The sequence below is a fragment of the Amblyomma mixtum genome, chromosome 1 (genome assembly GCF_055824585.1).
Source record: "Amblyomma mixtum isolate Tamu chromosome 1, ASM5582458v1, whole genome shotgun sequence".
NCBI lineage: Eukaryota > Metazoa > Arthropoda > Arachnida > Ixodida > Ixodidae > Amblyomma > Amblyomma mixtum.
In genome coordinates this window covers 11,695,493-11,838,747 of record NC_143012.1, presented here as the reverse complement: position 1 = coordinate 11,838,747, position 143,255 = coordinate 11,695,493, and the positions used below count along the sequence as shown (strand labels likewise).

Genomic DNA, 143,255 nt, shown 5'->3' with positions numbered 1-143,255 from the left:
GCTTCCTTTCCATTGGAATCCACTCCGTTGCCCTAAGGACCATAGGTTATCTTGCCTTCGCGTTACATGCCCTGCCCACGCCCACTTCTCCCTATTGATTTCAACTAGGATGTCATTAACCCGCGTTTGATCCCTCACCCATTGGGCCCTCTTCCTGTATCATTTTCCTTCCCATAGCTCGGTGCGTGGTCCTCAATTTAGGTTGACCCCTTTTCGCTAGCCTCCACCTTTGTGCTCCATAGATGAGTGCCGTAAGGATACAGCTGTTGTATACTTCTTTCTTGAGGGGTACTGTTACACTGCCATTCATGATCTGGGAGAACCTGCCAAATGCACTCCACCCTATTCTTATTATTCTAGTTATTTCGCTCTCGTGATTCAGATCTCCGGTCACTACCTGGCCTAAGTAGACGTACTCCCTTATAACTTCCAGCACCGCACTACCAATAGTGAACTGCTGTTCCTTTGCGAGACTGTTGAACATTACTTTGGTTTTATGCATATTAATTTTTCGACCCACCGTTTTACTCTGCTTATCGAACTTATTAATCATGCCTTGCAGTTTATCTTCTCAGTGACTTAATCGCTGTAATCGCAGATTACTAAGGTATTCTGTATTACCTCTTATCCCAAACTGTTCCAGTTCTAATCAGTCTTCTGAATACCTCCTGCTAAGAGGCTGTGAATAGCATCGACGAGACCGTGTCTCCCTGCCTGACACCCTTACTTACTCGAATTTGATTGCTGACTTCACTGAGGGCTATGGTTGCAGTGTAGCCGTTATAGATAGCTTCCAGTATTTTACATCAGGCTCTTCTATACCCTGATTCTGCAATCCTGCATATGCTCAGTTTTCGACCGAGTCAAACGCTCGGCTATCCCTATAATGTTCGGCAAGTGCTGCGAAATAACTATTATCCGATTCATTTTGATATTTTAGAATAAATCTAGCCGTTTTTCTTTTTTCAAGCGAATTAGTGTTTCCAATTCACTTATTCAAAACAAGCTGCAGTTCTCAAAGTCAGCTCCCGAATGAAGTTCTTGTTGAAGAATTCGCCAAATACGTCTCCTGAATCATGCTGAAAACAATAGCCTTGGATTTCCAACGTGTCCACGCAAAACACCAGACTATGAAGATGTAGCTCAGACCGACTGCGGTTTTACTGCGTTGATATTTATCCTTTACATCGCGAGTAATTTGGCTTTGGCGCGTCACAGCTGCTGCGTCACCACATAACCGTTAAACAACTCCAGCACGTCTGAAGAGCACTGCGTCTAAAATTTTTTAGATCGTTATGCTGCAATTAAAGAAACTCAAGCGGTTGCGGATGAGCTTGAGTTCAATCGATCGATCGATCGATCAATCAATCAATCAATCAATCAATCAATCAATCAATCAATCAATCAATCAATCAATCAATCAATCAATCAATCAATCAATCAATCAATCAATCAATCAATCAATCAATCAATCAATCAACCTTTAATTTTCTCTGTATTAGAGAAGGAGACAGGACTAAAAGCTCGGAAGCTTGACAGAGGTCCTGCCCCCTTTTTTCACTCTGGCATTGAATCAGACAAGCGGCAATAAATTCTGCGCTATACATTATAGCACAAAAGAAGATAACACACCTTGGAAAAAAGTAAAAAGTACCAACAAAAGAATACATGCAGCGTCATCAAACAAACTTGTTCATGAAAAAATCTTCATGAGTTGTTGAAGCTCGTCCGCGGTATACTGAAGATACTGATGCAAATCGGATACAGAAGATCAAAGTCTCTCTGTCACCACCTCTCTCGATTTTATGAGAGACGTGAGTCATCAGCTCATGTGTTAGCATACCGCAGCGGAGGCCTTGTATACAAGTTTGAGCATCTGCCTCGTATGCAGGAGGGGCTGGGTTCGATCCTCAGTGCCGCTGAGTTTCCAATGGGTACAAGCTTTCTCCTGGTCTTGTGGTCGCATATCTCCGGGGCAAAATGCTTGGAAAGTGGGGCTTTGGCCTTGCCTATAGTCCACAGATAGTGCCACATGCAGGCTCTTTGGCCACGCTATTTAAAGGCATTCACCTTGAAATAGCGCATCGCTGTAGTCCGGGTGAAAGAAATTTCCTTTTTTGAAACCTCAATCGATAGCATGAAAACCTCTGCTGGTGTGATACCGCCGTCGAGGAGCGTATACGCAGAAAAGGGTAAGCGAGGAGAGCTAGGCATAAACTGAAAAATAACGAAAATAAAACGAGAAGAAAATTGTCAGGTGTTTACGGCTCGATCTGTTACCTATATGTAAACGAATGAGGCGATCATTACCTACAGCGTCTGGCGGAAGACTGATACTATAGCATCATCATAATAGGCTATTTTTAGAGCGAGCTAGGTCAGCGCATGCATATGCCTTTCGTATTCTCCATACCTGCCTACGCAAGCAGCCGTGTGTCAGGTGTAATGCTGTCTCGAGGGGGCGGTAATGGCATTAGCGCGAAATATTCTGACTAATGCAGCCCATCGTGGTAATGGCGCGCCTAACCTTGAAGCGCGAAAAGGTATTCATAACATCAGCGACCTTTCTTTTCTCACGATGTACTTCGATTACTTGTTTTATATAAGGTTTAAGCTATGAAGCTAAGGCAGTTTAGCGCGTCAGATTGCAGAGTACGCAGCGAACGGCAGAAGAGAAAAAGTCGCTTCTTAGCTTAGGAGGAGGAGGAACAGTCGTTAATCACATGACTGCCTCTTCGGCCTAAGTAGGGAAATGGCTGGAGCAGAGGATTCACACTAAGAAGAGTTGTATGTGTTCTTATCATTTTTTTTGTAAAAATTGCAAATTGGTTTTTGAAGAAAGAAAATGGCGCAGCATCTGTCTCACATATTTCAGCGGACACCTGAACCGCGCTGTAGTAAGGGAAGGGAGAAAGGTGGGAGTGAAAGGAGAGGTGCCGTAGTGGAGGTCTCCGGTATAATTTCAACCACCTGGGGATCTTTGACGTACACTGACATCTCACAGCACACGGTGGCCTTTTGCGTTTCGCCTCCATCGAAACGCAAAAAATTCAATTTTTTTGCAAATTCGTGCAGGTAGTAGTACCTCCCGCTAACAACGATGATTCAAGTAGGTAAAAAAAATTCTATTTTCGGAGCACGGCTATTCCAAAGAGAGATCAAAATTGCAGGTCGCTTGTTCAAATGGCAGCATAGGAGCAGTCGCCTAGCCAACATCCCTTCATTGAGCAGTCGCGTCTGCTCCGCTGAAATTAGCCTGATTCGACCGGAAGTCTACATGACGCATTTCCTTCAGCGGCGAGCATTCTTCTTCCGCCTAATTGCGTGCCGTTCCGTTGCGGTCTAAACACGCGGGAGAGCGCGGGGAATGCTGGGTACTTTCCCTATCACTGGTTCGCGAGCAGCCCTGGCTTGCTCCGGCCGGACCGCGAGTGTTCCAAACGCAAGATTCGCGCCGAGTGCTGTCCGCTGGATTCAGCCGGTTTGTTGTGGAACAGGCGTACCACTCCGTACCTGCGATTGCAATTTGCCATAACTTTACTCACAGATAGGTGACACACTTCTCTTTTCTTTGGTTTAATAGTTTGATGAGGTTCCGGAATGTAGTTCTTCAGAATTTTCTGACTTCTAGAAAGGAGCCATTTCTAAAGACCCACAGCCACTGCCAAGTAGCCGCTGCTAATCCTACGTGCTCCGAGATGAAAAGGGGGTTGTACTTGCCAGGATAGGTACGGACAAACAGCTAACAAAACATGTTACAGTGGCATAGAGGGTATCAGGTGAAGGAAATCAGGTGCATAGTTTCCTGAACGGAAATCAAGTGGGGCGTTTAGGCTGTGAAATTTTCTGTACCAGAGGCCGCTGCAGGCGTAAGACGACTATTTATAATAAGGGAGTAATTACTCATTGGCATCCACCCAAGCGCAGCCGTACGGCTGCAGAGGACAGCTATACAGCTTTCTCAGAAACCTCGTAGTTAAAGAAAAATTCTTCCTGGTCCAGGATTCGAACCCGGGTAGAAAAGACACACTTAAAGAATTGTATTTCAGTAGAGTTAGTTGCTGGGCTAGTTGGTATTCTCGAATTACGTTCATAGTATTCAGCGCAAAGGCACAAGGCCAAAGAAAGGAAGGAAGAAGAAGGACGGTAAGGAAGACGAACACAGCGCTGTGCTCGTCTTCCTCCCCGTCGTTCTTCTCCCTTTCTTTCTTTAGCCTTGTGCATTTGCACTGAATACTGTTAACGCTTAAAAAACATAGCAAGTGCGACACGATTCTAATGCGCTTAGCATATAGGATAGAAAACAGAGAAAAACCACACACAGGACACATAAATAAAACAGAAAACACAGGCTCTGTGTTTTCATTCTTACCTTTCTTTGTCCTCTGTGTGGTTTTGCGTTGTTCTCTATCGTAGATTAACAACTAATTAGCTCGAAATATGTTGTTAACGCAAAGGCGTTAAGACTCCCCTTCTGCAGAAAATCCGGCACCGTCGTCGGCATCGGCGTTGTGATCGAAAACTCACCAGAGAAGCAACCTAATTGGTTCACCTAGGTCACGTGACCTTGTGGCGTCATCACAACCTTGTCCACTCGACTGTGAGCAAACTGACCCCGTGGCAGGCGGCAGTTTAGTGATTGGCTGCGAGAGGCTGCTAGGGAATAACAATCTGGGTCGCACAGGCCCCACTGGTTGCAGCACCTGCCATCGCAAGTGCTCTCACCAGTGGGGCTGAACCGCTGCACCGCTGCGTCAGGAGTAGTATGAGGACTCCCGGGGAATGAGTCGAGAGTGACGAAATCTGCGTATATGGGCATTAACCCATTAAAGCTATCGCGTCGTACCCTTAGGGCGGAGCGTAAGTGTCTGCTCCAATTTTCAGTATCATAGCATAAACGAACTTAAAAGAAAGAAGTTTAGAACGCCTGCTCTTTGGAGAACAATACATCTTCCACCATACTAGACGATTTGGAAGTACAAGGCGCGACAAATCTATTTTACACTCTAAGAAAAAAACCGGCTCAGGGGGGAGTAAAGAAAACTTTAGTTCTCAAAAGGGCTCTTTAGTCCCTAAATTTGCACACGACACTCTTCTTGCCGAAAATGCGCGCCGTGCGCAAACTCAACGGACTAACTGCCGAGAAAGAGACTAACGGGGGGCGAATCGCAGCATAGCAGCACGCGAAAATCGCGCGAGAAGACCCTGACTGCAATAGTACTCGATTTTTGAGGCGCAGGGCGTGGTCTAAGGCCAGTGAGAGCACCGCCGCTGCTTGTGACGAAGCGGATACCCTTTTGCGTGAGAAAAAGGCTTCGTGCCACCGAAACGGCTGGCAGCTCTGCAGGTGCATAAACGAATACTACGGGCTTCAATACGTGTCAAATGTGAGTTGTAAAGGTTAGGGTTGAGCAAGTACACGTAGTTTCATATCGCTGCCGTCGTTTACGAGCTTATGTGATGCTGTGTAAGTATCGGCGACACTTAGCGAATCGGTGAGTGGAAGCAGTCAGTTCCCTGTCACAGCTTTCCGCCAGTAACAAAAAACGAAGTGAACCATCGCCTTCTATGTTTTCAACAGGCGGTAATGTGCAGCTGCCAGTTGCAAGAAATAAGACCACTTTATACGCAAAAATAAAGATGATTTGTTGGTTTATGGGGTTTAACGTCCCAAAGCGGCTAAGGCTATGAGAGACGCCGTAGTGGAGGGCTCCGGAAATTTCGACCACCTGGGGTTCTTTAACGTGCACTGACATCGCACAGTACACGGGCCTCTAGAATTTCTCCTCCAAAGAAATTCAGCCGCCGCGGCCGGGATCGAACCCGCGTCTTTCGGGCCAGCAGCCGAGCACCATAGCCACTGAGCCACCGCGGCGGCCAAAAATAAAGAAACGAAAACAAAACAACTGTTGTGGTTGTGATGTACCGGCCGTAATGTACGCGTATACACTTCAGCACTTCTTTTTTTTTTGCCAAAACGCTATTTAGACCGTTGTGCGTGCGCATTAAAGCTTACCACAGGTTGTTTAGAAAGCATATGACACCAAAATCACCGTACTGTGCTCTAAACAGCAATATGTTTGATAACAATTTGAGCGGTACAGGCAGACAATGTGTGTGTTTCGCATATAAGGTTTTTACTTTCTTCCGTAGACCGTCCTCTGTGGTGGCGTAGTCGTATCCGCGCTCGGCTCATTATCTAAAGGTTGTCGGTTCGAATCCTGGTTTTTTCATGTATGTTTATTTCTTTTTCCTTTATCGTTGTTATATGTGTGAAGTTCTGTCGGTAACTATCCCGCTGTAAATTACGCTGGAAATCACGCGTCGTTTGCATTTTTTCATTACATGTCTGCTCCCGGGGACTAACTGTTGCACCCTTTCGAAGGGGACCAACAGTTACACCCTTTGCAGTTAGTCCCGAAAAGGACGATTGCCAGTGGCAGGTCAGTTAGTCCCCAAAAAGACTAACCTCTCGACCCCTGTTAGTCCTTTTTTTCTAAGAGTGGTATACTCTTTTTGCAGAGCTCGCTCGCCTCTGGCGTTTTCACTATTTTATAGGTAATGAAAAGTATTAAATAAAAATGATTTCTCAGCACCCTTTCCGGCCATAAACAATAAAGCACGATATTTTGCAGCGAGGTACTGGACGAGCCGCCGCAGTGGCTCAGTGGTTATGGTGCTCGGCTGCTTACCCGAAAGACGCGGGTTCGATCCCGGCCGCGGTGGTCGAATTTCGATGGAGGCAAAATGTTAGATGCCCTTGTGGTGTGCGATGTCAGTGCACGTTAAAGAACCCCAGGTGGCCGAAATTATCCGGAGCCCTTCACTACGGCGTCCCTCATAGCCTCAGTTGCTTTGGGACGTTAAACCCCACAAACCTATTCTAAGTTCTGAACGACCGAACAGTCTTCTTAGTGCGTTTGGCATGGTTTGACACACGAGAAAAACTACGAGGAAGGCCAGGCTGTGCCTCTGATGCCGATGGGGCTGGGGGTGAAGATTGGCTGGCGAATGAAAACGGCCTGCAGTCAAGGCACCGGTAGATAATTACCGTCGGCGCCGTCCAGCTTTTCGTCCTTGACACTACGTTCCACGTACTTTACTTCTTGATTTCCATCGAGAAAGCTATTTTCCTGAGGGATGACGGTTGGCGAAGGCGGGTTCTAAGTGCCTAACTACAGCGTAGAATGGTTACGTTGTTACGTAAAGGCCACAGCAGCCTACGTTTGTGATAGCTGGCGCCGTTGCTGGCGATAGTTCTTGTTATGATTGCCAGCGTTGAATATTAAGTCCTAATACTGCGGGAATGAGTACAGTTGGAGCTTGCGACTCACAGCGCCCCTAGGAAACGCATCCAAGACTGTGACCTCTGAATACGTTGAACTCGTTTACTTTGAAGGACCACTGCACTGAACAGAACGGAGATGAACAGGAAGAACAGATCAGATGCGCTGTGTGTTGTCTTATGCGTGGTTTCTTCAAAGCAAACCAGTTAACCCTCACAGCGAGCTTTGTTTTAAAATTAGAGAAATGAACACACATGAACACGTATGACACAAACGGTGGCGTGGGCTCCATGTTTTATCATAATGCTCTCAGGAATGCAACTTACTCAACTCATAGACAAAAGGAGGGGTATTAGAAATCGCATTCAACCTACTGCTTGTTGAAGTTTGCATAGGGCTTGGATGCATTCCCGACATGTTTCTGCTGAACTGACTCCCTGCCTGCTGGCGCCCCTGCTATCAACATTCCTCGCAGTGCTTATTGCTCTGACTCTGAGCGTCGCTTCAGGGGCACCCTTTAATTACATCACGGTGAAAATTGAAAGTTGGTTTGTGAGGAAAGGAAATGGCGCAGTATCTGTCTCACATATCTCGGTGGACACCGGAACAGTGCCGTAAGGGAAGGGAGGAAAATGGGAGCGAAAGAAGAAAGAGGTGCCGTAGTGGAGGGCTCCGGAATAATTTCGGCCACCTGGGGATTTTTAACGTGCACAGACATCGTACGCACATGGTTGATTCTAGCTGGTTCGCAGTAGATCAGTATTGTTCAGACGAGTTCCTAGTTGAACCTGATGATTTTTAATGTCGGAATTTAGACCAGTGCGAATAGCAGAGTGCCCCAAGACAACAAAAGCTATGAGGATTTTTTGGTCTCTTAGCACTTCTAGTGGGCATTCCCCGCATTTAGCCGTTGTTTTTTTCCTTCCTTGTGCGGCCCCAGGTTGCTCTTCCCGAGCGACCAATCATTCATTTAACCGTCACCTGCAACGGTGGGCAGTTTGCTCTCTGTCCCGTGGGCAGGTGGTGATGACCCCGCAAGGTCACGTGACATAGGTGGCCAACCTGTCTCCTGGGTCGCTTTCTGGGGAGCACCTGCTCACGTGACCTAGGTGTCCCACCTCTCTCCTAGGTCGCCCTCTGGGGAGCACCTGCCGTAGCCAAACCCGTGATTTTTCGCTTACAGCGCCGACGTCGACAACGCCGACACCGTATTTTCTGGCGACTGAGGCCCATAACGATATCGCGTCAAAATCTGCTGGAAGGGAATAGAATCTATGAAAAGTCTGTAGACAGCCCCTACACCATTTTTATAACAGCACAGCGCTCTTTGGACAAGCTGCCCTGCACCATAAAGAGTCATAATCACCATCAATACTCGTATTACAAGTTTTTTTTTTTTTTACATTTGCTAGATTGAAAGAATTCGATCAAAATTTTGGTATGGGCTAGTCGGTGGCTCATCTTAAGGAAAGTAATATGCAGCGCAAAAAACAGGGACAGCAGAGAAGACTCAAACAAACAGGACTGGCGCTGAACTAACGACTGAAATTTTATTGAAAACGGCAGAGCTTTAAACACAGACAGGCCATCACATTTCCAAGAAGATCACGAATCGCCATCAGATTCTAATGGCAGCATCAAAACCACTTCAATGGATATCACAAAGCCCGAAAATCACGGGAAAGCATGTGCAGCTACTTAAAAAACCGGATCATGAAAAACAACAGAACAGGAAGTAATATCGTATCAAAGGCTGGGCTTCCTGTTCTGTTGTTTTTCATGATTCATCCGGTTTTCTAAGTAGCTGCACATGCTTTACCGTGATTTTCGGGCTTTGTGATATCCATTGAAGTGGTTTTGATGCTGCCATTAGAATCTGATGGCGATTCGTTATCTTCTTGGAAATGTGATGGCCTGTCTGTATTTAAAGCTCTGCCGTTTTCAATAAAATTTCAGTCGTTAGTTCAGCGCCAGTCCTGTTGTCTGTGTCTTCTCTTCTGTCCCTGTTGTTTGCGATGTATATTACTTTCCTTAAGATGAAAAGAACTCATTTTTTAATGGGAGTAGTGTCTCCGTGATTGCAATACGTTAATCTGTCGACACAGGAAAACTTCAGTTTTTCCTCATTGTAAGTTTAACACTCGATGTGCTTTGAATCCCCTTGAACGATTTCAACTTCAGAAACAGCGCCCAATTTTCAACCCTGAATTCCGCAACAATTGTAAACAAAAACTAAAGGTACTGTCGATAAAAAATCCCAAAGTGCTTCGCCGTCGAAGGCAAGGCCGTTGCATCGTGCAATCAGGTAAGTATAAGGCTTCGCTGGTACACACGTTCGACCTTTTTTGACAAAGGCCACTTCGACGGACGAACGCTTCATGCAGTCGATATCGCGGGCTGACATTCACTTTATACGACGATGCATTAGAATTCTGTCCTACCTCACAGGAACCATTCGCTCTAGAGCGCGTCAAGGTGATGTCGTCGGGAGCATTGCGCCCCGTCCTCACCGCTTGGTGTCTATACATCATCGTTCGTCGTCTTGGAGCGCAATCTGCGTGCGCCGCGGGCGCCCCTGAAATCGGTCACGCGACCCTCCTCTCTTCGAGGTATTTATCCGCGAATTCCTCCGGCGTGCATTGCCGCCGGCGTCGTCGAGTAGTACAGGAAAGGCGCCGGCATGTTGTAGTCCTCGCTGTGGTTGTATGCCTCTAACGGGTTGTTGTTCACGTCCTGCTACGCCGCTATGCTGTCGCTCCCTTCGCCTGTTACCGATGGCGGCTACTGTGGGGTGCTGCGGCAAAGGCTTAGACCGCAAGAACGCGGCGCAACTGCAAATGCGCGACGTTTTTGTCACCCGCGAGGACGAAGAAATCTAGCCGCGTTCCAGAGGTTTCAGCGGTGTGCGTGTCTGTGTATGTGTGTGAAGCCTCTGATTAGCAAGTGTAACTGGCTCATTGGGTCAGTGAACAGTAACCAGCAGGAATACCCTTCTGATTAACCGCCCTGCCTTCCCTCTAACACTTTTCTCCCTCTCTCAATCGCGCTGTGAGTAGAAGCTGGCGTTCACCTACAGTTCGGAGCAATTTTGCGCCTTCCTTTTCTGAAAACCAGCGGAAAGTTTAGAATCTGTTGATTCAGACATTTACTAAGGTAATCTCTAATAGTCAGGAAAACCTTAGACTTCAACCAACAAAATAATCAGGCGGGCTTTCGTAAAGAATACTCGACAACAGACCATATTCACACGATCAGTCAGGAGATAGAGAAATATAGGCAGAATATATAGGCTAGATAGACAGACAGAATATATAGGCTGTTCCACGTAACATGAACCAAAGATTTAAAAAAAGTGGCTCACCGGAGCTGGAGGAAACCGACGAAATATTGCTTCCCGTTGTGTGGCGCTCCTCAGAGTGTATTTTAAGTTCTGCTAAATAAGCTAACTAGCTACAATTAATTATGCAATTTTTTATTATTCTCTTTAGAGTCATGTACCTTACCTTAAGTTGCAGAGGGAGTGAAGAAAGAACCGATGCAATTTTTGGCACCAATGTACCTGCTATGCCGAAAGACGCGGGTTCGATCCCGGCCGCGGCGGCTGAATTTCTTTGGAGGAGAAATTATAGAGGCCCGTGTTCTGTGCGATGTCAGTGCACGTTAAAGAACCCCAGGTGGTCGAAATTTCCGGAGCCCTCCACTACGGCGTCTCTCATAGCCTTAGTCGCTTTGGGACGTTAAACCCCATAAACCAACGTACCTGCTATGTTTATTTTGAAATGAATTTAAGCGCACAAGAACACGCACACAGAAGAGCGGGCATTAAGGGGTGGAGGGACACATATGGCAGAGCATTGTGCGAACTGCAGAGCGTGCGAGCCGCGGCGGAAGGAGATAAAGATACTTGGCTGAGGCGGTGTTAAGACGGCACGTGAACTATTAGAAGCCTTTCACATCAGGAAGAGGGGGCATGACTGTGAGTGACACGTCTGTTAATCTTTTGCAGGCAGAGTACAGGTATCTTGAGCACGTATTGGGAACTGACGAGGTGCTTCTTTACTGCGCATGTCTACTTTTAAGTACATATTTTTGCTCTCTTACCCGCGAATAAATCAGATGATTGGTTTATTGGTTTATTGGGGTTTAACGTCCCAAAGCAACTAAGGCTATGAGGGACGCCGTAGTGAAGGGCTCCGGAAATTTCGACCACCTGGGGTTCTTTAACGTGCACTGACATCGCACAGTACACGGGCCTCTAGAATTTCGCCTTCATCGAAATTCAGCCACCGCGGCCGGGACCGAACCCACGTCTTTGGGGTCAGCAGCCGAGTGCCGTAACCGCTGAGCCACCGCGGCGGGTAATAAATCAGATGAAGTTAGCCCCTGTCCTGTGTGTTTCCTCTTCTTGTGAGCGTGTTCTTGTGCGCTTAAATTCATTTCAAAATAAGCTATGCACCATCTAGCCCAAGCAGAAGTTGTGTTAAATTACCTGCTATGTGACCCTTTCTTCCGGCATTTAAATAAAGACCGTGAAATATGGAAAAAAAAAAAATCCACTTGATTGCGCTCATGCGCTACCATGTTCCAGCGCTCCCCACCGTGTTTTGAACGAACGAAGCGGGCGGGCTGACCGTGCCCAAGTGAGCGGCCGCCGCTCACTTCGACGGGCTGCTGAAAGATAAAAACAAAAATAAACGTAGGATGCCTTGAAATTGGCGACTTCACTGCTTTCCCTTGGTGTTTGTTTTGCCTATGAGATGGCTGAATAGAAGTTCCGTCTGGACTGGCTGTTGATGGCCTGCTTACCACTTATCGCAAATCACGGCGCGTCCTCTCCATGTTCGGGAAGAATGTGCTGACGGACTTTCAAGACTATGCTAAGAGCGGCGTCGGACGCTCACTTTTAGACGGTGAGCGCGCAAGCTTCGTTCACTCAGGACACGCCTGGCAGCGCTACGTTGCGGTAGCGCAACAGCGGAATCACGTGTTTTTTTTTTATATATTTCGCGCCCGTTTTAATTGCCGTTAAAAAGGACCACGTAGGAGATACGTTGACACAAAAAAACTGCATCGGTCCTTTCTTAACCTATTTATGACTTAAGGTAAGGCACGCGACCCTAAAGTGAATAACAGAAAATTTGCATAATTAATCTTAGCTAATTAGCTTATTGAGCAGAATTTAAAAATACTCTGAAGAGCGCTGCATGGAAAGAAACGATATGTCGTTGGTTTCCCACAGCTCCTTTGCACCACTGTTTTTTTAATCCTTGGTTCAAGTTAGGTGAAACACCCTGCATATCCTTCATTGATTACGCGAACGCATTTGACTCGGTGGAAACTTCAGCAGGCATGCAGGAATTGCGGAATCAGGGTGTAGAAGAGTCTTTCATGCTGGAAGATATCTATAACGACTGCACAGCTGCCGTGTTCCTCCATAAAGTCAGCAGTAAAACTCCAATAAGGAAGTGTGTCAGTCAGGGAGACACGATCTCGCCATTGCTATTCAGCACCTGTTTAAAGGAGGTATTCCGAGGCCTGGATTGGGAACAGTTGGCGTTAAGAATTAATGGAGAATACCCGAGTAATCTGTGATTCGCTGATGACATTGCCTTGCTAAATCTGTGATTCGCTGATGACATTGCCTTGCTAAGTAACTCAGGACATGAACTGCAAAGCATGATCAATGAGTTAGTCAGGCAGAGCAGAGCGGTGGGCTAAACATTACCATGCAGAAAATCAAAATAATGTTCAGCAGTACCGCAAGAGAACAACAGTTCACAATTGGTAGCGGGGTGCTGGAAATGGTAAAGGAATACTTCTGCTTAGGGCAAGTAGTGACCGCTGTTCCGGATAATGAGAGGGAAATAACTTGGAGGATAAGAATGAGGTAGAGCGCATATGGCAGGTCCTCTCAGATCATGAAAGGCAATTTACCAATATCCCTCAAGAAAAAAGTATACAACAGCCGTATCTTACTGGGACTCGCTTATGGGGCAGAAAAGTTGAGGGTAACGGAAAGGATTCAGCATAAGTTAAGGACAACGCAGCGAGCTATGGAAAGAAAAATGAGTTGAAGAAGTTTGCGGGAATAAGGTGGGCGCGGCTGGCACAGGACAGAGTTCATTGTAGATATATAGGAGAGGCCTTTGTCCTGAAGTGGCCGCAGACATGCTGATGATCATGATGATTTGATGATGATTGATCTGCCAGCTTTCTCTCACTGAAGGAACCCCCCCCTGCTATTTAATTGGTAGCCCTCTCCAGGGCCACTCTAACCCCAGGAGCATCGTATACTTCATCTCGAAGGTTTTTTGCAGCGCTGTGAAAATTAAAGCTCTCTCGTCCAATCAAGGGCCGAGGAAGGCAACAAATACTCCCTCAAATATTTAAGCAGTGTTGTGACTATTTTTGAAACGATTATTGCTGTGATTGGAAGGGTAGTTCAGTATGGTGTTTAGAAAGCATAGCGGGCGCTTTATTCACTCGACAAATTAGAAGAGAAAGTATGCATGAACAGAGCAGTGCGGAGGCTTGCTCCGAGTTGATGCGTCGCCATTCGTAAACGCGGCGTCCGCCGAGTCGTCTCAGTCTCGTGGGCGCAGCAGCTGGAACTGGTGCTGTTTCTTTCCCATGGATGGAGCCACCAGTCGAAGGGTGAGGAGTTTGGAGGAACACGTTTTTCAGCGCACGCCGTTATGATTGGCTCAGATCGTTGCAGCCTTCACAGCGCTGAAAAGAACTTTTGAGATGAAGTATAGATTAATCTCCCCACGTGTTTCTCTGCCGACTGCGGCCACACGCCCCTTTCCTTGGAATGTACTCCATAACGAACCATCGGCTATCTGTTCTACCCACTGCATAACCTGGTCTATTCCAGTTCCTCCAAGATAATACTGACGCGAACTTACTCTTTGTTACACGTAGTGCACTTGTACGGCGTAAGAACTACTCACCTGGATTAAGTTTTTTTTCTGTTGATGCCTGACATTTTGATTTTGAAACAGGATTTGGGCACACCTGGAAATAGATATACAAAATGATGAAACATTTAAGAAATAAGTTTCTAAAGCGTGTAATGCACAGAAGAATCCGAAAAAAACCTCAAATCGAATAGGCTTTTGCCGGCGTGTATCGATGCGAGATTATCAACAGAATAACGAGCTAATCCTTGGAGTTGAAATTTATTCACATGAAAAAAAAGTACTTGATTCTCTCTACACATCAACAAAAGTTAAGGTGAAATGCCGCTGTGCTTTCAAACATGAGAGGCACATCTCAGTGTTCTTTCAATGCGCTTGAGTGCGTTCGAGTGGCCTTGACTGCAGAAAAACGTCCCAAACTTATGGGCTTCAGTTTTAGTGTTTTTTTTTAAATTGAAAACTCTGCGTTATTACGTTATCTCTGTTCGAATGCCTTATCCAAATTTAGCCATAAAGATGCGGGTTCGATCCCGGCGGCGGCGGTCGCATTTCGATGGAGGCGAAATTCCAGAGGTCCGTGTACTGTGCGATGTCAGTGCAGGTTAAAGAACCCCAGGTGGTCGAAATTTCCGGAGCCCTTCACTACGGCGTCCCTCATGGCTTGGGTCGCTTTGCGACGTTAAACCCCTCAAAACCATAAACTTATTTGTCCTTCCGAAGCAAACTACACGTGCGGAAAGGAAAGAAAATGCAAAGATCCCATCCTGGAACAAGTGAGCACAAGGTCTAGCGCACAATGAGGACAAGACAACAATTAGATCAAGGGCCGACTATACCGAGGGCCAAAGGAAGACACCTATCACTCTTTATTTTTTCCTTTTCCTCTCCTTTTCACCCTCTTCTTGTTATCTTATCTTTTTTTGTTCTTTCACCCTCTCCTGGAGTAGAATGCTATAGGTTAACAAACGGGCAGACCCTCCTGTACTCGTTAAAGTCTCTCACTCTCACTGCCTGTGGTTCTTGCACACGACAACAACTCGATCAAAGGCTGACTATACCTACGGCAAAAGGGAGATACCTTTCACCTCTTCCTTTTCCCCCTTTTTCCCTATTTTTCACCCTCTTCTTCTTACTTCTCTTTCCTTCTTTCACCCTCACCTGGAGAAGCATGTGAGGCTAACAACCGAATAGACCTCTCCTGTACTCATTAAAGTCTCTCTCTCTCTCTCTCTCATTACCAGCGGTTCCTGGAACAAGTGAGCATAAGGTCTAGTACGCGACGAGGACATGACAGCAACTGGATGAAAGCCCGACTTTACCTAGAGGGCAAAAGGAAGAGCGGAGAGACGCGCCATTGAACCTTGCAGCGGAACACGGTACCCTTGCACGGGAATAAAAGCGAAGACAAAGAAAAGTCAGACAAAAATGAATTCAGCACGTGGAGAAAAAAAGTCCTGCCAACTGATTTCATGTCGCTTAATGTCGACTGAACTGTTTGTGTATTTTTTTCCACGCTTTCATCAGTCAAGTTTGGCATAGTAACCACCCGCTCTCCATGTTTTTCGCTTTCCACGAGAAATCTCTCTTCCCACGAACAAAATAATCAACTGAATGAAAGCGGAATGGAAAACCACCAAGGATCCACAGGTGCAGTCGTTATATGGGTCGCACCTTGCACTCGCTTCAGCAGATTGCGTGTCATTGAGCCGCTCTCCTGTCCTATAGTGGCTGGTGGATGAAGCACCGACGGTACCACAGGCGACCACCGAGGAACTTCGTTGGTAGGCGAAACGGCGTGAGCCTGTTATTGCTTTTGTCGGCTTCCCCTTTAGTCCGTAGACAGCGCTGAAATTTTCTCGCATTCTCAAACTCGCTTGAGATTAGACTGACTACTGAGGTTTGAGGATCGAGGCTTTCGCGGAAGGCGTCAGTTTTTTTCGCTATAAATAGGATTCACCTGACCAGTCGAGTTCTCGTGTAAGACTAATTCTTGCAGTGACGTGCTAGAAGTGGTAATATATTTATATAGACCAAGTGGCGACCTCAAATCCGAACCACGAGAGGGAAATGCCAGGAGAGTAAGACTGGGTTGGAGTGGGTCAGTGACCGAGTGCGGGTTAATGACATCCTAGTCGAAATCAAGATGAAGAAATTGGCTTTGGCAGGGCATGTCATGCGAAGGCAAGGTAACCGCTGGTCCTTAAGGGCAACACAGTGGGTTGCAAGAGAAGGCAAGAGCAGCAGGGGGCGGCAGAAGGTTAGGTGGGCGGATGAGAATAAGAAGTTTGAGAGGTTAGAGTGGCCTCAGCTGGTACAGTACAGGGTTAATGAAGAGATATGGGAGAGCCCTTTTACCTGCAGTGAGCGTAGTCAGGCTGATGGTGCTGATGATGATGGTGATGATGGAATGCATTTAGCAGCCACTGTCGGGTTGTCGATAGTACTGCATCAGCGTCACTCGAGAAGAAAGTATATAATAGTTGTATATTCGCGGTAATCACCTATGGGACTACAGAGGTTTGTCAGACAGTAACTTGAAGGTTAGCTTAAAGGCTTGAAAATAGTCTGAGAACAAGGCAGCATGCTATCAAAGAAAATTTGTAGAGAAGCGTTCAGAAACACGAAGCAGGGTGAATTAGAAAAGAAACTCGAGCGAAAGATATCCCAGATGAAATAAAGAGGAGAAAATGTGCTTGAGGGAACATGTAATGCGGGGAACAGATAGCCGAGAACCTGTTAAGGTAACGGAGTGAACTTCGTGGGAAGGGTAACGTAGCAGATAATAGCGGAGTGTAGGGCTGGGAGAAGATTTTCATTGAGGTCAGAACTATTGCAGTTCAAAACTATTAACAGGACAGTTTAAGAAGTCATTGTTCTGTATTCAGCATAACATTGTTGACGATAATCAGAATTCGTAAACTCCATCCATCGTAAACTGGGAACTCGCATGGAGCAACCAATGACCTCACGCTTTAGTGCTGCTGAATCGTGAAGGCCACGGAAAGGTGGCATTTCATATCATCACGTAATAATATTTATTACAGCATATTTTTATACTTTACGTTAGCATTTCTGTCGTGTCCATTGTATTATTTGTATAGTGAATCGTATGGGTTGTATGTAGTTGTGCTTTTTTGATCGTTATATCGGCTGTTCCAGTGTTTTTCTTCTGTTATATGAAAAGGAGTAGAAGGCGCCACAATCAGGCACCCCCATCTCATTTTATGTCGACGTCAATAAAAAAAAATTGCCAACAAGCGATAGCCAGTCTGTGAGAAAAATGAATAGAAAACAGCGCCTGTCTTGCATTATTTCCTCCCAGCTTCTACGTGTCGAACGTTCTGCATTTGTCACGTCCATTTACATTTAGAAAATGCTTAATCGGAAGTGAATGATAGGTTTCGTTGCCTGGTTGGTCATTTGTGAGTTTGCCTGGCTTACACCCGCGTAACTTAAGGGGGGGCCATTTGCTGCTCAAAAAACTGCCCCTCTCATAACACATCAATAATCTGCTTCTAATTGTAGGATTTGATAATACAGCATGCGCCCAGAGGTTCCTGCTTCTTCGACATATATGAGTCATTAAACTCCCATAGTACACTGAAGGTTTTTGAAAAGTCGAAGAGAAATTATATTGAAGTAGCTCAACTACAAAAGAACTTTTGGAGCTGCCGCTCTACACGGTGTCTCATTGTGACCTGAATTATAAAGGGTTGCTAGGTTGCTAAAAGACACAGAAAAATTAATTTAAGATATACTGGACACCGAATTCATTCAAAGCTCTAGGAACTGTAATTTGAGGCTTGTGGAATAAAGTGCAATAAAAAGTACAGGCTTGAAATTTTAAGCATGCTCTGCACTCTTTAGCCCAGACACGAAAGGTTTTGGGTTGTGTGCATTCGGATATGTGATCCGGTATTTATTTGGCTTTTCTAAGTCCCATTTTAAATGATTCTCGATTACTCGTACAGAATAAAATAGCCCAGTCATCTACGATAGTGGAGACATTCTAATGCCACGAAGTTGCGCTCTACTGGCTGGAGAAAAATAACGTTTCTTGTAAGTAGCCGTACGCTCATTTTTAGCGCAGATTTGGTTGCCGCCGTGCATAATTAAATATCAGTCGGAAATAAGGTTGAACCCAGAAAGAAATAATCACCACCTACATGCTGTGCAGCGAGATGCTGTACACTAAGAGGAGGTTAGCATGGGCTCCAATCGGCAGAAACGCAGAGGTACTTGCAAATGCAAACATTGCCTTATCAAGCTACCCATGAGAAGTACGGATCTCCAAGATTTTAATGGGAACCAGGGAGTGCGTAGCAGGTGTTACCTGCTACGCCATCTTGTGAGGATCCTTTGCGTTGCAGGTGTTACCTGCTACGCCATCTTGTGAGGATCCTTTGCGTTGCAGGCGCAGTTCAACCATGCATAGCTGTAGCAGGCCAACAGTGTTGACGAACCTAAGAAAAGCACAGCGCCAAAGCATGCAACCACAGACGAAGAAAGAAGACACCAGCCACAAGAAGACACAACAAGAAGAAACAGCGCTTGTGTCTTCTGCTTTATTCGTCTGTGGTTGCATGCTTTGGCGCTGCTCCTTTTCTTACATTCAAAATGCACCAACTAGCCCAAAAAGAACTTATTAAAGTGTTGACGAGCGTCCGCCCTTTCTGAATCTGGGATCACAAACCTCGCACGTCAATTTCGTCTCAGTTTCCACACTCCACTAATCTCTATAGAGTCGGCGAGACATGCAGCAGCCACGTAGAATCTGCGAGCAACTTCATACATTCACTGTGAAGGACCAAAGTGCAATGACGCAACTATTTGACCCAGGAAGCTGTACCAGGTCGGCGCATGGCACCACAGAAAAGCGGAGTCGCATGCTAATACAGGCTGCAGCATTTGGCACCAGTTCAGATGGGTTTCACGTGCCATAGGCTTAGTGCACAGCGTTTCGCTGTCATGCTGAAAGGTGAACAAAAGACAGACCGGGAGATGCCTCAAAAAGGGATTACGAAAAGATTTTAGATCCCTCTCGAGTCGGCCCTTTAGAAACTTACTATAGTGACTATTGTGGTTCCTGCATAGGGTGTTCGCGACTCATGGATTACAATTACTTGGACTTTTGAGGTGGCGTATGGCTTCAATACAACCAGGTGACACGCGTTAGCAGCTCGACATTAACTGTGCATGAAAAATAATTCGCATTTTTTGACAGCTTTTGTTGAATAAACTATTAACTTCGCCACGTGCGTCATTATTAGCCCGCTTGGCATGCAAAAAGAACCTAATTTTAACAAGTGCTAGTTTAGAACTCAGTTGATAGTGCTTTGTTTTGTGTGCCTTTCCTTGTGTATCGTCGATGCACTTGTTTTTGCATTGAATCCTTACCAACTTTCCCCTTCAATGGAGGCGGAATGCAAAAGTCATCCGTGTGCTGTACGATGTCAGTGCTCGTTAAAGGTCCCCAGGAGGTCGAAATCATTCGGAGACGTCCACTACGGCACCGCTTTCTCTTCTTAACTCACACCAGCCTCCCTTCCCTCATGGCGCGGTTGAGGTGTGCTCCCAAAAGTGAGACTTTTACTGCGCCTTTTGTTTCCTAAAAAAACCCAGTATTCTCAAAAACTTAAAAGCAGATAGCCGACCTTCATATACGTTGTCTGGCGGGGCCTTGCTGGTCGAAGTCGCAGACTCGGCTTTGGCAAGAAAGCATTTTATTCAGATCGCAGAGATAGTAAGACTGAGCGAGAGATGGCTTTTTGCAAGCAGGCGAGTATCGGCAAAATGTTCTCTTTCCTTTCCGTATCGTATGGCGCTCTTTTATTTCTACACTCTTCCATACCCTTCCTTCTTTCCTTACGTTAGTCATAACACTCTCCTTCTCATAACATTGGATACCCTTGTGGAGTATGTAGCAGAGCAGTAAGCTTGGCACCATCGCCACATTCCAGCCAATTAGTTACCGAACCCGAACGTCACAGCAAGTTGGCAGCGCCATCCTTTCCGCCACAGTTCAGGGGTGCCAACACATCCTTGTCCGCGTCTATGCCGGAAAAAAGCTCTCAAGCCGCTTACTCCGTTTCCAGATAGCGACCTTTCAGATAGCAATCGCCGCTTCGAGATGTTTGTCTCAGAAAGCACACACGATGTTGGCATTTCTTGGAAGCACATTTGCTTCAGTGGCTCATTGACATCGTAACGTTCGGTTGCTGAGTACGAAGTTTGATGAAGCGATTCGAAAGCGACGGCCGTATTTGAGCGGTAGAGAGGTTTGAAACACGCTCTTGCCCTGTGCGATGTCAGCGCACCTGAAAAAACCCCAGGTCGCCGAAATAAATTCAAAGAACTTGACTACGGCGTTCCTCATAGCACACTTGCATCATTGGGACGTTAAACATCACACGTACCGTATGAAACTTTACCATAATATTCTATACCAGGCCACCCCATACTGTGGCGTACGATACCATATCACACCATAACAAACTGAACCAATCCGAATCCGAACTGCGCCCTAACGTACCAGGTAACACCACTCCACACCGTGCCGTAAATACCACACCAAACCAAATCAAACTATTCCAAACCATTACAGATCGTGCCGTATTGCGCCATACCATACCATACCATACCATACCATACCATACCATACCATACCATACCATACCATACCATACCATACCATACCGTACCATACCGTACCATACCATACCATACCATACCATACCATACCATACCATACCATACCACACCATACCGTACCGTACCGTACCGTACCGTACCATACCATACCATACCATACCATACCATACCATACAGTATTGTTCCATATCATACCACATCACACCGTTCCCTATACCATACAACACCATGTCATAACATTCTATACTTTACCATACCATATCACACCACAGCGCAGCACCACGACGCACCATACCGTGCCATACCGTATACAATTCCATTACCAAAACATACAAGTAATCTTGCAATCATTACGCATCTTTTCAAACAATGAGACAGCTTGCAAAAAGCGGGCCTTTTCGCCGCCGTAACGCCCTTCGTTTACACGCACGGTGCCAGACTCCGCGACCCCAACGTGGCCTACGGGGCTGGTGCCATCAGCGTTTCCTGCCGCCGTAACTCTTCCTCGTACAAACGTGCTGTTCACCGACAGTCGCCGTCGTGTCTCACCGCCAGCAATTTTTCCACCACCGAGAGATGCTAGGCGGGATGGTGAAGGCGGTCGTACACATCAGTTGCCATCGCTCATTAAGAATGCGTCGTCGCTGTTAATTGGATATTTTCACGTGCTCTCGAAGCGTCGTCGATCATGTCTGCTTGGCTACGTAAGCCCTTACCTAACATCTCTTCCGCGGTAAACAGCTCCCACAGAAGTGCGCTTGGAGAAGGAAGACAAATTTAATCCATCAAGTGCATGACATGGTTATGGTGGCTAGCCACCATAACATGGTTACACTTTGGCTTTCACGTGACTGCTCTCCCGACGTGTTGTCTCTTGCTTTCCGGTCTCCCACTGTCCGTTCTGCCGGAGCCGCTTCCCCTGCATCCTGTTTTGTCCGTCCGTCCGCTCATGCGCACAGCTGCAGATGCGTAAAGTTGAATCTTCCCCTGCTCTGCGCCTCTGCTTATCCTGTGCACAGAAGCACCTGAGCACCAGTACGGGCGCCAAACGTCGTCATGAGAAGGGGCGACCTACTATATACAATGAGCACTGCAATTCTTGGGCTTCAGCGGAGGCCCACCTGAAGAATGCAAGTGTAAGCTGACCTGAATGCCAAAGTTGCACCTATGCATTTACAGGCGTAGGCGATAGCCTAGAGGAATACGTGGCACTCTAGCAGAGTTTTGTTAAGAGAAGCCTAGCGAGAAGATGCCTATTGCATTAAAGAAAAGTACCCTACAGTTGATCATTCTCATAAAGGACGAGAAAGCTATCGCTTTATTCTCAAGCATTATCTCTGAAAACATGGATGCGCTCGCGGCTCGTGACTGCTGTCGTGACGTCTGTTAGCAGTCCAATAAACTCCGTTGAAGTTACGTGTTAGAAGATGGTTCATAAACGTACTACCACCTGGCAAAAAAAAACAAACAAAAAACCAGCCTAACAGATGAGGTGAAAGAAATCCGTATATATGACAGTGCGACAGGTAAATTAAAAGCCTAAACACGCAATACATTTCAGTGATTCTGAAATTGGTGACAGCATTCATCCGGGACGGGGGGGGGGGGGGGGGGGGGTTTGATCGGTACCCACCGGTTTTTCAGTGCGTATAAGCTTTCATGTGCACTGTGTGCTAGGTTTCTCTGGGGTGAAATGCTTGGAGAACGGATCTTTTACCATATCTTGTATTGAGGAAGCACCTTGTGACATGGCTCTATTTGGCTAAGCTTCCCTTGCATCATTGCACCTGGTCATCGTGAAGCTAACAACATCGAGCGGCGACAGTTTTTGTTTGTCGCTCCTAGGTGACGGCTCAATCTCCAATACTGCGCAAAGTAGTCACAGGCTTATGAGCGGAGTTTCACTACTATGTTCAAAGTTCTCTGCTAGTATTCAGTGCCCGCCGGATCCTGTGGGGCTTATCGGTGGCATTGAAGGAGAAAATGAAGCCCTCAACACAATCGGTACGGAATGTAAATTTAGGAGCAAAATATGAAGAAAAATAGTTTCAAAGATGAGGCCACGTGTAATGAAATACTACATCAACGACACCTTATAGCGATCTCTGGAACCGCAATCACAGTGCGTCAACGCAATAGGATGGTTGTCCCAAATAGGAAGAAATATTTAACTACGAAGACAGAGAAGGGTACGCTTGCTTATTCGCTATAGCCGTAGCTTCGTTATAGCCCGTGTTCACCGAGCGTCCAAGCCATTCCTTCGTTATATTCATTATTTCTTTATAACGAGGTTCGGCTCTCTCTACGTTTACTAGCCTTGAGCTGAGCATGTTCTCAGCACCGTGTCGGCGCGACTGCCAAGTGGAACTAATAAAAGAAACAAGCTGAACGAAGCGTCGCTAACCATAAGATAACGAGCTGCAAATCACAAAGCGCATGCACCAGTTTAATTCTAGGCGACATCCTCTCGTTACCAGCCGGTTCAGAATTGGCAAAGAACAGCCGCGCAAGGGGACCTGGGAAATAAGAAGCGCCGAAGTAATTTTGTATGGAGGCTAGCCTTGTGCTTGTAAATAGTCCATTTCTTTCGCCTTCCATTTTCTTTACAGACTAGCCTTGTTCTTGAAACTAGTTCTTTTCTTTCGCCTTCCATATCCTTTACAGGCTAACCTTGTTCTTGTAACTAGTTCCTTTCTTTCGCCTTCCGCCCCTTTACAGGCTAACCTTGTTCTTGTAAGTAGTTCCTTTCTTTCGCCTTCCGTTTTCTTTACAGGCTAGCCTTGTTCTTGTAACTAGTTCTTTTCTTTCGCCTTCCATGTCCTTTACAGGCTAACCTTGTTCTTGTAACTAGTTCCTTTCTTTCGCCTTCCGTGTCCTTTAGAGTCTAGCCTTGTTCTTGTAACTAGTTCCTTTCTCTTGCCTTCCCTATACTTCGGCTCTAAGTTTAGCACCTAATTATCCCCCTCTCCACCTTGCCAGCGTGGGCCGGTGCGATCGCCTCGCACTCACCCGACCTTTTCCCCCTTCCCGCGGTGCGTGTTAAAGACGAGCTCCCCTCTCAATGCCTGCTTCCTCTGTTATGAGGTCATGACCATCTTCTCTAGGCGCGGCGCCTTCGAAGCCGTCTTGTCGGCGCCAACGTCCGACAAAGCGGGTGGGCTGTGAAATGAATTTCTGTTGTAAACAAGAGGACGCCAAAGGGCGTGTTCTGATGAGTGAGGTTGCCCATTTTGACCTCCTCACGCGTCCTTAGGAGTTCCTCCACCTCCTTTCCCCTCACGATCAGAGGTCTCTCCACACTTGCCGCACTTGTTGCTCCATGCTGTGAGCGGCTTAATGCTTCATGTGCTGGTGACGTTGACCGGCGGAGGTCTATTGGAAGCGCCCTTTCCTAATGAACAGCGCAGAAAATGGTACTGGGATTAATAAATAGATACTGGATAGATTTCACCGGCATCTCCTTTGAATCAGGGTAGTGACTGAACCAACCTGGCCATCAAACTTGACAGTGGAGTTAAATAAATGCCCAAGTATCGCAGCAGGCGACCAGAGAAATGATTATCTCACATCTGTTACATCCTGAACCATCACTAAGTCGAGCAGAGTGATGGGCCCAGCTGGAAAATATCTATAGGCTGTCTTTCATCGTTCCGAGTGATTTATGATCTATTTATTTTGCACTTGTTTTCACTCTTTTTTGTTTTGCCCCAGGCTTTTCATCACCTCTCCTTGTCGTCCTTTCTGTCTCTCTCTTTCCCTTGCATGAAATGACGGCGACAGATGTGTCACACCGCACCTACACCTCCGTCCCCGTGGTGCACTAACTTCCACGGGAAAATTGCAGTAATTAAATTGCCAGAACCAAATTATTTGAACTTAATTATTTTTTTCTATAAATCATAAGGTCATTAACTACTGTTCCGTTTTAGTAGTTTAGTCATTCGACAAAATACGTTACTACAGTAATTTCGATCCGAAAGTAATTAACTGCTTTCAAAATTATTGTTACGAAAAAACATGACGCAGTCGATCTCTGAGCTGGCAAAGCTTCGGTTTCATTTGCCAAGTCGGGCTTCTCGAAAGCACGAGCGTCAAGCGTAGGCCAGCCAGGGAGCGCGCGGACTAGTGCCTATGCATGTACGCGTGAGCACCCGTATGGACGCCAAGTACAGAGAAGGGACAGCTACGAAGTTTCTGGCGCTTCACTCGCACACACTCTCTCTCTCTCTCTCTCTCTCTCGCACGCACGCACACACGCGAAAGTCTCGGCAGCTGTGAGCGGCCTCCGTGGCTACGGCGTGCACCGTACTGCACACACGCAGAGACACTCTTAGAGCGCGTGAGCGAGGTGTTCCCTCTAGATTTAGCCATTGTACAGTCGGGGACAAAAGTCTCCGGACCACGTGTTCCTCTAACGAAGCCGATAGCTCTGCTACTCGTCGGCGGCTGGAGACCACAACTGTGGAGGTAAAAGTTAAATATTTGATCTTTCATCTCCACAAGTGCGGTCTCCAGCCGCTGTCTGATAGTAGAGCTATAAGCTTCGTTTGAGGAACATGTGGTCCGGAGACTTTTTTCCCCGACTGTACGCATAAGCGCGCATGGAAGATGTCTCGACTAGCGCCCGGCCACCGTAGTTTTGAGTTTTCGGGCAAACGAGCTGCAGTGGCTGGATCTCAAGCCCTATTTTCAACTAAAGGCCAAAATGCTTCGGGTTATTAAGGATGAAGTTCCCAAAGCGACTCAAACTTAATTATTAAGGGCGCCATAGTGGAGCGCTCCGGATAACAACCTGGGGTTCTTTACGTGCATTAACATTTCGCTGTATACGGTCCTCTAGCATTTCGTCTCGATCGAAATGCGACCGCAGCGGCCAGGATCTAACCCGCGCCTTTCGTGTCAGGAACCGAAGAACATAACCACTGAGCCGCCGCGGCGGCAGAAAGGCCAAAATGAGCTACATTTTCACCATAACATACAGGTTATGTCTACTGGGCCTAAAAAAAATTGTCTTCCGGTGCCAAGGCTTCACCAACATTTCTGAAGTGCTTGCAAGTAACGACCAATGACACAATTTCTTCGAAGTGTGGCAAAAATTTCGACCCCAGCTATGCTACTCAATTGCGAAATGCCTGTATGAATGAACAGGTGAAATGAACAGGTTGTGAAATTTGAAATGTCTGTACGATCCTTGGCTGCTGTGGCTTTTTGTGTGCGCGAAACCTAAAATTAATTTTAAAATACTTACGTCACTTTTCGGCGGTAATGGTTTATGGTTTATGGAGGTTTAACGTCTGAAAGCGACAGAGGCTATGAGGGACGCCGTAGTGGAGGGCTCCGGAAATCTCGACCACCTGGCGTTCTTTAACGTGCACTGACATCGCACACTACACGGGCCTCTAGAATGTCGCCTCCATCGAAATTCAGCCGCCGCAGCCGGGATGAGCCCGCGTCTGTCGGGTCAGAAGTCGAGCGCCATAACCACTGAGCCACCACGGCGGGTCAATTTTCGGAGCTAATCATAATGTAGTTTAGTTACAGCTGTGTGATTGTGGGGAAAGTAGTCAGCAATGCCAGTCGATTGCTCTTTATACGTAATTTTCCCATGTATGCTTCCACGGCTGCTAAAATCACGTGAGCGCTGACAGCACACTCTCGCGACCGGCCACTTAGAGACGTACAGTCTTTGTCAAAAGTAACCAGGCTGCATGGTTTGCCTCTCATTCGTATAGTAGAGCCTCCCCTATAGATCAAAAAGTTCTTCAAAGGTGAGAACAGGGCTTCTCCTTAACATACAGAGATTTAGAGCTTGAGGGCTGGCATAATAGCTTTAATATACGACTGAGAAAAAAAATGTGCAGCCTGGTTACTTTTGACAAAGACTGTACCTGTTCATTAAGGCCAGGTGTCGCTTGGCCTGCTTTCTTTTTGATTAAGATGCGGACGCTAGAGTGTCGTGGAACGATGAGCGGCCACGCCAAACGTGGCCACCGTTTACCTTAAAAAAAAAAAAATAGAGGGACACTTAAGCCCCGCCTTAATTGCATAGCGCTACAGTGTTCACAGGTCAATGCCCATATATGCAGAATTGGTCATTCTCTACTTAACATTCATACATCCTTAGGAGTCCTCATACAAATGCTGGCGCAGTGGTGTAGCGGTTAAGCGATGCGACACTGCCCTGCAATGGCACGTGTTGACACCGGTGGGGCTTGGGCGACCAATCGTTAACTTTCGCCGGTCACTGCGCAGTTTTTTCGCAATTCAGTGGGCAGGTTGTGATGACGTCACAAGGTTACGTCACCTGGGCGGCCCAGTTTCCTCCTAGGTTGCTTCTCTTTGAATTTTTTGTTCAGTTTTCGCTCAGGGTTAACGACGCCGATTTTATGCGACAAGAGCTCCATAATACTGCCGCGTTAAAATCTCGCTTATCAGCGAAACCTTTCTCGGGAGCTTTCAACATATGTAGTCAGCGTTGTAGTACGTTGTAACCTAAACCTATCGTGCTCGCCTTCTGCCAAAAGATATTTCCCAGGTGACATGTCTCTTATGAAACAATCATATCTGGCCATGTGGTGGTCCAGATGGACCTGAAAGCCGGTGGACTCATGGCGACAAGTGTACGGTGTGGATCATCAGTCACTGTTGCCGTAAATTCCGGTATACAACACGCACGCTAAACTTGTCTAAAAGTTCAAGTTTCCTTTTGTTTTCTGGAATTTCATTTTTGAATAACGGCCAATATACAGTATAATTAGGTGCCCGACGCTCGGAGAATCCAGTAATCCACACAAAATTGACCATTGCCGGTTATTCAACAGGTACGGAGTGTATACCGCATATAACTGTACTTCTTAACTGAAGCGTCTGATAAGCAAAGCTCGGTTGTGCTTCCTGTTAGGTGGAGTCAGTTGAGACGCGTCCAAGTGCAGAGCCCTGATAAAGCCGCTTGTTGATTCGCCTTTTGTGCGTTTGCAAACATACTTCGAATTTCCCGCTCTGAGAGAAGATGGTCGTGGCCTCGACCGACGGAAAGAACGCTCGCCAAGCGGGTTCGTCACGGAGACCTGCTGTGGAAAGAGAGAAAAGGTCGGCAGGTACAGGGTGATATCAATTACATGCTCTTGGAAAAAGAAGCAAGTTTTCATTGAAATGGTGCCAGAAAAAGAATGGGGGCGAAGAGAACTAGCTGGTTATGTACCCGAACGGTAGTGGTTATGTTGCACCGTAGCTGTCGCTCCTTTACCAGCATCCCGGAGCACTTCTGCGAAAAGGTTAATGTTTGGAACGCCTGCTTTTTTTTTTTTTTTTTTTGCTCGCAGCAACGAACAGAGCCGTAGAAGGACGTACGCGTGGTGGACGAGTATTCACCTTGGGGTTTCGGCGTGGCGCCTCGTCGTTTACAATGCTATTTTGTTTTCGTCAGATGCAAAGCATCGGTGACAGTTTTGAGCGGTGCTGCATTTCGCGTCATTTCTTTTTTCCGTGATAATATATTTTTTTTCAGTGCCATCTGTCGCTAACGCCAGGCCCACTAGTTTTGAAGCGTAGCTAATACGCGCGGCCGGCTTTGGCATTGGCGCGTCAGGAGTCGAAGGGGTTAACGAAGGGATTCAAAACCAAATTGTTAAAAGAACGCCGCCATTTAGGCACATGCATCACGAACACAGACAGAACGCTACAAGAATGAACACAGACACATAACGGAGCTGATTACTTAGTCTTATTGACTTCTATGTTTGTACCTCAGCTCTACGGGCTTCTTGATGCACCAGAATGGCTAGAGAGGAGTGTCAGCTAGCCCTTGGGCTGAGCGAGGTCACATCGGTCGTGATTTTCGACACGCCATCTCAATTACGACACGCCAGCGGCGTCCATAATGGACGTATGGAAGTGCGATTAATATTTTGGAGAGAGAGAAGCGCTATTAAAGAGAAAGAGAGGGTGAGGGAGTGAGAGGAACAACCCGCTCTCCTTTTCGTTCGCAGTCGGGCATCGGAAACCTGTCAGCCCGGAGCGGCCACAGTACGGAGGGGAGAGCGCGCGCCCGGACTATACCGACATCTGTGCTGCCGTTTTCGCACTCGCGCGATTACTGCCGCCGAGCGACCACGTTCGTGATGGATACTACTGCTCCGGCCGTGCATGTGTTGGATTACGTTCTGCTCGCTGCTTTGACCGGCGTCAGTCTCGGTAAGTGCTGTGGGCTCATTGATTTACACACGCCTGAAATGTCTCGAGTCATGAGTTCCCTAATTTACTTATTACCGCGATAGCGCCAAAGGCCCCGTTGACCAGAAAATCTGGCGTTGTCGGCGTAGTGAGCGAAAAATCCCGAGCATGACTCTGGCAGGTGGTCCCCAGAGAGCAACCTAGGATGCAGGGGGGGCACCCCTAGGTCACGTGACCTTGTGGCGTCATCACAACCTTCCCACCGGATATTGAGTAAAACTGCCAACTGTGACAGGTGGCAGTTAAATAAGCTGTTGATTGCTCTTGAAGAGCAACCTGGGCCGCACAGGGCCCACCGCTGGGAGCACCTGCTATCTCCGGACAGTGTGGCGCATCGCTTAACCGCTGCACCACTCCGCATGGAGAGGTGTGAGGGCTCCCAGGGATCTATGAATGTAAACTAGAGAGTGCCTTTCTGGATATCGGGTCATAATTTAAAGCGCAACCGAAGTGTCCCGTTTAATTTTTTTTTGAGCTGAGGGAAATGTAGTAACCGCGGAATTAAAATTATAATAAGAAGACACGCAAAAATACCGATAATACTAATACTAATGTGTTAATACTAAAAAAATAAAACTACGATACGGAAAATACGTAGCATTAAATAATAAGGTTAGTTGGTTTATGGGGTTTAACGTCCCAAAGCGACTAAGGCTATGAGAGGCGCCGTAGTGGAGGGCTCCGGAAATTTCGACCACCTGGGGTTCTTCAACGTGCACTGACATCGCACAGTACACGGGTCTCTAGAATTTCTCCTCCAAAGAAATTCAGCCGCCGCGGCCGGGATCGAACCCGCGTCTTTCGGGCCAGCAGCCGAGCGCCGTAACCACTCAGCCACCGCGGCGGGTATTAATAATAAATAATAAAATAATAACGTGAAATAATAACGTGAAAATAGATTATAACGAATTTGTAAGGCCGTGTAGAGTTGGCGTTAAATCTCTTAGCTGGTTTATCACTTTTGAGATCGCCATTTTTCGTAAATTAAAGAAAAGGGCACAGGCTGGTTTCTTTGATGAATGCGGGAAGTAAAAAGCTTTATCTTTCGGCACTCACCTATGGGGAAGAAACGTGAAGGCCAAGAGAGAGGTTTCAGCTTAAGTTAAGGACAACGCAGCGAACTATGGAAAGGAAAATGATAGGTGTAGCGTTAAGAGATCGGAAGCGGGCGGAGTGGGTGCGGGAACAAACGCGGGTTAATGACATCCTAGTGGAAATCAAGAGGAAGAAATGAGCTTGGGCAGGGCATGTAATGCGAAGGCAAGGTAACCGCTGGTCCTTAAAGGTAGCGGAGTGGATTCCAAGAGAAGGCAAGCGTAGCAGGGGGCGGCAGAAAGTTTGGTGGGCAGATGAGATTACGAAGTTTGCAAGGTTAAGGTGGCAGCAGCTGGCAAAGGACAGGGTTAATTGGAGAGACATGGCAGAGGCCTTTGCCCTGCAGTGGGCGTAGTCAGGCTGATGATGATGATGAGTGGCGTTAGATGCTGAGGCCTGTGTGTCCGCATGCATGCGCATGACTGGCAGCTCGGGTGAGGTTTCACTGAAAACAAACGCTAAAAAGCTGAACGGCTACAGAAACAACAGGACTAAGGAAGCGGACTGGAGAAGGTTAATCTCTTTCCTGTGCGAGATTAAATAGAAATGGTTAATACTGACCAGATTAGCTAGATTGGCGCTGTGATGAAAGTCACTGCATCACAGTAATTCGGGACTGGCAGCACCTGTATCCTCAATATTCAGTGCGTTTTGTGAGGTTTGCATTTTGATTGCTGGTGATTTCCAACGCCGGTTTTAGGCTTGCTAACTTTAAATACTCCTATAATCTGCAGCCGCCGCGGTGGCTCAGTGGTTGTGGCGCTCGGCTGCTTACCCGAAAGACGCGGATTCGATCTCGGCCGCGGGGGTCGAATTTCAATGGAGGCGAAATTCAAGCGGCTCGTGTACCGTGCGATGTGAGTGCACGTGAAAGAACCTCAGATAGACGAAATTTTCGGAGCCCTTCACTACTGCGTCCCTCATAGCATGAGTCGATTTGTGACGTTAAATCCCAAGAAACCAACCAACATATTAAATAAGTAGCATTTATAATTAGAAGAAAATTCTCAATAATTCTATTTTGATTCGAAACAGGGCCATTTGTGAACACCAATCTGTTCACGAGTAAGTAATGCATACCATGCTAGCACATTTTTTTGTGAAATGATGTAGTAAAATGAGAGAATAAAGTTAGTACTTCATACCGTACATTGGACGAATATTGCGGTAGAGCGAATGCGTACACACAAGAACTAAGTGCGCGCAACGTTAAATCTAGTTTTGTGCCCACAAAATGGGGGTAACAATCTGAACTAGCCTGCACAGCTTATAATTTTTGGCTTGCCAGACTGACTGAGTGATTTTTTTTCGAATCGAAAGTGGTTTTAATGTCGTTACAGGGAGCTTGATGTAGGATTTGCATGCGTACTGTGGTCGAGGTACATTTTGCATGTTTATTTGTTTAACTGCAAATCTAAAAAATCTAAAAAAACTGGCTTCTTCCCCGCCCCGAGAAACCAAGATCTACGTTTCCTCAAGAGACATAGTGTGTTATATTTAAGTAAAATTTGGCAGCTATCCAATGCTGCTTTACTTACATTTCGGCGATCTCTGTCTTCTCGCATTAAGCGAACGAAATGGTCCTGTTCACGCGCTATTCAGTCAGCACACTGCCTCCCGCAAAATTTCCTTCCCCCCATCCACGTACCAAATTACTGGGAGAGCCTGGCCGCTTCTCCTCCTCCACTCCACCCAACACTATGGCCGCTTTCGGTGGTTCAGATAAGCCACGCGTCTGGCAACCCCAACACCACGCAGAGCTGCAGCCTCAACCCACCAACGCCTACCAGCCGCCGGGACCTGGGAAGCAAAATAAAGTTTAAAGCGTCAGCTGTCAGCGGTGGAGTAACGCCGCGCCGCGCTGACTAGTCGGCGTGCAGTGGTGTCACGCATGACGTTGTAGCGCCACCGTTTCAGCGCGCGCAAGGAAGTCGAAGCGATGAGCACGCGCTAGAGAGAACGCTCGAGTCCTCGGCCTCGATCGTACGCTGGTGGGTGGTGGTGAAAACATTTATTCAGAGCGGACAGGAGGTGTTTGGATCAGCCCGTCAGGGACTGATCCTTACAAACACTAGGTGGAGGTCCCTAGTTTGGGACCCCAGTGGCGGTAGCCTCCGCCTGGGCGCGCCCGACTAAGGCTTGTTGGGCCTGTAAGTCGTGGCAGCCGAGCAGGGTCGCCTCCCAGTCCTCGCTGCCGCCGCCGCTTTGCCACTACCATCTCTTCGGCAGCCTTCAAATAAACGTGGCCGCGGTCGTCTCCTGGGCGACCTCACATCGACCTCTACATCGTGGTGTTCTGGCGAACTGCCGCTTCGTTCTCCTTGCGTGTGCTGAAACGGTGGCGCTTCAACGTCACTCTAACGTCCCACTCTGATTGAACAGCATGCAGTCACGTCACAGGCAATCTACCACAGAAGACAAATAATAATGAACAAACAGTATTAAACTCCCTACCGCAAAAGGGTTACACAGTGCTAACCGTCCTTTGATTTTTCTTTTTTTGCTCGTATCTCCGCAAATTTACGTAGACACCTGGGCCGTTTATTGCGTGCGCAGGTGCCGGCCTGTACCTGTCGCTGCGCAGGCGAACCAACAGCCGTGATGAAGCCTTTCTCGGAGGCCGCAGCATCCCGTCGATGGCGCTGGCCGTGTCAGCGGTGGCCTCCAGCGTGACGGCCATGAGCATCATCGCCTTCGTGGCACACTACTACGAGTACGGCTTCCACACCCTGTGGGCCATTCCGGCCTTCCTCCCCGCCGGCATCGTGGTCACCACTTTGTTCCTGCCTGTCATGTACGAGCTCAAGGTCACCTCCGTCTTCGAGGTGAGTGCGCACTCCGTGCCTCTTCGTGTCCATCTTTTGTGTGTGTTCCGTTCGCGCAGTAACGACTCTAAGTCGGATACAACTTATGTCTGCAGTGAAGCTCCGCCCACATTCAGCCTCCGCGCACAGAATTACTCCACGACGAAAAAGTAGTCCGCTGCTTAAACGATTCTTGTTACCTAAACCAGAAGCTTATCACAAGAAAAAAAATTATGAGCTCTACAATTTTGATACGTGGATTGTTTGATATAGTCAAACATTAAAAAGCTGATTTCGTTTACTGTTGCGAATGGGCAGCGGAGTAATACAAGACGCGGACCACGGCCCAGTGCTAGCAACTGCTGTTTTTTTAAGTGGTGGCTATACCATGATGGCTGCTTAACGTTCGTGTTCTCGGAAACGGCGCGACGAACAGAACCCCCCCCCCCCACCCCCTTTCACAAACACATGAGATTGACACCAGATGACTTTCCTTCTCATCGCGTCGCGGTCTTAAATTTTCCTTTTGGATTTTTTTTTCTAGTTGTGTCGCCTTGTCTTTCGCAGTCCTTCTTTCCTTGTTATGGCTCATGTTATGTCTTTCCTTATCTCTGTCTTTAACTTTTTACTACTTCTTTCTTTTTGTGCTCTGTTGACTCTGCAATTGAGGCTACCGACGAACAAGGGAGACAGACTCATAACTGATTCACACAGCGTACCACGAGGCCGTCAGCATCGCGCCGCGGCAGAGTGCTTATTGCTGCGTTTGCGCCACCTTTCCCATAGTAATGGCGTTAGCACGATGCGTGGTTAAGCAACACTGGTCACGGAAAGAATACAAGAACGACGTGTGAAGAAGGCAGTATTGTCCAGGGTCGTATATTGTAATGGTTCTACTCGCGGTTCGACTTCCCGCATTTCGGGTTTCTGCAAGCCTGACCTATCACGCTAGAGAGGTGGAAACTTACTTTAATTGCTATAGCCACCAAGCCTGGCGTCAAAGGCGGCCAGTAGTATTAGCGAAGGAGCAGAATGTTAAGTTGAGAAGCACTCTGTCGAAAAGTATGGCCTCAGTGGCTTTTTCCTATGCGTGTAGTGTTCTTGCCATGCACTCTTTGCAAGGGCTGTCGCCTAGTGGTAACCAGAAGAGAAGTTGCCGACTGAAGTATGAGGGAAAATAAGTGAGAACGTGCATCAACACAGTGTCACAAACTATGTCCTAAGTTGGCTGCGAGATGCAAGTAGTGCTCTGCACCAGAAGTACGACGATAGAGAAGACGTCATTGTAGAGCTCTCGCCCAAGCTCCCCTTTCGTACTGGGCCAGAAAATCCCGCAACGAAGCAGAACTTTTGTAATATAGGTCTTCTGAGATCCGTGTTAACTAGCCCTCACAATGGTGGAGACATGAAACGTTTTAGTTGTTTTAATAAGCAGATCCGCGGATCCCCCCCCCCCCCCCCCCCCCCCCTGAAATAGACTGGGTAGCAAAAACCAAGAAAATAATTCTTTTCAAGGCTGGACCATGACGTAGGCATGTGACGCACTCCACAACACACCACGCCTCCGGCTAACATTGCAGGAGGAAAGGCGATTTTCCCTTGCGGAGCCTACTCGACGAGGCGCGAGAGAGAAAAATCTTGAGGAGGGAACGGAAGGAGCGGAGCCTCGCTACCAGAGAGGTAGAAAATATTTTCGACCCGAGGGTAGTCACTTGCCCTTTAAGGGTGCGGAGGGCTCTCATTCTCAACCAGCCAGAAATGCCTCTGAAGCATTTCCAAGAGCATGGGGACTTTTGATCAAAGCTAGCACTATTATAGAATTTGCCGCTTTTCGCGCGGCCGTGCAACACATCGGTTAGAAAACGCTACATAAATGGTCGGTGTTCTGCCATTATGAAGCTGCCCTGGAATGTGGGGGGGGGGGGGGGGGGGGAGGGGGTTACAAATGCTTACTCTCGCCTCATCATAATGCCTGACCCCGCGGTGCAATGAGAAGATTGGGCACCAAATTTGTGGCTGCTCTCGGTTTGAGCGGGAGCATGTCCTTCTGGCTGCCACGCTCCGAAGCTTGGATTCTCCTTTCTTTACAGAGGAAAGCATTGATAGCGCGGCTGAAATTCTTAAAGGAGTCAAAGTTGAGTACAAGGCCATGAACTTTCAGAGTGTGCCCTCTCTACCCTCAGTGTAATGGGCTGAGGGCACGTGCAAAACGCATCCCCCATTCCTCACGTTCCCTTCTTTCTATCCCTTTGTCCCCCTTCCCACATGTAGGGTCGTAGCCTAGTTATTCTCCCCACCTTTCCGTTCTTGTGTTTCTCTCTTTCCCCTTAGGGTTGTGTTGGGCAGAGGTAGGTTGTTTTGGGTTTTATGAGGCTCATCAACTGAGACCATCGTGCGCCAAACGCAGGGTTGAGTAGTTTGTTTTTATGTTGCGAACTTATACATTTTTCCGGAAACCGGAGTTGGTTTAGAATATTTACTTGTTACAAAAATCAGAAACAAAGAGGAAAGTTCAAGGAGAGCATTTTCTCCTAGTGGTTGGCTGTGGTGAAATAGGACGTGTTCATTATAAAAACATGTAAAGTGATTATTTCTTAGTTTCCAAAATTTTGTGCATGACACTAAGATGCAGTCGATTGTGAAATCTCCACATGCTTCACGTGTAGGTTTTTCTTGTTTCAAAAGTATGAAGTTTTTTTGTGAGATGCGTATGCCCAATGGAAAGGCGATGTAAAATTACTCCGTAAGGCGTATTTGAGGAATACATTACTACCATTCATTGATGATTGGACTTACTAGATGTAGCTTGTTCTTGGCTTCAATATGCCATGAAGCCTGTCAATTAGCTCTCACTTTACTCTTACAAACTTCAGGCAGTCTTTATAAAGTACGCTTACGTGTTTTTTTAAGGCGTTACGGGCTCGTGAGGCACATGCAACTGGTCTCTCGTTCCCGAGGAACGTGAGAGAAAATTTGCATCGGCCTAAAAGCTCAAGAACAATCTTTTGGCAAATCAGCCTACAAAATGGCTTTCCTGGATCAAGTCGCATGGTTCGAACCCTGTCGTTTAGAATGATAAAAAAGCAAAATTTTAAATCGTTTTTAAAATACATTGTTTAACACATTATTCCAAATCCAGTAAGAAGCCTGTTAGGCTGAAAAATGTGCATTCGACACTTGCTATTGTGTGAGGTTGATATTCACGTGTTTTTTTTTTTGCCTTCCATGGACAAGTATCTCCGCATGCGCTACGGGAACAGCGTTGGAATAACTTCCTCCTTCATATACTTCGTCTTAAGTGTGAGTATACCTCATGTACAATGCAGTTATTCTTTGTGATTCACGCTGCGGTGGCCAATTTGATCACACGAGAGATACAGTTAAGCCGAGTACTTTGCAAATAACTCAAATTTGAATAACAATGCCAATGCAATGAACAACGCAAAAAAAACAACAAAATTTTCCCACCTTTCCTTAGCCCATTCACTCGTCCCTCCCAGCATTTCACAACTCATTTATTTATTTTACTAGCTGCATCACCTGCAGCTCGGCATGCGTAGAATCCGAATGAGTATACTGGTTGTTCCTAGACGTACCAGTAAACATTCAACTGTACTGACAGCTGCATCGAATAGAAAAAAAAAGCAATCGCAAAGTGATAAACAGGTTTTAATTTCTGTAGATTTTAATCACGATAGTCTAAAGCCGCAGACCCCAACTTTAGAATTGTGATCGTATGTTTAGAAATCCAATTAATTTTTTTGTTGAGCGTTGCACGCGTATAAACTTCTCAAACCATGTTTTGTTTTGCTTGGAAATACTGCATTTCGTGACTAATTTTTGATATGGAAGTCATAAATTATTTTAATTCGTAACTAGAGCAGAGTAGTCATGTTTTGCTGTTTCTTTTTTTTGTGTGTGTGTGTGGGGGGGGGGGGGGGGGGGTGCAAGACGCCAGTCAGTTTAGTGCTGTGTGTATTTAAAGAAAAGGGGATCACTAAACGTCACGTTGTCTGAAACGGAATTACATGCTCTATATAGCAAGAATAAATTTTTACAGAAACTAAGTAAAATCGTGCAACATTTCCTTCCATATTTTAGTATTATTGTACTATTATAATGACATATTATGTACATTGAAGCAAAAGGTAAATTGGACCAAATAAAATGATAGAAGACATTGTTTTAGTACCTAAGCAAAGCAGAACAAAATCTCACGAGACGTTACAGTGAATTGTGCCTTCAGAATGGTACGTACTTGTATTTGAGCTCTGTGCTATACCTGTGCATTCGTTGTAAATTCTTGGGATATACAGAAGTTATATTTCATTATTATAACCCCCAGTATCTCCAGCCGAAGCTATATATTTTACTAATCGATTGATTTGCTGTTATTATTATTATTATTATTATTCAATAAACCCCTAAAGGCCCTCAATCGAGGGTATTACATAGGGGGGAGCAATGACACACAACGCAAAATAATATTGAGCAAGCGCCAATGTGCAATACATAAGAACAGAAAGCACATGTAGAAAACAAAAGAAATAAACAAAAACCTGTAGTATACATTGTAATTTAGACGAAAAAAAGAACAAATAGTGTTTTAGAGGCAATAACAATTGCAGGAACAAAACAAAATAATAAAACAGCTCAATGTAGCAAGTGGTACAATCAATTAGTGAAGCTAAACAGACATTTGGGTAAGAAGGTCCTGAAACTTATTAAGATCCCGTTCAGAAGCGATGTGTGATGGAAGATTATTCCAGTCGACTATAGTACGTGGTATGAAAGAGTTAGCAAACGATGAAGTGTGGCATGATATGCGTTTAACTTTCAGCGGGTGGTCGCGACGTGGAAAAAAAGATTCAGGTGATTGAAAAAAATCGTCATGGAGCAGAACATGATGGTAAAGTTTATGGAAAAGGGTCAAGCGTGATAGTTTGCGGCGATGTGATAACGTATCAAGTTCGGCGCGAGCCTTTAGTGCGGTGACGCTAGTATGACGAGAATAATCAGAAAAGATGAATCTAACGGCACGGTTTTGCAAAGATTCCAAGTCATCAATAAGGTATGCTTGATCCGGGTCCCAGATGGCCGACGCATATTCGTTCCCTGATTTAGGCTGTTCCCTGATTTAGGCTGTCAATTGATGTTTGCTTTATTTTTTTTCCTCATCTCTAGCAAGCCTTAGGTGCAGTGGCCATCTACAGTGCTGCAGTCGCCGTGTCAACAAGTAAGCTCACTCAACATTACAAAAATATTGCTGTCATATTACTCGCTGTGTTGTCCTTGCAAAATTTCAACCGAAGTGCTGCGACGCTGAGCTTGCGGTCACCGCGTGAAGATCACGGCATGAAATTAGAACTAAAGGCTGCATACGGAGGTCATTGCACGTTTTAGATGCGTGTCCATAGTAAATAAAGAGGGCATAATAAATTAGTGAACGCGAAGGAGTCTCGGCTTCGATCCCGGCGGCGGCGGTCGTATATCGATGGAGTCGAAATGCCAGAGGCCCGTGTACTGCGCAGGTGTTCAAAATTATCCGGAGCCCTCCAATTCGGCGTCCCTCGTACGGTAAACTCCGCGAACCTACCAACAATTTAATCAGATCATGCGCTTCTGCGTTGGCGATTCTAGCGAGAGAGCTTCGGAAATCGCGTTTGTATCGCTAAGATCACAGCAATGTACATTGGGGGTTATCTCCAGCTCACCGCGCAACTTCAGCCTCTGTAGACGCCTCAATTACGCTTTCAAAACTAGGGAAAACGAAGAGCCTGAATATTGCCTTACGCAAGGCTTAAAGACGTTAAACACGTTCATAATTCTTTATTATTTATCTTTAAGCGCTGTGCTCTTTTCGCGTTTGTTTCAGTGCTTGGGATATCAGCTATAATCTCAAGCGTTGTTCTAGGCGTCGCTGGAACGATCTACACTGCGCTGGTGAGTAATGCGTTCATTCCATTCTTTTATAAAAAATATGCACGAATTCAGATACTTTTTTAAAGCTCCTAAAATCATAGGGCGGCTGTAGTAAAATAATTCTAAGGAGGAGGCAAGTAAAAAGGCCAGCTGTGTGGTTGTTTGCATTGATATAATATAATCTCTACTTATTTTTTTCGTGGACACCTTTAAATACCTCCAGCGTCAAAAAGAGGCCGAGAGAACAGGAACAAACGAACACTTAAGACGCAACATGTGTCAACGAGCCCTAAGCAGTGTATTGTTTCCTTATACAGCTGTGATTGCGGAAAGGCGGGGTTTGTAAATGAATAAGGCAGCACTGACATGGCTTGCAGCTGCATCAGAAACTGTATGACACGTTGCGGAAAATTGCGTCCTTTTTATGATCCGATTAAAAGGTTCGCAATTGTTTTTGAGTCAAACGGTACACTTCCAGTGTTCCGGCGGCACAGTTGGACACAGCTGTGCGATTGATTGCGAAAATAGCACGACAAAGTATTCAGCACAGCGCACAACACTCTCAAATGACCTAAATCAAAACCTCCTCCCTTTTTTTTTCTCGCACAAAACGTGTGGTTCTAAACAGGCACAACGAGGAACGGGAAAAAATGTTTCATGCAATATATCCGCAAATTGCGTGAGGAAAAGGAAAGAAAATAATAAATAACTGCAAAATGTGTCATGCCAGCTGCTACGAAAGAAACGTGTCGTACAAATCGAACCTGCGAACACTCAGATCTCTCTCATTTGCCATTATCATCATCATCATCATCGCGAAAAACGATTCTCCACAATAGCCACGAATGCGCATGAGAATTAGCAAGTAACTGATTTATCTAATTAAGGAAACATACGAAATTTCTCTCTAACAAGGCGTTTTCGTTAGAAGCTTGTGAAAAGGTGCCCAGTACATCGAGTTCTTTTAAGAATGCCGTCAGTAAGCGCTGGACTCCGTCAGAGAGGTCTCTTAACTGGTTCTGGAAAGAAAAGTTTGTGAACGCTAGAAAGTGCACTCTGGCAAAAGCGCATCTTGCGAACTGGTAAAGACAACCTACCCTTTAACTTAAGGAAGTGGTATCTGCAGTCCGTGCAAAAATGTCTACTTTTTTGTTGGTTTGTGTGCGATCCTCTGCGCCATTGATCGGATCGAAGATTGCGCAGTGGATGTGCACACAGCCGAAGCAGTTTTTATATTCTTTGCAAAGAATGTCTTTTTACGTACATTCTTTGTACGCATTCTTTGTAAAGAATGTATATGTAATTTGGCTTGTTTCCCGGCCACGTAATGTGGCTCTTGTAGCCCCTCTTAATAAGCTCCTAAGCCTAAAAAGGGCTGAAGATAGTAGTGTCCCACACAGTCGTATGATTCCGACAGTTTGAGGAGCAAACCCAACCACAATGCATTGTCTAGAGGCAGAAATAATAGCTTTATGTAATTATATTTTGCATAAAGTGTTATTGTACAATATTACCGGTTCAATTTTTCTTCAGGCACTGACTGCACAAATGTTGTTCTTCTACCGCAAGAGGAAATGGGGTAGAGGGGGTAAGCGATGTACATGCTTAGAAACGAAAACAGCGCACATAGTGTAATTCCGTCCCGCTTCGTGGTTTCAGGTTTATTAGTTTAAAAATTCCAGATTATGGGTGTACGTTGTGGTAGGTTATCTTGGCATTAAAACGCTGGTTAAGTGGTCAAAATGTTCATCTAAAATTTAATTGGTTCAATGTGTACGAGGCTAAAGAGAGTGTACAGTTCATTCTGAATAAAAATTGCGTGGTCGAGCTTTTGGACCGTGATAAGCACTAGCGGCTGATTGTCTTGAGAAATTTTCAGTGTAATCATTCAAAAAAGCGGCGATACCTCCTTTTGTCCGTCTTGGATCTGGTACCTCGGGCGCTGTCATTGCCATAGGTCACGAGCGGTCATTTGGTTGACTTCATTTCTGTCTGTACTTTGAGCATGCCTTAGCTCGTTTAGCAAAAAATATTCTGTCAATATGATCGATATTTGCGTTCCGACCTTTTTCTTTCCTCATCAAAATCATTAATGACAAAACTAGCGAATATTGTTTTGCGCGCACGTTCCCGTTAACAGCGTGCTTCACGAACGAAGCTAAGACTATTTGAAGGTCTTTTCAGTATTTCTGTCTGTACTTTGAGCATGCCCTAGCTCGTTTAGCAGAAAATATTCTGTCAATATGATCGATATTTGCGTTCCGACCTTTTTTTTTCCTCATCAAAATCATTAATGACAAAACTAGCGAATATTGTATTGCGCGCACGTTCCCGTTAACAGCGTGCTTCACGAACGAAGCTAAGACTACTGGAAGGTCTTTTCAGTATTTGTGTCCCTGAGACTAATCGTAAAGCGCCACCCAGCTTTCCGAACGAATGTGTGTAATCTATGAAAAGGGGAGTGCAATAAAATACAAGCCTTGTTCACATTGGCAATGTTGTGTCCCCTTATTGCTTTTGTGTGTGTGCGCCCCCGCATCCTCCTCCTAACGACCACTCGCATCCTCCTCCTAACGACCACTTGCCCCTCGTCGCACGCTGTCGCCAGATGCCCCCCCATGGTGCGCCCCCGCATCCTCCTCCTGTTTTGGGAAGCCACTCCCTCCCGTGGACGCTTCTCCGCTCCCTCCTTTCTTCGGGCGGCCAGTTCGGCTCCTGCCTCGGTCGACGCTGGTCGCACCCTCATCGGCTTTAAATAAACGAAGTCTTAAAGTACCGTGTGCGTCTTTCGCTGCATTCAACACAGCGACCGGACACGACAGTGGCGACGAGAAAGTGGATTCGACCCGCGCTACGCAACGCTATTGACAAGCCATGGCTACGCGAGGGTTTCCCAATCAGATACCAGAGTTCAACGGCTCATCGTGGTCATCGTGGGTTGGACGCCTTCAGTTCTACTTTGAAGCTAACAACATCACAGACCCAGCCTTGAAGAGGGCCAACCTGCTGACGCTGTGCGGGGAGCAGACCTACGATACTGTCTGCGCCCTTATTCAGCCAAGCACACCAGCGGCAGTGTCTTACGACGACATCGTAAAAGCGCTGCAAAAGCACTACGACCCAAGGCCATCCGAGGTCTACAGCCGGGCTCGCTTCCAACGACGAGATCAACTGGGAGGAGAAACTGTGAGCGCCTACGTAGCCGCGCTCAAGAAGCTCGCTGCCGACTGCAATTTTGGAACGCTGTCGACAACAGCTACCGGGCAGGAGGGAGACGCAGCTTCTTCTGCTAACACCACCATGCTTCCCTTGGACGTGATGTTACGCGACAGATTTGTGTGCGGACTGAGTGACGAGTCACTGCAGCAGCGCCTGTTCGCTGAGAAGGACCTCACATTCAGCAAAGCTTACGACATCGCCGTTCGAGCGGAGAGCGCCGGTCACCAGCAGAGAGGGATTCGCCGGAACACCGAGCCGGTACACCAGACAAGCAACCAGGTGCGCAAGCCTTCTGTTGTTGTAAAATCGGTCAAAAAGGCACAACGCTGCTGGCGGTGTGACGACCAACACAACCCCCAGGGATGTCGATTCCAGTCAGCCACGTGTAATTTTTGCCACAAGCGAGGGCATATCGAAAGAGCATGCATTACGAAACGGAGACTTGCCAAGATAAAGTCACCTTCCCAGCCTAATCACAGCGTCAACGCCTCAGAGAATACGCCGCTATCTGATCTCCATGGAGCAACATCAGCAACACCATCTGTGTTGTACGACCTGAACACCATGAATCTCGGCACGCGACCGAAGATTTTTACAGAAGTAAGCGTACATCACCAGCTGATTAAGTTCGAGGTGGACTCCGGCGCAGCCTGTACTCTGATCAGTGAGGACACGTTCCGAACTTCATGGCCATCTGACGCACCCGCCCTGCAACAAGACGACACGCACCTGCGAACGTGGTCAGGACAGAATCTGCCACTATTGGGCTCTGCCAACGTGCAGGTTAACTACAACGGCCAGACCCATACGCTACCTCTGCTTGTTGTGAAGGGCACAGGATCAAGCCTTCTAGGGAGAAACTGGTTTTCTCCACTAGGCGTGATGATATGCGGCATACACCAGACGCCGAGCCAGAACATGGTTGAGCAACTGCAAGAGAAATACGAAAGAGTATTCTCGGAAGAGATTCCAGGAAACGAAGGGCCCCCGGTCACACTGGAGTTGTTGGACAACGCGCAACCCAAATTTCTGAAGGCCAGGCCGGTGCCGTTTGCTCTCCGAGATTCAGTTGAAAAAGAGTTGGACAAACTGGAGCAGCAAGGTGTCATCGAGCCGACGCAGCATTCAGAATGGGCCACACCACTTGTCGTAGTTCGCAAGAAGAACGGAACCATACGCCTCTGCGGAGACTACCGGAGCACCGTCAATCTTGCGACTAAAGCGTCCTCTTACCCGCTACCGACACCTGAAGAAGTATTCAGTGTACTGCGTGGCGCAAGAGTCTTCAGCACATTGGACCTCACCCAGGCGTATCAGCAGCTGAAGGTGAGCGAGTCAACTGCTGAATTATTGGCAATTAACACACTGAAAGGCTTGTACAAAGTCAAGCGACTGCCTTTTGGCGTAGCTGCAGCCCCGGCCATATTTCAAAAATTCATGGAGACAGTGCTTCAGGGCATCCCAGGAGTTTGTGTCTACCTTGACGATGTCATCATCAGTGGCACTTCCACTGAAGAGCATGCAGTGCGCCTAGAGCTCGTTCTCGAAAGGCTAGCAAACGCTAATTTGTGCATAAGCAAATAGAAGTGCTGTTTTGCGGTGCCAGAGGTGCAATTTCTGGGACACCGAATTGATGCGGAAGGCATTCACCCTACCGAGGACAAAGTGCGAGCGATCACAGAAGCACGAGCTCCAACAAACAAGCAGGAGCTACAGGCTTTTCTCGGACTCTTGACGTTCTACGACCGGTTCTTGGAACAAAGAGCTACCGTGGCCAACGACTTATACCCACTCCTTCGGAAAGATGTGACATGGACATGGTCGCCACGCCATCAGCAGTCATTCGATGCCCTGAAAGACCTGATTCGAAGATGTACAGTCCTCCGCCACTACGACGAAAGGAAGCCTCTGCTTTTGGCTTGCGACGCATCACCGTACGGAGTCGGCGCGGTTCTATCGCAAACTGACGAGCAAGGAAGGGAAGCTCCCATCGCCTTCGCCTCACGTACGTTGTCGCAAGCAGAACGCAACTACGCGCAACTTGACAAAGAAGGGCTAGCCATCGTCTACGCGGCGACACATTTTCACCAGTACATTGCCGGCCGAAAGGTGACCTTTATAACCGATCACCGACCGCTATTGGGCATTCTGGGACCACAAAGGCCTATGCCACCAACTTTGTCTCCGCGAATGACACGTTGGTGCATCAAACTCTCAGCGTACGACTACGCTCTGGTCTACCGCAATGGGAGTAAACATCAAAACGCCGATGCGCTAAGCCGTCTGCCACTAGACGCAACTGTTGACGAACCATTTCCACCAGGAGACGTTCTGATGTTCGAAGCACTGCCAGAACCTCCGCTTACAGCAGGCACAGTTGCAGCATCTACGCAGAAGTGCGCAGCTCTCCGGCTAGTTTACACAGCTGTTCAACAAGGCAACGTGCATAAACTCAAAGGGGACAACTTCGACGCTTACCGCAGGCGAGCTACAGAGTTGAGCACCCATCGCGGCTGCATCATATTTGGGTCCCGAGTTGTGATGCCGAGAGAACTACGCGCACAAGCTATGTCTCTCATCCACGCCGGACATCGGGGCATCGTTGCAATGAAAAAGTGTGCCAGAAGCTACATGTGGTGGCCTGGCATTGACAACGACATCGAAACAGTGGTGCGAGAATGCAAGCCTTGCCAGAGCAGCCGGAGCGCCCCGCCGAAAGCTCCTGTCCCAGAATGGGAAAAGCCAGACACACCATGGCACACACTGCACATTGATTTTGCAGGACCAATTGAGGGCTGCACTTTCCTTGTGGTCGTAGATGCCTACACAAAGTGGCTTGAGATAAGGCAAATGGGACAGACGACTTCGGCAGCAGTCATTGACAACCTCCGATCACTATTTGCAACGTTCGGCCTGCCGCGCAAGGTAGTGTCGGACAACGGAACACCGTTTGTGTCTGCGGAGATCCTCAAGTTTTATCGCGACAACGGGATCTCATCAGTTACATCGGCCCCCTACCACCCAGCGACAAACGGACAAGCCGAGCGCTACGTAGCCGAGCTAAAACGCGCCCTTGAAAGAGATCAGACAGGCTCGCTGCAGCGCCGCCTTGCGCGCTTTCTCTTCAAGCAGCACACGACGGTTCAGAGCACAACAGGCGAGACCCCCTCGAAAATGATGTTCGAGCGTGAAATGCGAACCCAGCTCACAGCCATCCTCCCCGAGCCAAAGGCAGAGACGTTCCGGGAGGAAAAAGCAATTCCGCGCTGCGGCACGCTTAATGAGGGGCAGCGCGTCCTCGCCCGACAGTTTCTGAAAAAGCCACGCTGGGAGGAAGCTACAATTGTCAGACGCATAGGCCTGCGCTCTTGGCTCGTCAACATACATGGCACAGTAGCACGCCGACATCTCAACCAGCTGCGTAGATTTACGACGCCGTCTGAGAGCTGTCCGCCAGCGGAGAGAACACGTGCACCATCTTCCCACATAGCCTGGCACCTCTTCCCGGAAGAAGAGACTTCGCCCAGGACAGACCTAGGAGACACAGCGAACAACAGCCAGCCTACAAGTGTTTCTCCCCCGAGCGCACAAAGCCAGCGCGCCTCCACGCGTGAGCGCCGACCCCCTGCACGATACCAGGCAACTTTCTAAGGGGGAAGGAAGTGTTGTGTCCCCTTATTGCTTTTGTGTGTGTGCGCCCCCGCATCCTCCTCCTAACGACCACTCGCATCCTCCTCCTAACGACCACTTGCCCCTCGTCGCACGCTGTCGCCAGATGCCCCCCCATGGTGCGCCCCCGCATCCTCCTCCTGTTTTGGGAAGCCACTCCCTCCCGTGGACGCTTCTCCGCTCCCTCCTTTCTTCGGGCGGCCAGTTCGGCTCCTGCCTCGGTCGACGCTGGTCGCACCCTCATCGGCTTTAAATAAACGAAGTCTTAAAGTACCGTGTGCGTCTTTCGCTGCATTCAACACAGCGACCGGACACGACAGGCAATAAATCGTACGCGGGACATTGGCTAATACTCAAACACATCACGTTCCTAAGTCGGGGAGAGGACGTACAAAGGCGACGGAAAGAAATGCGAACATTTCTTTCTTTGCATCATATTTGAGCATTTTCTTGCACCATATTTTCCCTTCGGCGATAGCAAAAAGAAGCGAGTCGCCCGTGATACATTCCAGTACGTCTTTAACCTATATTTCTTGCCACCCAGGTAAAACCGCGATAAAGAGAAGTTCGAACAGCGGAGAGCGTTTCTTTCTACCGGAATAGTACGCAAAACATTTACGTAAGCATCTGGGCTGGCGTACGACAACGTGACTTGCCTTAAATACGTGTGGGCAGAGAGGAAAACGCGTTAACAGTCTAAATAAATGCAAAAGGTGTCGTCCGCTATAAGGATAACTCGGATATCTCCTTCCATGTGTAAATTAAATGCACGGAGCTGTAAGTTATGGCCCGTGCGCCGACGTAATCGATTATTTCTTCATTGGGGATGAATTGAGAATGCAAAATGAGGACGAACGAGTTTTTAGCATGTTCAGAGGGCTTCTTTTTTTTTAATACTGATTCGTTTTGACAGCGTCATCGTTCACCTTGAAATTCCACTCCTCCGTGTCCTTGCATGCATGTCATTACCTTTTTTGAGCAGAAGAAGATAGGGAAATTAAGAGCTCGTTATGACATACATATTCAGGAAGCCAACAGTCATCTAAACCATAAAAAGCATAGCGGATTGTTTTTTTTTTACTTGTTGGGTTGATTAATGGGAAATTAGTAGTGTACTCACTTTATCGCTAAAAACTTATCGATTAAGGTAATTGAATAATTCGTTAAGTTTTTTAATCTAAAAGCACAATTAATAGACAACTCTTGTTTGCTACGCGATAGAAATTAGTACTCCTAGCAGTTTTCACTTGGATATTGCGTCATCGAATTCCCATTCGCGGAACTTTCAGGCGTTGCAGTCGTCGCTACTGAAAAAATATTATCTCACGAAAATTAGTCCTGCTCTCAACTGCCGTCGGCTTGCGGCTTTGTTGAGCACATTATTAGAACTAAGGTCGCTTCGACTGACTATTCTCTCACTGTATTAAGCCTGGACAGTAATTGCTAGAATCTCGCTCTCATCCCTCAACATCGCCGTTAGAAACAAAACTCTACGACGCGCCATTGAGAGAAAGGGCCATACTTTGTCAGGGAAGGATTCGCAAGAGCGAAGAAATCACCCCGCGCGGTTTTTTTTCATAAACGCTGTTAATCCGCACTATCCTAGCATTCATTTGTACAGTGAACGCACTGATGTAAATGCAGTGTTGTGTGTTAGCTTTTCTTGAACGCGGTACTGTCTTCGAACTATGAGACCTCGTTCTGTGTAGCGGTACACATGTATCTCTCTTTTTTTCGCATGTATTGAATAAGCTGGACATCTTTATTTGACTGATATGCATAGTTGTCCACTAAAAGTGAAAACCCTAACATATTTCTGCGGGTGGTGAAAGTTGGAAGGCAATGACGATAAAAGAGAGAAACATAGTGAATAACAAATGCTTTGCACAAAATGAAAACATACTGCAGGTATAATTATCTCCGCAATCTCTTGTGAAAGTTGCAAAGTCCTTAAAAAATAAATCAAGAGCAGGCGGGATACCGCAGTTGTAAAAGCGCGTCACGTGCGCAGTAGAACTGAGGTTGTACGAAGCGCCGTCAAAACACTGCTTTGTCGAAGCTATTTAATACAAGCATTAGCATTTTATGCAGAAATGGTATCTTTACCCAGTGTTGTGGCTCCTGCTGTGCGTCCTTTCAGCTAAATGGAATGTTGTAGTGACCAGTGCATTGTCCTTTCCATCTGTCCATCTCTTTATCTCTTGTCCTTGTCTTGTCTTGTCAGCTTAAATGCTGCAAACGGAAGCCTTAGTGAGCGATTGCTGCATTCATGCAGGTGTCAGCCATAAAGATACGATTTCACGGGAACAAGGCTTTCCTTCGCAACATATTGCGTACACGTCTAAGGAGCACGCAATGACGATGTTACGACGACCGCATCAGGTACCGCGACCAAAGGACGTGGGACCTTGGGAGCATCGCCCCAAGGGATGGAGAGAGCGCCATCAGATAGCGGCGCAGAAAATGCAAAATGCCGGTTTCGGAACGGCGCCAAGTTTTGAACCATGATATCCCCGCTGCCGCCGCGGGGACTACGAGACGCGCAAAGAATTGCATGCCAAGGGGAGGGGGCAATTGTAACACGCGTCAGAGACGACACGTGTTGCTACCACTACCTCCGTAGACGCTGAAAATTACCTGTGCACTTATTTATGATGGCGCAACCGGGACTTCATCGTGGACCAGATTTCATGGTCAAGGAATAAGCTGCGCGCGCGTTCAGAAGCGCAAAAGGTCTTGTGGCGACGTTGCTGTCCCAACGAGGCTGAACATTAAAGCGTTGGCCTCAACCAGCTGCCAAGCTGATGGTAGCTTATGCAACCCGGAGGACACTTTTTAGGATCGACAAGGGCCACGAAACTCGTCGCTACTTGCTTTGAACAAACCACAGAGTGCAATATCGAGGTTTGCTTCAAAGCCAACTGATTCCAGCTTGGCCTTGCTTGTTGGAAATGCCGATAGCGGCAGGAATTTCGTAGTCTTGATGAACGGCTGCCTTCGCAGTACAATAAACTATTTTCTATGCTGAAGTTATACTTGCGAATGTAGTTTGGTGAGTGTTGTGGAATAAATTGCAAATTGCAGAGTTTAGCGTACCGAAGCGACACATGGGCTATGGATTCGCCATAGTGGAGGGCTCTGAATCAATTTAGGCCACCCGGGGTTCTCTAACGTGGGCTTAAATTACACAGCAGAGAAGATTTTTTTGTACTGTCTGTATCGAAAAATGGCTGCCGCGATAGGGATTGAACCTCCGACCTTGGCTTCGGGAACCGAACGACGAAGCTTCTGAACCGCGGAGGTGAGCAGTGTTGAGAAAGCCTCACCGGCAACAGGAAAGAGCCGAAAGTATGTGCAGGACCGGTAAAATTTGGCAGATTGGATATCAACGCAAACTGCACGTTCTCAACATTCTTCAGAATTTATGAGCAGATCAAGGTTTGGCTTTCATTTGAAGCAGGATTGGACAGCATACGGTGGAAATGATTTCACGGCTTCTTCATCAGACACAGAATTTGTAGATTGATCTTTCTTTATTCACCGGTAAATAGAAAATTTGTTATCTCACCAAAACCTTATGTCAAGCACTCTGTAACATGGGGAAACCGACACAGACATAATTAAACGCTGGCCACCTATTTTGCAATGACAAGCCAATATAAATACTCATATTTTCCGCGAACTATAATGGATTGGAACTCGTTACATTAAGGGGTGTTTGGAGATGAAAATCTTGGAAATATCGCGGAAAACATTGTGTAATACTGGGTTTACATTTCATGCTCCTTATATTCTGTATATCTGCCTATTTACACTGTCACCATTCAGTGCATATAATTTAATTGTTATTTCTTGTCGTTACGGATATTTAATCTTTCTAGTTTTTGTCCATCGTATCTAGACCATAAGAGGTCTGCAGTATCGTGTAAATGAAATAAAAATGTTTTTTTTTCATACTCGGTTAAAAACCCATTACTAGTTCTTGCGGTCTGGCAGTCTCAGCAGTGGCTCATATGTTTTATGCTGAACAGAGGCAAGCCTATTTCTTAATTACTGATTTAACAAATTTGATCAGTGAGAAGTTGGAAACAAAACTAATAGTTAATCGGGACGCTGCTTCTAAAATGCATCTGTATTCCATCTGAACTAAACGTTACACTCAAGTAGTGTACTTTCACAAAGTGCGTTCCAACAACATATATGTATACGCTGTCTTTATCCAAGCCCGCTTTTAAATAAAGAGTTCACGAGTATGCATAAAGTAGGCAGTTTTAACTCCGACGCCATTGCTCTGTGGCAATTCTTTACCTTCGATTACAATTCAGCCCAATTATTCACCAAGTTGACTGCCTGATCAAGCTAATAAACGAACGCGTTGTGGGATTTAGATCGGCGACAAAGAGCGCGAAATAATCGAACTCGACAAGTAAAGATATTAATCCGATAACATTAGAGTTGCTGCCACACCAATATCCCGCCGATGCACCTGAAGAAATTCGATGACTGGTCGAAGGAGGTGACATGACTTTTGTGACGTCATTACAGCCTGACCACTATGGCAGGTGGCAACATGGCCGCCGGATTGTGATCAGTGTGACTACCGTCCGTGGCAGACGGCAATTAAATAATGATTGGTCGAGGGAGGTCACATGACCTCGCAACGTCATGAAAAGTTGCCTACCGAGAAGCGACAAACCTATTTTCTAGATAGCAGCCTAAAGAACGATGATCAAAAGTAAAAAAAAAAAACAACATGGTATAAGCCAATGTCGGCATCGTCACAGCCTAGCTCATACGGCAGCTAGCAGCCTGAATACGGCTGTTGATGGACCTACAAAGGCAAAGAAACTGACGCAAACATACACAGAAGTTGCAACAGAAGCTGCGATAAATGTAAAACATAACGGTATCCTATTCCACTCTCGAGGTGTCTTAAGTGACCCCGTAGGTTTTAGTTGCAGAAAAGATTTGTACTGCGCGAATGGGACCGGACAGGAGAACAAGCAACACAGACGACAACACAGGCGCAGACTTCCAACTGTTTATTCGAGACCGAAGAGCAAACAATATATTGGGTGAGCCTATGCGCATAACCATCACTGTAATTCACAGAAGACCTGATTAAAATCTAGACCACATTGAACAAAATTTGCAGTGCAGAAAGGCCGATAAACCAAAGAGTTTTCAGTTAGCATGTCCCCAGAAACACAATGTCAAGAAAACGATTAGGAACTAGCAAGGAACCTAACAATCAGCCAGAGTAAAGAGCATTAAAAATACTGGAAGTGACAATGCAGTTGTCCCTACAGACAACGGGAGTAAAAATATTATGAGAACGCGATAAAAACATGGTGTGACATATGGAAAAACCGGCATGAGAGAATGGAAACAACAAAGAACAAGAGTAAATGTGGAAACTAAAACCCACATCGTACCCACATTTCACATCGTAAAAAATTGTGAAAAATTTGTCAGCACTCCGTCTATTTCGCTTTCACTGAGCGAAATCACGTTTTTAGACGGCCACCTATAATTGTTTCACTTGTGTCCCTAAGATGTACTTCAAGGCCGGAAATGTAGTTTTATGTTCACCTTTACACTTGTTCTTTGTTGCCTTCCATGTCTTGGTTGTTTTTCCATACCCCATTCCATTCTTTTACCGGGTTTTAATTTTCACCTTTACTCTTGTTGTTTGTTGTTTGCATGCTCTCATGCCGGTTTTTCCATATGTCACACCATGTTTTTATCGCGTTTTCATACTTTTTTTACTCCTGTTGTCTGCAGGGACAACTGCATTGTCACTTCCATTATTTTTCATGCTCTTCACTCTGGCTGATTGTTGGGTACCTTACTAGTTTCTATTCGTTTTATTGACATGGAGTTTCTGGGGACATGCTAACTTAATGCTCTCTGGTTTATCGACCTTTCTGCAATGCAAATTTTGATCAATGTGGTCTAGATTTTAATCAGACCTTGTGTGAATGACAGTGATGGTTATGCGCATAGGTTCACCCTCTATATAGCGTTCGCTTTTCGGTCTCGAATAAACAGTTGGAAGTCTACGCCTGTGTTGTCGTCTCTGTTCCTCATTCTCCTGTCCTGTCCCATTCGCGCAGTACTAATCTTTTCTACAATGAACCACCTAGCCGGCAAGAACGTTCTACTTCGTTTTTATTTGGCCCTTACCCAGCATGTCTAACCCTATGTACAGCTACATGTGAAATGAAAATGTGATTAGATTCACTAAGGGGACCAGAGACGGAAGTCTTGTTTGACATGGCAGCAAACTGCTTGACGTCGATGAGTACTACTGGAGTTCTGGCGAGCCCTTATTGTCCCGCGCCCTTGGAAACTGCGTTAAAATCACACGAGTTTTCTTATAATTTTTCCGTTGTGGTCCTTTCATGCAGGGAGGGCTCCGCAGCGTCGTGTGGGCCGACTGTGTTCAGGGAGTCATCATGACTGCCTCGCCGCTCATCATCATCGGGAAGATCGTGTACGACTCTGTGCACAGCGAGGTTCCAATGCGGCCTCTGACCGACTTCAACACGACGTTCTACTTTTGGGAGTAAGCTGTCGGACCCTCCCGATCCCGATCTTTTCTGTGTTCACTACATTTATCCTCTTTCTAACGCCATACTTGTTGCTTATAGCGTCTATGATTTAATCACTGAAGTGAGCAATAATCATGGCAAGAAGAAAGGAATGCAATAACACTGATTAAAAATGAGCCAATCAGTCGCTAATTCGTGGCACAAAAATACACACGCCGTCTGGACATCCTCATATGTCTTACGTTTTCCCTTTTCACGTAATTTGTGGTTTACAACTGGGCGAGAACGAAAAGGGAATCTTATTATTTCCAGGCAATTTTATGAATTAGCGGGAAAATGAACAGTTCATCGACTAAAAATTGTACAAACTCGCTAGATAAGGTACTGTTATTATATTCTATGAAATTCATGGTGCTCGGCTGCTGACCCGAAAGACGCGGGTTCGATCCCGGCCGCGGCAGTTGAATTTCTTTGGAGGAGAAATTCTAGAGGCCCGTGTACTGTGCCCGTGTACTATGCGATGTCAGTGCACGCTAAAGAACCCCAGGTGGTCGAAATTATCCGGAGCCCTCCACTACGGCGTCCCTCATAGCATTATTGTAAGAAAAGAACAGTAGCGCAAGCAAGACGAACACAAGAGAGGACCACACAGGACTCTCTTGTGTTCGTCTTGGTTGCGCTACTGTTCTTTTCTTACAATATGCACCATCTAGCCCAACAAAAGGTTCTTCTAAATCTCATAGCTTTAGTCGCTTTGGGACGTTAAACCCCATAAACCAAACCAAACCGAAATTCATGGAGCACAGGACGCTTAGTTTGTCTGTCAAACATTAACAGAACGAAAAAATGGCTGGCATTGTAGCATTGCGAAGCACAAAATATTGAGGGAAAGCATGGTGGGTCACCCAAATATCAAGGGTGGGCCGAACCCATTCTGGGGGTGCCCCAGATCCCTTCTGATTGTCCTCAACTCAATTTTGAAATTTTCGGGGGTGGGCGATTCCCATTTTGAGCTGTCCCAGGTCGGTTCCAAATGTGGGTCAACTCAGTTTTCAAATGTTTCGGGGTTGGCCACCCAAAATTTGAGGGTGGGCCAATACCATTTTGAGACTAGGTCAAGGCTGTCTTCCACCCAAGCACACTCAGAATAATGGGCAATCAAATTCGGCCAAGGTCATCCAAGGACAAATTTCGAGTGGTTCATGCCACATTCGGGCATAGGCCACGTTGGGGACATCCCATACTATATGTCAAGAACAAACCAATGGATTTTTCGCCGCCGTGGCGCAGTGGTTATGGCTCTCGGCTGCTGACCCGAAAGACGTGGATACGATTCCGGTCGCGGCGGTAGAATTTCGATGGAGGCGAACTTCTAGAGGTCTGTGTGTCGTGTGATGTCTGTGCACGTTGAAGAACCGCAAGTGGTCGAAATTTCCGGAACCCTTCACGGCGGCGTCCCTTATGGTCTGAGTCTCTTTGGGACGTTAAACCTCAATAAACCATTAACCATTGAATTTTCGTCCATTTCTGCCAAGGTCACTTCAAGGTCAAATTGTCAAATTTCGGGTGGCCCATGCTATTTGGGCATTGACCATGTCAGGCTATGCCATAAAAGCATCCCAAACTTCAGCACCATTGTCAAATTTCTCCGTTGCAAATTGAGTCACGTGACCCGCCAGGAAGTTTCACTCATACCACGGCTTTCGTCGAGAATGCAGCTAGTTGGCGGCGGAATTGAGCGATCTGTACGACATTTCGACCTGATTTCTTCCCCAGTTAGCGCAGCTACAGCGTCGACGTATACTACTGATCGACAAGCGCAGTAAATGCAATAGCCTCGTTGACTCGATACTAGGCTGGGTCGTAAAAGTCAAACGATACTGGTACACATGCTAGTCATTTATGTGCCGCGGTGGCTCTGTGGTTATGGCGCTCGGCTGCTGACCCGAAAGACGCGGGTTCGATCCCGGCCGCGGCGGTCGAATTTTGATGCAGGCGAAGTTCTAGAGGTCAGTCTACCGTGCGATGTCAGTGTACGTTAAAGATCCGCAGGTGGTCGAAATTTTCGGAACCCTTCACTACGGCGTTCCTCATACCGTGAGTCACTTTGGGATGTTAAACCCCCATAAACCCATTTACGTGCCTTTTCCGTTCAATCACTTACATTGAGAAGTACATTCTTATCAAAAAGCGCATTCTCATTGACCCAAACTTGAAACCAGATTCCAAGCAACTTTTTCTTTCAACAAATTTCCTTGGGTAAGGATGGTTTCCAGTTTTTCTCACGGCTCACCCCTGATCAGAATGCTTGGTGAAGAGCGGAAAAGAAACCAAACACTCATAGCATGTAGTACTTAGAAAATTACTGCGCTTAGAGACAAAGCTACTTAACGAAAAAAGTGATCGACAATAACGCAATGGCAAATGTAGACATTTTCTGAACTGTTGCCGGATAAGCATCCCCAAAACCCAAAAACTAAGCTAGGAAATTTCCGTTGAAAGTATGAACATCACTTACTTTGTTTCTTTCTTTGCTTCTTCCTAGTTTTCTCCTTCTTTTGCTTGTCATTTCATTAATACTTTCTCCCTTTCCGTCTTCCGCTTATACTCTTTCTTTTACTCTTTCCTGCCTTATTCCTTTCATCCTTCCGTCCGCTTCTCTTTCTTTCTTTGATGATTTCTTTTTCTTTTCTTTAAATTATTCGTTGATCGAGACTATTTTACGCATATTTTGTTTCGAAGCAGAAGTTGTGCACATGCACTATAGTGCTTCAAAGATCAACCTTGCGAAGAAAAAACCTCCCGAATTTAGAGAAAGAGAAACGAAGCGTAGATAGACTAAGGGTTCAGGTGTGGTCATACGCACGTACTTCCAAGCTTTTAGTGAGGGTGCGCGTACGACTTGTCCTTGTTCGTCTCCCGTTTTTCTTTATTTCCGTCTCCGTCCACGCAGAACCAGCTGGGACTTGACGAGCGACGAGACGGTCTGGGCGGCTGCAGTCGGAGCCCTGCCCCTGCACCTGGTGAGGCTCGGCCTGGACCAGATGATCACGCAACGGTTCCTGGCGGCCAAGTCAATGCGCGACGCCAGAACGTAGGTACACGCACAGCCCACGATGCAAGAGCGATGACACCATTAGAGTCCAAGCGTAGTGTTACCGCATACTGCGACCGTCTACCACCGGATACCAACAGCGAAATGCAGATAGTCCCAATTACAGCTCTAAACTAATGCATTTTTGGCCAAATTGAAGCAATTGATAGCAGTTTGTTACTACGCAAATTATCAAGGCGTAAACAAATTAATGTAATTTTATAACGTTAACAGCTTTCCATGATTGTTAAAGATACCGAGACTACTCAAGTAACACTTGTTGCTGGGCTAGTTGGTGCATTTTTCTTCGTACAAAAGCTAGCGCAAAAACACGACACACACAGGAAAGGTAGGAAAGGACGCGTTGTCCTGTCTACCTTTCCTGTGTGTGTCGTGTTTTTGCGCTAGCTTTTGTACGAAGAAAAATACCGAGACTACAAATATACTGAGCGCTTGCGCGCTTCGTGCAGCGGTTACGGTGTGAAGACAATGTAGAACATAAGGGTTCAAAATCCTCTTGTGTGCTTGAGTCCGAGCTGTACTGTGCTACGTATATGTGTGAGTTTGTGCGTGCGCGGGTGTGTTGTCACAGGGAAGGCAGAAAGGGGACACTAACAGAGCGAGTGAACTAGCAGTTCTGTATGTTTCCCGCTTTACAAGATATTTTCACGCAGTTAATAAAGTTAATAGAAACGTTGTCACAACCGCGCCGCATTTGGTTGCTAAAGAGGACTGCTTTTTTTGGTTTTTACTATACCATTCAGCTGCGAATAACTGTGTGAACGCGTGACAGTGTGCGAACATGTGGCACTTAACTTATTCTTTCTTCCGTTGCGTGCTTTGCATGTTACGCATGCTTCGAGGCATGCACCCGAACACAACATCAGTTTCAATGATAATACGCTTTTATAGCTCAGTCCCTTTTTGTTTTCTCACCGCTCCGTTGCTGTCTAATCTGGGCGAGTATTACTTAGTACGTACGTGCAGCACGTATTACTTAGTAAAACGATGGGAGTGCATGGTTGAAACATAAGAATAGAGAAACGTGTGTTAGGTAAGCCAGCTCGAGTTGATGGCAGGCTAGGTGCAAAGAAGGGGCAATGGAAATGGACACGGGGTTTTATGTAAAGAGCAGATAACTGATGTATATGCAAGCTAGCGGCGTGAACTTCAAGAGAAGGAATAACGCAAGAGGGAGCGGCAGAAAGGGAGGTTGGAAAAGGAGATAGGGAAGCTATAGAGGGTATAAGGTGGTCAGAGCTTGTAGCAGGACATGATTAATTGAAGAGATATTAGAAAGGCCTTGTTCGTAGAGTGGACATACAAGTGCGTCCAATATGAAAGGGAACACCCAGTTAGCACCAAAAGACGAATTTTTTGGTTATTACTCTAATAAATTTGAAATAACTTGGGCAATATACGACAAAAGGAAAGTAGTTCGAAAACAGGAAAATGGTGCTTGTCACGCATAATTAAGCAGTAATCGTAAATTTAATGCTCAAATTTTTTGCTTTCATATTGGAGAGACCTGTAGAGTGGCTGGCGGTAATGGTGGCCATGGTGATGATTGCACGCCACATAAATGCATGTGTCCCGTCATGCTTCGGTCTTTGTTTATTTGCCTGTTTTCCTTTTTCTTTCAGAGTAGCGTTTTGCTGTATCGGCATCCTCTCGTTTTTCTACGCTCTCAACGGAGTGACAGCCCTTGCCATAATCTTCTGGTACAGGGACTGCGACCCGCTCCTTTCTGGAAGCATTCCTCGCTACGAGCAGGTGATGAAAAAGCCATTGCCACCTTTACGCATCCCTGTATAGCGAAGAAAAACACCTATGTTATTACCTTTATGTTCCCGACATGAAAGAATATAATTGAATCTTTTAAATTCGTGCGACACTTGCGGTTTGATGCGCGGTTTGTCAGAAATTACACACCACTCGCCATACCCGGTCCAACGGCTACGGCATCGGCGGACGTATGTCAACCGCACATGAAGAATATCCATACGCAGAGTAGCATGCCAGCGATTTTTTAACGCCGGCTAAATTCTCTGTATTTCATTAAAGAGTCTCTCTCTCTCTCTCTCTCTTGGTGGTCAAGATACGTATATTTGAAGGAGACGAAGAATGCCAGAGGTTCATTCGACACTCATTGACAAGTTATGAATTCCAGCTTACCAATATCCCTGAATATAACTGTATATAACGATTTGTAACTTTGCATGCACTCACCTAAAGGGTTGAAACTCCGAAGTTCACAAAAAGGCTTAGGAAGCAAAATGATAGTGATAAATTTACCAGACAGGAACAAGTGAACGTAGATGTCAAAACAGATTCGAGTTAATGATAAGCAAGCTGAAATGAAGGCGAAAAAATTGACCACGGCGGGACATGTTATGCGGTGAAACAGATGAGCAGTCGTCTGTTACAATAAAAGTATAATATCAGGCGAAAGAAATCGCAGCCATTGGTGACCTAAAGTGAGGGCGAAGAAATGATAGTGGGGACTTTCCGGGCATATGATGGGCGCGACTGGCGCAGGCACAGTGATTAGTAAAGAGGACTTCGAGAACCATCTGTTTGCAGTAGCTTTATCTGCCTGATGATGTTCATGTTGAACGCCTTTGCACATCGTGCCTTAATTTCATGTTCAAGCTGAAGGTTGACGAATGCCATGGTGGTGTTCATGATGTTAAAGTTGGCTGCCGCTTCTGTAACGCTTCCAACATACAAGAACGAAATGACTCAATAGAACTATTGGGTGAACTAGGTGCCAAAGTTCATTTGGCTCAAATGCGCTTTGGTCCCGTCATTAAAGTGCGCTTAGCTAACTGCAGTTTTGAGCAGCAGTTGGTAATGCCAAAACGTTTCTTATTATTGCGTAGAAAGAAAGCAGACGGCGCTGCCCTTTATTCACCATGGAGAGGCGCAAGAATTCCGGGGAGATGAGGTTTCGCGTTTGGCTCGGCTATCGTTGGGCATGAACGCGGATTGAGACGTAACAATGCGACCGTTGTCGCGTCAAACCTCGAAGAACTGCTGCGAAGTCTTCCATACCAGCCTAACACTTGTCTTAAATTTATTGACGAGATCCCGACCACGTCGGCCGAATTTCAATGACGGCGAAATTCTAGATGCCCGTGTACTGTGCGATGTCAGTGCACGTTAAAGAAGCCCAGGTGGTCGAAATTTCCGGAGCCCTTCACTACGGCGTCCCTCATAGCATGAGTCGCTTCGGAACGTTAAACCTCATAAAAAGTAAAACTAAATTTATTGAAGTGAAAACGCACTACTAAAATTATTTCATCTGCATGTAGACGACTGTCTAATGGCGCAGATGCCGATTCAGATATAGAATCAACGTTCTCTTCTGGATACTAGCAAAGATAAATAAAAAACCTCGTCTTCCGGCCATTCCTGCCGTGGCTGAAGTGTTTCTTTAAGAACCTTGCACAGGCGGTTTCGCGTGCTTTCCCTCTAGGCAATATTGAGAAACTCTGCGGGCAACGCGACCTCCTCGTCGACCTCAGTTCTTGTGTTTTTCTTTCGCACAGCTTAATCAGATCGGGTAAATGCTGGTATTTTTTTGCATGAGCTTCTCCAGTGACACAGAGGTCGTTATAAAACGAAACTCCATTGATAAAGCGCGACTAGTGCCTGACTGTCTCTTCTCCCTTCCTTCACTCTTCGCAGATTGTGCCGTACTACGTCAACAAAAGCGCGAGTGCCCTGATGGGAATTAGGGGTCTATTTTTGGCTGGAGTCATTAGCGCGTCTATCAGGTGAGGAGCTTGTACAATTGCAAACGCGGGTGCGTCCGCAAAAGGAAATATTACGGTAGTGACACGTAGTGGTGACTGCATTTTGGTGAGCAGGGAGCCAGCGAGAATGGCTTCCAAACGAAACTCTTTATTTGGACTCAATTGGGCTCGCAAAGAGCTGAATGACTTGGCGGCGCCGTAGCAACAGGCATGCTCGGCGGTCGACGAACAGAATGCCCGCTAATCTCGGCTGTGCTCAGTTTAAAGCTGATAACGAAATTTTGATATACGCCGTGCAGTTACTACAACAGTCTGGAACAACCTAGAATCAGCTCCGCCTCGATGCGATCAATCGAGATAAATCTCGTCACGTCTTGCACCACAGTGTGATAAAGCCACGTGCCGGCGGCTTTAAAGAATGAACAAACAGTACCAAGATTAGCTGCAGTATCAGCTGATGTTCGCATTTATTTATCAGTTAGCATTACAAGGGTCAGTAAAAGCGTAAATGGCTAGCGCCTCCTGTAGCCAGTGTTTAACCTGCCACCGGGCTACGAATGAACTTAGCATAATACCTCGGATATACCGAACCCATATGAGCCCCCTCAGATGTAGGGAAGTTTCGTGTGTTAACCTCCGATATAAGGACCTTTCGTGCCTGGAACTCCGATGTAACGTACTTAGTGTGTTGACCTCGGATACAACGAAACTAAGTGTAAAACCTCGCATATAACGAATTGTGCAGTGCCAACTTCGGATGTAATGAACGTTTGGCTGGTAACGCATTCAAACGATCCACGTAGGATTGCCTGAGAGTTCTTCTTATATATGTTGTGAAGATTTAGAAGGTATCATTGTGAGCCACGTGAAAAACTTCCAAGGAGCGATAGTTTGTATTTATTGTCGTTGCTTAGATACATCACTGCTAATCGGATGCAGTAATTCTTGATCATCCACTCGTTATTGTTTGGGTACAAGTTCGAAGATTCGAATTCCAAAAGAAAACTTGAGCTCTAAGGGGTACCGCTTTATGTCGCATAAAGATGACGCAGTTACGAATTCGAGTGGGGCGGGAGCCTTCCGCTCTCCCTTGTACCTAATATGAGGAAATGTTCACGGTGAATCCTTCAGGGAGCCCCCCATTCTTTTCGAAGATGGAGATTAGACAAACGCATTCTTCAAGGCAACTCCTCCACCCATCCCACAACTGTTCCTTCCAAGTAATGTCCGTAAAACTACCACTGAGCTGATAGCTGGCTTCAGAAATTACCTCACTCTCTGGCTGGCTAAGATTTTTGTACTTGCCACCTTCGCAGTCCAGCTTTATCAAAACACTTATGCTGCCTATTCTATTCAGTGCATGCGTTTGATTCGTTTTAGAAGCCAAGATGTCGCCACGAACATGGACCAAGATACCAAGATATTTTTCATATCTTCCCTAAAATGTACAGCTCTCCCCTCACTATTATTGACGTCATATTGCTGAGTGTTTGCTGGGGCCAACTCCTAGAACCGCTGTAAGACGTCTGGTTTCAATCCTGATGGAGTTATTTAGGATTGAATTCAACGCAGACCAGACATCGCTGGCTGTGCAATTTCAATCGCGACGGAGCCCGATTCTTGTTGACACCAAGCTGGTTCCAAAAGCATGATCGAGATTGTGGATCGTAATCTATGATCAGCTGCTGGTATACTCGCGCCGAGGAAAAATTCGAAAGCAATCTATTATGTGACCAAACTGCTTCTTTGCATGTGATTTGACTATTGTGCAGAATATTTCACTTAAAGGTGCTTTTCATTCTCATTAAAAATCGTTAATAGACAGTCACCGCTTTCATTAAACGGGTCTGTTATTTTATGTTACTCTTTCCAGCACGATATCATCCATAGTGAATTCCCATGCGGCTGTACTGTATGTGGACATCGTGTCCCCGTACATCAACATTCCAGAGCGAAGATCAAGTCTAGTGATGGCAGCTCTCGGTGAGTACGATACTTTTCAAGGGGAACAGGATTGTGCGAGGGTGGAGGCTGTCAGCATTATGAAAATACGGAGACTTTAAGGCTCTCGTTCTGCAGAACATCTGGCGTCGTCGATGTCGTCGCCGTCGTCGTCGTGAGCAAAAAGTCTTGATTGTGCCACATGCCAACCATGACAGATGGCAGTTAAATTAATGATTGGTCACGTAAAGTTGCTCGGGAAGTGAAACCTGGTCTCACAATCCCCAGCGTTGGCAGTGTTTGAAAAAAATTGGGAATGGTTTAGCTCTGATTAATCCTGGAGAATTGCGAAAGCAACTAGGAGAGAGAGAGAGGCGATGGAGAGCGCGCGGCAGCGGCGGCGGCCCCAGCACGCTAGCTATGCGCCGCTACTGCGCATGCGCAACTGGCGAGAGCGGCGGCGGCACCTCTGAGTCGCCCGCGCAGCGACGGCGGCGGCGCGCCAGCTGTGCGCCGTGTGACGTCACTGCTCGCGCATGCGCAGTATGGCCCTTCGTCAACAGCCACCTGCTGGGGCAGTGGCGCATCGCTTAGCCGCTGAACCACTGCGCTTGGACTGGTATGGGGACTGCACGCGATCTAAGAATGTGAAGTAGAGAGCGACCGTGTCTCGAAATGATATGAAAAGGGGATCTCAGGCCGCTTCACTGACCCGTTAATGTTATCGCGTCGTATCTTTAAGGTGGAGCTTGTGTGTCCCCTAACGTATTTTTTTTTTATTTTTTTGCGGTTTGCTGCACTGTGCGGAGAGTGTGAAACGCACTGAAACGAATGATTTTGACAAATGGGAGTTTCTACATATGGGAGTTTTTTCTGACTCGTTCCGCCGAGGCGTAAGCGCCGCTTCTTGTTATTTAATACAATCAACTTTGTGAAATCATGTTTGACTGGCATATTGCTATTGTGTTACAGCAACGGGAAGTGGTACAGTCATGACTGTCCTGGGTCTTCTGGTGCCGTACATTGGATCTGCCGCAAGGGTGAGGGTTGGAAGCCGGTGCTCCTATTTACTGTATGTAGTCTAATAGCAATGAGAATGAAGTACTTAATTGAACACTCAACTTTGAACGTCTGTGCTAGACTGGTTGCACTTGGCCCGGGAAATAGGTAGCGCAGCAAAATGTGCAGAAGGAAGTTTCTAACAGCAACACGAAATTGAATGCAGTTGCTTAAGAAATGACACTCTATAAAAACGAAAAGTAAATATTATGTCGGCGCACTGCGCAGAAGCATACAGAAGAAAAAAACGCTACAAACTGTTCGCAATAATTTTCAGCAGATTTATCAGCTGGCACCCTAAGTGCCCCCCTCGCCGGACCGGATTCCGTCAAACACTCAAATAAATGAGTCCATCTGTGTATGTGGGTTGTTCTCTGATCTCGTTCTTATTCTGCAGTTCTTCATAGCCCTCTACGCCGCCGCTTCGGGTCCCTTCGCGGGCATAATCATCCTAGCCACCTGCTTCCCATGGGCGAATGCAAAGGTACGAGAATTTCACAAACGTTGAAGAAATATTTTTCTTTTCTTACATCCCCTTTATAGCTGCACAGAAGTCGGAGATTTCCTGTGGAACAGAAACGTAGAAAACGTCGTTTTTTTTTTGCGAGCCTTTTATGAATGAAAAACAAAGATATTGTAGAACCACCATCACCGGTATTAATAAAAACACTTATCTAAAGCAGCCATATTACATTTCGGAGAGACTAGATAACACGAAAAAGATTAAGAGTTATCAATGCCGCATTAATGTATTTAAGTATTCGTTTTTTCCTAACACAATCCTGGACTGAAATAAGCTTCCGAATGATGTGGTTTGTGCATCTGATTTCGAAAGTGCGGTTGAAATGATAATCTGACGCATTTCTGCCAGATCTCGTGCGTTTACCAGCGCTGCACCGATGTGTTATCACTCATACTACTTGTGAACTCATTTAGTCTTCTTTTAGTATGTGGTGTTATCCTTGCTGACATGTTTCCCAATATCTTCTGTGCATGTGTTATTGTATGTAGTAATATCCCCCCCTACAATAATGCCTCATGGGCGCTGTAGGTACTTTCAATGAATAAATAAATAAATCTGTCACAGTTCACAGCATTGCTCAAAGCCTACCGATTACTTAGCGCGGTCTTCATCATCGCTTATGGCTTTCATCTTAAAGTTTGCACTGCAGTTAAAACAAGAGCGAAGTCGCCAACGTTAAACGATGGAAACAAATTTTAGTTCGGAAAGGATCAGCGTGACCCCCACTGCAGCCTCCCCGTTTGTGCCAGGGTCGGATTAGGGGGAACTCTTCAAGGGGGTGGTTTGTTTGGGAGGAAGGGGACAAAAATTAAATCGGTGGTAAAAGGAGTACTGTCCCGACCTCCTCCCCAGTTCCCTCTTAAATTCCCCAAGCGGCACAGGTAATCAGAACAATATCGCAAAATGATAGCTTCACTCTGGGTCTTTGCAGGGCCGGTCATTGCCAGTACGTTTCCAATATTGGGCCGATTACCTATGCTGCTTGGGTCCTGGGAAATTGATAAACATGTTTGTTTTTTAGATAGAAGAAACGGAATGCAGACTCAAAGAAATCAATGTTATGGCTAGCTGGTGGTTCATAATTTCTTCATGACCCAGCAGCGTAATAAGTTAAGGGTCTGTCTAGCGTGTCTATTTAATTATTTGTTTATCCATTTAATTGTTCCTTTATTTGAAAGAATCCAACAGCTACCTAAATCAAGGCGCACAGGGGATTTTTTTTAAATTTATGGTGTTGATGAATGCAGATTATTCGTCAATATTTTATCACTTTAAGAAAATTGATTAGAAAGGATAATAAAAAACAACCACAACAACCAGGATCCGAATCCATGACCTCCGAATTCCCTTCACTTGTATCCTTTATTTACTCGTTACAGGACCTGCTACACAGCCCAATGTTACACCACATTGTGCCGCTAGGTCACGAAAAAATATGAATACAGACTGATTTTCTTAATCGCAGCGGTTTCTTACTCTTTATGCAATACGAGTGCAGAACTATCATTGATGCTGTTATGCGCTAAAGTTAAACAAAAAATGGATATGGTTTAGCTCTGGTTAAACCTGGTAGAGTAGCGAGAAGTGCATACCCCTGGCTACGCTTAAGTTTCGCTTGAAAGTAAAACACACGGTTTACGTAACGGCTTGAGCTTTACTGTTTATACCAATGAAGACGCTGCAGTGGTCAGTAATGAGACTTGAGCACAAGCAACGAGGCGGGCGGCGTCTGCTCCGTCGTCGGTGCAGCGGCGAGGACCGGCGCGCACACCAGCTGCGTGCTCTGACGTCACTCCGCGCATGCGCACAGCTGGCGGAGCGGGGTGCCACGGCTCAGCGCGAAGCCACGCTGACCTCGTGAAGCGGCTGGCGTAGTGTAGCTCTCGCCACAAAAATCAAAATATTACTGCTCATGTCCTTGCTCATGGCGCTCGACCGCTGACCCGAAAGACGTGGGTTCGATCCCGGCCACAGTGGTCGAATTTCGATGGAGGTGAAATTCTAGGGGCCCGTGTGCTGTGCGATGCCAGCGCACGTTAAAGAACCCCAGTCGGTCCAAATGTCTGGAGCCCTTCCTTACGGCGTCCCTCATAGGCTGAGTCGCTTTGGGACATCAAACCCCCTAAATCGAACCAAACCAAGGCAAAAGCAGCAGAAACTATCCATGCACATAGTTTCTTGATCGCGGTCCTTAGGTTGCAACGTTTCAAAGTGTCCAGATGCAACGAATAGCAACTTGCCACTTCTTTTTGCCTGTTAACTTTCCGCGTTCTACATGTCCTTGCCGCAGGGAACTGCCACAGCTGCCCTAGTTGTCTTCCTCGTCGAAATATGGCAGACGGCTGGCAGGTTCGCTTCGAAGATCACACCACCACGGATGACGTACACCCTGGACCGGTGTCCGGCGAACGCCACGTTCGCCCTTAACCATACTCTGCCGTACATCCCCACGGACAGGTAAGCCCGAACAAGGATCTTTGTCTGCAGGGTGAAAACTGGGCGAGTTTAAGTCTTTTTAGAGGTTCGTTGTACGAACCTTTTTGTTATCTTTAACTTCCGGAAGTGTTCGTTGCTTATGCTCGTTTTTATCTGCAGCGTATGAAAATAGTTCTTTCTTATAAAGGGTTCACTTGTTAGTGCTATGTTGTCTTGCCTCTTGCTTGGTCTGTCGTATTTCGAGCTGTTACAATATGGCAGATAGCTATACCGCCACCATGCGTATCCCCTTGTTCCTTCGTCGACGTCCTTTGCGCCGTTTTAAGAGGAAGTATAGTCGGATACAAATCAGAAAGGAAGCGGCAAATGGCCATCAAATGGAGCCCTCAGCCAATAGCGCGGACCTATTTTCTTCATGGATAATCCGCTTTGACCTGCTAGCGTGAAATTGCAAGGGTGGCCGATGAAAGCGGATTAATCACGGTTTAATAGAATTAACCGCTGCGTAATCAAAATCGGTCGGCGTCTTTGACTGTCGGGTTTTTTGGTGGGTATCTTCGTTCTTGAGTTATATCCGGCTTTAGCACATGCTCAGTCTCGACATGGCGAGCACTCAGTAGTAGTCCTCGATGCAACGGTATTGAAGTTTCCCCTTTCTTATTACCAGTAGGCTTAGCTCAGATAGCGGAAGACCGATATTTTAAAGGTTTTTTTTTTCCAGGTCACTGCAACTAAGTGTCTTCCTTTTATTGTTTGCGTTATTTTCGGACTTCAAAAATTTTCTGGCCACTATCTTAATCTTTTAGCCTGGCTATCTTTTTGATAGATAATTTAGTTGCTCACGAAAGCGGCCATGAAACTGTTTGTGACACCATCAGAAGCAGCCATATTGCAAGGATGAACTACGAGTATGTTTGAAGAGCAATATACTGAAGCTGTTTTCACCTCGGCATATATGTACAGTCTTTGCGAAAAGTAACCCGGCACAGGTGGTTTGTTACTTAGCCGCGTAGCGAAGCACTCATGACAGCCCTTAAGCTCTGATTCTGTGTAAAGAAAGGTGAGACCTTGTCCTTACATTATGGCACCGTTCGGTCTTTAGGGCTGCTGTAAATGCTCCGTTATACGTTTGAGAAGCAAAAACCTGTTGCTCGGTTACTTTCGGTAAAGGGGGTACGTAGTACAATACATACAGTCGGCAGAAATGCGAATTTTCAATTTCGCAGTGCCATTTGTACGCGACGTACGCAATATGCCATTTCATTAGCAGTTAGTCCTCGCACAGCGTTGTTCTGCAGCGTCTTCAAAAAAATAAAAAGGTACCTAAGGAGTCAAAAGGATTGGGTAAAGCTCCTCCAAAACTTTTTATCCCAGCGCAAATGAGTCACGGGTTTTGAAAGTAAAGTTGCTGGCTGTCGATGACGCTCTACGGTACATTTCGTATGGAATAAACCAAAACTCTGGGCGTAGAGGTACACTGCGGCGTAATTTACAACGGCAGTACTGACGAAAAAAAGCTGACAGCCGGACGCCCTCGGGGAATGATTATTAGCGCTAGATAATTACACTATCAGTGGGGCCAGCCTCGCATGCTGTGACGCTGATATCGGAGACGTAGCTGACTCATTCATTGCCACTGACATCGGGGCAGAGATTTCGATGATGAATGACCGTCGGAGAGGGCAGGTCCTAAGCGCTGAAGAGTAGCTTGCAGCAACGGTATACCTAGGCTTGTCGTGGGAAGGTCAAGACAGAAAACGTTTGTGCCAGCTCACTGAATCCTTCGGGCCACTTTTAACCTATGCCTGCAGACATCGACTAAATATGCGCGGAATTGAGCAGGGGAGGCCACTTTGAGCAAGCAACTGCGCTATCAAAGGGGAAAAAACCCGCACGTTAAGTGAGACTGCTGGGCCCGATAAACTTGCGACGTCAGTAAACCTTCTTGGTGTGTGTAGCAATAAAAATAGTAAATGTGAAGTTGCATGCTGTAACGACGTAGCATTCATTGCCACTGACTTCGGGGCGGAGATTTCGATGAAGAGCGTCGGCGAGGGCAAGTCCTAAGCGCTGAAGAGTAGCTTGCAGCACCGATATACCTAGGCTTGTCGTGGGGAGGCCAGGAGAAAAATTGTTCGTGCCAACTCATAATTCTTCGGGCCACATCTAAGCTGTCTGCAGACACTGATTAAATATGCGCGGAGCTGAGCAGGAGAGGCCAGTATTAGTATGCGATTGCGCTGGCTAAGAGGATAAATTACGCACGTTAAGTGAGATTGCTGGGCCCGATAAATTTGCGACGTCAGTAAACCGCCTTGGTGCATGTAGCAATATGAATAGTAAATGTGTTGCATGCAGAAACGACGTAGTTAATTATAGAGTGGAGGACGGATAACCTTTTCAAGGATAACCTGCTCTTGCGCTCTGTTTGGCGACTGCTGCAAGACATAAAGCGCTGTTAAGCAGCGGGACTTGTCTTGCGGGTGCGCTCAAGGCGTTTGCGGCGTCCCTCTCGAGTGTGGATAGTTGTACGCAGGTGAAAGTTCAACCTGCGTGCCTGCCCTTGAACTCACTGCAAGTCCGGTAGTGACAACAATCTTGACACGCCTCGCAATTTTATTTCTGTTTTATTGCGCCTATGACAGCACAGAATAATCGCCATGGTGTCAAGGCAAAATGCGGTCATAAATCGCGCCTAATTAGGCTCCTACCGCCAAGGAACACACGAGGTATATTAGCAGGGCAGCACTTTGCACGTCGCAAAACAGAATACATGGAGCAAGCAAAGAATAACACGAACGGGTAAACATGAAAAAAAACCAAAGCTGCAAATAGTATGTTACACAAAGCAGTTTTATAAAAACTGGCAGTTTTATATAAAATAGGAACTTTTCACGCCGTTTAAAATCAGTTGTGTCTCCAAAAATTACATATAATACGAATAAATTCTCAGGTTCAATTTTCTGTTGCGTTAGCAGCAAGCACGAACACCTAACCTACATGCGTGTCACTGACCCAATAAAGCGCGATTATACTGGGATAGATATATCACGTGTACTTTTTTAATCTGCAGAAGTTTTTTACAAAAATTTATGAAAGGCACGATAATATAACTATTTACAAGACCTCATATTCATGAGCCAGCGTTTCGATGCTACTGCGCTGTGGGACATATTTAAGCAGAAGCTTGATATGCTCATTGACAAATATGTTTCTTTCAAAAACATATCAGCTAAGCGGCGCAAGTATAAGCCGTGAGTAACTCGGGAAACTAAACTATTGATTAAGAAAAAGCGTCGTCTCCTAAACACGTACAGAAAATACCGGGACACGAAAGTACTTGAAAAGGTGCGTGTTCTTCGAACAGACATAAAAGTTAAAAATAAACCTGCGAAAAAAAGGTACATGAATGAGTTGGGTGCTAAAATTCGGAGTCATCCAAAAGAACTGTGGAAATTTCTTAAAGTTAATGGCCGTGAATCAGTTGGTATTCCGGCACTGAATAACGGCGCTGAACCTATAACTGATGATTTTGATAAGGCATGCTGTTTCAATGATTATGTAACAAGTTTCAAGATTATGTTTCAAGATTATGTAACAATGATTATTTTAAGTCCGTTTTCGCAGCGAACTTGCATCATGAAATGCCAGTCATGGATGTCTATGTGCAAGAGACATTGCCTGAGCTAACAACTACATACAACGGTGTGTTAAACCTGCTGAATAACATAAAGGTGTCTTCGGCAAGCGGGCCCGAAGATGTTCCCGGTCGTGTCTTTAAAGTCCGTGCTGGAATCATTGGTCATTACTTAGTTATTCTATACTCAAAATCGTTAGATACAGGAATAATACCCCAACAATGGAAAAACGCTAACGTGGTGCCCATTCATAAGGGAGTCCTAAAAACATAGTTGCTAATTACAGGCCGATTTCGCTTGCAAGTATTAGCTGCACAACGTTTCAGCACATACTATATAGCGCAATGATGAAGCATTTGGAACAAAATGAATTTTTCACTCAAGCTCAGCATGGTTTCAGATCAGGTTACTCGTGTACGACGCAGCTCTTGGAATTTAGCCATGATATTTTTTCATCATTTGACAAGGGTCTTCAAACGGATTGTTTTTTGTTAGATTTCAAGAAAGCGTTTGATTTGGTACCTCATGATATGCTACTGTATAAATTACCTTTACTCAAGATTCCGACTTCATTTCTAAACTTCAATGTTACCTGCAGTAGATGATTTGGGGCCGAATAACAGAACGCCCTCAATATAAAGACTGTCTCAAAACAGTCTCAAAGCCCTGCTCTTAGTGGTTGGCCCTGACCACGGCTTTCTTGTGGTCAGGGCCGACTGTTGCAAGACTGTCTTAAGAATGAGAGCTTTCCATAATTCGTACCATGTTCATAAAACTTTTTGTCCAAACCGTATACTGCGTTTGAGTGCAGTATTCTTTACCTGAAAACACTGCTCCACTGTGCAAAAGCAGTGTTCGGAGAGTTTCAGCCAGAGGAGGTTAACTACATGATGCGTAACGTTTGGCTGCAGCCCGGACGTGTTTCCCCTCTACCGGCTGTCGGCTTACTGGTGCTGCCTTTTCGCAACGTTCCTGACTGTGCTTATCGGGCTGGCCCTGAGCATCGCATTAGGTGGGTGGTGCCTCTCCCGAGGTCTTTAAAAGACATCGGGCTGCATGTATCTTTTTTTTTTCAGTATTGTTCCCACTAAGATCAACTAGTAGGCTTGTGGACCTCTCAGGCCGTGTACAACGTCAACAGTTAAATGCATGTTGCCAGCTGATCTCGTCGTCCGCCGTTCGTACAGAATTTCCGCTGTGAGCGAAGCAGTAGCGCCATCTCACGCCGCGAAGACGTGATCTGTTTATTTATTTATTCATACTGCGGTCTTGCTCAAGACCGTGGCAGGGTGGGCACAAGTACCATCGGAGGCAAAATTAACCCCCCCCCCCCCCCCCCCCTCCAAGTTAGCTGGGACCTGTGCCACTCTGCATACGGGGCGCCACCTGACAAAACACTCCTGGTGTCGATACGGGCCCACAGCGCCGGTCTTGACACCAGAAGTACGGGTCGGAGCTGCGAGGAGTTAGTGCATGACTGCATATACAAAAAGGCAAACAATAAGAGTAAATTATTTTAAGTTCTCTTCAAATGATGGAAAAAAAGTTGTGCAATTCCGTAGTTAGTGAGGCTATTCCAGACAACTATAATTAGTGGGAAATATGAGTACTTTAAACAGTTATTTCTCGAAGTTAGCGGAAATATTGTTTGGTCAAAATAACAGATGTTGTAATGTTGCAAGGCTGTGTTACTAACTGTTTAAGGAAAAGTTTCGAACCACATCAGGGCGTCAGTCAGGCGACAAGAGTACACTGTGGAATGCTCGGCACGGGGTTTACATTCACCTCGCGGTGACAGTAAAATTGCATAACCTAACTTTTGTAGGCAAACAGTTAACGCCAAGAGCTTAGGTAAACTCTTCTACCGGGCGACTCGTTTATAGAAGTGATATTAATTTCCCTCTCATCAAAATTTTCATTACGCACCTGCTAAGTGGGCCTGTTAACAAGGTGTGTGAGTCTGTTCACGAATATTTTTTCGCTGACGACTGCGTTGTATATCTGCCTATTCAAAATGCGGAGGATCACCGTGTGCTGAATGACTACCTGTCAGAGGTCTCAAGGTGGTGCCTAGTCTGGCAAATGTCACTAAACACGTCTAAGTGCTCAAAAATGACATTTACGCGTAAAAAGTGCGCTCTTAATTACACATACACAATTAACGGTGCAGCTGTCTCTCCCGTAAACGAATACAAATACTTGGGTGTTGTATTCAATAGTAACTTGAGTTGGAGTTCGCACATCGGGCATATAGTCTCAAAGGCGTCCAATAGGCTTTGGCTGTTAAGAAATCGTCTAAGGCACTGCACATCTAAAACTAAATTAGCAGCTTACATTGCACTCGTAAGGCCATTACTGGAATACGCAGATGTGGTTTGGGATCCGCACACCCAGGTAGATGTACAGCGCATTGAAGGCGTTCAAAGGAAGGCGCTTAGATTTATCTACAACGCTTATGGAAGGCACGTTTCGGTTACTAATCTATTGAGGCAATCTGAACTGCAGACACTTCAATCTCGTCGCAAGTTGCACCGTCTAAAAATGTTGCATGGGATTGTTAATAACTTAACAAACATTCATTTTGAGACCTACATGGTATACAACACTTCACGACCAACGCGCAATAAACACAATTTGACAATCATGGTGCCACGGTGCAGAACGAAAGCGTATCAGTTTTGTTTTTTTCCAAGAACGATATTGGAATGGAACGGGCTTCCGTGTGACGTGGTCCGTTTGACAGATCAGAAGTCTTTTTTATCTGCTGTGATATCGTCATTTTAAGCGCAGTGTATTCAGTCATGCTCTTTTGTTTGCTTTATTTTGTATTTTAGGTAACCGAGTGCATTTAATCTTGCTCTTTGTCTTTCTATAAAACCCTGTGTGTTAGCTTTTGCTTCTTTATTCGCATTTTTACTTGCTTTGTTTTGTTGCGATGTACGATGTACCGCTCCTGCCTTGGCCACCAAATGGAGGCTGGCAGTATTGAATAAATAAAATAAAATACTAATCTGAGTGGTGTCCCGTGTACAACAATGCTGAAGCTTGTATCATTCTCAGTGAACGCTAGGGCATTTTTTAATAAGCCTCTCTATCTACTTTAGTACAAAACGAATTATTTATCACATGCACTTCATTTAGGCTCCAATATATAGTCACCAGGTCGTTTAATCTTTGCGGTTAACGTCGCTTCCTGAATAACAGATTAAACAGCAATCTTCATCCACGCCATAATCACGTACGGTTTTAATGCCAATCAGAATCAGAATGTCGAGGCGGCGAGCAGGTCTGTTCCGGCCGCACGCTTGCGAAGCGAGAGCAGTTGTTTTTTCGTCCCATTATTTTAAACAACACACGCACGAAACAGCATATATGAACATGAGAACGCAAGCACTTGTGCCATATTTTTTGTAGGCATGCCATTCCGTTGTTTGAATCTTAAGTTATGAAGCCATGGCAATGAGCACTGGAAACAAGCGCCCTGCGGCTGCATACACCGCTCAGTCCAGTCCTAGACTTAATATTTGGAAGTGCTGCAGAAACAGTCAGCCTTGAAAATTGTTGCGGGACTAGATGACCTCGGCCCAGCGACACGTCGCGTAATCTAAGACATGTCTCATGGTAGGCAGAGGGCAAGGAGAACGTAGAGTTAAGTAGTTTTGTAAACTCTGAACTGAAAGATGCATCATAACCAACTTGGTCCGCCTCAAATCTCTTTCTCAGCTCGAGCAAGTGACAACCTGGAGAAAGCCATCAGTCTGTCGAGTCCAACAGTCTTGAACTTCTGGGCATGGATTGGACTGCTTCCACACAAAAAGAAGGTGAGGAAGTTGTCGAGCAATATATTTGATGTTTCGGCAGCATTTGCTACAGCACTCAGTATTCTCGCTTGGGAGAAAAAAATGTCAATTTATTAGATGACTTGAAAGAATGTCGTACGCCAAAAAAGGACGAAACAGGAAGGAAAAACACAGAACAGAACAGGAGAACAGAACGTCCTTTTTTGGCGTACGACATTCTTTCAAGACAATGTACCAACTAACCCGTCAAAAAGTTTTATTAGATGAGATCGGCAGCCAAACTCCTCATAGCACACGTATGCCCAAATACTGCTTTGAGATTGGTCGGAAACTCGGACGTTACCTGGATCCATATTTTTCGAGCCAAAACGTACAAAGAAAAAAGAATATTCAAAGGACACAGGTTCCACTTTTAAACTGCAGCTTCACTTAGAATAAACAACTGCGATTTTATACGGAACAACAGAAAGTAAAGCAAGTAGGCAGAAACAGGAAGAAGTGACAAATAGCACAGCCTGGTTTTGCGCTTGCGACAGTCTTTATAAATGTCTGAGGATAGTCAGCTCTGCTATTGGCAATGCGGAAGAGGCATTTCCACCTGGCAATGCCTCTTCCGCATTGTGAAAGATGCGGATGTGTGCTAGCACACATCCAAGGAGTTTGAAGATCTCGAAAGCTGCCGCTATTTTTCAGATGAATTGGTCCATATATTTTATAAGAACAGAAGAGCTGGAAAAATCAGGGGCATAACCACGAAATACAGCACGGCATTATAATAAATCAAAGCAACGAGGCACTGAATTTATACCACTAGCACGTACTAGCACATTGTCCGGCCTGGTTTATAAGAGTTTTACCACAGCACGGAAGAACCGTACAGGTTAGTCATACTGCAATGAATGAAAAGTGTAGGCGTTAAGCATGACACCTTTATTTCCGCTCTGTGAAACTGCTCTTCTCTTTCCTTGAATTTACGCGCAAAAAAAGAAAATAGAAGTTTACATTGATTGCAATGAACCAGTTTTCGGTTCGCTTCGATCGCATAACGCGGGTTCGGGCCAGAGCAAGTTGAAGGCACAGCGAGTGTTCACCGAGCGCCTTAGCTGCCGCTCCGACGGAAAGAAGGTGCAGTTAATTAAGATCAAAAGTGTTTATTACGCAGTATGCGGCGTTAAAAAAGAGAAAGGGGGGGGGGGGGGGGGGCAGCGCACTTGGGTCGGTCATGAAGTGCAATCCCCACAACATTTATCTCAAACCGTTCTATTCTAACCTTCTTCATTACGTGCCAGTGAACCTTAACTGCTCTCGTTATTAACCTCTCTAAAACGCGTCTTTGAGCGCGCACAACTTTCCGCGCTCCTTGTCTGTGACACTGCGTTGGCATTTTCTTCCGCAGGAACCACTACGGGTCACGGTCATGGCTGAGGGAATCAAGGCGCCTTTGTTCGAGCTGGAGCCGCTGCAGGAACACACAGAGAGCGTCAACGGCTTCTCTAAGCACAGCGTTAACAACCGAATCTACGCAAAGTTTTCAGATCCTAACAACGCGTAGCACCGTCTCAGATGCGCGACGACCTCGTAGAAGTGGAGCAGCTTCGTCTTCATCTCTGGCAGCCACTGTCCAACGCGTTTTGTGAACAGTTGGCAACAGTGTGGGTTTCAGAGGAGAGCCTCTCAGTCGCCCGCTGTTCAGCCGAAGAAGAGCCACGTCAACGAATGGTACTTCGCAGGGTTGTTTGCTGCGTTGGCTGTTCCTGAACCCCTGACACGAGCGGAGGATGTGAAGTCGACGTCTTTGAGCACGTATCTGGTCGTATCAGCGGGCGCTGTAAATGCATCTCTGGGATAATTCTCAAGTTTTAAATGTCACCTCGCTGATGTCCATACCGTCAACATCGTTTATTCAACAGCGAAGGTTTTGCGGCGGTGTCTTGCTCAATTCCTTCTCATTTTCCATTTCTCTCCACTTTATTTTCACGCTCAACTCATGCTAGTGAAAGTACGGAGCTCTTGACAGATCTGCGCAGAGCCTACAAGGGAAGACGTAAGGGGCGATGGAAAGGGAAAGAAACCCGAAGAGAGCGGAAGGCGCTCCGCTGTTCGCATTTCTTTTCATTACGCTTTTACTTCGGTAGTGGCAAAAAGACGCTAGAGTCGTCCGTGATGTCTTCTAAGATTACTTTAACGTCTTTTCCATACAACCCAGGTAAAAGCGCGATAAAAAAAATTCGAACAGCGGAGCGCGTGGGCGCCGCGCTGTTCGTGTTTCTTTCCATCGCGATAGTACACAGTGTTCCTTCTACAACGCGTAAAAAATGAGTGACTGGGATGTAACTACTGACCTTTGAAAGTAGGAGTTGTCGGTAATCATATTATTTGAATAACCAACTGATGAAAGTAAGGTCTTCTAACAAAGAATTCATGCGTCGGAAAAATACTTTTTTCACTGGTAACGTTTGTCGTGTGGCGATGACAACACACCTCTCCGGAGTTCTGTGGTCACAGAAGGCCTAAAGATTTTAAAAAGATATTTGGAGCGGGTTCGGAAAAGTGCGAGACGTCTCGTAAGCGGCCACTTTTTTGTGGCTAAGATTTTGCCGTGTGGCCGCCAGTTTCGTGTTCTTAAGAAGCATGAGCGACGCTTAACGTTTACTACCTCGTGTGTTAAGATACCAGGAACTCTATCTGACATGCGCTTCTCTTTATTATCGCTGTGAACGCTAAAAGATGAGTGTACACGGTGGACGATACCGGAGACGAATCTGTAACGTCACATCGAGAAAGCTGATTGTTCTTTGCTGGAATGTTCAAACGATGAGCGGAAACCGCAGTCAACCATGCGGACGAAATCGCGACCACAGAACGAATAGATGCCCTACCGTTACACACGGTACTCGCTCCTTATTTGCTTTGGCCACACGCACGAATCCTCCCCATCTATAACTATTTATTTTGTGTGTGAAATGCACTCACCTGCTCCAAAAAGCAGGGAAGACGCCCAGTATCTTTAAATCCAAATCTGGTGTTCGAGTGCAACAATGCTGAAGCGCAAAGATGCCGCTCATTCTTCGTGTTCGTGAAGCGTACCCGTGCATTGGTTGACACGAATCTGTGGCGTCAATCCAGGCGACGTGCACTTTGCGGTGCAGATCATCGATTACGTCCATCGTATGAATCCACCTCGTAGAGTAAATATCAGTGGTAGCTTTCTAGCTAGAAAGCTGCTGGTCATCATAAAGTTCTAGAAAGCTTCTGTCACACATTTACCCATTTTGGCGGGTTAGAAAAGTCGCATGTGAAAAGCTACCGCGGGCCACTATTTCAATCCGTATCCCGCAGATAGAGGACAGGGAGCTCTTGCGACCAGAGGAAGCTTTTTGGACGTAAGGTGCTTATGTGCTTCTTATTCCCCTCACGAAGATTCCCGTCAGTTTTATACATGTCATTCTTATGCACCGTATAAAACTGCTCTTTGGTTGGCGTGAGCCGGCTAAAAGAACTCGAGAAACGGGTGATACACTGCCGTAATATCGTAAGTCGATCCAACAGCATTGCGGGTATCGCTATTAAGTTCATTACCTTTTGACCCTCAAATGCTGCTCTGGTTGCGAGGGACTCCATAAAACTGTTAAATGTTCGCCGTCCTAATAGTTGTTTGTTTCTGTGGAATCAGTGCGTTAGCCGGAACATCGCCCGATCCAAGCGTAACTGTGACGGCTGCTCACCTGCGCTGCATCAGTGCAATACTCATTGGTTTCATCATAACACCCTCCCTTCATTAGCGTTATTCATTTCGTCTTGAGGTTTGAGCTGCAAATGTACAGACCCTAAATGGCTACCATGCAACAGACGCACTGAGTAGCGTGAGAGCCAGTCATTTCTCCAGTTTCAGTGTTTAATACACCATTTTCACTGTTCGCAAGAGTTTACACTTGTTTTCCGAAATGTTATTTCTTCATCATAGTTTTGTTCTCACCACAGCGGATCAAAAGGCGCTAGCACTTTCAGTGCGTTCATGTAAATGACTGCATAATTCGGAGCCACCACCTTTCCAAGCATTTTTCGTGCAATACACAAGAGACGAATTACATGACGAACGAATGAAACCAGAAGTCTTGAATCGTATGCAGTAGGTTTCACTTAGCAGCAAGCGATGGCTATTTCGCAAGGTCCTCGAAAGCAGCCCAGGAATACTGAAGAGTGATGAAGCACTGCTTGTAAATAAGGTGATTTCATTAAATGGTTGATGGTGAAATGCATCGCTGTGTACTGTTTACTGTGGTCTTGTGCTACGCACACAAGGTTTTGAATGGCAAACTCTGACGTCTTGGGGAAGACGCCAAATTGGTTACCGGGCTCGTAGCGCAGTTGCCTGTCAGTTCATAAATTATAGTGAAAACAGTGCGAGAACAATGCGAGATAGTTAGGTGGGCGGATGAAATTAAGACGTTTGCGGGGATATGGCGAACGCAGTTGGCAGAGAACCGGGTTAATTGGAGAGGCATGGGAGATGCCTTTGTCCTGCGGAGGGCGCAGTCAGGCTGTTTATGACGATGATAATGATAAATAAGATGTGCTTGAATTCATAAACGAAAACTGGTAGGCCAATTTTCTTTTATGAGGTAAAACTGGTGAAAACTGGTAGTGTCCTCTGCTGCGTGAATAAGTGTATTATATGGCACAGTTAGGTGTTCATGGCGAGAGAATGTAGTGAGTGAGTATTAACTTTACTGTGTTTCCGGCAGTATTTAGCGTGACAGGACCTATGTCTTCCACGTGGAGACGTCGAGATTGTCTCATCGCCGCTTCGAGGGCCTGCTGGATGGCCCAGAGTTGGTCGTTGAGGCTGGAGCTGCGCACAGCGGCGGGCCACCTCGACGAGAGGGTTTCAGGGTTAACACCGGCTAGTTTTAAAGCGAAAGCTTTACTACTTGCACTTTCAAGCCTTTGCCGTGACGCGGCGGTGCCACCATTGACCTTTCGCATGACCTCTGTGTGACGTCACGCCGAAGAGCTGGTCGACCATCTCGCGCCGTCTGCGAGTAGTGGCGGTGTCACCACCGGCGGCCTTAGATTAGATTGGATTAGATTAAATTAGTGGATTAGATTGGATTAGATTAGATTAGATCAGATTACCCTGGATTGGATTGGATTGGATTGTATAACCGATGCATCACCGCAAGTCTAACCACAAGCACCACCACAAGCTACACTACCAGCTGAACCATGGCGTAGGTACGATCTGCTTTCGCAATTACCGGGCTTAACCAAGCTAAGCCGCAGCGAATTTTTTAATTACACTCCTAGAGAATGTTTACAAGCGTTGAAGTGCGGGCTAGTCGGTTGCACTAGCTTTAGAAAGGAAGCGGTTAGAAAGGAATTCTTCGATCCACAATAAGACGTTAGGATGCAGTTTTAGCATGGTTAGTTTTAGTAGTAAACGCCTGTGGGGAACTTTATCAAATGCGTTAGCAAAGTCCAGAAAAGTAGCGTCAGTTTGTAAATTTAGATCGAGGTGCAGCAGCAGCAGTGTTTTGTTTCTAAAGAGCATAACGTAGCCTTTACAGCACCCTTAAAGACCGAAAGTTGTCAAAACGTGAGGGTGATGGCTCACCTTACTCTACGCAGAATCGGAGCTAAAGGGCTGCCATAAGTACTTCGTTACGCGGCTCAGAAACAAACCACCTGTGCCGGGTTACTTTTGGCAAGTACTGTATACGTGTACGCCTGCCGACAATACGCCTGCCGAGAAAAGTAGGTTTCAAGTAGACAATGAAAACACCGCAAAGACACAGCCTAACTGAGCCATCTGTCCATGAAAGCATGGAGATGGTTGAAATTATCGAGTAAGAACTAAGGCGCTGCTTAAAAAAAAAAAAAAAACACTTTATTTTATCAGCCAGTCCCAGAGATGGTGTGATTCCGGCAGTCTTGCACACAAAGTATCTCACACTACGTCATACCGGCACAGAGTTCATGGCTAACAATCAGCAAGAGTGTACGCCTTGACTGTAGAGCTGTTTCAGGGCTTACAAGAGTGTGGCCGTAGAGCCCTGGGCCGCTCCAGCCCGCCATAGCGCGGCCACTTTGCACTTTGGTGCGTTAATTTCCGATGCCGCACTTGCTTAGTAAAGTCAGAACATCGCGTAGCTTAAAAAAAATGAATGTCCAAAGTTCACAAGGTGTGTGTGCCCCGTTTCCGAGTAAAGGTAATAATATGCGATACCAGTAAAAAAACCAAACAAAGAAAAATACACCCAAAGAACTCAGATTGAGCTAGCGTGTCTCGAGGTCATGTATAAAAACAATAGTAAAAATATATACAATTCCTTATAGCGTAAAATATCGCCGCAGGTGTCAGGTGTGTGTACTGGTCTTGGTAAAAAAATAGTAATTGTACTGTTACTGCTGTTTTGGGGAATGGCTGCAGGGCTACTATGCTTGTCTACCACCCCTGTCGTGTCCCGGTGACCGCTTTCTTCTACGACTCCGACTCCTCCGAAATCTCCCGCCTGAGCACTAGCAAGAGCACCTGGCGGAAAGTCGGGCAGACGACGATCTCCTTGAGGCGCTCCAGCGCCCAGCGGCTCCCGGTGACCATAAGCTGCAGGAACCACTCGTCCATGCGGTCCGTCTTGAGGATGCATTGTATGTCCTGTACGCCGGACCACTCGATCATGACCGTCATGAAGATGTCCTCGTAGCGACGCAGGATTAGGAAGAATTCTTCGTCTTCCCGGTCGATGTAAATCCTGGGGAGGACAGCCAATAGGACAGCGGAAGATAATTCAGGGTGTTTCGTGTACTGCGATGAATAGTTACCAAGGCATCGCGCGCAGGGGTCCTTTAGAAAAACTGTACAGTCGCCTTGGATTTGCAAAACATTCAGTGGCTGTTTTTATTTAATTCCTCAATAAATCAAGACTGAGAGGCGTATCCTCATTTCATTGTATTTCTCCAAGCATGCCGATTATGTCCACACTTAAAACATGGCAATCACACAATCTGTAAACTGTTATTCCTGGCGCAGTTAACAATTCCTTAGAAATCATCTCAAGAACTGCCTGAAAGTATGGCACTGAAGACTATAATATGCAGGGTGTCAAGGCTAACTTCAGCGAAGGTTTAAAGATAAAATATTTGAAGTAGGCCATGAAAACCACTTACACCTGCCAACCGGCTTGCCCATCATAGGCAATTTTTTATTTTGAATTTATAGTTAGCAATTAAGATAATTTTTCTAAAGGCGTAAATATTGACTTTAGAAAGCAAATGTGAATAGCAAAGTCGGAGAGCACCTTTAGAAACCTACATTCGATTCATTTAAGATAAAGAAAGCCTCAGGTGTATCTTTCGTCCGAGCTCCAAAGAAAGTCCGCGAAATACAAAAAAAAATCACGTGACTGGTGCGTTCGTGCGCCACGATTGTGCGGCTCTCAATCCTGGCTTGAGTGAACGAAATCAGCTACTGGCAAGGCGTGACGACCACATTGCTCCGGCAGGCCGATATTTCGATGGTGGTTGCGGCGAAACTTGTGCCGTCACGCCTGCAGCCTGGCTTGCGCGGGCGTCGCAACCACCGTCGACATATCGGCCTGCCGGAGTAGTGGGGTCATCTCGCCATACCAGCAGCTGATTTTGTTCACTCAAGCCAGGATTGAGAGCAGCACAATCGTGGCGCAAGAATGCGCTAGTCACCTGATTTTTTGTATTTCGCGGACTTTCTTTGGAGCTCGGAAAAAAGATACACGTGAGGCTTTCTTTATCGCAAATAATTAGAATGGGGGTTTCTGAAGGTGCTCTCCAACTTTGCTATTCACACCTCCCGTATAAAGTCAATATTTACGCATTTAGAAAAATTATCTTAATTACTCTTTAATTAACAGCAATACAAAAAATCGCCTAGATGCGCAAGCCGTCTGGTAGCTGTATGTAAATTGTGTCCCTGGCCTACCTCAATTACGTTATTTTTTAACCCTTGGCTAAAGTTAGCCTGGACACCGTGTATATGAGATGAACATCGCCGATTACTGCAGCGTCTGATGATGTGCGGTGTAACCGCAGCCTCCTTGTGCTCTGCGCGAAGCATGCAGCGGTGTACACGGGGAAATGTTCACGTAGACTCATGGACGTCTTCTCTGTGGTTTGATGCTCCACGTTAATGCTGTATAGAACAATGACCAATGCTAACGTAACCCCGCAACAAAGGCGACGCGAATGTTCAACAATCATTTCTGGGGTTGACTTCAATAGGAAGAAAGAGCATCACTGGTGGAATTTACTGGTGGAATCATCACCGGTGGAATCGTTGTCATCCTGTTAACACTTGCCCCCCATGAATATTGTACCCGCCCCTTATGTAATGCCCCTCACTGGGCCTTTAAGGAAAATAAATGAAGTGAAATGAAATGAAATGAAATTTCTTAGCGGTACCTTCGCTCAAAACAGTCATCGATTCCTCTTCTGCGGCCTGTAAATCCTTTGTAGCTATTTTCTGCGTATTTCGATTGCTTTGTCCTTTAAAGAGGTGCAGACAAAGTTTCTGGGTGTCCGTTTCTTTGCCTAGAAAGAGGCTCACGGGCCTAGTTATCATGAAAGTGAGCTGGAAACACCAGTGCACCGGGTGAATTATTATTTACAAACAATTTTGTAAAGGCAGTTTCAGTCTTGGTGCCAGCTCGGATGTACATTTCGACCTCAGGGTCGACAGGCCAACCTGGACTTCACATTAACGCTTGGGCTGGCGCTCATTGAGTGCCTGGGCAATTAGTGAGCGCCAGACCAAATGGCCATCAGTGACCGCATTCCCGGACCTCATTCCCGATGACGTTGACGACGCCGGCAAGCACCAGGCACTGGTTATTCACTGGTAAGTTCGGTGATATCACAATATTTCAGTCAAATGCACCTTGACGTCACTGGATGCCGGTAAGTATGTTCCACTCAACGCCTGCGACTGAAACTTGGTGGAAGGCATCTCCTTACGTCCATAAAACAAAAAATGGCTGAGGCTTAGCTAAGGTTAAGCCTAGTCAGATGCGAAGCATATTGATGGCTAGGCTTGGTAATACATGGCTTTCCTTGGTTGAATACTTGGTCATTTTAATACAACCACTAGAAGTGCAGCAAGGATTGCCGTGGCAGCTATATACGGGATCATCGGTGAATTCAATGCAGAGTGTACAACCGCTGCCCCAGCACCGGCTACAACAGCATTCTTGGCACCCATGGAAAGTACATTGGAAACACCCTTAGTTATTCCACCACCGCCACCATTCCCTATAGGCTGTATTGATGTACCCCCAGCAGCAGCAGGCAGCGCCTCTGATGTGGAGCCTCCACCGCCGCGGCCGACCGCGCGAGCCGGCAGCCCATCTCTCCTCTGCTGTGACGTCATGTTGTCACGTGGTGTCACGTGGTCACGCTAAAGGTCAATGGTAGCTCCATCGCCGCGCTCGACGGGCTGTAGTGTAGCTCTAGTAATATGCTTCGCATAATATTTGTTGGCGCTCAGAATTGTGTGGTCAAATGTTTAGGGGAATCCTCCAAGGTACATTAGATTTGTACCCCGCCGAGGTGGCTAAGTGGTTACGGCGCTCGGCTGCTGACCCGAAAGACGCGGGTTCGATCCCGGCCGCGGCGGCTGAATTTCGATGAAGGCGAAATTCTAGAGGCCCGTGTGCTGTGCGATGTCAGTGCACGTTAAAGAACCTCAAGTGGTCGAAATTTCCGGGGCCCTTCACTACGGCGTCCCTCATAGACATACTTTCTTCGGGACGTTAAACCCCAATAAACCACTAAACCAACCATTAGATTTGTAATAAGGGAGTAATTACTCTTTGGCCTCCAGGATGGATTTTTTGTTACCTACGAAGTTACTGAGCAACCTGTATAGCTTTCCTTTGTTGCTGTATGGCTGCGCTTGAGTGGCTGCCAATTAGTAATTGCTCCCTTATTATAAATTGACTCTACCTTGGGTGATTCCCCTAAACATTTTACCGACACTGTTCCCATTTCGAGTTATTAATCAATTCGCTTACTCCTTTCCATAAGCTTGCCGTCCCGGTTAGCTCAGTTGGTAGAGCGACTGTTCCGGTGAAGCGCTGGTCCCGGGTTCGAACCCCGGACCAGGACGAATTTTTCTTCAACTACGAAGTTTCCGACAAAGCTGTACAGCTTTTCTTTGTAGCCGTATGGCTGCGCTTAGGTGCATGCCAGTGAGTAATTACTCCTTTATTACGAACCTCTTAAAAATTCGCTTCGTTCAACGAGACGCGTCCTTCTGGTTTCAAAGAAAGGTGTGAAATACCTGATCAGCTCGGTGGAGGGGCACACCTCGGGTGCCCTGCGCAGATAGGCCAAGTTGCCGGACATGGAGAGCCGGTTGAGCGTGATGAGGGCCAGGTGTCCCAGCCGGTAGCGGCGTCGGCACTCCAGGGAGATGAGCTCTCCGTCGCTGCCGCCCTGGAAGATCTTGAGGCACCATGCGCACGCGAAGCGCAGGCACAGGACCACAAGCTTGTGCGGTGGCACGTCCCTCGAGAGGGAGCGCCACACCTGCGATATAAAGTGAACTGTGAACTTCCGCTGCGTGCCCTCGCACTCTGAGAATGACACACGCACTAAGTACATTTATCTATGAATACGTTTCTTCTATATAGTGCGGTGACATTAGCGTACTGTGTTACCGCACGAAATCGCCCTCACTTCACGCCGGGAGTATGTAAAAGATCTTGCAAGTGCTTACAAATACCGCCTCTACATTCTTAAGCTCTCGAAACTTTCACAACGTAAACCTTAATCCCCGTTAAGCGCCCGATCGTGCGCATTTCCTGATTGCCCAAAACGAAACCAAACATAAGGCAGGAGAAACCGTCGAGGTGGCAAGACACTTCGTTATTATTAAGTTATGATAGCAATGTCGTAACCGTACCAGCCGGTTGCCTGCTGCAGGTAAGCAAGCAGGTGCGATTGCTTTACCGTTGGCCAAGCAAGATTATCCGGCACATGCGTTAGTACGTTTGTGCTACGTTAAAACTTTATATTTGTACCGCACAATCAGCACAAACTGAAGCTTATGTCGAGTGACAAGATCACCTTCATCCCGGTAGACTGTCGAAACAGCTGTGACATGAAACACGAGAAAAAATGCCGGCACTTCTACAGCATCCCATACAGCAGTGCAAGGCGCTTCGTTTCAAAGCTGCCGCATGTAGCTGTACATGTTTCTGTATAACAAAACATACTGATTTTTGTTAGAGCAAGCGAGCCATATTATTTCTTCTGTCCCGCTTGTTTCGGGCGTTGGGTGGCGAAGAACGCAAGCCAGTGAACAGCGATGCTGAAAAGATCCTCAGTGTGTAAAAGAGCCCAACCCTTTCAGATTGTGTTGCCCAGGATCTCCACCCCACGCAGCTCTTATGCTGACCCCACCCACCTTGACGCAGGCTTCGCGCATTATGTTCTTGTAGAGGTCCAACTCCTCCGAGTCCTTGACGAAGAGGAACTCGCAGCTGGAGTCGATCCAGTCGTACACGAGCCTGAGCAGGTTGGTCAGCACCGTGTCAGCACCGTGCCGCGTGTCGTCCTGGTCGCCGCCACCAGGGTGCGGCCTGCCCAGCAGCAGCGCACCGAGTCGCTGGCTGAAGCTGTTGCGCGACGCAGGCCCGGGGACGCAGGAGGACGTGTTGACCACGATGCGCATAAGCACATCGGACACCACCCAGGGGAAGCTCTGGATGCCACCTTCCGAGGACTGAAGATCGTACGTCACCTGTGTCCCGACCCCACATGATACTTCAACGAATTACCCTGCACAAGGCGTTAGCCTTAACGTAGTCGCCGTAAGGTGTAAAGCTATCCTACGGCTACCATCGAACGAAAAACGCTAACGCTAGAGCATGGCCCTTCGTTAAAACATACGTCATGGTGAAATGTCTTCAGAAGATGGAAGAATGGTCCCAGTAGTAGTTTTTATTGAAAAATGTCTTTCCGTAATGGCCACAACCAAGAAGCATTACTAAGCACCAAATACACATAACACCGCCGGCTCGAAGTATTCCTTCTCGTTATTTGTCGTATCCTTTCTGTCGGAGACCCGGAGGAGGGGTTGGAAAGGCTGATTAGTTCAGCTCGGTACTACCCACCGAGCTTCCGCCATGACCGCAGTAATCGCCTATTTCTTAACAGTCGTCGCCGTCGAATGTGTTAGTGGTCCGGCGGAATACCGCAAGAATGTCATTCAGGCTATGCCAGGTAGCTTGCGTAACGTCGGCGGGAGACTGCTGTCGCTCATATGATGTCTTATATGCTTTCTTGGTCGCCACGATGCTACCTTGAGAATGAATCTCTATACGACTAGTCAGCATGGCTTAGCAAGTGTTTCGTCTCGTTGTCCAGTGAAGTGACGCATGCCAGTGTGAAGGGAACAATGCCGTGCTGTTTATTCAGCGAGCATATTTAAAGAGAAATAGTGGCAAGGGGGTTAAGAAAGAGGGGACACAATATCAAGTCAGGGCGAGGGCACAGCGCTATCTTGCGCACGCAGGTTGCGATACGATACATCCTCCTCCGTCACAGTTTTTCGCAGCACATTTAACGCTGGTGGCTGATTTGCTTGAAGTTCTCGTCGTAATGAAGGCGGTCAAGCGGCTTTCTCACACGTGCGGACCGGCGGGGTTGCTGGGGCGCCGGACTGGTGTCTCTGGACGGCATAACCGGAGCCGCTGGTGCCGGTGGTAGGGTTGACGACTCTTCCCGGGCTAAAATGCTGTCATCGCTAGATTCATCGCTGTCTGAGGCCTCAGTGTCAAACTTCTCCTTTGTTGCCAGTAAATGTTGTCGATTGCGCCGCAACATCTTGCCATCATTGGTTTGCACGTAGTAGGAGCGAGGAGCTGCCGCTGCAGTTACCTTGGCCTTGCGATCCCACGTTGTCCCCTTAATGCGCACGACGTCGTCTTTTTGAAGTGGGGCCAGGCATCGGGTGGCGTGACTCGCCTGCTCATGTTTCTTGACCCGTGTAACAGCCTGACGTCGAAAGTCTGGCAAATTCGTGCGCAGGGTCCTCCCTTGGAGCAGTTCGCCGGGCGACCGGCCGTCTTCCAATGGGCTTGATCTGTAATTGAGCATACCAAGCCAAAAGTTTTCATTCGCCTCTGTGGTTTTCTTGAGGATACGCTTTACTACTTGCACTCCCTTTTCGGCCAGCCCATTGGACCGAGGAAACATCGGGCTTGACGTAACATGTTTGAAGTCGTACAGCTCAGCGAAAAGAGCGAACTCATGGCTGGAGAACTGTGGGCCATTATCTGTGCATACCTCCATCGGGATTCCGAATCGTGAAAACATGGCCCCAAGTTTTTCGATGACGCCGGATGCCGTTTGGTCGCAGAGCTCCTCGACATCTGGAAAATTCGACATGGCATCGTAAGCAATGAGGTAGTATTTTCCGCCATATTGAAATATGTCGACACCAACGCGGTACCAGGCTTGGGTTGGAGTGGCGCGGAGCATCAGTGGCTCTGATGGTTGGTTATAAGCATACTTTCTGCAGGTTGAACAACCCTCAATCATCGATGCAACGTCACTGTTGATGTTTGGCCAGTACACCAGCTGCCTTGCCCTTGCTCTGCACTTCGCAATGCCAAGATGCCCAGCATGAATGAGTTTCAATGTCTCGGCCCGCATGCTTCGAGGTATAACGACCTTCGTTCCTTTAAACAGTATTCCACCCACTACTGAAAGTTCAGCAGCCACAGATTTGAGCGGACCTTCAACCGTGACCCCGTCTGCGAGGTTCTGCATCACCACTTTGAGATAGGTATCAGCTCCCGTCTCACGCGCAAGTAGTGCAGCTGTTCTGTCACTCACCAGTGCAGACAAAATGCTGATGGCATGGACTTCAACATCTTCTGTCTCCGAGTGGCTGATGTCAGCAGGACCCGCCGACCTTGAGAGCATGTCTGCCAACTGCATCTGTTTACCCGGAACAAATGTTAGAGCGTAATCATATTTCAACAGTCTCAGGAAAAACCGCTGCAATCTCGGCGGCATGTCTGCTATGGCCTTTTTTGATATATTTATTAGCGGCTGATGGTCACTTTCAAGCAAGACTGGGCGACCGTATGTGAAGTGGTCAAACTTCTCACAGCCAAATACGAGAGCCATCGCTTCTTTTTCGATCTGTGAATAGCGCTGTTCACACTCTGTCAGTGTTTTCGACGCGTAAGCGACTGGCCTCCAATTTACGCCGTGCCGCTGTAGCAGAGCTGAACCGATGCCGTTCTGTGACGCGTCTGACGTCACTTTTGTTTCTTTCTGTGGGTCAAAAATTGCGAGTAATGGTGCCTTGGTGAGCGCGTCGCATATATCTTTCCACTCTCTCTCGTGATTGGCCGTCCATTCGAATAAAACATTTTTCTTTAGAAGAGAGCGGAGAATTGGCGTTCGCAGAGCTAGGGATGGCAAGTACTTGCTGAAGTAATTTACCACCCCGAGCAACCTGTGTACTGCCTGTTTGTTTTGTGGTTTTGGCATGTTCCTTACGCTTTCGACCAGGGCCGGACTAGGGCTTATTCCTTCGCTGCTGATCACGTCGCCTAAAAATGCTATTTTTTCGGCGCCAAACTCGCATTTTGCAACATTGAATGTCAGGCCTGCAGCTTCAGCTGCTTTTAGTGCACATCTTAGTCGTTCATCGTGCTCTTCTCTGGTAGTGCCCCAAATGAGAACGTCATCCACGTACACCCGTACTCCAGGAACACCGTCAAAGACTTCATTCAGCGCCTTTTGAAACACCTCGCTGGCGGACGCGAGCCCGAAAGGAAGCCGGAGAAAGCAGTACCGGCCGAAGGGCGTTGCGAACGTACAAAGTTTCGACGACCGCTCCTCAAGCGGGATCTGGTGAAAGCCCGCATTTGCGTCTAGACGAGAAAAGAACTTAGCTCCCGCTAACTCCGCCTCGATATCTTCCCGACGCGGCATCTGGTAGTGCTCTCTTTTCAGGCTGTCGTTGATCCTTCTCGGATCCATGCACACCCTCATTTTTCCGTCTTTCTTGCGTGTAATGACTAGTGGGCTTACCCAGTCGGTTGGGTCGCTGACCTTTCTGATGATTCCTTCTTTCTCCATTCGCTGTAGCTCAGTACGCAATGGCTCCTGTAAGGCAATGGGCACCCTCCGAGCAGCTTGAACGACGGGCACAGCGTCCTTGCGCAGCAGTATCCTGTATTCACGTTGTAAGCACCCAGTTCCTTGAAAGAGCCCAGGGTACTCCCTAGCCACTTCATGAGAAGAGGTCGAGGTGACGGTGTCCACTGTGCGGCGAAGTAGACCTAGCAGCTCGCTGGCTTGAAGTCCCAAGATGGCCTGGTGGTTTTTCTTGACTATGAAGAATTCAGTGCAAATTTTTCGTTCACCTACTTGCACCGGCGCTGAGCACGTGCCGCAGTGTTTGATGATACCACCTCCGTACGGCCGCAGAACGGCACCACTGGGCTTCAGTGCACCTGCATTTAACGTCCGAAAGAGTGACATAGGTACAAGATTCGCCTGGGAGCCAGTGTCGACCTTGAACGTCACCTCCTTGCCGCCAAATTTGGCCTTCACACACCAGTCGCGGTTGCTTATGACACTGCCAATGGCTATGTCCAGAACGTCAAAATCGTCACCTTCGTGCTGTACTTCTTGAACGTGGGCATTCGCTCTGCAGCACGATGCGAAGTGGTTGGGCCTGCTGCACGAATAGCAAGTCTTGCCATAGGCAGGGCACTGTCGTGGGGCGTGAGTGCGGTCGCATCGACTGCACCTGGAAACTCGCCTCGAGAGCTGTTGTAGCTTCACTCCGGTTCTACTCGAAGAGACAGCGTTGATCTCGGACAGTTTCTTTGTTCGACTCCAGAACTCGTTCTGACGTGCTGATGTTTCTGCCGCCTTGCACAAATCTACGGCTTTTCCCAGAGTTAGCTTCTTTTCCCGCAGCATTTTTTCTCGCAGTTTTGGAGAGTTCGTGCCGAATACAATTTGGTCGCGAACCATATCGTCTGCACTTGTCCCAAAGTTGCAATTCATGGCCTGCTTTTTTAGGTCGCGAAGGAACTGTTCGAATGGCTCTGCTTCGCCTTGGATCCGTGAACGAAACACATACCGTTCGTGTACTTCGTTCTGTTGCTCGACGCAGTATTCCTCGAACTTCGCAATGACGGTGGCGTAGTCTTCTCTGTCTTCCCCGTCGGCAAACAAAAAATTATTGAACACTTCAATTGCATCCTCACCGGCCACGCTAAGGAAGAGTGCAGTTTTTGCTGCTTCTGATGCTGGCTTGCTGGCAGTGGTTTTTTCTGCTTCTGATGCTGGCTTGCTGGAACTGGACGTTGCTTGCAAAAAGAGTTCAAATTTCTGTTTGAACAACTTCCAACTTCGACCGCCGTCTCCTGTTAGACGCAGTGGTTCTGGCGGCCTTAGGCGCTCCATTTCTTGCTTCCAGCAGCACGCCGCCGGCAGCCGTTCCAGGTCCTAGGTGCAGGGGCGTTCCTTAGGCCGGGCCTTATCCCACTTCTGACACCATGTTTCGTCTCGTTGTCCAGTGAAGTGACGCATGCCAGTGTGAAGGGAACAATGCCGTGCTGTTTATTCAGCGAGCATATTTAAAGAGAAATAGTGGCAAGGGGGTTAAGAAAGAGGGGACACAATATCAAGTCAGGGCGAGGGCACAGCGCTATCTTGCGCACGCAGGTTGCGATACGATACAGCAAGTATGTCTATTGCACTGTGCTTCGAAGGGACACCACGACGGACGAGGGCGACCAGGGCTACATCCCCCCTCGCCCCTCCCCCCCCCCCCCCCCCCCCCCTCCTAAGAGCGCAATCTTTCAGTCTTCCACTGTAAAGGCTGAACACCAGCCATGCACGCACTTCCATTACTGCGAAGGGGAGGGGGGCGGGAAACGGCAGCAGGCTGCTCACACTAGAAAATAGTCAACCACAAGAATTAGTTCATTTGTAGTACAGGTGTATCGCCTCCCTTCTTGCACTGCAACGCCGCCCACAAGCTTAACACGAAAGCACGAGTGCGTGGCGTCGACTGACGACAGCGGCGACATGGCACCCGTTATACTCAGCCGCCGCAAACACACCATGGAGCATGGTCTTAAGACCAGGCGGCCACCGCTTCGCGGCGCTGGTGTGTCTTCCAAGCCACGCGCTTCTTTCGTGCTAAGTTTGCGGGCGCAGGTACTCTTTACTGCAGAGTGCGTTCGACCACGGCTAAACAAGAAAGTGAAGGACAAAGGAAATGACGCGAATACAACACTTAACGAAAGAATAAGGTGACAGCTTTTAGCGTTCTGTTCGTACTCCATATCTTTTTTCGGCTTGTTTGTTCGCACACCCAGCTTCCCTCAATATGCACGGACCACACCTCCACTGAATACTAGACTGGAAGCGCGGTACGCAGAAAAGAAAACGTACGACGCCTCACCTGGTACCACGCCGAGGCCTTGAGGTTCTCGCGAGCCTCGTCCAGCTGCTGAGAGAAGAACTCCTCACGCGTTCGGCGCACCACGTGCTCGACCTGGCTCTCGAGCACCATGGCCATGCCTGTAGGGTCGTTCTTCTCCTTCACGTACTTGCTGAGCTTGGTCACGGCCCCGGAGAGGGCCTCGCTCTCGCTTTCGATGCGGTACGACTTGAGCAGCGCCCGGATCTTCATCGCGTACCTGGCACAAAGGAAAAGGATGAGGTACTGTCACTGAACTGTGCAGGTGATGCAAGCAACGGCAAAGCAGGAGGTACTGTCACTGAACTGTGCAGGTGATGCAAGCAACGGCAAAGGAGGAGGTACTGTCCCTGAACTGTGCAGGTGGTGCAAGCACGGAAAAGGATGGGGTACTCTCACTGAACTGTGCAGGTGACGCAAGCAACGGAAAAGGATGAGGTACTGTCAAAGAACTCTGCAGGTGATGCAAGCAACGGGGAAGGCTGACGTACTCTCACTGAACTGTGCAGGTGATGCAAGCAACAGAAAAGGAGGAGGTCCTGTCCCTGAACTGTGCAGGTGGTGCAAGCAACGGAAAAGGATGAGGTACTGTCACTGAACTATGCAGGTGATGCAAGCAACGGGGAAGGCTGACGTACTCTCACTGAACTGTGCAGGTGATGCAAGCAACAGAAAAGCAGGAGGTACTGTCCCTGAACTGTGCAGGTGGTGCAAGCAACGGAAAAGGATGAGGTACTGTCACTGAACTCTGCAGGTGATGCAAGCAACGGGGAAGGCTGACGTACTCTCACTGAACTGTGCAGGTGATGCAAGCAACAGAAAAGGAGGAGGTACTGTCCCTGAACTGTGCAGGTGGTGCAAGCAACGGAAAAGGATGAGGTACTGTCACTGAACTATGCAGGTGATGCAAGCAACGGGGAAGGCTGACGTACTCTCACTGAACTGTGCAGGTGATGCAAGCAACAGAAAAGGAGGAGGTACTGTCCCTGAACTGTGCAGGTGGTGCAAGCAACGGAAAAGGATGGGGTACTGTCACTGAACTCTGCAGGTGATGCAAGCAACGGGGAAGGCTGACGTACTCTCACTGAACTGTGCAGGTGATGCAAGCAACAGAAAAGCAGGAGGTACTCTCCCTGAACTGTGCAGGTGATGCAAGCAACAGCAAAGGAGGAGGTACTGTCCCTGAACTGTGCAGGTGGTGCAAGCACGGAAAAGGATGGGGTACTCTCACTGAACTGTGCAGGTGACGCAAGCAACGGAAAAGGATGAGGTATTGTCAAAGAACTCTGCAGGTGATGCAAGCAACGGGGAAGGCTGACGTACTCTCACTGAACTGTGCAGGTGATGCAAGCAACAGAAAAGGAGGAGGTACTGTCCCTGAACTGTGCAGGTGGTGCAAGCAACGGAAAAGGATGAGGTACTGTCACTGAACTGTGCAGGTGATGCAAGCAACGGGGAAGGCTGACGTACTCTAACTGAACTGTGCAGGTGATGCAAGCAACAGAAAAGCAGGAGGTACTGTCCCTGAACTGTGCAGGTCGTGCAAGCAACGGAAAAGGATGAGGTACTGTCACTGAACTCTGCAGGTGATGCAAGCAACGGGGAAGGCTGACGTACTCTCACTGAACTGTGCAGGTGATGCAAGCAACAGAAAAGGAGGAGGTACTGTCCCTGAACTGTGCAGGTGGTGCAAGCAACGGAAAAGGATGAGGTACTGTCACTGAACTATGCAGGTGATGCAAGCAACGGGGAAGGCTGACGTACTCTCACTGAACTGTGCAGGTGATGCAAGCAACAGAAAAGCAGGAGGTACTCTCCCTGAACTGTGCAGGTGATGCAAGCAACGGCAAAGGAGGAGGTACTGTCCCTGAACTGTGCAGGTGGTGCAAGCACGGAAAAGGATGGGGTACTCTCACTGAACTGTGCAGGTGACGCAAGCAACGGAAAAGGATGAGGTACTGTCAAAGAACTCTGCAGGTGATGCAAGCAACGGGGAAGGCTGACGTACTCTCACTGAACTGTGCAGGTGATGCAAGCAACAGAAAAGGAGGAGGTACTGTCCCTGAACTGTGCAGGTGGTGCAAGCAACGGAAAAGGATGAGGTACTGTCACTGAACTATGCAGGTGATGCAAGCAACGGGGAAGGCTGACGTACTCTCACTGAACTGTGCAGGTGATGCAAGCAACAGAAAAGCAGGAGGTACTGTCCCTGAACTGTGCAGGTGGTGCAAGCAACGGAAAAGGATGAGGTACTGTCACTGAACTCTGCAGGTGATGCAAGCAACGGGGAAGGCTGACGTACTCTCACTGAACTGTGCAGGTGATGCAAGCAACAGAAAAGGAGGAGGTACTGTCCCTGAACTGTGCAGGTGGTGCAAGCAACGGAAAAGGATGAGGTACTGTCACTGAACTATGCAGGTGATGCAAGCAACGGGGAAGGCTGACGTACTCTCACTGAACTGTGCAGGTGATGCAAGCAACAGAAAAGCAGGAGGTACTCTCCCTGAACTGTGCAGGTGATGCAAGCAACGGCAAATGAGGAGGTACTGTCCCTGAACTGTGCAGGTGGTGCAAGCACGGAAAAGGATGGGGTACTCTCACTGAACTGTGCAGGTGACGCAAGCAACGGAAAAGGATGAGGTACTGTCAAAGAACTCTGCAGGTGATGCAAGCAACGGGGAAGGCTGACGTACTCTCACTGAACTGTGCAGGTGATGCAAGCAACAGAAAAGGAGGAGGTACTGTCGCTGAACTGTGCAGGTGATGCAAGCAACGGAAAAGGATGAGGTACTGTCACTGAACTATGCAGGTGATGCAAGCAACGGAAAAGGATGAGGTACTGTCACTGAACTATGCAGGTGATGCAAGCAACGGAAAAGGATGAGGTACTGTCACTGAACTATGCAGGTGATGCAAGCAGCGGAAAAAGATGAGGCACTGTCACTGCACTGTGCGGATGATGCAAGCAACGGAAAAGGATGAGGTACTCTCGCTGAACTGTGCAGGGTAATTTCACCTCGTGCTACTTTTATCCCTTACAGGCTTCGCTAGTTCTACTTAACACGGTCCCAAATCAAGAATCTTGTGCGTAGCTCGGAGTAACTCGGATAAGCGCGGGTTAGTTCGGAGGAGCGTCGCGCTAGCTGCCGCCGAGTGGGAAGAAGATGTGAAGATGAAGAGCGAGAAACGCACTTGCTGGCACATGCAGGTGCCAGAAAGAAGAGGCGAAGAATGAGAACATGCCTTCACACGTTCACTCGGTTTAAATACGTTAAAACCCTACAAATTTCTTGTGCCACTGTAGCTATAGATATTTGGCGTAAATAAGGTAAAGAGTGTAATATCTTTCAACTCCTATGGGGCAGCACACTTCGTCTACCGTAGTGTTCAGATATATAGTGCGTACCGCTTATAGGAGGTCATGGCTTCTGGCAGGAACTGTTCTCGTCCCTCGAGCAGCAGTCGGGGGTCCGGAAGGCTGTCTTCCACCACTTCAAGGCACTCGGTGCTCAGCTCAACCTGTTCACCGGAACCACACAAGGACGACAAAACAGGGTGTTGAGCACATTCAGCTCATCGTGAATACACAGTACAGATAGCATCCGTGAACGTACAATCGATGGCAAAAGTTAACTGGCCTCCTTTCATAGTTCCGAACCATGCCCCACTGCATTGCGGTGCCGTATGACAGTGACTTCCTGGTGTCGATACCGGCGTGGAGAAGGGGTCAGTTACTTTGGTCCGAAAGGCTGTCTTCCACCACTTCAATGCACTCGGTGCTCAGTTCAACCTGTTCACTGCAACCGCACAAGGACGACACAATAGGGTGTCGAAGAGTTCTACACATATCTATGCGGTAGCCAATGCAATCAGAACGTTAATAAGAAAGACAGTGGAGCACCGCAATGGGACATCCCACCAGTAGCGAAAGAGGAAGTAAAGAAAGCCTTGGGAGCAATGCAAAGGGGGAAAGGAGCGTGTGCGCATCGGGTAAAAACAGATTTGTTGAAGGACGGAGGAGAGATTGTGCTCGGAAAACTAGCCACCCTGTATACGCAACGCCTTGTGACCTCAAGCGTACCAGAAGCTTGGAAAAACGCCAACATTATCTTAATTCATAAGAAAGTAGACGTCAAGGACTTGACTTACAGACTGATCAGCTTACTGTCCGTTGCCGACAAGGTATTTACTAAGGTAATCGCTAACAGGGTCAGGACAACCTTAGACTTCAATCAACCACATTATCAGGCAGGCTTTCGTAAAGTATACTCGACAATAGACCATATTCACGCTATCAATCAGGTGATCTTCAATGAAATCAAGCCTTAATCTGCCATCCATAGCATCACGTCGCAAAATGTTTCGTATCTGCCTATTCCGTAAGATGTTTCATCATCCACACCTGCGCAGTGAATTAATCTCTTCCCCGCATCACCTATCATCAAGATTAGATCGTGCCTAGAAAGTCGGTGTCCCATTTTGCAGAACTAACGCTTTCAGTCGTTTTTACCTCGAACAGCAGCAGAGTGAAATCGCCTTCCCGCACCAACAGCAACCATCAAAGATTACCAGCGTTTCAAGAACGCCATAGCTAACATTGTATGATTGGACACATCTGAAACTATTTGATAATAGCCCCATTTCGTTTTTGTATTGTTATGTTTTGTTTTTTTCCTGTAACCGCTCCTCTCTCTAATGCCAATGGCCCGGGGGGTATATGAAATAAATAGAGAAACGTGCAGAATATAACTGACCCCCACATATAGCCTTAATTGATTACGAGAAAGCATTTAACTCAGTGGAAACCTCAGCTGTGTCATGCAGGCATTGCTGAATCAGTGTGTAGAAGAGTGTTATGTGAAATATTGGAAGATATCTATAATGGCTGCGCAGCTACCATAGACCTCCATAAAGTCAGCAATAAAATTCCAATAAGGATAGGTGTCAGGCAGGAGACATGATCTCGCCAATGCTATTCACAGCCTGTTTGCAGGATGTATTCCGGGGCCTGGAATGGAAGTTGTGGATAAGAGTTAATGGAGAATACCTAAGTAATCTGCGATTCGCTTATGACATTGCCTTGCTAATTCACTGAGGACATGAAGTGCAAAGCACGATCAGTGCGTTAGACAGGCAGAGCAGAACGATAGATCTGAAAAGTAACATGCAGAAGACCAAAGTAATGTTCAGCAGTTTCATAAGGGAACAGCAGTTCACAATTGGTAGCAAGGTGCTTGAAATGTTAAGGGAATGTCTATTTAGGACAGGCAGTGGCTGCTAATCCGGATGATGAGAGGGAAATAACTAGAAGAATAAGAAGGGCAGAGCGCATATTGCAGACTCTCTCAGGCCGTGAATGGCAGTTTACCAATGTTCCTCAAGAGAAAAGTATACAACAGCTGTATATTACCAGTACTCACTTATGGGGCACGAACGTGGAAGCTAGCAAAGAAGGTTCAGCTTAAGTTAAGGACAACGCAGCCAGCTATGGAAAGAAAAAAGATAGGTGTAACATTAAGAGGTAGGAAGCGGGCGGAGTGGGTGAGGGAACAAATGCGGGTTAATGATATCCTAGTTGAAATCAAGAGGAAGAAAGGGGCTTTAGCAGGGCATGTAATGCGAAATCAGTATAACCGCTGTTCCTTAAAGGGCCACTGCCCAGGGTCCGGACATTTTTGAAAAACAAGCCCACTGCATAGATGAGGCATCGAAGATAACCTCTGCAAAATACTAGAGCCATGCGCGCCCCGAAAAGCTGCGAAAATTCAAATCAAAGCCCGCTCGTTCTTTCCTTCAACAAAAACGGGCCCGGCCCACTACTCTGAACCCCGCTGACGTCATGGGGGGGCTACTTTCGCTAAAGGCACTCCATTGGTGCATCGTTCTGACTGACGGGAGAAGGTTGGGCGTAGCCTTGGCGACGCGTCGTCTGCACAACGCTTTCCGCAGCGCCTTCTGTTCTGGCTCATGCCTACAAACCCGCATGAAGGAACAAAAAAAAAACTGCGGAGGGAGCGTGCGGCGACAGCCTTGAACCCTTGCCATAAAAAGTAAAAAATAGTAAAACTGAGGGAGTTGGTTCGCCCCCCCCCCCCTCCCCCCGCCGTGATCACCTCACGAGACGCTCTGCGTACGCGCTCCCTTCTCAGATTTTTTTCTTCTATGCAAGCCCCCCAAAACAAGGTTTTAATTACTAGTGCAGCAGAGCCTTTCCCTCGCTCGCCCACTTGACCGCTCCGCACACACACCGCTTATCTTTCGTGCATCTTGCGTACGCCTTGACTCCAATGAATGACATATGCTTTGGAGCGGAGAAAAGACACAAACACACAGAACACAAACACGCATGGAGAAAAGCAAACGGGCGGTTGCCGGGTCCGCGCTTCGCCGTGTGTTTCGAACACAACCGACTTCCGCCCCTCCGCTCGTGAAACGGTGGGGAGGCCTAAAAGAAAATGAAAAGGTGGCTAGTTAACTGGGAATGACAAACAGATGTATGAAAGGATGCGCTCGCTAACAAGTCTGGGTGGTCGAGCCGATCGCGCCTCTCGATCGTTCAGTGTGCGGAGAAAATGCAAAAACCAAGAAAAGAATTCTATTGAAGGCGGGGCCATGACGTCGCCCTGTGACGCACTCCACAGACACCACGCCTCCGGCTTACACCGGAGAAAGAAGGGGTGATTTTGCCTTGCCGAGCCTACTCGACGAGGAGCGGGAGAGAAAAATTTCGAGGAGGGAATGGAAGGAGAGGAGGCTCGCTTAAAGTGAGGTAGAGAGTGTTTGGGACGATGGGGGGGGCAGGGGCCCTTTAAAGGGCCCCTGCCCACCCCATCGTCCACCGGCTCGACCACCTAGACTTGTTAGCGAGCGCATCCTTTCATACATCTGTTTGTCATTCCCAGTTAACGAGCCACCTTTTCATTTTCTTTTAGGCCTCCCCACCGTTTCACGAGCGGAGGGGCGGAAGTCGGTTGTGTTCGAAACACACGGCGAAGCGCGGACCCGGCAACCGCCCGTTTGCTTTTCTCCATGCGTGTTTGTGTTCTGTGTGTTTGTGTCTTTTCTCGGCTCCAAAGCATATGTCATTCATTGGAGTCAAGGCGTACGCAAGATGCACGAAAGATAAGCGGTGTGTGTGCGGAGCGGTCAAGTGGGCGAGCGAGGGAAAGGCTCTGCTGCACTAGTAATTAAAACCTTGTTTTGGGGGGCTTGCATAGAAGAAAAAAATCTGAGAAGGGAGCGCGTACGCAGAGCGTCTCTTGAGGTGATCACGGCGGGGGGAGGGGGGGGGGGGGCGAACCAACTCCCTCAGTTTTACTATTTTTTACTTTTTATTAGGGGTGTGCGAATATTCGAAATTTTCGAATATATTTCGAATATTATATTTTTAGTATTCGAATTCGATTCGAAATCCAAGTATTCGTGTTGTCTCGAATAACCGACACGACGCGAATATTCGTATCTAGCCGAATATTCATTGTGAGCACCGGCGTTCATTTCGATCCGCAAGCCCTATCGACAGATACATAACAACATGGCGGCTCCTACACGGAAGGAAAATTCTTTCTTCCTCCAAGGGCCATGCCGTAGCTGACTGCGCTGGTGAGCTTCTTTGTGGCTATACCTGCGAAGCTGGTATAGTCAGAGCTGTGCACGAAGTACCTCGCAATACGTGCCAGGTCAGTGCCAAGTGAGAGGGCAATTTCTGTGGCTGGAGGAGTCGTTTCAGCTAGAAGGGAACCACTTCTGCCTGACCATGTGGTGCAGCTGGTTTTCCTTCACGACAACCTTTTACAACCTCCCAACAACGCGCTTTTGTGCTGATGGCAAGCTAGCCTTAATCAATGCTGTGTACTAGCCATCTTCTCTGATATTTCCACTCTTCTAAGAATAATTTTCGAGACTTTGATACTTTTTGTGCAGCCACACACACCTTTTCTGTTCATTTAATCATCGATAGTTGAACTGTGATGTTCGTCGGTGCCCAAATAAATGTTTTGTAGTGATTAAATGCGTATGTCCTTGATTATTCGATATTCGATTCGATATTCGGAACTAAGTATTCGTATTCGATTCGTATTCAAAAATTTTGATATTCGCACACCCCTACTTTTTATGGCAAGGGTTCAAGGCTGTCGCCGCACGCTCCCTCCGCAGTTTTTTTTTTTTGTTCCTTCATGCGGGTTTGTCGGCATGAGACAGAACAGAAGGCGCCGCGGAAAGCGTTGTGCAGACGACGCGACGCCAAGGCTACGCCCAACCTTCTCCCGTCAGTCAGAACGATGCACCAATGGAGTGCCTTTAGCGAAAGTAGCCCCCCATGACATCAGCGGGGTTCAGAGTAGTGGGCCGGGCCCGTTTTTGTTGAAGGAAAGAACGAGCGGGCTTTGATTTGAATTTTCGCAGCTTTTCGGGGCGCGCATGGCTCTAGTATTTTGCAGAGGTTATCTTCGATGCCTCATCTATGCAGTGGGCTTGTTTTTCAAAAATGTCCGGACCCTGGGCAGTGGCCCTTTAAGGGTAACGGAGTGGATTCCAAAAGAAGGCAAGCGTAGCAGGGGCGGCAGAAAGTTAGGTGGCCGAATGAGATTAAGAAGTTTGTAGAGATACGGTGGCCGCCAACTCGCAACGGACAGGGTGAATTGGGGAGACATGGGAGAGGCCTTTGCCCTGCAGTGGACGTAGGCTGATGAGGATGATGTTGAGTACAGGAGCACTGGTCCTGGGTCTTAAGAGCTACTACCGGATGCGACAAATTATATTTTTCCAGGCGATAATATGGAAAGGCAGTCGGTATAGTGCAAACGAGGGAAGATTAAACAAGTCAAAACTCTTCTACCTAGCAATACTAGCATGTCGTATAGAAGCTCATTAGACGCACCCTGATGGTTAACGCTCTGACAATGATTCATAGAACGGAGAATCCAAACAGGCTGCCACAGTTCGACAGAGGCCTGAAGCAGACCTTTTGTGCATCTTGAATTCATACTAACTCTATGATTCTACTCGCCATTGTCGATAAGGTCGCTACAAAGTACATGGCCAGAATAAGCCATGAAGTCTTGTTTCGAGCATTGTCGCTACTTTGTTGTTCATAAAAATGGCAAAGAGCAACGTATTCATTTCAGATCTTCATAAAGATATTTGCTAAATATCAAAAGCACGGTTCGAATCAGTTACTCTTAAGAAGTACTTGCTTGTGCAATGATCGACATGCAGTCATCCACGCAATCATATGACCTTCAAGTCAGAAGCTTTACAGCTCCGACATGGTTAGTAATTTATAACTATGCAATATGCAGTTTACTACCGTTATTTTTAACCTGCATGAAAAACCGACTGGTTTATTTAAGAGCTCAGATGGTTCCATTCTACCGGCTGATGCGATGCTTCTCCAGCGTTTTAAAATGTGATCTTATATTTAGATAGGACGTAGTACTAGCGCTTAACAATAGAGACGAATGGACAGGAGACGACACAAACTGTGAATTCCAACCTTGAAGTACGCATCAGAGCTTTCAGCAGTCCTGTCGCTCGTAAACATCTCATAAAAGCTGCAGATGCGGCCGTTCGGGAGATCTAAAACCTCAGTGAGCAATTGGGGGAGTATAGACTTCGTCAAACAACACATAAGTCAGGAGCAAACACGAGTTGCAGACGATACGTGGGCATTATGAACAGCACTATGGACGCACGCAGCATTTTCTGTACACAATCAAACCTCTTTATAACGAAATAATGGATATAAGGAAGGAATGACGATTCCCCTTGTAAGCTGTCAACACGGGCTATAACGAAGTCACCGCTAAACGAAGTAATCGCCGGATCCCTTCAGCGTCGCCATAACGATGGTCGACTGTATTTCTGTAGGTGGTGGTGGTGGTGGTGGTAGTGGTTTATTTAAAAAATAAAAAGTGAAGCAAAAGAGTCTTGCCGGCCGCGGCAATTGCTATCTAATATCTTAAGCACCCGAGCTGCAGCCGGCGGAAATGAAAGGGAAAGGGAGAGGATAGTGAGGAGAAGTATAGAGGGGAGCGACAGCAAGGAAGGACAGGGGAGAGCTTTGTACACTATTTACAAGATAGGCTTAGTCAGAAAAAAAAAATCGCAGGACGCTTAAAGGTGCACTGAAGAGGATTCTGAGCATGTCTTTTTGCCGCGGGAACTCAATCTGCACGTTCCTAGCATTCTTAGAAACAGTGACTTATTGCCCTGTGTGGCCGATTTCCCCAATTAAATCGAATTAACGTCCGGCTCCCGCCTTTTTTCTTTTTTTTTTGAATTCTGCCTCGTACGGTGGGCGGAGTCGACCAACGCGTGGAGCGCCTTTCACCCAGTCCCGTGGAGGCTTTGCTTTCGCTTTATTTTGTTTTTTAGGTTTCCATGAATAAATAGTTTCATTCGCAGATAATATAGCCGCAAATTAAGCCCGCAGAAATAAAAATACGGGCGGACTATTTGCTACTACGGACTACTACGTATTACTCCGCCGATGGCAGAGCGGCAAGCCGCCACGGGACTGGGTGAAAGGCGCTCCACGCGTTGGTCGACTCCGCCCACCGTACGAGGCAGAATTCAAAAAAAAAAAAGGCGGCAGCCGGACGTTAATTCGATTTAATTGGGGAAATCGGCCACACAGGGCAGTAAATCGCAGTTTCTAAGAAAGCTCGGAACGTGTAGATCGAGTTCCCGCGGCAAAAAGACAAGTTCAGATTCCTCTTCAGTGCACCTTTAAGCTTCGTCTTATGAGTGGACGCGACAGTGCGTTGCAGCGTTGCCAAGGAGTCCGCGGAACGCCATCGCCCGTTCGGCGCGACGCCTTGCCCGAAGGAAAGAAAACGACGCATGTCTCTCATATCTCGGTGGACACCCGGACCGTGGCGTAAGGAACGGAAAATTCAATGAAAATTGGTTTTAAGGAAACGACGCCTGTTTCTCATATCGCGGTGAACACCTGAATAGCGCCGTAAGGGAAGGAATATGAATTGAAAATTGGTTTTATTGAAACGACGCCTGTCTCTCATCTCGATGTACAGCCGAAAGGAATATATATAACAGCAGGTCTCTAATAACAACACCGTATTCACTAGACGCGCATTTGTTCGAACACCGATCGAGCTGGCGTGGTGGAGTGGTTAGCGTGCTCGTCTCGCACTCCGGAGGCGCTAGTTCGATTCCCCGACTCGACCAATTACCACTCGGTATTATTTATTAATGCTTCTATCCCGGCCGCGGCGGTTTAATTTCTTTGGAGGAGAAATTCTAGAGGCCCGTGTGCTGTGCGATGTCAGTGCACGTTAAAGAACCCCAGGTGGTCGAAATTTCCGGAGCCCTTCACTACGGCGTCCCTCATAACCTGAGTTGCTTTGGGACGTTAAACCCCATAAACCAACCAACCAACTTATTAATGCTTCTGGGATTTTCCGCTCACGGCCAACGCCGCTGGCGCCGGCGACGACACCGACGGGGCCCTTAACGCATTCGCGTTAGTAATGGCAGCCGTCTGAATACCAAGTGGGCAAGCGCGGGAGTATACCTTTTTGCAGTTCCGGTAGAGCAGCCCGAGCACCTTGCGCGAGCAGTAGGTGTTCTTTGTGTCGAGCTTTTCCATGAAGTCCGGGTACATGGGTGGCTTCTCGGAGTTCTGGAAGCTCTTCAGGTCGCCGCACTTGGCGAAGTCCAGGTTGACGGCGCACTTACGCGCCAAGTCACGACAGCGGCGCGAGTTGATGCCACTGTCCAGCATATCGGCCCAGACGAGGTGCGCGTTGGCGATCAGGCCGATCTTGTCGCCCTTGATGTACTGGCAGAAGAAGTCCACCATGTCCTGGACCTGTCGTCGCCGTACAAGAAGGGAATTCCTCTCGTCAGACGGACTATAGACAGAATTCCATGCACTGTCCCTTTACATCCGTCCGAAAACTAGAGGTCAGGGTATTTACACGTGTGCAAAGTTTTTTGTGGCACCGTTGGGGGAACGAGCACGAGCGGTTCTCTTCTAGACCTGTGCTGAGTTTACTCTTGAGCAGGCGAGAAATGCAGACTTTTAGAAGCTGCCCCCCTCGCAGTGAACTTCGCAGCACGGCCACTGCAGTGCGTTACGTGCGATTTAATACAATTTCGTTTTCACAGAATAGCATCCTCAATAGCGTCAGCCATGTTGCACGCTCTCTGGAAGTTATCACTGACATCTCACAGGAGCTCGAACAAGTTGATAAGCAAGTATCGGATGGTGTTCTTTGTGAATGATCATCTCCTTTGATCGGTTTGGTTGTGTTGACTTAGCTACGGACGCTGTGCGATGGTTAATCCACCGCTCTCAACCTAGCATGGTCAAAACGACGCCTGGTTTGCAAAGTAAGGTCACTATTTAGCAAACAGCATTGACTCTCACGAGCGCCAAATGATTTGTCATTTCTGCAAGAGCCTATTATTCAACGAAATTATAATTTTATTGCCTGTTTCCAAATTAAAAGGAAGCTTGTTGCAGAACAGGACACCATTACGTCCCATTTCGGCGTAACGTTAATCCAGCTTTCGTCTTATTCCATCGCTGATCGGTGACGTTGCTGAAAAATTTCTAATTTTTCTTATTGTAAAGACTACTGCAGTCGGTACAATTGGCCTAATAGCACCTAAAATAACTATCCAAAATTATGAATCCTTTCCGTTCACCTAGACTGACTAAGTAGACTAAGAGACCAAGAACTCATCGATATTGCTCACCCCAATCGGCGCCTTCCTTTCCTTGGGCGGGTCACTGTAGTAGTGCATTGGTTTGCAGTTGTTCCTGAAGATCAGGTCCTCGTACCATAGCACTGAGTACTCGTCTCCATCCAGGTCAGAACCTTGGTGCAGGTGAGACCACATTAAGGGGTACCATTAGAAATAATCCGCGTCCGGACGTCTGTTAAAGGGGTCATGGTGAAGGGACTCTACGATTAGAGGTACCGCTCTAACCCCTAAACCAGAAAGTGCGACATATTCCCACATCTTGGAGCCTCACATTGTGTTTTATCTAAGCATATGTTGCGACAGAGCTCACGGCATACAGCATCAGGGAAAGCACAGTTGAGGGAAAAAGTGCCGTTCCCTTTGCTTTTAGCGATTGACGAGCGTTACGCATCTTTACATACAGCCAGGTAAGATCTGGTACTGTTCCTAAATCTTTGCCAATTACTTCAAATTCACTTTTGCGAAACGTGAAAATTACGGATATTTTCGTTATCACACCAGGTATTCATTGGGAAACAGCAGCATTATGAGTTCTAAGCGTCGACGGAGGTATACTGTCACTTCTGAAGGCAAGCCCACGTGGACATGGCCTTGGCAGAGCGTAGTCCGAACGCACATGTCAACTAAGGTAAGCTCTCTGTCACAAACGTTGAAATCGACGGTTAATCCGTCCCCGCATAGCACAATGTGCATGGAGCGCGCTAGGAAGGTTGCATACCTGCCATCTCGTCGGGGTGTGGCCGCTCCCCCTTCTGAGGGAAGACGATGCAGTCGCGCACGTGGTGTAGCTGCGGCACATTCACTGCCTTCAGCTTGCGGATGTCCCCCGGGTGCATGCACGGGTTCTTGGTCACGATCACGTCGCCTGCACATCCCACGGAGAACTCAGTGACACTAACGACACGTGGGGCTGCAAATTCGGGTGAAAAAAAAATTAAATCTCATGCATTAACCTTCCGGCTCCTTCGTGCGATATAGCGGAAATAAAATAGTCGTTTCATTGCAAGCCCATGGATAATATGGTGGTTCTTAAAAAATTACGAGGAACTTTAGCGGCTAAAGTACTGAAAGGCGAAAGCCTGAGGGCTGCATTCTGCTACACGATTGTTCACTTCACATTTTGTTGGTGCATTAATTAACTGCCAATTAATGACGCTTAAGCTTCGCCTTTAGGAGTGGAACGCGACAGCGTGTTGTAGCGCTGCCACGGAGTCCATTGAACGCCACCACCCGTTCGGCGCGATGCCTTGCCCTTTGAACGCAACGCTTTTTAAGGAAAGTAAATGGCGCAGTAATTCTCTGTCGTCTCGGTGGACACCTGAGCCGCACTGTACAGGAAGGGAGGAAGTGGAGTGAAAGAAGAAAGAGGGGCCGTAATGAAGAAAATGAAAATTGTATTTGAGGAAAGGAAATTACGCATTAACTGTCTCGCATATATCAATAGCACTAGTCGAAAATTGTATTTGACGAAAGAAAGTTGCGCAGTAACTGTCTCACATATTTCAGTGGACACCCGTCAAAATTCGCGCGTGGTGACATCACGACAATTTGGACCAATCTGAAACGCGGACAAATACGCCTTGCTCGTCAGTAAATTGTTTTTTGAGGAAAGGAAATGTATCTGTCTCGCATATCTCAGTGCACACCTGAACCTCGCCGTAACGGGAAGGGAGGAAGATGGGAGTGAACGAAGACACCGTATTCACTAGACGCACCTTTGTTCATTCCAAACCATCGAGCTGGCATAGCGGAGTGGTAGTGTGCTCTACTCGCACTCCGGAGACCGGGGTTCGATTCCCAAGCTCGGCCAATTTCTTACTCGGTTTTATTTATTTATCTGGCCTGACTAGAAAGGTTAATTGGACTAATTGGTTAAGTAAGCAATTAACTAAACTCAAACTTACTAGGAGCATCACTATACGACCCCTTTAATTGGTTGCATGGTTAGTAGCCAAAGTACAATTGGCCCCGTTTGAAATTCGCGCACTGTGACGTTACGACCGTTTCGACCAATTGAAAAGCGTGACATTTCTTGTCGACAGCTCCTGCTTACAACGATGAGGCATTAAAGGCTTCCGCCTTAATATACTGCTTCCGATCCAGACGCCGGTTGCGCAAGATTATCGCGAGTAGCAACGCACAACGAACAGGTACCTCACCAATGTATATTGTCCATTGCACATCCCGCGCTGTCAACATATAAGCATCGATCGTGCACCACGGGTTACAAACCACGGATGTGTCTCGAGATATATCCGGGACACTTCTGGGGCAGCTGAGCATTAGTGAAGTCCTAGTTTCGGCTTTAAAAATAAAAGTGCCTTGATTAGATGGGGATCTCGCAGGCGAGGCCGAAATGAGAGAATTTCGGTCAGAACCAGCACACGAGAAAACTACGCGTGCGTGCACAGGTACAGATTGCGATAACATGGGAGTACCGCCGTAGCATTTACGTTCAGAGCAGGCTACTAAAGCCTATATTCCTGCGTCAACCGCCCGCGAACACGCAGCAGGTTTGCATACGCATTCAAAGCCTGTACTCGGGCGCTTTATGCCCCTTCTATTTCTAGCTGCGTTCGCATCCATGGACCCTTACGAAGAAAATACGAAAGCTGCTGCCTATACGCACTCAGACCATGTTGCACTATGTTTTCTAGTACGAAAGCAGGTTGACGGGATACCTTCAAGGATGGTCGCGGGGTCGTTGACCTTGTACCGCAGCATGTCGTTCGAGTACTGGACGAACACCTGTCCGTACTCGAGCGTGCCGGTCTCGTCTAGCACGCCGAACATGGTGCGCCCGTAGTTCGGAGGAACCAGAATACGAGCCTTTGTCTTCAGTTCCTCTGCGTAAGCGCAAACATTATCCGTCATGAAGAGTCAACGGTTCGTCCTTCACACACTGTTGGAGAGAAGTTTCGGCATGCTCCGTGACGGCCATCTGATACATTATGAGCTGATGTTCGCCCACTGGAAATATTTTTTGTGGGCATCTTTAACTTGACTTAAATTTTTTTGAACAAATCGCCGGTCTTTTAGGTGCCATATGTCTTCGTCGGCGATTACGAGGCTCGTATACACGGGCCAGAAATATCTGTTGTTCGCTGACTGAAGGCACACAAGACCAAATACCGCTTTCTAGAAATGGGACGTTATACCAGAAGCGAAGTGCTACGACTACCACAATAGCTCTGGTTTTCGATGATCTTTCACAGGGATCATTTAATCTACTGTCAGTTACACACACCTCACGGCAGGAATATTATGATTACGCTAACCATGCGCCTAAAACCAACACGGAGCATCTGATGAAGCAATTGGAAACTTGATATAACTCTGGAATATCCTGGAAATCAGCGGAACTAATCAACAAAGTACGAAGTCAGGGCCAGGGTACTGCCTCTCTACACCTTCTTCCCAGACTACGAAATCAACAACAACGGTTAGGCTCGTGCGTTTCACTCACTGAGGACCTTCTTATTGACGGCGCGGACCAGAGCCCGAAAGAAGGGCTCGACTGTCAGGTCGATTCCCACGCCAGCCAGCTCCTTGTACGGGAGACGCATGGCGCAGTAGGCGCACAGAACCTGCGTAGTTAATAAGGCGCCCAGTTTCAATTTACAAGCACCGTCTTACTTTGTAGGCCGTCGCCCCCGGCGCCGAAGTCCTGAACCCTTCTTCAAATTTCGACTAAAATGGGATCGGCTGTCGTACATGGGCTTCAATTATTGGACTGAAATGGGATCGGCTGTCTTATATGGGCTTCAGTTACATTCAGAACATTTCAAATACTAAATCGGCTCTCATATATGGGCTTCACGTATGTGCAAAACATTGCAAACACTGACATCACACATGGCACAAAAGCTGTGAACATGAACGAAAAATTTTCACCTGCGCGGCCTCGTGGGGATCCATCATGCTGTCGATGAAGGAGTCGAGGATTCTGTTCTGCAGCGTCAGGAATGCCTCGGCCTTGATGCCACTCTGCTCCAAGATGGTGATCATGGGTCGGTTCAGGTAAAGAACACCTGCGACGAGCACCTGCTTTAAAATCAAGAGCTAACTTACCCAGCCTTGAAACGCGACGAAAAATTTCTCGATTGTGCCTCTTTCATATGTTTTATCATTCATATTTAGGAGGATCGGTCATATCACCTTCTTATCGCCTCTCAAGCCGTATTAACCACCATAAGGCCGTCTACGCCCCCACCGCAAGAAGTACCGCTCATTCTCGATCTTTTTTCGTCACGTCATCCCGGGACTGGAATGATCTACCACAGGACGCCGTGCATCACATCAACGAAATTCATTTTAAGAACGCCATCAAGACCATTATTGTTTAACTGTCATGCCCATCCCTCATGTAATGCTCCATACCAGGGGCGTTTGAGGTATCAAATAAAAAAAACGGGCGTAGATACTGTCTGGGCTGCACGCTCAAATTGTGATCCCCTTGCAGTGATCCAATACTTCAAGCAATGCATGCCACGGATTATACTCAGCATTAAATCAGCGAAGTCCAACGTGGAAGGAAGGCCCCCCCTCCGCGCTTTGACATACTCTGGCTCGATGACTCTGCCTTCTGTCTACTTGTGGTAGCTAGACGAAAGCACAGAACAGTGGACGACTGTCACCGTTTCAAGCATTTAGTGATCGATGTTAGCGCCTCACTGAGAAGTAAATGTACACTCAAATTTTCGCGTAAAAAATTGCACTGTCTTGCGTCGCTATCCAATCATCCATTCATTGCAGAGGGTAGAGCACGCATTCCCCTTCCGTTTCGTGGCCTTTCAGTTAACATATTTTTCGAACCACGAGGTATATTTCGTCCACAAACCCGCTTTCCACACACTTTTATCGATGGCTGTACATGGCCACGTAAAAACAAAAAATCGACATGGAACTTAAGCAGCAAATATGGATGCTCTGCACGACAATTCATTGTGTGCCTGGAACAACACCCAAAACTATGGATAGCTGAAAATTTCGCTAAGATACTCGTCCGGCCCAAGCACACTAGGACACAGCGTAACTATAGTCGGATACAACTGAAAAACGAAGCGGCTTTTAGCCGTCAAAGGAACCCCGTTTAGCAAGTGGCATCGGCCGAGTCTCACAACCGTGTTAGCGTGACAGTGCAGGAAGTGGCAGATGAAAGGCGATTGTCCACTCCCTCTACGATCAGGGATGGTCCCCTCCCTGCATTGTCGCGCCGCTGCCTGCGTTGTCACGCTAACTGGGTCATGAGAGTCGGCCGACGCCACTGGCTGGAAGGGACTCCTGTGAAGTAGAAAAGCCGCTTCGTTCCTCAGTATCTTCAAATTTATGCGCCTCCGGGACCAGCTGCTTATCAAAGCCCTTTCTGTCGATAGTCGCGGTCAAAGCGCATGAATACAACGCACGTGGCTTGCTGGTCTTCAGCACGTATAGGTCGCAGTGGTCCGAGTGGAACTTGCGCATGCTTTCGCGGAAGACGACACGGCGTCCACTCAGCGTCGGGTCCAGCAGTAGCATTCCCTTGCAGCCGCCGTAGCGGATTTGCACGGCGCACGGCTCCTCGCCTTCCTCTAGCTCTAGGGCCTGGTGTACCTGCGCGAGAGCGGACAATTAAGGCTTCGACGAACGCCTATATACTTAGGTCACTACATGCTTTATACGAAAACAAAAACAGGAAAACAGCCACGGCCTTCTCATATGCGGGAGGTGCGGAATTACATGATGGCCAGTTCCGTACCGGTACAAGGTTTCCCCTGGCCCGGTGCTCAGATTTCTCACTCTTAGGGTCAAAATGACCAAATCCGCTGAGTCACCATAGCCCCACGACATATTGCCAAGAGTGCCCAGTCTCTGCACTTTCTAACCGGGCCGAAGGTGAGTTTTTAGTTACGACATAGTAGTTGCCACCGACGGAGACAATGCTTGCAACAGACGAAGTCTCGTATACACTGGCGGCTGGAAAACATTAACGTATGCATCATAGGTTTCTGCAATTCGAGGACTACAAACTTGTCACCTGCATGATGCATGAGTAGGCATTGAACTTGGGCAGCACTTGGACTTTGATAACACATGCATTGCTCACAATGGACACCCAATGCTGAAGGGAAGAATGACGCAGCATCAAGTAACGGAAGACAGCAGGAGAGCACACACATGCTCAAGCGCCACACGCACAAGTGCTCTCCTGCTGTTTTCGTTACTTGATGCTGCGCCATTCTTCCCTTTAGCATGTTTGACCAACCTGCCCAATCCTTTACGCTTCTTAGACACCCCATGGTCTATTCTAGCTAAAAGAAGCAAAGCATAGTACGGGCGGCAGAGTTCTGGGTGAAGTGTTACTCTCAGGAATTTCGTTCGGATAATGTGGTTGTGGGAGGCGCAAGGCAGGGAAAAAAAGGGCTTTTTGTTGTTAAGAAAAAAAATTCACAGGACTGTTCATCATCAGTCTGACTACTCCCACTGCAGGGCAAAGGCCTCTCCCATGTCTCTCCAATTAACCCTGCCCTTTGCCAATTGCGGCCACCGTATCCCCGCAAACTTCTTAATCTCATCCACTCACCTAACTTTCTGCCGTCCCCTGCTACGTTTGCCTTCTCTTGGAATCCACTCCGTTACCCTTAAGTACCAGCGGTTATCTTGTCTTCGCATTACATGCCCTGCTCAAACCCATTTCTACCTCTTGATTTCGACTAGGATGTCATTAACCAGCGTTTGTTCCTTCACCCACTCCGCCCGCTTCGGATCTCTTAACGTTACACCTATCATTTTTCTTTCCATAGCTCGCTGCGTTGTCCTTAGCTTAAGCTGAACCCTCTTTGTTAGCCCCCACGTTTCTGCCCCATAGGTGAGTACCGGTAAGATACAGCTGTTGTATACTTTTCTCTCCATCTCTTGAGGGACAGGACTGTTACCGAGCGTGTAACGCGAATGCATGAGCATTTGCAGCGGTTTAAGAACAAAGGAATGTTCAGAGCCATGGCCTGCTGCTACTCGCTTCGCAAAGTTTTTGCAGGTTGCCAGTTTCGCTCGTCGAGTCGTCGTAATTGCGCTGCAGAGTCTTGGCACCAGCCAAACTCTCTGCAACCCGCCGTGAAAACGGCGGAGGAATTATGAGCTAACACCTTTGGTTGGCGATAAGAACAATAATATACACACCTTTCGCAACAGGGCGTGCGATATTCGCCCGATGCCGTCGCTGAAAATGTACTCGCGACGGGAACCATCGCTGCTGCACCCAGGGGCTGCGTGCCGGATGTCCGGTTCCACACTCGTGTTTTGGCTAGGGACCGTCAGTAGGCCCAACGACTGCGAAAAGGCCTGCGCACAAGAAAAAAGGTCTCCCGAGTGGGCCACCCGCCTTAGCTGGTTGGCTCTAATATTGGTGGTGCAGAATTCATGGGTGCGTAGCTGGGAGTTGTGAAACCCTTGCGGAAGTCTGGAATACCTTAAATAATCACTTCTCAGACCGAAGAGAGTGTGCAAAGGAAGCAACACCTCAAGTAGAGGAACTCGTACTCCGAAAGGAGACTGATAAGCGTGTTTAGGCCTCTGGGCACATTTTGTGCAATATTGAGATTATTTATGGACGCTAGTCTTACTTTTCATTCCCTCTTCGAAGTATTTCGACAGTCTTGCATTAGATTCGAAAACGCACAGGACGTAACCATGATTCCCTGAATATTTTCAGAGCCAGTTTCGAGCCACTGCTCATGGCACCTAATCTCTGCGAACGTTTGTGACTGATCTGTTCCGTTTTGAATGATGTATTTTGTTCCTTTTTCCTCAAAAGTGCTCGTATTACTCTTCCGTCTCTACCTAAATGCTCTTACTTGCCAATGAATTCCATTACTATAGACTTTGCGGGCATAGCAAAGTTGATTGATAACATGAAAAATATCTTCTTCATCGGGCGAAGATTCAATCAATTGTAAAATGCGCAAAATTACTCAACCGTATTCGTCCATTATGCTTTCGATGCTTTTTTCACAGTCTCTAGGTTCCTCAGTACTCCCAAGCGATTGGAGGGTTGGCAAGGTTGTTCCGGTCCCTAAATCAGGTAACACCCATTCCCCCAATAACTACCGTCCTATATCACTCACAAGTATTCCATGCAAACTTTTGGAGCATGTTATTCATTCGCATCTCATCACTTTCCTTGAGTCTAATTCTTTCTTTGCGGCTGAACAACACGGTTTTAGAAAGACGTTCTCATGTGAAACACAACTTATATGTTTTACTAATGACCTATTTACCCATGCTGACATGAGCTTCGATGTAGACTGCGTGTTTTTGGACTTTGCGAAAGCTTTCGACACTGTTTCACACGATCTCCTAATTTTTAAACTTAGCATGCTTAACATCGATCCGAATGTACTAAACTGGATTAAAAGCTTTCTTTCTAATCGAACTCAGTACGTTTCTGCTAACGACTGTTCATCTTCTCACATTTCTGTAACATCGGGCGTACCTCAGGGATCGGTACTGGGACCTCTTCTCTTCCTTATCTACATTAACGACCTACCTAAATGTATTTCCCATTCATCTATCAGGCTTTTCGCAGATGATTGCGTCATTTACCGCACAATAACAGACCACACTGACTCTATTAAGCTTCAAGAAGACCTTACAAGCCTATGTAACTGGTGCGATAAATGGCTCATGCAACTAAATGCTAGCAAATGTAAAACAATGCATGTATCGCGTCGCACTAACATCACTGACAACACGCGCACTTACTTTCTTCGCGGCACTTCCCTTCAATCCGTCAAGTCATACAGATACCTAGGTGTTCATATTTCACGTAACTTATCATGGCATATGCACGTTGAGCATGTCACTAATAATGCTAACCGGGTTCTTGGATATTTACGTCGAAATTTCTCTGCTGCGCCTCTACCAATAAAACTAACACTTTACAAAACACTAGTGCGGCCGAAGCTAGAATATGCTTGCGCAGTATGGGATCGCAGTCAAATCACATTAATCAACACACTTGAATGCATTCAAAATTCGCGCAGCACGTTTCATCTTATCTAACTATTCCCGTCACGCCAGCATTACTTCCATGAAAAACACCCTTGCCCTGCCAGACCTTTCCTCACGCCGTAAATGTTTTCGACTCTGTCTTTTCCATAGAATGTATCATCACAACCCTGTATTAAAGGATCATCTTTTTGCTCGCCCATCATACATATCGTCCCGTTCTGACCACATGTTTAAAGTTGCCGTTCCATTTTCCAAAACAAAAATGTGTCATAATTCATTCATTCCCAAAACGAGCGAAAACTGGAACGACCTTCCTCCCTCCATCGCTGCCATTTCTGACATCTGCAATTTCAAGACAACTGTATTTTCTGCCGTTTTGTAAATAATATTGTATAACATGCACTGTTAATTTTATGTATCTTACCACTCCTTTCTGTAATGCCTTCGGGCCTGGAAAGTATCCGAAATAAATAAATAAATAAATCTGCCTGCAGTGAACTGTTCTATAAAGGGTTTGTTTTGCTACAAGGCTGCTCGTTTCGAAAGATGCTATCCAAAAATATGTGGGTTAGTGTAATGCACGTGCCCTTGAAGGTGTGATGACGGATGGTGAATGGCACAGTTACTTGATTCTGCCTCCTTGCAAACACCACCTGCGTTGCTAAACGCAAAGAGCTTCCCTCACATATTTTCATGCAATTTAGTCGCCTATCCCATCACCTCTCTCAACAAGAACTTGATTGGCTTCTGACCTGTCCGAGCCGTGCCATGAACTTGGGCACGCTGGGTATGGCGGAAAGGTCGCCGATTCCATTGCGTATCTGCTCCGCGGTGCGGTCCTGACTGTCGTGCGCGTAGAACCAGACGCCGTGGTTGCGTAGCTGGCTCGTCGAGCAGCCCAGGAACAAGAATCGGCGGCCGCCAATCTTCAGACCGGACGACAGCGGAGGCTTGATCACCTACACAAAACGAGCCCATGGTTGAAGTGAGGACCAAACGGGAGCTGTACATTGCCATCGCAAGGAGCACATCCTTCAACTTTGCTCGATTTATTCAGTTTTGTGCCCTCCTCTGTTCTCCACCCATCTGAATGCATGCAGCAGCGGAACGAAAAAGCGACGCTGAAATTAAATTATAATAGGCAAATAGAAGCTCATCAATGTGAGATCGAAAAGTACTACTACTGCTAATGTACATTTGTGCATTAAATTTTTGATTTCCTGTACAATTTAGTGCGAAAGCACTTATATCCGCACTCCGGGTTTCAGGGGTGTCTTGAGTCCCTGGGTCAGGGGACACCTCAGTCGAGCTGTGACCAGGCAGTGGCGTTCCCCTACAAATGGAAGCACTTTTACGCCTTTCCTTACAAGCAGATGGTTTAGACTCCGCTGATTTTTGAAGAAAGGAAAGGGGCGCATAAGTGGCTCCCTGGGTCAGGGGACACCTCAATCTAGCTTTGGCCGACGCGGTGGCTGAGTGGTTACAACATTCGGCTGTTGATCCGAAAGACGCAGGTTCGATCCCGGCCGCGGTGGTCCAATTTCGATGGAGGCCAAATTCTAGAGGCCCGTGTACTGCGCGATGTCAGTGCACGTTAGAGAACCCCAGGTAGTCGAAATTTCCGGAGCCCTTCACTACAGCGTCCCCCATAGCCAGAGTCGCTTTGGGACGACGAAATTCGCATAAACCAAACCAAACCACTCCAGTTTTCAAGGGTGTCTGTGCGTGTGCAGCCTTAAAGTAGTAAGTGTAACTGGCTCACTGGGTCAGGAGACCCCTCAGTCGCGCTGTGCCTAGGCGGTGGCTTCCACCTACAAAGTGAGGCAGTTGAGCGCCTTTCCTTTCCTCAAAACAAGCGGATGGTTTAGATTCCGTTGATTTTTGAAGACAGGAAAGGCGCAGAACTGGCTTCCTGGGTCAGGGGACAAAAAGTTGGTAAATTGGTTTTTGAGGCAAGGAAATGGCACAGTATCTGTCTCGTATACCTCGGTGGACACCTGAACCGTGCCGTAAGGGAAGGGAGGAAGGTGGGAGTGAAAGCTGAGAGAAATAGGTGCCGTAGTGGAGGTCTCCCGAATAATTTCGACCACCTGGGTATCTTTAAGGAGCACTGAGATCGCAAAGCACACGGGCGCCTTTTAAGGCGGAATCCTTTAATGCCTCATCGTTGTAAGCAGGAGTTGTCGACATAAATATCACGCTTTTCAATTGGTCGAAATGGCCGTGACGTCGCAGTGCGCGAATTTCAAACGGGGCCAATTGTACTTTGGCTAGTAACCATGCAACCAATTAGAGGGATCGTATAGTGATGCTCCAAGTGAGTGGGAATGAGTTTAGTTAATTGCTTAATCACCCATTTAGCCTAATTAACCTTTCTAATCAGGCCAGATAAATAATACTGAGTAGGAAATTGGTCGAGTTCGGGAATCGAACCCCGGTCTCCGGAGTGCGAGACGAGCATGCTAACCACTCCGCCATGCCAGCTCTGGTTTGGAATGAACAAAAGCGCGTCTAGTGAATACGGTGTCTTCGTTTACTCTCATCTTCCTCCCTTCCCGTTACGGCGAGTTTCAGGTGTCCACCGAGGTATGCGAGACAAATAATTTCCTTTCCTCAAAAACCAATTTACCGACGAGCAAGGTGTAGAACCGAACGGGCGATGGCGTTCTGTGGACTCTCTGGCAGCGTTGCAAGACGCTGTCGCGTTTCACTGTTAGAGGCGAAACTTAGCATCTTAGCAACACATCAGTGACACAAGCTGCAACAATGCGCTTAAGGCTTTCGCCTCACCGCAGTTTAGGCCAACAAAGTGCCCCCCTGAATTTTTGCTTCCGCCTCCATGTACGGTTCGAACCCGGACCTCAATCTAGCTTTGAGGTACGTAGCGGGGATGTACACCAGCGAAAGCCGAGCTTTCGCACATTATTTCTTGTTTAGCAATGCTAAACCACCAGCCATTTTTTTTCTTGTGACTGCAGCTACCGCACCTTTCCAAACATTTTTAAGCACGCTAAGGCTACTGATTCACCGGGCGATGGGGAACCTCTAAACACCGTACCGCGTTGAGGAAGTCGTCCTTGCAGGCACCCAGCGAGAAGGAGATGAGCTTGCAATCGTCGTCCCGCACGACGATGCGCAGGGCGTAATCGGGGTCGAAGTGCTGAAGCAGGCGGCTCTTGCACACCAGCTGCGGAGGCAGGTAGACGCGTCGGGTGGGCGTAAGGATCACCTTACGCACCTTGACCATATGGGACGGCAGCTCCTGGGCGATCACCGAGCCTGTGAAGGCGTCGGTGCGCTGCCGGTGCGCCCGATACCGGAAGTACAGGCGCTCCATGGCGGTGCGGAACCAGAACACCTGCGCGCGGTGTCACGACACGGGGACACTGTTCTTGATGCGCTGGATTAAATGTTGCTGCAGCGTTGCACAGTGACCAGGGCGACTAAAAGGCAATAACGTTGATTTACAGAAAGCATCGAAAGGGATTCAAGGATGAAAAGGTTGTAGTCAGAGAAGAAATGAAATAAACATGATTAGGTTCAGGGTTCACTGGCACTTCCTGCGTGCAAATTGATTTTTTAATAAGGGAGTAATTACTCGTTGATGTCCACCAAAGCGCAGCCAACGGCTACAAAGGAAAGCTATACAGTTTTCTCAGAAACTTTGCAGTTAAAGAAAAATTCGTCCTGGTCCCTAAACATTTGACCAGCACTGTTCCCACTTCGAGTTTTGATCAATTCGCTCTCGCCCTACCATAAGCTTGCCGTCCCGGTTAGCTCAATTGGTAGAGCGACTGCTCCGGTGAAGCGGTGATCCGGGTTCAAACCCCGGACCAGGACAAATTTTTCTTTAACTGCGAAGTTTGAGAAAGCTGCATAGCTTTCCTTTGTAGCCGTTGGCTGCGCTTGGGTGGACGTCAATGAGTAATTACTCCCTTATTACAAATCTACTCCACCTTGAGGAATTCCCCTAAACATTTGACCAAATTGATTTTTTTTCCTCACTTTCCGCTTAAAATTACACCCCGAGATTTAGCTCCTGGAAATGCCATCGAATCACTATAGACTACACCCCGTTCACTTTCCCATGTGTCCCTATTCTCAAGTGCCCAACAATTTTCGACAAAAACATTTCTAAGTGGAAAACCGTTTATGAACGCAATTTTTTCATATAACGGAAGATTTCACTATAACCATCAGTATATCCGCAGAGCACCCGACGGCAGTCGTGCACTTTTTTCGATTATCATTTTTGATATCGCCGAAAGTGTTCCCCATTGGAACAGGGGCATGGACGTTACGAGAGCTTTTAAGCTTTTGTTGTTAAAGTCAGCCTGCCGACCGGGCTCTCACCTTTCCCTGGCTAAGCGAGAAATAGATCTCGAAGAGGGCTTCTTCCAGGGCACGGGGACACTCCTCGGCGCGCGCAGCCAACTCGCGGAACGTCTCCCGGCAGCTCTGAGCGTCCATCGCGAGCTCATCGGTGACCTGCGAAGGTCCACGTGTTACTCGTCCGCGTTCGACAGTGTCCTTTTCAAGCACAGCTAGAGTCGTCCGCCCGCTTTGTTCAACTTGGTTTCAGGAAGCTGCCACATAGAAACAAACCAAATGACATCGTAGGTCCGCACAAATGCACACATAGAATAATGGTAAATTGGTTTTTGAGGAAATGAAATGGCGCAGTATCTGTCTCGCATATCTCGGCGGACACCTGAACCGTGCCGTAAGGGAATGGAGGAAGGTAGGAGTCAAAGAAGAAAGGGAGAAAGAGGTGCCGTAGTGAAGGTCTCCGGAATAATTTCGACCACCTGGGGATCTGTAACGTGCACTGACATCGTACAGCACACGGGCGCCTCTTGCGTTTCGCCTCCATCGAAACGCGGTACTCCGGATCGGTAGACGAGCGCCTTACCACTGAGCCACCACGGCGGGTATAGAATAATGACGCAGTTTTCTTTTTACGTCAGGTTATGGTACAGCGCGATATGCCAGAACAGCGAAGGCAGCAAATAACCGAACGAAGATCGTCTTTATTCAACAGCGAAGATCCGACCCAGCTGTGTAGCCTACTTTGGAAGCAGTATCCATTCACTTGTGATAATCCTTATGAAATTCTAGAGGCCCGTGTACTGTATAGTCGGGGACAAAAGTCTCCGGACCACGTGTTCCTCAAACAAAGTTTATAGCTGTACTATCAGACAGCGGCTGGAGACCGCACTTGTGGAGATGAAAGAACAAAAATTTAACTCTTACCTGCACAAGTGTGGTCTCCAGCCGCCGACTAATAGCAAAGCTATCGACTTCGTTAGAGGAACACGTGGTCCGGAGACTTTTGTCCCCGACTGTACAATGTCAGCGCACGTTAAAGAACCCCAGGTGGTCAAAATTTCCAGAGCCTTTCACTACGGCGTCCCTCATAGCCCGAGTCGCTTTGCAACATTGAGCCCCAATAACCAGTATTTAATTCTGCATTTAGAATGGTATGGCGTGGTATGGGAGGGTTAACGTCCCGAAGCGACTCGGGCTATAGGGAACGTTGTAGTGGAGGGCTCCAGAGTCATCTGGGTCAGTAGCCGAGCAGCGTAGCCACTGGGCCACCGCGGCGGGTACGTTTAGAATGTACTTGACATGAATTTTATGGAAGTCAAGTACATAAAAGATATGTCATGTACTTTAATCCCGATGGGCATATCGACACGTAATGGGAATCTTGTATTGACTGTCTTGCATGTCTGTCGGTTCTGAGCAGTTTTTTTAGGTATGAACGTACCATGTAGTGAGCGAGAAGCTTGGAAGTAACAAGAACAAGAATAGTTAAAGAGGATCCGAGGTTCGAAGCCGACAATTCAGACCATTACCCCCGACAGCTGTTGTCGGGGGTAAGAAATCCGTGCAGTGAGTTAAATCCCCTACCTGAAAGTTCTCGGACCAGACGCTGATTAAGGCGTACATGACGCCGAAGTCCTGCACGCTGGGTCTGGTCACTGCCTTCAACTGGCGCGCCTGCAACTCGCGCATGGGCGCGTAAAACACCTGCGCGTTGTTGCGCGTGCGCATGATCAGGTTGCAGAGGGGCGCCCAGTGGCGCGCTCCGCTGAGCGTCAGCCGCATCACGCGGCTCCTGCCCAGAACGTCGGCGCCGCACTTGAAGGGTCCTTCGCCGAACTCGACGGCCCGGTCCCACGGGGTGGTGTCTGACAGGTCGAACTGCGTCAGGCAAGGGGATGGCTGAGCAGGCTGGTGTGTCCCTTATTTTGAAGCTGACTGGACTGAACTAGTATTTTTATTTCATGGGTGAGGGAACAAACTCGTTAATGACATCCTGGTCGAAATCAAGAAAAACAGTGCATGGGTGTAAAGTGGGGGAATTAAATTATGGAGTTTTGCGGAGATATAGTGACCGCAGCTGACGTAGTACAGGGTTAAACGGAGGGATACGGAAAAGCCCTCGTCCTGTAGTTAGACTGCTTCTACTACTGATGATGATGATGACGATGACTGAATTCAGTTTCAGCGCCCATCATCTACTCTAATGTCTGCAACACGTTCTGCTGGGCGAGTTGGTTCATCTTGGTAAAGTAAAAGCTTTTAGCGCAAAACGACTAAGAAAGGACGAGGACAGAACACGGACACAAAGGAGCGCAGACACACAAGGAAGCAGACACAAGAGTTAGCGCTCCTTTGAGTGTGTTCTGTCCCCGTCCTTTCTTAGTCGTTTTGCGCTAAAAGCTTTTACTTTACTAATGTCTGTATTAGGAAGGAGGTTCTAGGATCCGCCACAACTTCATGTCTGCCTAACAAATAACGCTGTTACGTCACCACTGTACTGTCACTACATCACTGTTCTCTGTGAATGGGATATGATACGTGGGCTTCAGGCCGAGGAGCGACTCTAAATAAGTATACGCCATTATGGGATTGAAAGGGAAGTGAGCTGCCCTCTACCGCACACCCTATTATGAAAGGGTGTGTGCTAGAGGACAGTTTACAGGATTTTTACTCTTTTCTGTCCAGAGTGTAGGCTCTCTAGATAAAGACTGCAAATGCAGTACAAGTGACGTTGAATTCCTCCTGCGGTAAGGCGAAATCTCTTCCAGCTTTTTTGCCGTGAAATTAAGCTTTTTCATGTCAACAGCTGAGCGACAATGCGTATCCAATGGGGCAGTCGTTTTGGCAGTTTTTGTGTGGATGCCCATTGTCTGAGGTCCGTTACTGCTGCTGCTGAAAGGAGAGGGGGCGCTTTCCAAAATCTCAAGGATGATATACCAGCTAGCCGCGGTAGTTGAAGTTGAAGTTTATTTCCATTTCAGTAAGAAATGAGGGACCCGAGACAAAAAGTGAACGTTAATTCACTTGACGGCGCTCGGGCCCCATTACATGGCAAAACAGCGAGGTGTCGGTAATAACAGTTATACCAGTACATTTGCCATTACATTTAGATCTTCTAGCTCTTTTCTTTACAGCTTTCCTCGTAGTCCGTCAATATTCCTTGTATTCCCACGGTTGCTCTTCTAGGCAAAATGCAGAACTCTACGACTAAAGGAAACTGTAGCGGAAGGGAAACCGTAAGAGTACAGGACAGTTTTTGGAGACAGCCACGCTTTCTCTTTTAGTCCATTGAAAGAACTTAACGATACAGCGCTGCTCACCTGTGGCACGTAGTCGCCTTCGCGGTTGCACTGGCTGGTGGCGCTGTTACCGGCGCACACCTTGTACAGCAGCGGCGGGTGCAGCAGTTGCAGGTAGACAATAGTGGCTGTTGGCGACGTCTTGCGTAGAATGATACGGCAGATGTTAGAGTACCGCACCAGCAGCCGGTACAGCGTGGAGCTCCGCTTGCGGGCGTCCACGAAGTACAGGTACAGCCCATTGCAACAGTGCTCAAAGTGCGCATTGCACTGCGTCACCTGGTGGAAGAGAAGACGTTCAGAAGACAGCTCTAAAACCGAATTCTTCCGCTCAGACTGTGAACTTGCATTTTAAGAATCGCAGGTCTATCCATGTCGGTACAGTTTCGCACCATGAAGGGTAGATAATACATTCCTGGCGCTAGCCTCGTCACTCCTTCAAATCGCTGTGCCCAAGAAAACTTGAACGATGAATCGCAGGTCATTTATACTGGCAGCAGTATATAAAACCGTTCTAAATCACCGTGCAGTGTAAAGCACCGCACCTCTCTCTCTCACTGGTATTTTTAATGGCTTGCCACCCTATAAATCTTTCCGGAGCTGCTGGCTACATGAGGTCAATCCACACGGCAATTGCGTTTCCGCCTCTAGCAAGCCAATCCAATTGGGGCATGCAGATGAATGTAAAAGGGGCCTTGTGTCAAGTGCATGGCTATCATGCCCGAAGGTTTTCCTTGCTTTCACGCACCCAAGATCTGACCCGGGAGGGCAGTGTTTGATTTAATGTGCCTATGAGCTGCCACTGCAGTCGTACCACCTGATGTAGGGTCGACTACTCTTCTCATATCCCCCTTGCGACTCAGGCTGTGTTTTTATTTTACGACACCCTACGCGCTCGCCAATAGCAACAATGTTTATTCTTATGACCATTCACCGTGCACCACTGCCATAACTCGAAATTTTGGAAGAACTCCGTCTGAAGACGCCTATAGAGAAATCTCCTCTCACCTTAAATCCTTCAGACGAGGGCGCAGGCACCGACGGTGGCGGCGCTGAAGGCTTGAGGCTCCTCGTCGATGAGGACGGCGTACGCGACGTCGAGCTCGACGACGATGCGCAAGATATCACCGAGGGCTTGGGGCTCGGAATCTCACTCGGAGCGTCTTCCTTGGAAGGCGAGAGTGCTGATGACTCTGTCTGAGAAGGCGACGGAAGGGACGATGGAACCGACGTCTGCTTCGATGCGGCGGACGGCTTCGATGGAACAGGTGGCGGCAGAGTCTTGGCAGAAGCCTTATCCGGTGGAGGCGTCTCAGTAGGCGGCGCTCTCACGGATTGAACCTTCCCGAGTGTTCCTGCCGTCGAGCTCTTCCGCGAGGTCAGCTTGACGTCGGCTGGCTTATTGTCGGGGCAATAAGTCTTCCCTGGCGAGCTTGTCCCATCTGAAGGGAAGCTAGACTTGGTCCCTCTTCCCTTCTTTCCCCGCTTCCCAGACGTTGTTTTGCCTGACGGGGAGGACGAAGACTTGGACGACGAGGGCGGCGGTGGTGGTGGAGGCGCCGTGGTGCAGGCGCTGTCAAAGTGCGCCACAAACGTGTTGTACCCGAGGAAGCAGCCGAGGGCGAACGCGTTTATGGGTACGTCCCTGTGCTCCATGGTGACCTTGGTGCTGTACGGGTCGCAGTACTCCTCGAGCTCCTCGGATGCGAGCCACCATTCTGGCGGGCCGGACTTGCCCGCAGCCGCGCCGTTATTGGAGGCGTCCTGGTTTTGGTCACACCTGCGGATGAGAAAGTAAAATGGGTATACGCGGAACCAAAAGCCGGTACATGTGCATGAAGCCATATCGTCGAACTCGGCGCTACTGTCACCACCCTAGACCACCTCAGTACGGCGGCTATGATCATACAGATACCGACAGTTCTCTAATGGCTTCAGGCATGAAATTCTTAATCGAAATGTTCGCATAAAGGTCTCCCGGTTTCTGACACTGAGCAGATGGAGGTGTTGATAATAATTCGCACAATGACTTGTTTATGAAGCTCTACAACCTCTTTTCCTCGATCACCATATAGTGAGCAGTGTTTCAATATTCATTTGGATTGCCCAGATGGCGCTGGAGTCACCAAACCTTGAGTATGGACGAATTGGCTAACCTCCGAGTTTTGGATCCATGCCAGGGCATATAAGGAGTTTCTCAACTCTTGCGACAGTACAGGCATGACAAAATTATTGCTGAAGCCGACAGTAGACAGGCTAAGGGCAGAGCCAGAAGGACTTGTCGCGCACTCACCACTTAAGTACGATATGCATGAACGAGTCCTTGGGTGACCGCTCGAGTCGCAGTGTCACGTTTGCCGTCCAGTTGGGACTCTCGTAGACGGCCACCTCGCAACGGTCTCCGGCCACCACCTGGTCCACGGCGCACTGCAGTCCCAGCAGACGCCGCAGCTGAGGTGCTGTCGGCGTGCCCCAGCCTGACTCGAGACAATGGATGCGCAGCGCCATCTCCCGGCAATCGTCCTGCCGGTCGCGAACGCAGAACCTGGAGAACGGTGGCGTCGGCCCCGGAAGCAACTGCTGTGCAGGACCCGCCATAGCGGCCGAAGGCTATCCTGCCTTTTCAAACTCTGTGTCTGGTTCTACGTTGAGTTCGACTATGTCTTTGCTTGAGCGAAAGTCACGGTAGACGACCAAGGAGCGGACCCGGAACTTGGCTTTAGATGGGAGCTGCGGAAGAGGTTTTGCATAATGAATTAGAGCTGAATTCAGCAGCTTCATCATGGGTGTGAGTGACAGCGCTCCTGATGTTAGGCACCACGAGTTCATTCTGCGATAATAGCCGAGCATGCAGTTAACACGGTGATACCACTTCGTGAAACATTAAGCACCGCATACTTCTAGCCTTGCTCGGAATCGCAGAGGTGGCTAGGCAGTCTACAAGCAACGAAGATCTCGCAAAATGTCCTTATATGTCTGCTGTAAAAACCAGATCACGATTGAAGCGAAATAGTTTCCACCGATCAGGGAGGTGACCTACCAAGGTCTAGGCCGAGGTAGATTACGAACCGGCACCGAAGCGTAGTGCTTCGGATTAATGACGAAAACGCGGTCCCGCACTACGCTTAGGGGGTCTAGGTCACTAGAAGCCGGCACCGCAGCGCAGTACTTTGGACGAAGGATGAACGTATGCGGCGCCATTATGCCTAAGTCGATTACGGGCCTGGACGGCAGTGGGGTGCCTCGGGTGAAAAACAAACACATGGGATGCCAATACCTTTAGGTGGCTTAGGTCGATTATGGCCCGTCATCGTTTTGGGATTCTTCGGATGAATTACAAACACGTGGGGCCCCAATCGCCTGTGAATGCCTAGGTCGATAATGGCCAGACACCGCAGCGGACTGCTTCGAATAAATGACAAGCACGTAGGCCAACTTCGTCAAAATGGCCTAGTTCGATTATGGCCAGCAACGTAAGGGAATGCTTCTGATGAAGGACGACCACGTTGGGCATCGCTAGGCCTTAGTCGATTACGGCTCTTCACTGCAACGGAGCGCCTCGGAAGAATAACAGCTACGTAACGCATCTTCAGTGAGTGTCGAAATCACAGCCCGAGAGTGGTTTCCCATATTCGTCTGCATTGGCATGAGGCCGGATAAAGAACCGGCGACCTTGTAGTCGAGAAGGAAGCCGCAAACTTCTAACAAGTGCTGAGGTTCGACTACCTCTCCTATCTGGCGCTCAGAATGGCATTTGTTCCTCTCCTTCGCGGCACAAAAAAAGGGGGGGGGGGGGGGGGGGTAAGTCAAGTGAAATTATAGGTGGCGTATTCGGACGTTTCAGCGACAGTGGCGGCGCCATGCGGCCTCTTTCTTAAGCAGCGAGCCGGTAAATTGGCACCGGCATCGGGCAAAAGCGGTCCCCAACAAAGTCCAAAGTGCTTGCAGTGGAGATCAGATCATGCGCTGGATGCGATCACTGCAAAAACCTTAATGCGAGGAAACTCTTGAACATTGGCAGGAAACAATATCGCCGAAGGGGATAGCCTCAAGATCCTTGGCCTCACCTTCCACAAAGATGGAGGAGGTCAAGGTGCCCTAAAGGCCATTCGGGCCACAAGTAAACAAGTACTAGGACTGCTCATAAGAGTAGCTAATAAACAGGAGCAAGTTGAAGGAGCAAGATCTCTGCCGCATAGTGCAAGCCTTCATGATAAGCCGCGTTACATACTCTCTACCCTACTGCAATCTGAAGGCAAGAGAGGTAGAATCGGTTAATGCGACCAATCGAACGGTCTACAATGCAGTTCTAGGGCTTTTGACCACAGGCCAGAAACAGTCTAGGACAACAGGCCAGAAACCTACGTAGGTCCCAAACTGGGACAGCCATGACCCCTATTTCTTGTCTAAAATTACCACACAACCCATTGATCCCAACTGCTTACACTGCCGTAACATAGCAACAGACGAACACAGCCTATGGGACTGTAAGGAAAATCCACCTCCAAAAGACCTTCTACCGGCTCCCTCCCGGGAGGCCTGGCTTAGGCTCCTGAGGGAGCCTGACAACACTCAAGCCAAGATTGCGGACTGGGTGGGAAAGGTCGCCCTCTGTTAGGGGGCCATTCATCACATCCCATTGATCTTTTAGAACAGTAAAGTTTGTCCAGTCCAATCGGTAAATTGGTTTTTGAGGAAAGGAAACTAGCGCAATATCTGTCTCACATCACGGTGGACATCTGAACAACGCCGTAAACGAAAGGAGGAAGATAGGAGTGAAAGAAGAGAGAAAGGGGTGCCATAGTGGAGGTCTCGAATAATTTAGACGACCTGGGGATCGCCTCGCCGACAGTCTCCCTCTCTCTCCCTCTCTCTGATGCGCAGTATCGATTGCGCATCGCCATCTGCGTGGTTTGCGGTGTATATAAAATTGGCAGTGGCTTTGCTCTGCTATGCCAGGATATACGTAGCATGAAGTGAGGGCGAGATGTCCACATCTCGGTGGACGCCTGAACCAGAAAGAAGGCGCATACTGCTCTCTTGAAACAGTGGACACCTCAACCATGCTTTAAGTGGCGGTAGTCATCTTAAGGAAAGGAAGTGCGCATAATGGCTCCCTGGATCAATGGACGCCTGAATCGTGCTTATAGGTACATGGGGTGATGAGAGAGAGATGTGAGCTGCAGGCATTGACAAGGTTGTGCCAGAAACATGGCGCTGAAGCCATAGGCCATCGGCGTTTTTTGTGTTCATTGGCGTGAGTGTTGTCAACATTTCGCTCTCCGATCTTTTTAAGGAAAGGAAGGCGAGCAAGCGCGGCGAGCCATGCCAGCTGTGCGCAGTGTCGTCATTTGCTCCTCACGCTGTGGGCAATGTAGCTCACGCAACAATATATGTGGCTACGCGCAGATGTTCTTTCGCAATTCTCCAGGTAACCACAGCTAAACCACTGCCAATTTTTGAGGCGAAAAGCTTCACTACCCGCACCACAGCCGCGCTTCGCGTGAGCCGTCAAAGCCAAGATTTGGCACAGCTGCGCATGCGCGAAACCGAGTGACGTCACACGAGGCACAAATAAAAAATAAATGAAAGACAAACAGTGCGCCAGGAAACTCTCATATCTCGGTGGACACCCGAACCGCGCCGTAAGGGAAGGCAAATAAAAAGGAAATTTGTTTTAAGGAAAGGAAACGACACCTGTCTGTCATATCTCGGTGGATACCTGAGACCGCGCCGTAAGGGCCTTAAGGAAAATGAAATGAAATGAAAATTGGTTTTAAGGAAAGGAAATGCCTGTCTCATATTTTTGGTGTACACCCGAAAGGAATGGACACCCCAAAAGAAGAATTTACGGCAAGAGCCGCGAAATGAAATGATTTTGAAATTAATCTGAATCGCCGATTACAAGTTTCTAAAGCAACCTTCTAAGACAGCACCGTATTCACTACACGCGCGTCTCCTCCTCCGCCTCCGTACAGGCAGTGTGTGAACGGCCGAACGCCTCCACCGTTATCGTGGTGCTCCCAGTGCATTGTGCGCCAACTGCGACAGACATGACGTCAAACCAAGCACAACTGCAGCTTTTCGCTTGTATATCCAGGCTTAACCAGAGCTAAGCCATCTGCCTAATTTTTTTGCGTTCGGCGTCCATCAAAACGCGGCCGCCGCGGTTGGGTTCCAACGCGGGTACTCCGGCTCGGTAGATGAGTGCCTTGCCCACTGAGCCACCGCGGCAGGTCGTAGTGGAGATCTCCGGAATAATTTCGGCCGAATAATTTAGCCACCTGGGGATCTTTAACGTGCAGTGACATCGCAGAGCACAGGGGCGCGTTTTGCATTCCTCCTCGATCGAAACACGGCCGCCGCGGTCGGGCTCGAACCCAGATACTCCGGCTCGGTAGACGAGCGCCTCAACCCCTGAGCTTCCGCGGTGGGTCGGTGATTTCTATTCCCGACACGAGCGACTGCAGTGGTTTGGAGCTTGAAGGTACGTTTCAAAAACGAGAATATTTGGCTATTCCACGGTGTATGAATCAATGAACGTACGAAAGACGAAAAATGTTCCTGAAAGCAAGTAAAAAGTGCAGAATGCAAAATGCGTCAGGTAGGTTGATGAGGTGTTTCAGACCCCTGACCCCGTATGTTTTGTAACGATGTATAGTTTGTTGACGCCACGATACCGCGTCGTCAATGCGTATCTGTTCGAAGTTTATACAACCATCGCAGCGAATTGCACCTGCATTAAAGCAGTGCAGTGCTTAAACCCTGAGCGGATGTGAAGTACATGGCTGATATTTTTTGGTGGACGTTTGCATCAAAAAAATTTTCCTTCATTACCGTATGTATTTCACAGCATTGCAGCTGTAATCCAGCTTCAGCCGATTCAGGTATAAATTAAATGCGGCTTTCCGACCCCAACGTGATTGCAGCCACCCTGGTGGCTCAGTAGTTATGGTGCTTGGTTGCTGACCCGAAAGTCGCGGGTTCGATCCCAGCCATGGTGGTTGTATTTCGATGGAGGCGCAGTGCTAGATGCCCAGGTACTGTGCGATGGCAGTGCAAGTTAGGTCGAAATTCCCTGAGCCCTCCACTACGGCGTTCCTCATAGCTTAAGTTGTTTTGGGACGTTAAGCCATATAAAATTCAAATATGTTATGACCGTGAAAAGGCGGTATGAATGGCAAGAATTTCATTTTCTTGCCATTCAGTTTTATGTTCGTTTCTCGGAAGTAACGCGCAATGCAGCTGAATAACCGCAAACGTTTCTCGTGTTCATTTTTTTTTTGCGTCTTCTTATGACTAAGAACATGTACCAACTAGCCCAGCAACAAGTTCTAATTGAGTTTATTGACAACTCTCGTCTGATCATTTGATACCGCTTCAAACAAAATACATTGCCTCTTCTGGTTTAGTTTGGTTTATTGGGGTTTAACGTCCCAAAGCGACTCAGGCTATGAGGGACGCCGTAGTGAAGGGCTCCGGAAATTTCGACCCCCTGGGGTTCTTTAACGTGCACTGACATCGCACAGTATACGGGCCTCTAGAATTTCGCTTCCATCGAAATTCTAGAAGCCCGTTCGGCCGCCGCGCCTGGGATCTAACCCGAGTCTTTCGGATCAGCAGCCGAGCGCCATAACAACTGAGCCACTGCGGCGGGGTACATTGCATCTTCTGTTATGCATATGCAACCAATGTACAGTGCAGAAAAACAAGCCGGGATATTGAAGCGAAAAGCTTCACTAGGCTAGTCAACACCGCGCTTCGCGTGAGCCGGAGGCCAGATTTGCCACTTCTGCGCATGCACGAAACCGAGTGACGTCACGCACGGCGCAGGTGGCCGCCATCGCCGCCGCCGCCGCGCTCTACTGCGCATGTGCGTCGCCGCTTCTCCTCGCCACCGTTTGGCCTTTCGCCGCAGCCGTGCGCACTGCGCATTTGAAAGGAGGGGTATATAAGGCGCGCTTGCCCTTGCTTATCTGTTTATAAGGTGATGGAGTATCTGATCTCGCTTCGGCGAGCGCGGCTTCGGCCGCTTATCTGATTTTTTCAGCAGCGTCCGCTCCGGCGGACGCAGTTGTTGCTGCGACGCGCGTCTTTTCTTTCCTTTTCTCTTTCCTCTGATCTCTTACCACTCCTCTATCTGCACGTTGGCAGCGGTGGTGGCTTGGCTAGAGCCAGTAGCAGGCCCGTGCAATTTCCTTTTCATCCTTCTCTCAGTCACAACAACAACAAATCTGTTTATCTGTTCTCCTGTTATCTGTTTATCTTCCTCTGTTCTCGCTTCGGCGAGCGCAGCTTCGGCCGCTTATCTGTTTCTTCAGCAGCGTCCGCTCCGGCGGACGCAGTTGTTGCTGCGACGCGCGTCTTTTCTTTCCTTTTCTCTTTCCTCTGATCTCTTACCACTCCTCTATCTGCACGTTGGCAGCGGTGGTGGCTTGGCTAGAGCATAGGCTAGAGCCAGTAGCAGGCCCGTGCAATTTCCTTTTCATCCTTCTCTCAGTCACAACAACAACAACAAATCTGTTTATCTGTTCTCCTGTTATCTGTTTATCTTCCTCTGTTCTCGCTTCGGCGAGCGCAGCTTCGGCCGCTTATCTGTTTCTTCAGCAGCGTCCGCTCCGGCGGACGCAGTTGTTGCTGCGACGCGTGTCTGTTCTTTCCTTTTTCTCTTTCCTCTAATCTTTTAACTCTCTTCTATCTGCACGTGCCAGCGGTGGTGGCTTGGCTCGAGCCAGTAGGCAGGCCCGTGCAATTTCTTTTTCATCCTTCTCTCAGTCACAACAACAACAGCTTGTCTGTTTTGGGGGCTACGGTGGTGGTGGTAGTGGTTTATTTAAAAAAAAAAAGTGAAGCAAAAGAGTGTTGCCGGCCGCGGCAATTGCTATCTAATAACTTAAGCACCCGAGCTGCAGCCACTTATCTGTTTTTCAGCCAGCGTCCGCTTCGGCGGACGCGGTTGTTGCGACGCGCGTCTTTACTCTCTTTTTCTCCTTTTATCTTTCAACTCTCTTCTATCTGCACGTGGCAGCGGTTGTGGCTCGGCTTGAGCCAGTCGGTAGGCCCGTGCACTTTCCTTTTCATCCTTCTGTCAGTCGCAACAACAACAGAACAGGCGCAGACACTCGCCATGGGAGGAGAATGAGGAGCAACAGTCGGACGGCGCAGAAACATCGATCCAGTAGTGCTATAGCTTGGGAGTTGGCTGAAAAGCAGCGAGAGCTTTTCGCTTCGAGATATCCAGGCTTAACCTTAGCTAAGCCACAGCCAATTTTTTTGGTATTAAGGCGAAAACCTTTAATGGCTGATGCTCGCGGTGTCCGTCCATGCTCGCGGCGTCCGTACTTGCGCTGTAATCGTGCCAACTGTGGCCTCTCCACCGCGCAGCGGCGCAACCTCCTCCATAATTTCCTTTCCTCAAATTCATTTTCTTCACTACGGGCCCTCTTTCTGTTCCTTCTTTCTCTCCCACTTCCCCCCTTCCTCTGCAAACGGATAACAGGTGTCCACCGAGATATGCCAGACAGTTACGGCGTAATTTCCTTTCCTCAAATAGAATTTTCATTTTCTTCACTACGGCCCCTCTTTGCCTTTCTTCTTTCACTCCCAATGGTTTGGTTTGGTTAATGGGGTTTAACGTCCCAAAGCGACTCAGGCTATGAAAGATGCCGTAGTGAAGGGCTCCGGAAATTTCGACCACCACGGGCCTCTAGAATTTCGCCTAAATCGAAATTCGGCCGCCGCGACCAGGATCGAACCCGCGTCTTTCGGGTCAGCAGCCGAGCACCGTAACCACTGAGCCACCCCGATGGGGTGCCATTATCGACATATTTTACCAATGTGGTCACGTGGTGAATTTCTCCGCCAAGTAAATTCAACCGCCGCCTCCCTTCCTGTACGGTGCGGATCGGGTGTCCACTGCGACGGTTGCTAGAGAACGGCTCTTGCAGCCGCACCAACAACACAAAAGCGCGATTCAGGCGTCCAATGACCCAGGGAGTCAGTTATGAGCGCTTCCTTTCCTTAAAATGATCGGAGTGTAAAACGTCAACGCCAACGACAATGAACACAATGAATGCCGAACGGAAAACAGCGACGGCGACGCCGCGAAACGGGCGTCAAAGAGCTCGCTCTAAAACACTGCAATCAAAATAGAGACCGCAGTCACCAAAGACAATAAAAACCGCACATGCGGGAAGCCCGCCACGCGCCAAGCGGTTCGGGAAAGCGGCGATGGGTTGACCACAAGACTTTCGCCAAGCACACTTTAGAATTTCCAAACTGTTATCACTTATCGATGCCAGAAACGCGGCGCTGAAGCCGTAGGCCGCCGGCGCGCGTAGTGTTATTGCCGTTGGCGTTGACAACGTTTTACACTCCGACCATTTTAAGGAAATGAAAAAAAAATTGCCGACTACGATACTTCCTAATGCGAAATTTGAATGCAAATCATCAGCTTTTTCAGCTTTTCTAAGCCACAGCCATTTTTTTTTGGTATTAGACCAGAGCGCAATATATACACATTCCGTACATTAACGGGGAAGCGCCGTAATCGGGTAAGTGCCAAATACTATAGCGTTAGTCTGTATGGGTCAATAAAGTAGTTTTACCAACTACATAGGTTCAAAACTCGTGTCGAATTCCGCTTTAAGACAGGGCCCAAAATCGCAAAAATTGCTAAAAAAGTTCGGCCTTTACCGGCATTTAAACGGCAATCGCCAACACGCCAAAAAAAAATGAACGCGAAAGCTATGAAAACCTAGACTAGATTTACATGTATAAAACTCGGTTTACGGGACCGAGTTTTATACGTGTCGACACCGACGGATTTTTTGCGGAACTTGCTAACTAGCCATTGCATGCTCATATCGAAGAATATTTATTGAGTGCATTAAATGAAGCTGAACTCAAGCGAAGGTTCTTATCATTACCTGAAAATGACGGTGCTGTTTATCTAGACGCTAAACCTCACACGAAAGACGCCGCAAAGTCAAGAACCTGATTTTCTTCTAGAGACACACGCTAAGGCAGCGGCGCACCGCCTCGTCCGCCATGATGACCATTGGAATTACCGAATGGTGAGCAGCGATAAACGACGCTAGCGCCCAGCCTCGACAACTTCGGAACTCCCAGGGGGCCACACAGTTCCAGTTAATGCAACTCGAAGTCCTACCATGTTGGCTCAGTGGTTAAGGAGCTTGTCTACAGAGCTGGAGTACCAGGGTTCGAACCCGAAGGCAGCGGCCGCGTTTCGATGGAGGCGAAAAACACTTACAGCGTCACTTCATTTCCTCGGAAACCAACCAACCAAAGTCCTACTGGCCTCACGTGCTGTGGTGACGCATAGTAACGAAATCTGTGCGACCACTGCACCTGGCGAGCAGTTTTACACGCAATACTAAGTAGGCATTCCCGATGAAGCGCTCGCGTGGAACTCGATACACAGTCGAAGTGGCGGAGAAAATAATTGGCTCGGGTTTGACCAATGGCCATCGCGGGTAGAACTGCGGAAGCGACGGCGGGCAATCGCAGCTGCGGCGGCATCTCAAGGGGCACTTTGACTTTCTAAAGTGCGCAGAGGCGAAAGCGGTCTGTGGCACTGGTGACGTCACCACTGGATGACGTCACACATAATTGAGTACTAATTACTAGGTAATAAAAATACGAATTAGTGGCTAATTACTGATTAATGACTTAATTCGAAATACCTGCTAATTAATGACGCTTACGCTTCGCCTTTAGGAGTGGAACGCGACAGCGTGTTGTAGCGCTGCCACGGAGTCCACGGAACGCCACCACCCGCTCGGCGCGAGGCCTTGCCCTTTGAACGCAACGCTTTTTAAGGCAAGGAAATGACGCAGTAATTCCCTGTCATCTCGGTGGACACCTGAACCGCATCGTACAGGAAGGGAGGAAGTCGGAGTGAAAGAAGAAAGATAAAGAGGGGCCGTAATGAAGAAAATGAAAATTGTATTTGAGGAAAGAAAATTACGCAGTAACTCTCACATATCTCGGTGGACACCCGTCATCCTTTTTAGAGGAAGGGAGGAAGTGAGAGTGAAAGAAGAAAAAGAGAAAGGGGCCGTAATGAAGAAAATGAAAATTGTATTTGAGGAAAGGAAATTACGCAGGAACTCCGACACTCGCTCCTCGCGCATTCGCAGTTGGGGCTCTCCTGGGCTCCGCGAAATCGCTTACACCTAGCGTAGTGTTGCTTCCGCAACAGAAATTGCTCACCTTAGGCGGAAGAGTTCAAAGTCCTTCCTTGAACTGAATCTTCCCTGAGAGCGAAATAACGCAGGGCCGGAAACCCGGCGCTGGTCGGGCGCTGGTTTCGTCCGCTCGCGATAGGGCCTTGGCACATCCAGGAAGAACCATCCAGAGTAGAACAGTGGCTAGGCCTAGCTGCCAGAATCCGAGAGCTGCCGTCACACCGTACGAGCGTCCTTCTTGGCAGCAGTCGTTCGCCGTTCTGACAAGCTCATCTGACGTGGTCCTAGCCACGCGGGCGCGAGCCTCGTCTTCTTCCTCTTAAGACATGGCACATACCCGCATGGGGGGATCGGCCAAGGTGTAGTGGCATACACAAAGAGATTTCCATAGGAGACTACGACAAAATATTACAGCCAAGGGTGAATTTTAAAAAATGCATCGATGAAATACGTTTTTCAAGTTCACGCTAGCCCGTGCTATTCTCGCTTCGTCGTCGTCTTCCAAGTCGGTGCTAGAGGTGCTCAAGGCTCTTTCCCAAACCTACATATACTAAACAAAATGCACCCTACAATATACGCGGACAAATGTCCCTGGTGCGACGAAAAACCTACTCTATATCACATCACATGGGCCTGCCAAAACAGACGTGGTCCCCAAAACACAGAACCCGAGTGCGGAGCAATGGGAGACTGCTGTGCAGCGACCGCTGTGACGACCAACAAGGTCTGGTACAGCGAGCTCAACGGGCGGCAGTGGCCAGCGGAGCCCTGGACTGAGGGCAACCGACCACTGATTAGAGGCGGACGACTTAGACAGAGAAGGCTCCTGGGGATAGAACCAAGACGTCTCTGAAGATCCCCCAAACCACAGGAAAAAGAACGAAGTTTTCCCTTCCCTTCCCTTCAAGAAAGATTGTCCCTTAAGCAAACGTTCTGTGCTCTCGAATTTCCGGGAAAAGTAATTTACAGGAGTAGCTCTACATGAGCGGAATAGAAGACATTAAAGGTGTATCGCGGGACTGGATTCATGAATTCATCGCCACTATTGCCATCATCAGCCGAGCCACAGCATGTTGATAAAAAAATGCCGACGATTGCGTTACTTCCTAACGCGAAATTTGATGGTCTGGTTTGGTCTATGGGGTTTAACGTCCCAATGTGGTAGACTTGTTTCTGTTACAGCGCTCAAAGGAACGAAAGTCTCCAAGTCACAGAAACAAGTCCACCGTGGCCCAACCAGAGCCGGCAGGTCCTGCCTATGGTCTAGTTTTTTTTTTTGCCAGTGCAGCAAAGGGTACAATTCCGGCCTGTTCGCCAACGCCTACCTCTAGCGGGCCAACATCCCGAACGGCGGCATCAACTCGCGCTGCGGCCACGACCTGACGAGCAACTGCGCCGTCAAGCTCTACCGAAACTGCAAGAAGGTATAGATACGTGGAGGCAGTGATTCAAATGACAAGAGCAATTGCTGCTGATGCATGCAGCTGCTCCCACCGCCGCTCCAGGCGATCTATGAGGTACACAGAACGTAACGAAATGAAAATATTGATCCTAGGCAGAGGGAACAGTCGCATAGCCTAGAAGTCTCCCAACCTCAGAATAACTCGCATGCGGGGACTGCAAAGTCAGCGTTTTCCGCGAAAACCGCTTGCATAACTTCGCTGGAGCAGGTCGCGTCCAGGACGATCATGCACGAAGTATTTCAGTATTGAATTAGTGGCGGTGTAAATGCAAAACAAGACGAACGGTCCGGGAACATGGGTTTTGAAGGAAATGAGGAGCGGTCAGGAGAAAAGCAAAAATATATTTTATTACGTGCAAGATAGCGTGCGGAAAGAAATCTAAAGCTGGGCTACACCTCTCCGAACCGAAGTCTTCGAGCAGACGGGGAAGTCACTCTGCAAAGACAGTAAATAAAATGCAAGAAACATGAGTGGGAGCGCAAAGACAACAGGACAGAGCTTATGTGAAACCGCGCGAATGACCTCGTTCACGGTGTGGCCTGGTTTCAGTTGGAGCTGCGACTTCTGGTCCGAGGCTCAAGGCACGCGTAAATGCCACAGGTGCAGTGCTCCGTACCCGCCCTTTCTATACGTGCCATCTGCGCGTGAGTGCTGGTTAACAGTGGCCAGTAATGTGTTGCGTTAATCTGGAAGAGACTTCTGAGGTTTCTTCCTTTCAGCCACTTGCTTTCATGTGCATAGTGGCGAGATAAAGCTCTCAAAGCTGTGGTGGTGGTGGTAAAAAGGTATATTTCCTCTAAAAATAGAGGTCTATATGGAGGTTGCTCTGTGGTCAGGCTTAGTGCCCTTCCCCTCCATAGTTCGGGGCCCCAGTAGCTTCTGCTGCCACCATTTCCCATTCGACCATAGCCTAAATTTAGGACTTTCAGGTCGGAGCAGGCGAGTATGGTCACCTCCTAGTCCTCGCGGGTGGGGTTTGGGTTAGAGAGGGCACGCCGACAGCATGTGGTAGAGGTCCGAGGACATTACCCCAAAGTGCGAGCACTCTCCGGAGAAGGCAGGGTCAAAGTGCTTTAGCGAGGCCGGGCACATCATGGTGGTCGTGACGAGTCAGTGAAATAACTCACAGCTGGGGAGCTAAAAACAGCTCACTTGCATACAGCCTAGCTGGCGCTACGCCAAAAAATACGTTGGTGGTAGAATGGGCTGCAGTAGTCTGGATTGACTGCCGAGCAGCGCATTTTTCGCCTACATGTCACGTTTATCTCATCGTACTCTTTAAGCGAAGCGAAGAACTGGAAGGAGAAAGAATCTAAACCGGTGCCAGTGAAGCAGATTAACACAGCTGAAAGCGATAACGAATCGACCAACGGTCGAGAAAATGCTGTTGGGACCAGAAAATGCACATAAGCACAATGTTACGAACCCATGCTTAGGAAGCGGCGTATGGCTACTGTAAGGACCTGGTCGAAGAGCCGGTCGGCGGGTCGCTCCGGGATCAGCACAAAGGCTTTGCAGATGTGGCGGAAGGCAGCCTCGGCGTGCCCGCTTAGGGTCTGCGAAAGCAGTGGGCGAACAAGTAGTAATGAAAGTGACGTCACTGCCAGTAAGGGCATCAACAGCTCCAAGTTATATCGCTTTGCCGACGCATAATTAGGTGTCAGAGCTAACTTGTTTATCCCAATGCAAGATATTACGCGACAAACGGCAATGAATTTTTTCGCTTTCAAGGATATATGTTTGTGACAGAACAGCGCAAAACACTGGGACAAGAGAGAAGCGCTGACTTACAACTGATTTTTAGTTCGAAGAAACACTGCTTCTTATACCTTCTTCACCCCCTCAAAAACATGCGTCACAACCATATCGTTCAAGCGTCCAAAAAATTACAACATGCGACAAATAATCAGATTTATAATCACATTTTTAACATGTCAAATTCTTTCTTTGTCAAAGCAACAGACGGCGTGTTGACACAATCGTCGCGCAGACTTGCTATCGAAGCTGCCTCGATTATTTCACGGACTAACTGGTCTTTGTGATTAGCCAAAGCTCTACATTTTTGGTTGAACGGCAATCTCTGCAATGAATTCCCAGGTTCTGTGAGCTTGCTCGAAATTAGTTTTGTGTTCTAGTAGCCTTTCGTTCATGCACCTGCCAGTCTGCCCTATGTATTGTTTACCACATGTCACTGGCAACGAATAAACAAGGCCTTCAGTACACTCCACAAAGGGGGTTCGATGCTTTACCGTGCATCCCTGCTTCTTTTTGGTCGGATCGGAATTGACTCGTCTGCACAGACTTGAGTTTATCAGGAGCCGTCATCACTACATTCACGCCAGCTTTTCGACCAATGCTTTTCAGGCGATGGGAAACGTTGTGAATATACGGTATTGCTACCACCGGCCTCCTTTCTTTTAGAGCGCAGCTCTTTGGCGTCCGTTCATGGGTTTCGCGTCGTCGTCGGCGTTGTCGTCGGCCTGGTAACCAGCTCCGCCCCCCTTTCATCCGCAGCTGGGGTTGACTCACTATCGGCGTCAGCGGCATCAGTCAGTCGCTGCTATCTCTTCCCTCCTCCCTTTATCGTGTTGTCCGCTTGCTGCGCGCGCTTCTGCCCCCATCGTTTGCCGCTGGGTGTACACGCCGCCCCCCTCCCCCCTCTTCCTGCGAGTCTCCGGTTGTCAAAGCGCCGGCTCGAACTTAATTCCTTTCTTCGCTCCTCCTCCAATGCAACCCCTGTGCGGTGGCAATCAGAGCCAGATCGGTGGCGGCGGATCTGTATATGTGCACCGCCCGAGCCGAAATTGCCGCTGCCGTTCTCCCTGTGCGGTGGCAATCAGAGAGCCAGATCGGTGGCGGCGGATCTGTATATGTGCACCGCCCGAGCCGAAATTGCCGCTGCCGTTCGCCACTGCGAAATTATCTGCCAGTTCTTTCTGAGCCATGAGCGAGACGACCGATGGAAGTCCTCCGTCTGCTAAAAAAAAAAAAAATTCTGTGATAGCGCATACATGTGTTCCTCGATTTCTTTGCCTCAATCTATCGAAAAGGTGAAACAGCTTATTTGCTGCGCTCAAATTTCGCATTAGGAAGTAACGTAATCGTCGGTAATTTTTTTTCTTTGCCTCATCTTGCTGCTCGGGCCTAGCCCGCATCAGGTGCTTTTTCATCTGCTTGGCAACAGATACCAACAGGTGCGAGGGGTAACCCGAGCTGCCAAGCCGTTCCGCCTGGCGAAGAAAGCTCACTTCCATTTTGTGAACACAGGACTTCCTCAAGGCATTTGTGAGGCACAAGTTCACAATAGCCCTCTTGATCAGCTTAGAGTGAGCTGATTGGTAGGGCATTGGCGCTTTCGCCCCTCTGGGCTCCTGGCCCAGCAGGCATGCCCTCTAGTGAACTTAAGTCTCAGGTCTAAAAATCTGAGTGACCCTTGAGCAGGAAGCTCGTGCGTGGCAATAAGTGGCTGCAAAGCCTGCGCAAAGCGACCCACCTCCTCCATTACGGTTTCCAGCGTATTCGTGCGTTGGCCATCACAAAGAACAAGGTAGTCATCAACGTACCTAAATACCTTTTTAACACTTGTACCGGCAAGGGTTGCGTTCAGGAACCTGTCTTTTTGCGCCAAGTACAAATCACTGAGTAGGGGCGCGATACATGAACCGATGCAAACACCGCGTTTCTGGAGATACACTTTTTCTTCCCAGAGGACGAAAGTCGACCTGAGGTACAACGATAATAGTTCCAAAAACCCTCTTATAGACATTCCGCAGGCGTTTTGAAATGCAACGGCACCATGCGTATCTATGCATTCTTCTACAGACACCATTAGCTGTAGAAGAATGCATAGCTGTAGAAGAATGCGTAGCAATAGGTGAGCTCTGCGGTCATCGAACAGAATACTCGCCGCTCTCGGCCGTGCTCTTTTAAGCTGATAGCGAACTTTAGAGATAAAGCGTGCAAAGTTACGAGGAACATTCTGGGACAACGTAGAACCGGCTCCGCCTGGATGCGATCAATCGAAATAAACCTCGTCACTTCTTGATAAGCATCGCGCCGGTAGCTTTCAAGACTGAACAAACACTACAAAGATTTGCGGCAATATGCTGCTGCAGGATCAATCACTATGCCTGTTAAGCGGCATCTTTAGATCCAGCTTAGAAGGTGTGTGGAAAGGATGTGTGGAAACACAAGGTCCTTTAGCACGCATAATAGGCTTTAGACGGGCAACATGGACAACTACTGGGCGTACTGGTCGTATGCGGTGACATTGGGATGCCTAAAAGGCGTCATCTGGGTGGTCTACTGCACTGCGGTGTTGTACACGAAGACGATGTAAGGCACGATGACGTACCAGGTCTTGCGTTCGGCATCGACGTGCATGGCGAGCATATCGCCGATGGTTTTGTTCAGGCACTCGGTCAGTCCGTTTGGCTGCGGATGGTATGCAGTTGTCCTCCGGCGGCTGGTTTGGCTGTAACGCAGGATGGATTGCGTCAGTCCAGCTGTGAATGATGTTCATCTGTCCGTGATGAGCACATCGGGGGCGTCGTGTGGCGCCGTGTGTTCCGTTCGGTAGGGCTTTTACCTCGGCGCAGCCGGTCAGGTAGTCGGTCGCTATGACGGTCCACGTATTTCCAGACGTTGACTTCGGGAAAGAGCCAAGCGAGTCCATGCCAATCTGCTGAAAGGGCCTTCGCCTCCCACCCGATCTGTTGGTCGGGTGGGAGGAGTCTTTCGTCGCTAATGTGCGACATCGGCAGACATTCGGGGCCAGTAATACTTGTCTTGAATGCGGCGGAGGGTGCGAGAAAATCCGAGATGTCCAGTTGTCGGCTCGTCGTGAGAAGCTTGAAATTTTTCACGCAGGCTTGCAGGGACAACAAGGAAGTAGGCTGTTTTGTTCGCAGCAAAGTTCTTCACGAGGACATTCTGTACACAGAACGAAGCCAATCCTCGTTTTAATGAAGCAGGGGGCAAAGGAGAGTGGATATTCCATTAATAGTATCGTAAAGTTCATTACTAAACGTAGGCGACGAGGAAGGTGGACGGTAGCATACACCTGGTTTGGTTTGGTTTATGGGGTTTAACATCCCAAAGCGACTCGGGCTATGAGGGACGCCGTAGTAAAGGGCTCCAGAAATTTCGTCCAGCTGGGGTTCTTTATCGTGCAGAGACATCGCACAGTACACGGGCCTCTAGAATTTGGCCTCCATTGAAGTTAGACCGCCGCGGCAGGGATCGAACCCGCGTCTTTCGAATCAGCAGCCAAGCGTGCTGAACAAGAACACTCAATAAATATTCTGGAAAATATATCTACTATTTTAAAGCATGCCGTGCTCCATGTTTACTGGGGTAACACAGAAACAAAAATCCTGGCAGCGCTGCTTGCTCCACTGAGGGAAAAATGCAAACACTGGCATCGCAAAGGACACGGCTCTTTAGAATTTCGCCTCCAGCAGTAACCCTGGTGTGCTGATGTCACAGGTTCGCTGACGTCGCAGGTTTAGCGGGACAGACATGCGCTATCTAGTAGCGTATCTAGTATCTAGTAGTGTGGAAACCTTTTGGAAGACACCTCCAAAAAGGAAAATCGGACGAAGAAAAAGCAGGACAGAAACTTACTGTCGGTTGTCGAACAGGTTCAGCGGGTTCGTCCAAGAACCGCATGATTGCAGACCCTGTCCAAGAAGCGGCGTCTACCATTCGCTGTCGTTTTAGGTTGCCGTAATATGCTGCGCAGATGTAGGCCTTCCACGACAGGCACATGAGGCGTGGCACCACACAACCACGAGGGTCTTTGTCCGGCGGGGCATTTGTCAAGACCTCAACCATGTACTAGAACGGGACAGAAAAACAAGATAACTTTGAAAGGTCAGGATAAAAGCAAATTTCAACTACGTCGCTATGTTCAGATAAAGTTTTATCGAACAGACTAAACATTTCAGCTGTATATTTCATTGCGTCGGGAGGGTTCGTCAGTTTTTGCCTTGCTACTGCGCCTGGCTTTGCAATCAGGCTGAAATGTGTCGTATATCAGCTCAGACAGGCTCGAGTAGGCTGGCTGGAACAGTAGTTCAGCCTTCGTCTTTAACGCAACGTAACTAAGAAAGAGAGGAGTTACTCAATATGATTGGTACAACACAGCCGCAAATTACGAAGCGAGAAACAACCGGTTGCAATGATAGCATTTTCCTCATGATAAAAACTATTCTCGACGGGCACGACAAACAGTAGTCGAAGAACTATACTTTTGAGAAAGTAAATGCAAATAGCATAAAATATCCTCAATCTAAACTTTCTACTGATCTTGCTGTTAGAGGGATCTTGCTGCATAATGAAATAATACGGAACTACGAAGGTGCGTGTGCGGAGGGGGGGGGGGGGGGGGTAAATGAGAGCGATCAAGCATAGATTTGTATCTGGAAAATCTGGCACCATGTACACGCACTTTACACACGACATTCACCTGAGCGATTAGGTACTCCAGCAAAACACTGACGCACCGCACGAAAGACTTATCTATAGCGAATTTTCTGTGCGGAAACGTTTTCCCCGAAACCATAATTCTAATTTTTGTACAAATAATTTCGTGACACTCTTAGCACAGCAACCTATACATTCAAATGCTGAACAAGGGCAGCTGACAGTTGGCACGGCGCCCTGCAGCTCCTAACAACACTCCCGCTTTACTGTATTGGCATCCTCCCCAGACGGCGGTTCTTAACTGTAGTGAAGTTTAGTGGCCAGTGAAAGGTATGGACCATCAAATATACATTTCAAAGAACCCTGCTAAATGTCTGGAGAGCTCGGACATGCATACCTCGTCGCAAACGACCTCTGCCGCTCCCAGCTGACGCTCAGCGAAGTCACCAGCAAGACACACGCAAGCCCACGCCGTTGAGACGGGGTGTGCAGCGGCATCGGCGACGCGCTCCGAGAAGTCCCTGCTGGCTTCGACCTGCATTGTAGCGTGGCAGTATGCAGACAATATCGGGCAACGCACAGAGGTCAACTGAGCACGGGAATATGTTCGAATATTTGAAGAAGCCACCACTTCAGCCCATTCCTGGAACGTTTCAGCCCTTATGGACAGTGAGTGGATAGTCGTCGCCGAATGGACGACTCTTGGAGTAACAAAAGGCAGCTATGTAGCAAAAAAAATCTAGACCATTCATATTTTTCCAGGGCTAATAAGTGGCATTTATATCGTCCTGTAATCCCCACTGGCCCACAATGTTTTCCCACACCATTGGCCACATTCTCAAATCTACCTCAGGCACAGGATCCTGCAAGGCATCACTTTTAAGAATGCTCAACCTTGAGTCCACATTGCCACATTGTAATTTCCCATACATTACAAACGACGGTCAGAATAAAATAAAAAGTCAGATTGAATTCAAAACACGAAGTCGACGGCAAGGATATATACCCATACCGAGAAGGCCCGCGAATGCAGGTATACTTAGGAAAGCTCCCGCCTCAATTGTGCTTTTATCTTTCAAAGTTCTACCAATATTCCTTCGCGTCCATTCGATACGGCAAAAGTGTGATGCACTCATTCACAGTAAACGTGTCCACCGCAAAAGGAATCACGAAAGCAGATACTACTGCAGCGCACATTTCCCAGGGTTATGATTACGTGACCCTCAACTTGCATTAACTTCACACACCGTCGCCAATTCACAGACCACCGAACTCGAGGTCTTTCCACGCTGCCATACGACGAATGCTTAAAAGTATCCCGCTTTCCTCAACACAATTTCTACTGGTTTTCGTACTAGGCTAACCATTAGTCTCCAGAAATGAGTAGCCTCATATACATGCCAGAGAACTGCTGCACCGAAAACGGTACGATGACTGCTTGGCTCAACAGGCCACCATATATCCAGCACATCTAGCAGGACTCCGACATGGTAGCCACAACCCTCCATCATAGAAAACGAGGCCCTGTGAGCACTTCCCCACGCCACGTTCCTGCGTATATCCGCACCATTTCTCCAGACTACCACGGCTCACGTACTGTTCCAGTGTTCGTCAGATGTTTAGTGGAAACTCCCTAGGTTAAGACACGTAGTATTACAAATCTCGGTGGTTTCCCCCTCAACATTTGATCAACACTGCTCCCACTTCGAGTCATCGATCAATTTGCCCTCGGCGTACCATAAGCTTGCCGTCCCGGTTAGCCCAGCTGGGGGAGGGACTGCTCCGGTGAAGCGGTAATCCCGGGTTCGAACCCCGAACAAGGACGAATTTTCTGTAACTACGTAGTTTCTGCGAAAGCTATATAGCTTTCCTTTGTAGCCGTATGGCTGCGTTTGGGTGGATGCCAATGAGCAATTACTCCCTTATTACTGCGCCAGTCAACACGCACTCCAGAAATGGCTTGTTTCTTCCAGGCCATCCTAAACGTGCAATTCGTTCCTTATCCCACCCATGTCTTCTTGGAGGAGCGACTGCCATCACTGCGCCTCGGCAGTAATGGCTGGAGGACGGCTCAGAGTTTACGGCAGCCACCTTTGGAGCCTCGAAGTCACCACTCCAGAGGCTTCCCAAAGCTACGCTTTTGGGATAAACGCTCAACTACAACTACCTCTTATGACATGGCCACATATTAACATCGCATTCTACTCACCCTTTCTTCGACGTAAGCATGGATGGCGTCGTATTTACGCAGGCCAAACTCGCGGACATCGTCGATAATGTCGTAAGGATTTTTCATCATTTCGGGACAGCACAGCTCGAGCTTCTGGAGCGTTCTGCAGGCCAGCACGTCGGCGACCAGGAGCGGCTTCGACAACCTGTCGACTGCGGGCCGTCCCAAGTTGGCATAGGCGAGTGAAGCACACCTTTCCACAATGTCCAGGACTTTGCCAGCTGTCGCGTAATTATCCTTGAAGGCTGTGTAGAAGTACGAGGCTATGAACATAGCAAAATCCACGCTCGGCACTGCCCTGACATGTTCGACGAAGTGGCACCGGTAAATGGCGTTGCGCTCGTTTTCGTAGCCTCCTTCATGACATTCAAGTCCTTCGATGCGTGCTTGAAGGCCTTCATGACCATTGCGGTGTGCTTCGTGGCCTTTGGTATCGCCGCTCTTCACAAGGCACCGGTCGTCGTCGTGTTCGTCGGCCATTGCGTTTAACGACGTGAACTCAAAGCGATACTCGAGGAGCAAAGAAGTGCGAGGCCGGCACCAAAAGTAGCACTAATGTGAACTGCGAGGGCGGCGACTGTGCAACGCGTTATGATGTGTTTCGCGGGATGCGCGCGCAGGGTGACAACATCTCAACAGCAGCAGCATCAGAAGCGGGGCGTAATATTTTAAGATTAGGATGGAGATTACAGCAAGGCGACGATGTCATATGGAAGTGATAAGATGACGCTGCTGAACCTTCGGGAATATTTTTTTATTAGCTGCACTTCAATCGCGTCGAACGGGGCACTTTTGCGTCCCGGTCAGGTTCTTTTATTTTTGGCCATGCACGAAGAAACTTTTTATTTCAGTACGGCTATAGCGTACAAATTAACTGAGCGAAGACATTGTACTACCAAGATGGAAAGAAACGCCAACAACGCGGCGCCTACGCACTCCGCTGTTCGGATTTCTTTTCATCGCGCTTTTACCTGTGTGGTAAGAAAAAGACATTCGAGTCGTCCTACCATGCATCACGGAATTATCTAGCGTCTTTTTGCTAACATCTAAGTAAAAGCATGATGAAAAGAAATGCGAACGGCGGACAGCCTAGGCGCTCTGCTCTGTTCACATTTCTTTCCGTCACCTCTGTACATTACCAGTATTGAAAGTAATCGTTTATGGTCACCGCTACTTTGGGCTCTGTAGCAGAACGCCATACCCATTAAGCCACCACGGTGGCTGCTTGTAGCGAGCAACCCCTATGACAAACTCCATCCGACAGCAAAAACAGAACTCTTCCTCTCTAATTCTTCCTAAAAATTTGTTCATTGCCAGTTTAGATGCTATCAGTGCATAGTCCCGAAACTTCAATTTGGGCTGAAAAAAAAGAACTTTTATTGGAATATCCGCAGCGGATACATGCGTCCATTGGAAAAGTACAATCCAGGCATAAAAGTTAAGTATATGCATTTACTGCGGTAAACGTTAACATGAAA

General features: G+C 47.7%; 4 protein-coding genes across 5 annotated transcripts; 1 reads left to right on the top strand and 3 right to left on the bottom strand.

Annotated features, from left to right (window-relative positions):
- Window positions 1-28,846: 28,846 nt before the first annotated feature.
- On the top strand, window positions 28,847-74,323 carry LOC149365466 (putative sodium-dependent multivitamin transporter). The gene is made up of 16 exons (XM_089542759.1): window positions 28,847-29,050; window positions 32,741-33,009; window positions 36,223-36,288; window positions 38,173-38,224; window positions 38,864-38,931; window positions 52,209-52,366; window positions 55,306-55,446; window positions 57,090-57,219; window positions 59,137-59,225; window positions 61,078-61,187; window positions 62,118-62,185; window positions 62,602-62,688; window positions 65,018-65,184; window positions 69,713-69,813; window positions 72,525-72,622; window positions 73,998-74,323. The coding sequence occupies exons 1-16, from the start codon at window positions 28,978-28,980 to the stop codon at window positions 74,151-74,153; spliced, it is 1,833 nt and encodes a 610-aa protein (XP_089398885.1). The 5' UTR covers window positions 28,847-28,977; the 3' UTR covers window positions 74,154-74,323.
- A 4,221-nt stretch (window positions 74,324-78,544) lies between these two features.
- Window positions 78,545-122,047, bottom strand: LOC149365464 (uncharacterized). The gene is made up of 21 exons (XM_089585188.1): window positions 121,743-122,047; window positions 120,823-121,229; window positions 120,458-120,471; window positions 119,471-119,728; window positions 117,735-118,028; window positions 116,175-116,309; window positions 114,880-115,179; window positions 112,574-112,780; window positions 109,992-110,153; window positions 108,239-108,425; window positions 106,728-106,864; window positions 106,300-106,420; window positions 105,515-105,679; window positions 103,552-103,698; window positions 102,825-102,946; window positions 101,635-101,931; window positions 93,505-93,617; window positions 90,081-90,318; window positions 84,039-84,374; window positions 82,911-83,158; window positions 78,545-79,353 (listed from the first exon to the last, which is right to left on the bottom strand). Exons 1-21 carry the CDS (start codon window positions 122,045-122,047, stop codon window positions 79,083-79,085), a joined length of 4,464 nt encoding a protein of 1,487 aa, XP_089441314.1. The 3' UTR covers window positions 78,545-79,082.
- LOC149365465 (uncharacterized) lies at window positions 85,021-89,337 on the bottom strand. The gene is made up of 4 exons (XM_089542754.1): window positions 87,686-89,337; window positions 86,474-86,578; window positions 85,922-86,007; window positions 85,021-85,718 (listed from the first exon to the last, which is right to left on the bottom strand). Exons 1-4 carry the CDS (start codon window positions 89,072-89,074, stop codon window positions 85,196-85,198), a joined length of 2,103 nt encoding a protein of 700 aa, XP_089398880.1. The 5' UTR covers window positions 89,075-89,337; the 3' UTR covers window positions 85,021-85,195.
- An 11,426-nt stretch (window positions 122,048-133,473) lies between the features above and the next one.
- Window positions 133,474-142,345, bottom strand: LOC149365463 (uncharacterized). 2 transcript variants are annotated; one of them, XM_089585177.1, is made up of 5 exons: window positions 141,757-142,345; window positions 139,945-140,082; window positions 138,747-138,959; window positions 134,548-134,677; window positions 133,474-133,556 (listed from the first exon to the last, which is right to left on the bottom strand). In XM_089585177.1, exons 1-5 carry the CDS (start codon window positions 142,255-142,257, stop codon window positions 133,552-133,554), a joined length of 987 nt encoding a protein of 328 aa, XP_089441303.1. In that variant the 5' UTR covers window positions 142,258-142,345; the 3' UTR covers window positions 133,474-133,551. The 2 variants fall into 2 exon arrangements, with proteins under 2 accessions (XP_089441303.1, XP_089441296.1); XM_089585170.1 differs by lacking the exon at window positions 133,474-133,556 and having other exon boundaries at window positions 134,504-134,677.
- Between the last annotated feature and the right edge of the window lie 910 nt (window positions 142,346-143,255).

Coding starts and splice junctions, on each gene's coding strand:
- LOC149365466 (XM_089542759.1), top strand. CDS start 28,978: ATGGATACTACTGCTCCGGCCGTGCATGTGTTGGATTACGTTCTGCTC. Junction 38,225..38,863: donor TGCAGTCGCCGTGTCAACAA/GTAAGCTCACTC, acceptor CGTTTGTTTCAG/TGCTTGGGATATCAGCTATA. Junction 65,185..69,712: donor CCGTACATCCCCACGGACAG/GTAAGCCCGAAC, acceptor GTTTGGCTGCAG/CCCGGACGTGTTTCCCCTCT.
- LOC149365465 (XM_089542754.1), bottom strand. CDS start 89,074: ATGGAGCGCCTAAGGCCGCCAGAACCACTGCGTCTAACAGGAGACGGC. Junction 86,008..86,473: donor TCAGCATTTTGTCTGCACTG/GTGAGTGACAGA, acceptor CGAATTTTCCAG/ATGTCGAGGAGCTCTGCGAC. Junction 85,719..85,921: donor GATTCGGAATCCCGATGGAG/GTATGCACAGAT, acceptor GCTCAATTACAG/ATCAAGCCCATTGGAAGACG.
- LOC149365464 (XM_089585188.1), bottom strand. CDS start 122,047: ATGGCGGGTCCTGCACAGCAGTTGCTTCCGGGGCCGACGCCACCGTTC. Junction 106,421..106,727: donor ATCCCCACGAGGCCGCGCAG/GTGAAAATTTTT, acceptor TTAACTACGCAG/GTTCTGTGCGCCTACTGCGC. Junction 101,932..102,824: donor AAAGGAAGGCGCCGATTGGG/GTGAGCAATATC, acceptor CGGCGACGACAG/GTCCAGGACATGGTGGACTT.
- LOC149365463 (XM_089585170.1), bottom strand. CDS start 142,257: ATGGCCGACGAACACGACGACGACCGGTGCCTTGTGAAGAGCGGCGAT. Junction 140,083..141,756: donor ATGCTTACGTCGAAGAAAGG/GTGAGTAGAATG, acceptor GCTACAATGCAG/GTCGAAGCCAGCAGGGACTT. Junction 134,678..138,746: donor AACCTGTTCGACAACCGACA/GTAAGTTTCTGT, acceptor CTGCTTTCGCAG/ACCCTAAGCGGGCACGCCGA.